The sequence below is a fragment of the Dermacentor andersoni genome, chromosome 2 (assembly GCF_023375885.2).
Source record: "Dermacentor andersoni chromosome 2, qqDerAnde1_hic_scaffold, whole genome shotgun sequence".
NCBI lineage: Eukaryota > Metazoa > Arthropoda > Arachnida > Ixodida > Ixodidae > Dermacentor > Dermacentor andersoni.
The window spans coordinates 150,271,059-150,415,237 of record NC_092815.1 but is presented as its reverse complement, the minus strand read 5'-3'; the positions used below and the strand labels follow the sequence as shown (position 1 = coordinate 150,415,237).

The window sequence follows — 144,179 nt, the reverse complement described above, 5'->3', positions numbered from 1 at the left end:
ATCTCGGAAGTCATGACTTCAGTTTTGTTTTTAACCAATGACCTTGCCAGCTTCTTTGAGTGGTTTTATACAATAGCTGGCGCCTCCGTCTAGATTTTACAAATTTTCTCAGTGTATGCCAAAGCATTATTTAAATTCATACAGATTGTATTCCAAGCTTTAATGTAGCGCTACAATGAAGCGAATATATTATGAGGAGGTATATCTTAATCGGTTTTCAAGTTTTACTTCGAACAACGCTTGTGGACGAGGGTATTGTGAATAAGTCTTGTGCCGTTTCCCTTCAACGTCGGTCTGCTTGCTGTACAGGCACAAACCCGAAAACAGCATACACAAATTTATTTCAGCAGAATTGGGAGAAGGTAAACAATTAAACGACGAAAAGTAGATATGTATACAAGGTTAAAAATATTCATACTCAAATACTGTGCATGACCTTTCTCACGGAAGCAACCGGCATGTTTACAATGTTTCTTATAAAAAAAGAAGTTGCAACGCCTCAGGCACTCGGTCTATGCAGGGAACTCCACAAAGCTTTGGTTCTTGATATTGTGACGTGGTAGTGACGGTCAAATACATGGCAACATAATTTTTAATGGCGAAACTAACTTTATTGGGCGAACCTGTGGCCAGAAAAAAAGGCTACACTCAAATCTCAAAGATAGCGGCGAACACAATCGGCGATCGTCGAAAATCTTCTCCTCCGGTCAGCGCGTCAGCTTTTATACAGGAGTTATCGAAGGTTCCCGAGTAATCGCTGGTGCTCGCGTGTCTTCAAGAAAGTTATACGCAAATCGCGTCGCGCGTGCATTGAGATTACACAAGCTTCGGTGACAGCAGACAGCCGACAGACCCATAGATAACATTTGAGAAACATCTGATACATGCGTGCGTGCCCTGCGCTGAGCGTTAACATTTGTCAGACGGTGAAATGCAGTCCCCTGAAAATGATACACAAGCACACGTGTCAGTACTGTTCTTGGGGTTCGTTTTGCAAATCAGAAAAAAAACACCAATTAGTCTCGGAACAGCTGGTGTCAATAAAACATCTTTCACAATGAGAGTGAATGAAGGCAGTAAAGCATTTTGCAAGGGAGTGTTTTGTCTCTTTCTATCTGCATCGATGAATGCGAGTGGTATAAATTCGATCCATAGTAGCAGTAATAGGTATTTCGCCTGCACGAGATCAGCGCATGCGTTTGTTTAAGATGTGAAATTGAGGATGAATTCTTCATACCATAACAATTAATGCATGGGGGGCAATGCGCAAGCTTCTGAAGGGGTGAAATTGCTTATGGAAGCCAGGTTGGTGTATTTTTTTTTAACAAAATGCATTTAAAACGCTTTGATATTAGGCATCAATGGAAAGCTAGCAACTAAATTCACAAAACAAAACATACAGCAGAACAGTGATGACGGCAGTTTACAATCTTACAGCGACATTTCGCAGTACAAACACCAAATGGTGACAAATGCTCACCGGGAGATGGATGAAAAGTGATAATAAGGAAGAATAATGTTCGAAAGCGCTAAAGAATTGGCCAGCAGACAGCATTTCAACAAGAAGGCTTCTTGAAACGTCAACTATTCCCCCAGGTTTTATGTTCGGCCGTTATTGTTGAAAAAGAGGAAATATACTATACGCTGAAATACATGTCTCGTAACATTCCTGCAGGATTTGTTACGCTATGCAACACCAAGCATGTCAAGATAAACAAGTCAAGATCGTGCGCCCAAATGATACCGTAATGGAAATATTGTATGCGCAAGGCTTTCACAACAGCCATTTACTTTGCAAAACTGGTGCGCCATACTTCAGGAGTCGCTGTCCAGAACATATGTCAATAAATAAACAAAGGCCCCTTCACCAAATGAACTCTGTTTCTAGACGTCATTACTTAGCGCACCATTTCACTTTACTCTCCTTTGACACTTGTCCCCAGTGTGGTGTAGTAGCTATGGCATTGTTCTACTAGAGGAGGCGGCATAACATCACACGGGCGGCGGCCCCATTTGAACAAGGACGAAATAGAAAACTCCCGTATACCGCGGATTGGCAGTACGTTAAAGAGCTCCAGCAGCCTTATAACATAAAACTATTCTAATGTATTTTATTCTATTCTCATGACCTCAAATTTCCTTAACCGCCCACGCAAGCATCGGTCGGTGACTCGCAGCGTTGTTTGAACAGGCCACTAAAACGCTCTGCTTGTTTATAGGACCTCACTTTTCTTTGCTTTCAAAGCGAACATCATTGCCTTTTTTGACACATATTTCTTATCAATTTGGATTTCCAGAGGCGCACAGCATGTAGATGTGGAGAGGGTTCCTGTGGGGTCATGCTAGGGCAGTGAAAGAAGACATCCTGATGAGGAGGATCATGCCAGCGTCGTAGCGTAGAGCCAGAAATTCAACAAGTGCGTACACTCCCATAGAGCCCAGTGACCGAATCTACTGTAGCGCACCAAGCCGCTAGCATTATTACCGGAACGACACTTTCACTTTCAGTTTTGGGCGCCTGCGTTTCGATTGCTAGCTGGAACGCGTTACGCCGGATGCGCTGGTCGCCGCGGTGTTTGTTTTATGGCTAGGTTCTTAAAAATTGCGTGCGTCTATCGAGCAATGTAGATCAAGAATGTTTTCTCATACGTGGGCCTCACAGGGTGTTTAAGTAAGGAAGCGTTTGGTGTGCTGCGACACCACATACCCGAGCACACTACAGTTGGCCCCTGCCGCGTCTAACCGTGCGCGGCTTAATCGTGTCCAGGAAAATGTGGATCCTAGGGGTGTAGCCGATACTGAGTGCTTGGACCCTTAAGGCCCCTCGGCGGAGGCAACACGCCCCTTTGACCATGGGTTCACGTAGACGACACCCCCGGAGTGGCCCTCCCGGGGGAAAAAGATAGTTGCCTTTTCCTGTATCTCTCTCCCTCCAACCTTCGTATTTCGCCGTTTCCATATCTGGTGTCTTCATTTCGCTTTAGTTCCAATCTTCCAGGCAGCAAGAGTTAACTTTCTGTTGGATAGCCAACCTTGGTAATAACAGATTTGGTTATAGCAGCAGTGTACAGCTAGCATACAACTAAATTTTGCCCCATTGAACGTCGAATCAGCGAACTGGGAATTGTTTCGAGAGCTCACATATTTATGAGAAGATACCATTTCAGCTTCTATTCTAGACGATGCTGTGGTATACCTACATGTTTTATTATTGACGCTGCTACGATATCCATTAAACAAACTAACGCGCTGGCTAATAAACGTCGCATCCCTATGTGGAGTGACCAATGTTAGAAAGCGCGCAAAAATTTAAACAAAGCTTGGAGATTCCTTCGTAATTGTCCAACCACAGAAAGCTTTATAATTTCAAATAGGTCCATTCAAAAGGCAGGAGAACACGTCGACTTCCAAAGAGAGAGAGAGAGCCGAGAGCGGTACATATCTGGTATGAATTATTGCACGGGCGAGAAGAAAGCATGGAATAGGGTGAAAAAATTAAAAGACTGGGAGACGCACCCCCTGCCATTAGTAAGTACTCACGGAGATGGCCTGGCAGATCAAGCAGATTGTCTGGTGAACATTATGTATATATATCCAGTGCATCTCATTACACACAATCATTGCCGAGGTTGAAAGAACGCGCATAGCGACAACCCCTTGATCGGAAATGCGTCTGAAATGAAGATCACAACCTTCCGTTTAGTTAACAGAGCTAAAAACTTCTCTTGCTTCTTGCAACAGCTCAGCGCCAGGTGCTGACCGTATCATATATGAAATTATGAAGTACCTAAACCCTAAAACAGAGAGAACACTAATCTATCTTTGTTTTTTGCCCGAGTTCTACGCCCAGCTGCCTGGCCAGAACGCCGCCGCCATCTGCTCGTGCCGCCAAGCCGCCTGCCTTCCCTCTCCAAGCCAGTCCTGCCGCGCTCTGGTCGCCCGGTCAATGGTCCGACACCCCGACCTTTGGTGAGACCAACACCACTTCTCTCGTCATCTTGTCTCCATTTCTCCACGTCGAGACTACTATGCGATCTCACAGTCGTGGTCAGCCCGGACTCACATTCTGTTTATAATATCCTATCCCTAAGTGCGTCTCTTGCCGTGATGTCTCTTTGAGTATTTATTTTATGTTTTTTTCCCCGTACTATCTTTATTTGGGATGCAGGTTCTTTTGCTTAAAGGTTCAGACAGTTCTCTGAGGCGTAGCCTCCGAGAACCCAATTGAGGACAAAGCCGTTTGTTTCAAAAGCACACACACAGACATTTAATGAAACTAGGACAGGGATAAAAAAACGTAAAATAAAAGCTCAAAGAGACAACACGGCAAGAGATGCAATTAGGGCTAGCATAGCATTAACAGTACGCGAGTCCGGGCTGACCCCGACTGTGAGGGCACATAGTAGTCTCGACGTGCGGAAGCGGAGACAGGATGACGAGAGAAGAAGTGTCAGACTCACCAAAGGACGGGGCGTTGGACCATTGACCGGGCAACCAGAGCGCAACAGGACTGGTTTGGAGAGGGAAGGCAGGCGGCTTGGCGGCACGAGCAGATGGCGGCGGAGTTCTGGCCAGGCAGGTGGGCGTAGAACTCGGGCCCGTAGTCCGACTGCTCTCGTTCTGCCCACGGGTGCAGGAGCTCACCGGCCTTGGGCAGCAGTTCACGATCGGATGGAGTGGCGACGCATAGCAACGGATTGGCAGGAGGCGCCGGTCGGGTGAAGTCCTGGTGGCTCGGGTCTGGAACCCGACTATCTGTATTCAACTCGCGGTGCGGTGGCCGCACTTCTGGCGTCGCTTCCTTAAACTCTTTCGTCGCTTCCTTAAACGCTTTTCTGCCGCCTTGGCCGATTCGTCGTTTGCTCCTCGGCTGCTTGAAGCTCCGTGGTTGTTGTTGGTGATGTTGTCCTGAGTGGCCGTGGCACATACCCACAATGGGGGAATGGCCATGAATCGGGTGGTTAAATTAGGTGCATAAAAACAATAATAACAAGGGAGTTAACAATTTGAGCGTTGGAGTTTAAAAGTAAACGTGTAGTGTTTGGCGAAAAAAGGAAATGGTCAGATGAAAACCGGGTATAAAATAATAATAATAATAATAATAATAGATAAGAAATAAAAGAAAGCTATGCTTGGGAGTGAGAACGATCAGTCTAACCTGAAAATCGCTTGGTTTGAATGGGGTAATTCTGGATTACCAAGCAAACATTTGTGTGGCTGAACCCAATAATGGAGGCTCCAAAAGATAGGATCACAGGCACTGATAAAGCTAGACCAATACAGCCAAGCGGGATTTCGAGTATTCGTTTTCGTATAATAGAAAAACGTCTCCTTCTGATTTGATTGGCGTTTTTTCTTTTACTTTCTTTTTTTGCGCCGAGTGTTCACGTGCGGGACGTTCTTCGATGTTGTCACTTTCCACCCAGCACGGAATTCGCCTCGGCGCGGGCACTACTTGTCGTCTGCTTCTTGTCCTCTCCAACCACTTCACCGTGTCGCGCACTACACACATCACCCTGTGCAAGCTCTTCGAGAAGGTGATAAACTACCACCTAGTCTATTTTTTAGAGAGCAACGGAATACTATTTCCTCACCAGTGTGGCTACACAGAAGAAAGGTCGACTGCTGGCCACCTAGTCCGCATTGAGACAAATATAAGGGATGCTTTCACGGACAAAGAGCTTTTTCACTCAGTATTTCTTGATTTGGAGAAAGCGTATGACACCACGTGGTGCCTGGGTATTATCCGAGACCTTTCCGCTATAGGAGTCTGCGGCAATAATTTCTGTACTGTCGAAAGCTACCTTTCTAATCGCATCTTTCGTGTAAGGATGCGCCATGCTTTATCGAGGTCATTCACCGAGGAAACAGGTGTTCCGCAAGGTGGTGTGCTATGCCGCAGACTGTTCATTCTGAAAATTAATTCTTTGCGCGTGGCTATCACCCGAACAATGTTCTACTCTGTATATGTAGATGATAGGCAGATTAGATTTAAATCGTGCAACCTTGCTATCTGCGAATAACATATCCAGCGTGCCCTAAATAATGCGGCAAAATGGGGTGATGAAAACGATTTTAACTTCAACCCACCGAAAAGTACATGGGTTCTTGTCACGAATAAGAGTGGAATGGTATCAGACCCTGCTATTGAGCTCTCTGGTAGCAAATTACCTGCAAGTGCCGAGCACACATTTCTCGGTATCATATTCGACTCGACGCTCACATTGGTCACTCAAGTTAAATACTTGAAGGCTAAGTGGCTCGAAACAATGAACTTATTGAAGCTTCTATCAAATACAACATGGGGCAGTGACAGGAAATGTTTTTTCAACTTGTATGAGTGTCTTGTCAGCTCACGTCTTGACTACAGCGCAATAGTATGTCAGACCGCTTCACGAAGTGCTTTAAAGATGTTGGATTCTCTCCACGATTTAGGAATCCTCATCGCGACCGGAGCCTTCAGGACAAGGCCCGTACAAAGCCTTTATGCAAAACAAATGTGTGGATATTATCGGCCTTCGTGAGATTAGAAGAACTTGTGGGGCTTATTTGTACATTGCTAAATAACGGCCATGTACACTGCTTTAGAGGTCTCCCTGATAAGAAGTAATGCAGGGTACGATTCCTAATCCATAAGGACATAGCAGGCATCATTGACGAATTCTACAGCAGTAATGAGAGGGAAGCAGTAGTCGTAATCAAACTTAATAGATAAAGATCAAAGGTAGTACAAGCCTATGCTCCAACATCGAGTCACGGCGATAAGAAAGTAGATCTGTTTTATGAAGATGTTGAATTAGCGATGAGAGGCGTGCAAACTCGGTACACAGTAGTAATGGGTGACTTCAATGCCAAAGTGGCGAATAATCAGGCGGGTGAACAGGCAATTGGCAACTACGGCGTCCATTCTAGAAACGCTAGAGGAGAGATGCTGGTATTAATCGCAGAAAGAAATGACCTCAGAATAATGAACACCTTTTTCAGGAAACATAGCAACAGAAAGTGGACCTGCAAAAGCCCTAATGGTGAACCAAGAAATGAAACTGATTTCGTACATTCTGACGCTCCCAACATAGTGCAGGATGTAGAAGTGATAGGCAGGGTAAAGTGCAGTGATCATAGCTTAGTGAAGGTAAGGATTTACCTCAATTTGAACAGAGAAAAAGTAAAATTGGTAAAGAACAAACATGTCAATTAGAGGCAGTAAGGATCTAATAAAGGCACAGTACCTAATAAAAAAACGTCAAAAATTAGTGTGTCCAACTCAAGAGATAACATCGAATTCACGGAACTGTCAAAACTGATCAAGAAGGGGAAAATAAGTGATATTCGAAATCATAGCGTGAGAAAGACTGAAGAAGCCGTAAAAAATGGACGCAGCCTGAACTCAGTGAGAAGGAAACTTGGCATAGGACTAACCAAGATGAATGCACCGAAAGATAAGCAGGGTAATATCATCAGTAATCTAGAATCTATAATAATAACATCGGAAGAATTCTATACTGACATGTACAGTACCCAGAAGACTCAGGAGTACTCTATTCGAAACACTAGTGAAGAGGTTACAGAAACACCTCCTATAACTAAAGATGAGATCAGAAGGGCCTCGCAAGACATGAAACGGGGAAAAGCGGCAGGAAAAGATGGAATAACAGTCGATTTAATCAAATATGGAGGAAACATAATGCTAGAAAAGCTGGCGGCTCTCAATACGAAGTCTCTATCGACGGCAAGGGTCACAGAAAACTGGAATAATGCAAACATTATACTAATCCACAAAAAGGGACACGTTCGAGAAATGAAAAATCATGTGCTCATTAGCTTACTCCCAGTGCTATATAAAATATTGTTCCGGAAGAATGAAAGAAGAGAGAGGAAGAAAATCGGCGGACGCTGGCTGTTGCGTCTTGTTGGTGGGCAGCCATCTTAATTATTCTAACTCATTTTGTATATATATAGTGAATACACTCTTTCTATACTGCCAGCATTACCGAAACCTATTAGTAAGAGGTGCGGCGTACCACGACTGGAAACGGAGCTCCACAGTGAACGTTGCATCACCGTCCGTACCATGAATGACGGTGAGCACTCGAGATCAACGTCGTTGTCGCCTCCGACGTCACCGTCGCCAGCTACGTCGCCGCACCCTTCGGTTCTCATTATGCGAACCAAGGATCCTGGAACTTTCTGCAGGACAAATGGCGCCGACGTTGAAGAGTGGGTGCCAATGTACGAACGCGTGAGTAGAATCGCTAACGTGTTGTTCTACCTAAGAGGCACGGCAAAGGCAGTGTATGAAACCATGAAGAGGAGCTAACCATCTGGGACCAATGCAAAGAGAAGTTCACGGAGTTGTTTGGAAAAACCAGCCGGCCGTAATATTGCCGCAAAGCAGGAACTAGCCTCCGGTGCCCAATCACCCACGGAGTCCTGTCTCGTACATCATGGACGTGCTGGCACTTTGTCGTAAAGCCGAGCACGACATGTCACAAGCTGAGAACGAGGGGCACGTGCGTAAGGGCATTGCTGATGATGCATTTAACCTGCTCATGCGAACAAGCTGCTCTACAGTTTATGCTATTATCCAAGAGTGCCGACAATTCGAGCTGGCCAAAAGCCGACGCGTCTTGCAACCATTCGCCAGACTTCGTTCGACGTGAACTGGATGCGATGGCGCCGCAGCTTTCTGTTCGCTTAGCCCTGATGCTACCACTTTTTCAATTCCCTTCGTACAAGTCTTCGTTCGCCAGGAAGTTGAAAACATTGGTTTACATTCTGTCCGTGCTGTCGTCAATCCCAGTACTAATGAACGCCCTTCTGTTACTTTCGCTCCACTTTGACGCCCGTCTCCGCGTTATCGCAACCCGACTGAGGGGAGAACTGCGGAAGACCAGCCAATATGTTTCACCTGTCGCCGCATTGGTCATGTCCCCCGATACTGTCGCAACTCGTGACCCTCAACACCTGGCACACCGAGCAACCTGACATGTTTTAATGGAAATACCCGCAATGTTTCGCCCACCGCCGAGTCTAACAGCGCCGACAACGCTGCTAGGAACACGTGGTACAGTCGCTCAACATGGTCGCGCGGACATCAGTCTCGTTCACCGCAAACACGTAGCCTTCCGTCCCCTGTGTCTTTTGGGCACACCCTTTCCGTAAACTAAGAAATGCAGCCCTCGGATGTGGTGCTGCATTGCCTACTACTGCAGAAAACGCTCTGTCTTGCCCACAAAGCGAAGTGTAATTAACGTTAAAATAGACGGCGCACCTATCCAAACACTCGTCGACACTGGAGCCCAGGCATCTGTGATGAGTGCTAGCCTACGTAGATGTTTAAAGAAGGTCCTCACCCCAGCAGTTCGCCGAGTGCTTCGCATGACTGACGGCTGCGTGCTGGTCGTTCTTCGAATGTGCACTGCGCGTTTGAGTGTAGGCGGCCGCACTAGTTCTGTTCTCTTTGCTGTGATCGACAACCGTCCTCACGACGTTATCCTCGGATTGGACTTTTTATCGCATCATTCCGCTCCCATCGACTGTGCAGCCGGCGTTCTTCAGTTGCAAATGCCTGATGTCGCCGATGCTCCCACAACCGCCCCAGCGCACTTGCGTTCGCTTGACGATGTGCGTCTGTCACCTGAGCCAGTCACTTCATCGCTTTGACCGTACAGACTCAGATTCCTGACGGTGAATATGTCCTTCGCCACATCATTGACGTGCTTTTGAACCTGAACGTTGCTCTTCCGCATACGCTGGTGACGATTACTAATAGCGACGTCGTTCTTCTGCTTCTGAATTTCAGCATGTGCCCTCAAGTGCTTGCAGCCGGAATGTTCTTGGCCAGCGTTTCTAATACTTCCTAATTTAACATTGAAAGTCTGGATGCCGAGATTGGCTTCTTAGCGCCAGTAGCAGTTCATAGCACTGGTTCTCTAACGGATGACTTCGCGAAGATGATTGCACCTGACCTCACCTCTGCACAGGCCATGGACGTACGTCTCCAGCTCGAATCGTACAGTGACATCTTTGATTTCGGCGACAGGCCTTTAGGCCGAACATCTGTTGTTGACCACCGTATAAACACTGGAGACACGAATCCTATTCGTCGGCGTCCCAATCGTGCATCTCATCGGAAGGTCGAGTCATCCAATCAGAAGGGAACACAATGCTGCGCAAAGGGCTCATCGAACCACCAGACAGCCCTTGGGCTTCGCCGGACGTTCTTGTGAAAAAAAGATGGAATCTGGCGTTTTTGCGTCGATTATTGCCACTTGAACAAGATCACGCGAAAAGACGTCTACTCACTACAACGCGTCGATGACGCCTTGGACTGCTTGCACGGAGATAAATACTTCTCATCAATGAATCTGTGGTCCGGCTACTGGCATATTTCAGTAGATAGGACTGCGCGAAGATGGCCATCATCTTGCCGGAAGGTTTACATCATTTCGAAGTCATGCCATTTGGCCTATGCAACGCACCTGCGACATTTCAACGTATGATGGACTCTCTTCTGCGGGGCTACAAATGGGTGACCTGTCTTTGTTACCTTGATGACCTTATTCTTTTTTGTCCCACGTTCCGCAGCCACCTCACCCGACTCGCTGCCATTCTTGCGGTCTTCCGAAAAGTCGGCTTCGAAGTTAACTTCGCGAAGTCTCAATTCGGGCGCCGTCGGATTACCGTGTTCGGACACCTCGTTGACGTATCAGGTGTCCAACCAGATCCGGAAAAAGTTCCCGCCGTACGCAGTTTCCCTGTGGCACGTTCTGCTTCTGACGTGCGCTTCTGCTTCTGACGTTCGTCGTCCTGTGTTCTTACTTTCGCCGTTTCGTACAAAACTTTGCCGATGTTGCTCGGCCTTTGACAGATCTTCTGAAGAAGAAAACGCCGTTATTATGGGGCCGTGACCAAGCTCACGCTTTCGGCTCTTTCATCAGATTTATGACCACCCCTCCCATACTTTTCCACTTTGCTCCATCTGCAACAACCGAAGTCCACCCTAATGCGAGTGGCTATGGCATCGCCGCTGGTCTTGCCCAACCGCAGAATGGTACCGAGTGTGCAATAGCTTACGCCAGCTGCCTGCTGTCACCTGCCGAGAGAAATTACTCGATCACTGAGCGAGAGTGCCTGGTTTTGGTTTGGGCTGTCGCCATGTTCCGGCCATATTTGTACGGCCGCACATTTTCGTTCGTTACAGACCACCACGCACTCTGATGGCTGTCTTCCATCCGGGACCCGACAGGAGGACCTGGTCGCTAGGTTTTGCTGCTCAAGGAATTTTTGTTTGTTTTCACTTACAAGACTGCACGATTCCAGAAGGACGCTGATTGTGTCTCTCGTCACTCCGTGGATTTCCCTAATCCTGCTGCGCAGGATCCCGCGACCTGCGTCATCACTTCCACTCACGGGACCGACATGCGCGCTGAACAACAACGTGACGTATCCATACAGTCCATCACTGCCGGAGTGCAATCTGGCAGCATTGACGGCACGTGCCGCATGTTCATGTTGCACAACGGCATCACCTACCGCTGCAATATCAACCCTGACGGCCCTGAGATGCTCGCTGTCTTTCCTTGTCATCTGCGATCCATCGCTCTCGAACAACTTCACGATGCACCGGCGGCGGGACCCCTTAGAGTTTTGCGTACATACGACTGTGTACGCGGCCGCTTCTTCTGGCCGGGTCTCTGCCGCTTCGTGCTTCGTTATGTCGCCACTTGCGAATTGTGTCGGTGACGGAAGAAACCTCCCCTGTCACCTGTCCGACGACTCCATCCAATTGAAGTTTCCTCTGAACCGTTCTTTCGTGTAGGCCTTCACCTCCTTGGCCCTTTTCCGACTAAGACTAGAGGGAATAAGTGGATCACCGTTTCTACTGATTGCACGACACGCTACGCGATAACAAAGGTGTCGCCGATTAGTTGCGCAACCGACCTCACCGATTTTCTCCTCCACGACGTCATTCTCCACCACGGTGCACCTCGACAGTTACAGGCCGCGGCCGCTCGTTCTTGTCTCGAGTTGGCTTTGACCTACTCCGCTCTTGTGCCACTGAGCAAAAGCTGTCTACCTGCTACCCCACACAAACTAACGGCCTCACGGAAGGTCTCAACCGAGCAGTCACAGAGATGCTGTCGAGGTACGTCTCCAACGATCACCGCGACTGGAACGCCACGTTGGCCTACGTGACGTTCGCGTACAACTCGTCCCGACGTACACCGCAGGATATTCGCCCTTTTATCTTTTGTATGGTCGTGACCCCGCATTGCTCTTTGGTACCATCCTCCCTTCTGTGCCACGTGTTGCAACTGAGTACGTTCGTGAAGTCGTCGATCGCGCTCACATGGCACGTCAAATCGCCCGATCTCGTTTATTAGCCGCACAGCATATCCAAAAGGTCCTTATGAAATCCTGTGTCAAGTTAACGACGTAAATTACGAGATTTCGCCGCTACAGCTTCATGCATCCTCAGGTCCGACACCTGTTGACGCCGCGCACGTTTGGCGTGTTAACCCATACTTCGCTCGCAATTTTTCGCCTACCATGCACCGAGACATCCCTTTACCACCCGCGGGTCCTGTTACGAAAGGATGAAAGAAGAGAGAGGAAGAAGATCGCTAGACGCTGGCTGCTGCGTGTTGTTGGTGGTTAGCCATCTTAGCTACTGTGATTGGTTTTGTATACATATTGTAAATACACTCTTTCGATACTCCCAACATTCCCGTAGAAACATTTGTCAACATAATCTCCAATAGATTAAGGGCAACACTGAACTTTATTCAACCAAGGCAACAGCCGGGCTTCAGGAAGGGACACTGTACAATAGATCACATCCATGTCATTAATCAGGTTATCGAGATATCCGCCGAGTAGAATAAGCATCTCTATATGGCTTTCATAGATTACGAAACCCCATTTGATGCAGTAGAGATACCAGCCGTCATAGAGGCATTGCGTAATCAAGGAGTACAGGCCGCTTACGTAAATACCTTGGAAAATATCTACAAAGATTCCACAGCTACCTTAATTCTACTCAAGTAGGAAGATGCCGATAAGGAAAGGGGTCAGACAAGGAGACACAATCCCCCCGATGCTATTTATTCACTGCGTGCTTGGAAGAAGTATTCATGCTATTAAACTGGGAAGGTTTGGGAGTGAGGATCGACGGCGAATACCTCAGCAACCTTCGGTTTGCCGATGACGTTGTTCGATTCAAGAGGGTGTAAGAGTTGGGTTGTAGACTAATATGCAGAAGATAAAGATAATGATGAATAATCGGGTAAGGGAACATTAGTTCAGGATCGCAAATCAGCTTGTAGAGTCTGTGAACGAGTATGTTTACCTAGAGCAACCAATCACAGGCAACCGTGACCACGAGAAAGAAATTCACAGAATAAAAATGGGTTGGATCGCAAACGGCAGACATCGTGCGCTTCTGACTGGAAGCTTTCCATTATCATTGAAAAGGAAGGTATACAATCGGTACACTTTACAAGTCTGACATATGGGGCAAAGACTTGGAGAATGACAAAGAAGGTTGAGAACAACTTGAAGACCACGCAATGAGCGATGGAACGAAAAATGCTTAACTGTAACAAAAATTTGCCCTAATTTACAGAAAATCTGGTGGTAATGTGTGGCCGAATGTTTTTCCATAAAGAACGTCATTTCCGTAGAATGCACAGCCGCAAAATAGAGACTGTAATACAAAATACGAGTGCTTTCTTATCTAGAAAACGGAGACTATGCATGCTGAATGTGTACCATTACTGTTGAAGTACAGGTGCTTCCCGTATTCAGAAAACGAAACACTCTGTATGCTGAATCAGTACAATATCCTTTAAAGTACAGGTGCTTCCAGTATTTCGTCTTACACCCCTGTCACACGGGAAAATTTAATGTTATTCGAATGGAATAGCATTAGTATATAATACAACGAACACACTGTTTAGTTACACTGAATGAGTTAGGGGAACTCATTCGCATTCGATTTCGAACCGAAACCTACTCTTGACCCCGAATAGACAACAGCGACACGATACGCTAAAAAATAATGCGTCCATCAGCAAAGCCAGAACATAATTTTTAGGGATTATAAAAAGGAATAAATATTTTTGCGGCGATGATATTTTCACCACGGGCTGTGCTCAAGCGCTATCAACCTTTGCATAAGGAGTCTGTTGCGGTGGTCGGCCATATTGTATATGTTGATCGAAGTGCTTTTAGTTGTGAATAATTGGTGTCAAAATGTTTTCGTCCGTTTTAAATGCACTCGGAAAAGTTCTTAAACGCGTCTAATAGGCACACAATTTCTTTGAATTTCACAAATTTTCTTCCAGATCGTCATTGCTATCATTTGCGAATGCCATTATATTTTACTGTGTAGCACCGCGAGACCGAATGGCATTTGATATTCGATTCGAATGACATTAAAATCTTGCCGTGTGACAGGGGTAGTACAGATCACATGCATTGTTTGATGAATTTACCATCGGGGACCGAATTGCCAAGGACGCGTGAGCGTCGACCGAATTTTATTGCTGGGATCAGCCGCGCTTGCATCTGCGTTCGGAATGTGCCTACGTGACCTACTGTTTCCAGCGGTCTTGAATGCTGAGAGGCAATTTGGTCGACGCTTGCACTTCCAGGGCACTTTTGTCCATGATAGTGCATCTGCTTTAATGCAAATGTCATGAAGGCAGCTCATATCTGAAGCAGCAGGTCCCATTAAGAAAATTGTCTTGCCAAGGTACTGACATAGCTGAAAAAATAAAACACTTTGCACTTTGTGTTACGAATGTATTGCGTGTAATAAGAAATTGAAGGTGCTAAATTTCAGAGCTCAAGTTCTTTAGATCACAGAAGCAACTTTATTTTCTTCAGTCACTCGTCTTACACTTTTTCCTGGTGAAAATTGTTCTTTACCCCAAACGCCTTGCAGGGATAAACTTGCTGCCAGTAACTTCTGTGTTAGAAAACAATGTGCGTACACCAACATTGTTGGAACAAGGGATGTTGCTGTAGCCGACTTTTCGACATAGGTGCTTGTCATCAGGGTAGCAAATGTTTTCCTTGGCAGTGTTTTTTGTGCATAGCTCACTGGGCCCTAGCCTCATTGGAGGAGAAGAAGCTGATGCATATAATAGGTCAGGAGAAGGCAAAAGTGTTAAAATAAAGGCAGGAAGGGTGTGCTTAGCAGTGGTGATTGTGATGGAGTGGGTATGAGTGCTGCTGTCAGTTCTTGCAAAGAGTAGGGGTGACCAAAACAGAAAACGATGTACACATGTAAGCAGTCATTAATCCAGCAGACATAATCTTCCCAGAAGTCAAAATAGGTATTAAGTAGTTTTCACATTTGGAAAAAGGCAACGACGAATTAAGGAAAATAAATATTGTATCAGGGGGCATCCAGTTAACATCAGTGTAAATGGCAAATGAAGGTACATTATGAATACATATTTTGTTGAAAGCCGATGAAGAAAAATATATTGACCAAATATTAAAAAATGGGGGCATTAAAGTTAAACTGGATATGACATAAAACAGTAAGGAACAGCCTCTGGAAAAAGATGGGATGGGCAATATGGTAAGCAGGTGCAAGATTGCGAAGCGTTGAGCGCTGTTTATATTCATGCTGCGGTTGACAGCTTCAAGTTTCTGTCTTCCTGTCGAACCTTTTTCTTACTTGAACAAGGAAACGGGTCATTTTTTAAGCAAGTCTAACTTCAAATGCTGTTCGAAGCTTCACCATTATTATAATGAAAGAAAATATTATGGGCAGTTCTACTGGATTGGCAAAACAGCAATTCGGCAGTAATATCCACTGGTGTAATTTCAAATTTTAATGGTTTAAATGGACCTTAGCTCCTAGCAAACCATTAGCTGGCCTTTTTTTTCAACACAGATACCTACACATTATATATGTTGGCCGGAGTGCTAGCAAACTACACTATACTTATTGCCACAACCAAAGTGATGTTTGGTAAAAATGAGAGAAACAAACAAACAGCATTCGACAACACTGATTCAAGTCATCCGGAAAAGTTGCTAAAATTCTTGTGCCCCCCACCCCCGCATACTCACAGTTATACACCACACTGACTCGCATGGTGTCGATTATGCTGTTATAACACTAGGCATCAAGTCAGGAGGATTAGGGGATCAGAGGGCACAATTCCTTTTGTTAGCATATCAGGCTGCTTTGCCTTTCAGCTACATTCCAACTAACTAAGGAGCAGCCGGTTTGTGAGACAGTGACCAATGCATATAAAAACTCGTGACATGTTGTACAGCAGAACGTTGCCAATGGGGTGTTATGCGCAAAAGTGCACTCTTTTACACAAAACGACACCCTGCAGTCAAACCTCGAGCCAATATTAGAGTTTGAAAAACACCGCAGTGGAAAGCAAGGAGTGCTAAATTTGTTGAAAATTAATAAAAATCATTCGATTATTTATTATGCTTACTGTTCGTTAAAGATTCACAGACTGTTCTCTACGGGTGCTGTAAACAGGCACCCTGCATTTACATTCGTAGCAACAACGATCTGTGGCGCACACAAGGAGAAATTCTTATGAAGTTTATGCAAGAGTATACCCTACAAATTACACCGCATTTCACCTTCCAATCTGGTATAGCAGGAAGAGGAAAAACTATTTTCTGGTGGAGGATGCATACTCCAGAGTAGAAGAAGCTACTGTACCCTAATATTTGCTATTGCCGAAGCCTGTGCACTAGCAGTTACATATAATATGGCAGTTACAATTGTTTTCCCACAAGCACTGCAAGCTGCTGCCAGTTTACCAGTCCCCAGCCGTAATACACTTTGGGCAAGTTAAAGCTCTCTAATGAATTTATCTCATATGACACAACTGGAATGCAATATTCTGCAACTATGTGAAGCGCGAGCTGGCATCCCATACAATGAAACGCCTTTGAAGAACCTTAATGACAACCTGGGCCGTGACGAGGTAAACAGTGTGTTCTTTGTAAAGTAGTGCACCTGCATAGCATAAAGCTGTGGAGAATGCATATGGTATAAGTTATGAAGGTTTCTAATTTAAATTGCACACATTAAAAACATCCATGCAGTTTGCGAAACGAAATCCCCCTACCTTTTTGTTCTTTAAAGGTAATGACGCGTAGGGCCATAATATGTACACTATGGGCTTCATTCCCAAACAATCAAAGCGAATAGCAACACCCTAAGTGTTATGTGCCTTCTGTCTCACATTTGCTGCCAAAAATTGTTAATGAGGGATGCTGCGATCGGCTGAGAAACTTACTTCTGGAGCAATATAAAGTACCGAGTACTATAATCTCAGTTCTCTCACTGCTGTTTAAGCATTATCGGGTCTTAAAGTAAAAAAACAGGAATAAATACAACATGTATATTTCACGTTGCAACGCTCATGAGGTATTTAGTTGTCTGATTTATAAAGCATTCCAGATTTACAACGCAAGATACATTTTATTCCACTGAAAGAATGCCATCATGCCAATGATTCTTGCATTTGGTGCTATATTTATTTGTATTTTTACACTTGGAATGTGTCTGCATTGTCAGCGATATCGCTCGACATGTTTTAGATTGACTGTTTTCCCAATTTAGGCAAATTCATATTCGCAAATAACCTTGTATATGACACCAAGTACGTGCTTAGCAGGAGTATTTTTATTATTTGGAAGACACGAGGCTCCTGAATGCATATCTAAGCCTGGGGTGCATGTCGCCCTCTAATCTCATCCGCAAGTTTGTGGAAAGCATCTAAAAGGTTTCTTATGATGAATGTAAATTTGCTTGTACGGGAGAAACAGGGAATTTAAACAGGTGAATTATGCAGCAAAGAATGATGTCATCAAGAAGCCAGCATCAAGAAGCAATGTTGCTCGATGCGCATAGACTATCAAACAAGAATTATTTTGGATAAATTGAAATTCTGGCAGTGGAATGAAATAAGTCTTTTAATATATATATATACATATATATATATATATATATATATATATATATAAACTACTTTATTATTCACTCTACTGCCACTACCTTCACCAGAAGCGTTCATAATCACTATCATATCAATGCCAAATCACCGTGGCTGCTTTTTTTACTGCTGATTTTCTGCGAGAAAGAGGTGTCCGTATGAAGACCATACTTTATACTTATTTCCCGTTCTTTTTGAGAAATGATAACAAAAAAAATTTAACACTTGAAATGCATTGAGCTTGGGCAAGTTCTATGCTTGAAGCTGTTGATTCTTTTTCCCTTTGCCATCTTTGACCCACCTGGTTAGGTAAGTAGACAGAAAAGTTGCAGGAGTAAGGTGGTAGTGCCAAATTAGACTTGTGGCCCAGGGGACCTTCTGCCCCAGGGGACCTGGACGAACCGCCGGTGGTCTCGGCTTCTGCAGTCAACTGCTGTGGCCCCGGCATCTTCCTTGAGAGCCATGGCTATGTCTAAGAAACCTTGTCTCCACAGGCAGCATAAAGAAGGATAATTTTCTGAGCTAAGTCTTTTTCTTAAAAAAGCCCATTTAGGTTGTATTCGTGGCTTTGCAACACAAAATAGCCACGGGAGTGGCCACTCAAGGCGCTTTACGTGTATTCGCAGGCTTCTTTCTTGGAAAAAACACTTTTGTGTAGCACAAAATGAGTAACAGAAATGTGTATCGGGAGGCTTTCATTCTGCTCTACAAGTTTTTTACTGACACTTTTCATTTAATTTTTAAGACGTTTAATAACTAATTAAGAATAATTGTGCAACTAGGGAGAATGCAAAAAATAATATGTGTATCTCCAAGTGACGGCAAACAACATTACCTTCGTTCTGTCTAGTTCCATCGCATTTACATATTCCTAAATCTTGGTGCATGATATTTAGGAGACCCTGTAGACCAAAAACAATATAACAATGTTCATAATCATCTGATGCGTCTTATTAATGGCTATGGCTGCTTCAAGTGATTCTTTCAGTAAGGTACCAGGAGGTTTCAAGTAAAATTGTTTTGCAGCAACGGTATGTAATCTAGAAAATCAAGCAAAAGGTCAGGTTGTGTTCCCTATTGAGATGTTTAACTAAGAAACTGTAAAAAAGGAAAACAGGATGCAACACCTAATAAACAATGCGAAATTTGAAAATCTCAACTAAACATGAGACTATTTTTTGAAAATGCAGAAAAAAGCCACCAGCTTACGTCAAGTACCACCTTTGTTATGTACTCCAAGTGAAGTTGTTACCGTAATGCTTGGGCACCATATGAACGCAACAATCAACAACTTTCAGCAGAATATTAACGCCACTAAATGAACTAGGCTTTGAAGATTCTCGATCTGAAATCCTCAACGACTTGTTCCGGCACTTAATTTGTTGAGCTCATTCTGTATTCTGAAAAGCTGGATCTCGGCCATAATTTTTCTAAACGCACCACAAGCTTAAGCCTCAAGATAGGATTCACCTGTAGATAAAGTGGATAATGCACGGCAAACATCATGAACACTCTTACATGTTACCAGTTGGTTCACTCATGCAGCCATGAAATAATGTGATGTAGACAAATCGTAAACTGAATGTGGTTTCGTGAAGTGTTTCATGCTTCCAAGGCTTCTTCTCCAGTTGTGAAAGCTATCTCCTCTAGGTAAATAAAGGGTTAGAATAAAAAAATGAACTTCAACATGCTAACAATACAGTGGCCATTTGCTAGTAACCAGCAGTCTTCTCGGCTCCTAAGTTGCCTGGTGCAAATCTACTATTCCACAGTACTTGCTTTACCCAGTACCAGCCACTTTAAAATGCAGTGTGTTCAGAGCCCTTTTCCTCTGTTTTGTTGCTTTGGAAACAGTTTACCGTGTGTTCAGTTGGCATCGAGAAAGGGGACAGAAAACTGTGTGCACCACTGATTTCTAATGTTTTGCTGGATGCAGCACACCGCACCGGATGCAGGTGAAACCAATGGAAATGCGGTGTCGTGCAGAGGCTTGTCCTGGAAGCAGGGCGTATTTATTTATTTATTTATTTATTTATTTATTTATTTATTTGTTTATTTATTTATTTATTTATTTGTGATACCCTCAAATTACATAATTGTACATTACAGAGGGGAGGGGCGAGAATACATTCGAAGAGTAAAAAAAATCCAGGATTAGTTCTAGGAATTCTGCATTCATTCATAACAACCGAAACAGAGACTTATATAATATAAATATACAAAAAAGTACACTTTAGGAAGCAGACAATGTTCACGATTAACTATGTAATTATGCCGTTTGCCACCATAAATTAATTTATGTTGATTAGTGCATTCTTAAAAAGAGTGGGGTCACTGATGCTTACTAATGATGTAGGTAGATTCCTTCCTAGGACTCCAATCGACTGGAATAATGATTGTGAGTACGCGACAGTGTTATGACGGGGTACGTTAACTTTATGTACGTGATCACGACGAGCCGAATAATAAGGCGCAGGTTGGATCCAAAGAGGGTGCAGAGATGCGTTGTGGTATTAAATTTTAATAAAAAAGGAAATGCGTGATTCCTTTCTGCGTAGAGATAATAATGGCATATGATGGGTACTCTTCATTAATGTAACACTAGCAGTGCGATGGTAGTTAGCTAAGATGAAACGAACAGAACGATTTTCCACTGATTCACTTTCGTTAATTAATGTGATCTGATGAGGATCCCGAACGGATGAGGCATATTCTAATTGGAGGCGGACGTATGTTGCGTACAACAGCCCTTTTAATAAAACAGGCGCAAGCGAAAAATTCCTCTTCAAGTATCCTAAGTAGCAGTTAGCTTCAGATATCACATATTGTACATGCTGCTTCCAAGAATGATCGCTAGTTATATGAATGCCAAGATAACGGGAGCTCGTAACGGATTGAAGGGGGCAGTCATTGAGTGCGTAGGTAGGGCAAGTTGTAGTAGAACAACAAATCCGCATAGATTTTCAATTATTAATGTTAAGTTCCATGCACCAAGTGACGCACCAATTAGATATGTTATTTAAATCAGATTGCAGGGTAGCTATACAGTGGCATTAGGTATTTTTCGATACATAACACAGTCGTTAGCGCATAAACAGATTTGCGAGGAAATGTTAACAGATAAATCGTTACTATGTATTAAAAATAACAGAGCACCAAGAACAGACCCTTGTCGAACACCGGATTAAACTGGAGTCGCGTTAGATGTGGAGTCATTAGTTACAACAAATTGAGAACGAATCGAAAGGAACGATTCGTTCCAGCTAAGTACTCCCGGGTCAATGTTGAGTGCGCTTAGTTTGTGTAGTAGCAATACATGCTTGACCTTGTCAAAAGCTTTCGAAAAATAAAAAAAATATGTAGTCAGTCAAAAAACCGATATAGAGGTATACATGTAAGTCATTAGTGAAAGTTACCAGCTGAGTCTCACAAGAAAAGAATTTGCGAAAGGCATGTTGACTGGTAGAGAAAAAATTGTTTTCTTCTAGAAAGTTGCCAAGTTTAGAAAATATAGTGCGCTCCAATATTTTGCACGGTACCGAAGTAATCGATATGGGCCTGTAGTTAAAAGGATCTTGAGTTTCGCCAGATTTGTGGATCGGAATAATCTTTTCTGTTTTCCAATCATGAGGCAAGGATGAAGACAGGTACTACTGTGAAAAAATGCTGTCTAAGGGGATAGAAGAATACTCACTAGTATTCTTTTAGAAATTTCGTCGTGATTTCGTCTGTTCCACAAGAAGACGCAAGCTTAAGATTGTGTATTACTTTTTTGTGCCAGTAGAGTTAAAAGTTGGGGATCTGTAGGTAAAAAGTTGCACCGTGATAGCCTTGGAAGGTCGTTATCATGTGCTGAAGGAGTGAACGCTTTTACGAACATATTATTTAAAATCGTAGCGCAGTGCTGCCGAGGTATAGGGTCGCCGGAAGACGTGCTAAGTGATACGATTTTCGCTTCACTAGGCCTTACTGCATTCCAGAAGCTTTTTGTATTATTTATAAGCATTTTCAGAAGGGCAATATTAAAAAAAGAAAATTTCGTATTCTATATCGCAGATGAGTAGGCCGAGGCAGCTTCTTTGTAAGCAGGCCATTTAGCCTGGCTTTGCATCCGCTTAGCTGTGCGAAAAAGACGTATTTTTTTTTTTGTCAGATAGGCGTTTGAAAGATTTTGTATACCACGAGGCATTGTTATTCGAAAAAACGCGCCTCTTCGGAATAAAGCTGTTGACAAGATCGGGAATTTTTTCTTTGAATATATCCCACTTAGTATCCAGTGAGCGCTCAGCAACATTAGACAGGAAACTATCAAGAAAAAGAGCAACTTCATAGTTGATAGCGGTGAAGTTGCCGTTTTTATAATCACGAATTGTTTAAGTAATGTTTTGGGACGGTAGAATTGCCAGGCTAATGAAAAAATGCAAGACGTCGTGATCGCTCAAGCCGGATGAGTGTGTAACCTTAGATATGATATCTGTTGATGAAGTTAGAACAAGATATAAAAGATGATGTGGCGCTCGTTACACGTGTAGAGGAAGTAACAAGCTTAACCAAGTTGAAATCAGCACATATTTCTACAAAATGCTTCGATTCTGAGGAAGTTGTATTTAATAAAGAACACGTGCCTGACCAGGAAAATTTTCGGGAAGTTGAAATCTCGCATAATTAATATTGGCGCTTTGGGGAAGCGAAAGTTTGCCAGACATAAACAATCGTACATGCTGTCGCAAAAAGTCGGGGCTGGTGATGGTGTTCGGTAACAAAAACCAATCACAAACGTTTTTGAAATTTCCAGAAACGCAGCACCATACACATTCAACGTTACATGATATGGCTACAGGGAAGCAGTCAAAGCATTCATTAAACGCAGTTGAAACACCACCGCCTAGTGTGTTAGCGCGATCAGTACGGTAAACATTGTACTTTTTATTAAAGTGGAATAACTCAGAGTTTGCTACTTTACTCGTCAACCACATTCCGGTTAATGAAACTATGTCTGCATCACACTAATTTTTTAGGCTACACAGATAATCTTTTTTAGGTAAGAAGCTACGAACATTAGTAAAAAGAACCGGTAGACTCGATATTACGGGATCGAGGACCCTACCCCTCGCGTTATCCTATGGGCGCACTGTTGGAACATTGTGGCCTGATCTTAAGGATAGAATAGACGCCGCGGCATCATCTGGGGTACTACTCAACGGCTTCATTTCATGCACCTTTTGTTCAGTGGCGCCGTATCGATAGCATTTTCTTCCAATTAGTAGCTTATTATGTCTTAATTGAAATGGTACATTCTGACTTTTTCCGTATTCGATAACAGTTTTTCTGGCGTGACGTGTAGCGGGACTGAAATCTTCACTAAAATAGGCACTCATATCTTTTAGCATGGGGCGGTTCGATAATATTTCTTCTTTCGTTTTATAGGCAGCAAAATTTACTATCAATGGACGCGACTTCCCTGGAGTGAATCTACCTATACGATGTGCGCGCGATATGCTGTCACTAGTTATGCTGAGACTTAGAGTGTTAGTTAGGATGTCCAGTATTTTTTGCTCCAATTGAACAGCGTACTCGGTGTCGATGTCCGTTTAACCATATAAAAGTAGATGTATAGGCACAGTGCACGGTAACGACAAGCGCAAGACAGTTAGTTTTCGTTCATGAAATAGAAGCTGCGGTATCGGCGGAGTCGGTAGGGCTGTAGTCCAAACTTTTACTTATTGTTTTAAGAAGAATTGAACACACCATTTATTTGACGTTATTGAGGTACAACTAGCTTAAAAGTTTCCTTTATTATTAAATGTGCGTGATGTGCTTCCTTCACATACGAAAACAAGCCAGTCTAATGCTTTCAAAATGGCAGCCGTTCTACGCACCAACCCCCCCCCCCAAAAAAAAAAAAGAAAAATAACGTTCCTGGGTACGGCTCTGACAACGACTTGTCACTAGTTTCGCACGATGACGCTTGAGAGAAGATGGCGGCTAGATGACGATAGAATAACGATGGCTTGATAACTTGACGTGGATTTAAACAGCGTACAGTAACAGCGCAAGGGTGAGGACAAACTTAGGAAAATAGATGAAGCTCTGACTATGAGCCAAGTCTTATTGCTCACAAAGATGTGTACAAAGATGCTAGAAAGAGCAAAGAAGAAACGAAGCAGACAACAGTGTGGCCTACAAGACAATAAGTAAGGCATAGAATCAAAATTACAATGATCACAAAATTACTCAATTCCAAAACAAAACACGGTTTTCTTAAAAGGAGCCATACTGACGTTGCACTAACAAAGGTGTCACTTTTCGAGTCGATGCATAAAACTTGTTATATGTGGCATGCCAAGTGGTCACAATAAGGCTTAAATATTTTGCAAGGAATAGATAAGGGGTGGCGACCATATAGGGAACAAGGCGCTTCTTTAAATTGACGCGTTCTCAGGCGATCCTTGACACACCGGGCAGTTTCGCCTATTAGCAACGCCCGCATGAAATGCAGATTTCGTAGGAACACTCTAGCAGCACTTGACACTTTTTGTTTGCTTATCACAATACCGTAGACCATTGTCCTGTCTATTTACGTAATGGCACATGGCTGAATGTATTTTTCTACATATAAATAAAAAAATTTCGAAGCCTTTTCTTTTCTTACTTTTTGTTGATATATAAACTCTAATGCCAGTCGTCTCTGTTACCTTTTTATGTGGTGGTACACTTGGTGCAAATAACGAATCACAGCGGTGCACGAGAGCCAGGAAATTTTGTTGTTTTTTATCAATTTTGGCTGTATTATGTTAGCAAATATATATTCGGAAATTCGAGATATCAAGTTCTACGGAAAAATAGTTATTCACAGTGTGAGCCTCAGTAAGTCAAAGCTGCTGCGCATAGTGTCATGGCAAGGTCGCAGCAAGGCAGCTGCTAAATTTGTTTTACAATTTGCGTCAGCTATAAGGTAAGATGCTTTTCATGGAACGCGGGACATATTGTCACCGCTCATGGTCACGAGTTAAAAGCAACTCTAGTTCAAGGAACCCACATTTGTTATCCGCAGTAAATTCGTTTGCTAGTTGTCGGTGCTTCGTGCTAGAAAAAAAAAAAGCAATGGTCTGTTTAGGACGAAGCTGAGCGTAAAAATTGTTAGACTTATAGATATCTACAGTACCCATTTTGCTCAAGCTGTCAATGATGTATCCGTCATTACTTGCTTGAAGTACGTAAGTATGAGTTAGAGCAACACATGAGCCAATACACACAACTTCTTTTTGAATAAAATAATGGCCATTGTGCTTCATGTCTTCGCCAGGGTACTTCAGTACTCTTTATCTGGTCATGAAACTTACGCTAACGCTATGGTAGACCTTCATATAGCGCCCGCAGTGGATGCACCGCGGCCCTGGCGCAAACAGAACGTGGACTGGACCAGGCACCGAACGGACGCCACAGTCGTAACGTGCATAGGTTCGGTATTGCGCAAGGGTCAACTGCCCGTATCGGCGTGGGAATGTTGTCGACACGACGTGGAAATCGCCGCCCAGTTCCTGTGCCATTTTCAGAATCTTAAACACAAACAATTTAGAAAGAAATGCAACGCCTTGTTTCATTTACATGTTCAAATGCGTTCGAAACAGCAGCTTAATTCACAATTCAAACTGTGCACTTGGACTACTCCATTTTTATAAACCGACTACAGAGCCTGTTTACGCCGCACTTTTATGTAATTGCGCGTGAAAAAAAAAAACCTGAGTTTCAAAGTAACAAAGCTAACAAGCTGATTAAATAGCCAAGGAAATAGGTAATTACTAAACGGAGAGATCTAACCAAGTGATTGCTAACCTAATTACAAAACTAATACCTAACCAACGTAATTTACTAATATATGAAATACATTAACTAATTAAACTAAACATCAAGTAAGGTAACAAACTACAGTAATAAGGCAATAAGCCAATAAATTATTTACCCAATAATAAGTAATACGCCGAACTTATAAGTAAGGTTTTTAACAAAACCAATTAACTATTCAAACTACTAAATCTAAGCAACTGATTAATTAAGTTATCTAACAGATATAAAACATTTGTTCACAAATAACCTATCTAATGATATAATTGGACAAGCTTAATTATCTTCCTAATTAATCAACAAATAGCTAGCATACTGAACGAGCTAACCAAATATAACTGACCTGTTTGTCTGACTAATTAGAGAAAGTGCAAATAAAGGCAGCCGAACGAAACAGTTTCTGTAAGGAAGGATACAAGGGGGATGGGGGTGAGATCAATCATAAAACGTTGCCGTGTATAATATATGCAAGAAAGCATCGCACAATAAATTATTTTGCCAAAGTTCCCGTTGCATGTTCACTCTATAAGCATGCAGAAATAAATGTGGGAGCGGCGCCTTTCATTGTGAACGACCTGCACGATCGCGCAGCCCGGCCACCTGGCGGGGCAGATTGTTCACCTTTTATTTACGCCAGCGCCTCTGATATCAACTTCTGTCCCTTCATGAAGGCTTAGATGTTTATGACCCGTTTCATGACCAGTATTGAAGGACCCCGGGCTTTGCTCTTACACCTACAGCTGTGTAGAACCTTAAGGCTGAAGGTCCATACATAAACATACACTAAGGGCAACTTTCTAGTAACGAGCGTCAAGCCTAGAAATGTAAAGGAGGCTGCTGCCAAAAGGTTAAGAAAGGTTATTTATATTGACAACGCAAAGCGGTCAGTGCCATATATTATATGCACTGGCTTTTTTGCCAAACTTTGTTAAAAGACAGCCTGGAGAAGCTGTCCTCTTCTATTAGCTCGGCGGAGGGTGTTAACCTCTCCGTGTTCTTTAGAGCGAAGACGCCCTAAGATTTGGTTCTGCTCCTATCCTAAGTGTTGCTACAAGACACGTGGTACTGACTCGTGGCAAGGTTCCTGAAGCGAACCCTTTCCGTCCTTGGTATGAAAAAAGGATGCCTCAAAGGCCCCAAGCAGTGAATGAGTATCCGCAAAACACGAGTCAGCAACTACTGAGGCCTTTTTCGGTCCATGTAATAATTTAGGCCTCATTCACAGAGCAGTCACACTATCTAGTAACCGTCACGCAAACTGCGTACGTCATCACACAATGGTTTCTTGCTGCTTTCTTCTCGGAAATGAGATGCCAGCGACGTTACCAGCAGCGACCAAAGTTTTGCTTCAATTGCCGACTTCTTCATTTGACACTTTGCCTGCTTTTCTATTCTAGCATCTACACCGTCACGGTTAACCATACTGGCAGATCTGCCCAGGTTGTCCATATACCCCGTGTCCTTTGTTGTCTACTCGGGGTCATACACCGGGAATACATTTTTTAGTAAGGCCATATATCGAGTGGGACATATTCGTTGGCATATTCACAATAGGCCTGGTGTGTACACATGGCAACAGAGCAGTCAACAGGGAGCAACCGCAACTGGTGGAAGAGAAAACGATGGTTTACTTTAATATATACGTAAAAAATGAAACCATTACACGAAAGGCTAATTACAGGGACACCGAGTAGTTCTGCACACATGATATTTAATGCCTCGGTCAAACGTCACAACATAATCACAAGTAATTTAAACATGGTCGGGCAACAATTATTACACCAGATTTACTTGTCGCTAAAACGGGATATAGACCATCGCAAATTAACCCTTTCCCAGTGTCACTCATTTATGCCATTACTTACTTAAGCGGCTTAAACCTGAGCGATAAGAAACAAGAAGGAGAAGAAGCTAGCGACTGTGCAACAAATTATGATGAAATACTATTTTAAACCCTAGGAACAGGAATTCGACGGCACAATCTGGAGAGCAAATAGGTGTATATATTATTCTAGGCTATCATAACAAGTACAATTCAAGGGGCACTTACTACGTGAATGAATGCAAAAGCATTTCGATCACTGCGCCATACTTAAGCACTTTGCCACAACGCGAGCCCGTGGGTTCGAATGCTATTTTTAAGTGCTTCTTAATTCACTTTGCCTTAATTAACTGCAACTGAATTACGACCAAAGATCGTGGATTCCACTCCCACCAGAGGCAGAGGGTTCAGCGCTCACCAAAGGTCGAGGGTTAAAGTGCCCTAATTAAGTATATATTAATTAGCTGTGCCTTAATTCATCATCATCATCATTATCATCATCCCGTTTCATGTCCACTGCAGGACGAAGGCCTCTCCCTGCCTTCTCCAAGTACCCCTGTCCTGTACCAACCGATTCCAACTAGCGCCTGGGAATTTCCTTATTTCATCGCTCCACCTAGTCTTCTGTCCTCGATTGCGCTTGCCTGCACTTGGTAACCATTTTGTAACTCTAATGGAACAACGGTTATCTAACCAGCGCATTACATTACCTGCCAAGCTCCATTTTTTCCCTCTTATTGTCAATAGAATATCGTCTATACCGGTTTGCTTTCTGATCCTTCCCGCTCTCTTTCTGTCTCTTAACGTTATGCTTAGCAATCTTCCTTCCATCGCTCTTTGCGCGGTCCTTACCTTGTTAGGTCATACCCACGACTTTTGATGTTAATTAAGAAGAAATTGACTAAGGTCAATGCTCGGCCTTAATTTCTTAATTAACATCCAAAGTCGTGGGTATGACTCCCACAAGTGATCGAGCGTTCCTAGCCCTACATATTTTACTGACATGAAAGACAGAGAGAGGTCGACCTCAGCTAGTGCGCTCTAGTCTGCTACTCTGCACTGAGGAAGAGGAAAAGGGAGCTAAAGTACTGGGATGGGTGATGATGATACGAGAAGCAGTGATTGCTTGGCACTGTTAGAGCGTCCTGTCTAGCTTGGTGTCCTGCAGAAACTTCAACACCGCTTTATTTGCCTGCATTGAAGCTGGAGCGACAGGCCATGGACTGTCTAGGAAACTTCCCAACATCCTTCGCAATTAAATCACAAAGAGTCCCTGAATCACACAATCTACGCGGAAGCTATCACTATCTGGACCTGTGATGGCAGCCACGGATCGATCGAACAAGCAATCCAGACTGCAATTAACACAGTAGAGGAACACCACATAAAAACAGGCCGCGCATGCTCTGCGAAGAAATCTGAACTTATCTGGTAGCGCCCCACACTTAGGGGCAGGCCTCCCAAAGAATACGACACGCGCAACGCTCGTGAGGAAATCAAGCTATAGGCCAAGAACGGGCTGAATATCGCAATAGCCAACCAGCTCAAGGTACTAGCTTAGTAAACGAGAACAAAGGCACTAATGCGGAAACCATGAAGAAGTTAGACACAAAGGTAACAAACAACATGAAAATAATCAAACGAATTACTAACAAGCACCAGGGTATGAAGGAAGAAAGTATCACACGGCTGATACAATCATTCGTTATCAGTAATATCACATATATAGCAGCCTTACACAATTGGTTTGCAGCTGAAAAGACTAAAATACCAACCTGATAAAAACGGCATACAAACTAGCACTAGGGATTCCCATCAGTACGAGCACGGATCTCTTGCTAAAGTCACGACTCCACAACACACTGGACGAACTCATAGAAGCACAAGAAACATCTCAGGCAGAACGACTAACCAAAACCAAAGCGGGATGCCATATACTAAACAAACTAGAAATCAATTAGCTAAATCTATACGGAGAAAAGAGGTGATAATGAGAGAAATTCGTGACAAACTCTTAGTACCAATTATGCCCAAGAACATGCATGCAGGTTACAACGACGGCTGACGCAAGAGTAGAGCAGAGAAAATGATCCGAAGCTTTGGGTCTTACGACAGAGCAACCTTCGTACACGCGGCTGAATACCCACACAGAAACAGCCACGTATCAGTAATCGTAGATCAGACCCAAAAACCCGTTACAAGCGTATCAGGTAATAACAAACATTCCGAGACAACACAGGAGGTAGCCATTGTACTAGCATTCGTCTCCACGAATGCTCAGTACCTCATTAGCGAATCCCAAGCGGCGATTAGAAATTGTGCAAAAGGCAGGATCTCTCCTGAGGCAGGGCACATCATCAGAGTCAATGAATCTAAATTCTCCAACGCAGAGATGAACGGCCGCCAATCGCTCTGGTTTCCAGTGCATGCGACTCCAGGCATTTCCGCAATCAACCTCAACGAGGTACCACACCCCGAAGCTCGAGGTCTTACTCGCCGAGCTGAGGAAAAAGTGACTTTCACCGGTAAGGAGAACGCGGAGGAGGCGATCTGGAGAGGAAAATATAGATTAACAAGATTTAGCGATATTACCTAGTTCTATTAATATCGCAGGCGAGTATAACCAACGCCTCACACTAAACTGCACAGGGCTGAGTATGTTACTTGGATGCCATTAGAAACAAAAACTTATACGAGTCCCGCGTTGCTAAGAACTTTCTACCCCGATGTACAAGAGAGCGATATGTGCAAGCTATACAAGTCTGTTAGAGCCACCCTTCAACACATATTGTGAGGATGTGAAATATATCAAGATCAAATGGCAGTCTCCCCGCAAAATCCACGGGCGCAGCGGTCGGCGGCGTTGCTCAGCTCAGAACTCCAAGACCAACTTTAGGCCGTCCAGCGAACCATGGAGACCGCGCGGCAGCAGCAGTTCCCAGTGGTCAACTAGGCGGCTCCAGGCCCGGGCCTCCCAATCGCCGGATTCCAAATAAAGTTATCACATCACCGTCATCATCATCATCGTAATCGTCATCATCATCATCATCAAGTTCCCGTTGCATGTTCGCTCTGTAAACATGCAGAAATAAATGTGGGAGAGGCGCCTTTCATTGTGAACAACCTGCGCGATCGCGCAGCCCGGCCACTTGGCGGGGCAGATTGTTCACCTTGTATTTACGCCAGCGCCTCTGATATCAACTTCTGTCCCTTCATGAAGGCTTAGAAGTTTATGACCACTTTCAGGAGCAATATTGAAGAACCCTGGCTTCGCTCTTACTACCACAGCTGTGTTGAACATTAAAGCTGAGGCTGTCCATACATAAACATGCACTGAGGGCAACTTTCTAGTAACGAACCTCAAGCATAGAAATGTAAAGGAGGCTGCTGCCAAAAGGTTAAGAAAGGTTAATTATATTGAAAACACAGAGCGGTCAGCCCCATATAGTATATGCACTGCCGTTTTTGGCAAACTTTGTTAAAAGACAGCCTGGAGAAGCTGTCCTCTTCTATTAGCTCGGCGGAGGGTATTAACCTCTCCGTGTTCTTTACAGCGAAGACGCCGTAAGATTTGGTTCTGTTCCTATACTAAGTGTTGCAACAAGACACATGGTATTGCCTCGTAACTAGGTTCCTGAAGCGTACCCTTCCCGTCCTTGGTATGAAAAGTGGATGCCTCGTAAGCCCCAAACCGTGAATGAGTATCCGCAAAACGCGACTCCGCAACGACTGAGGTCTTTTTCGATCCATGTAACAATTTAGGCTTCATTCACAAAGCAGTCAAATACACCATCTAGTCAACATCACGCAAATTGCGTACGCCATCACACAACGTTTTCTCGCTGTTTTATTCTCGGAAATTCATCCCAGCTACGTTAAGAGCGGCGGCCAAATTTTGCTTCATTTGCCGACTTCTTCGCTACCATACCATACTGGGAGATCTGCCCAGGTTGTCCATATACCCTGTGTCCTGTGTTGTCTACTTGGGGACATACCCCGGGAATACATTCTTTAGTATGGCCATATATCGAGTGGGACATATTGGCTCGCATATTCACAATAGGCCTGGTGCGTACAAATGGCAAGAGAGCAGTCAACAGCCAGCAACCGCAACTGGTGGAAGAGAAAAACGATGGTTGATTTTATTATATACGTAATTAATGAAAGCATTACACGAAAGGCTAATTACAGACACACAGAGTAGTTCGGCAGACATGGTATTTAATGGCACGATCAAACACTAATACATAACCAAGAGTAATTTAAACTTGGTCGGGTAACAATTATTACACCACATTTACTTGTTGCTAAAACGGGATATAGACCATCGCAAACGAACCCTTGTCAGGTGTCACTGATTTATTTCCAGTACTTAATTATGCGCCTTAAACCTGAGCGATAAGAAACAAGAAGAAGCTAGCGACTGTGCAACAACTTATGATGAAAGAATATTTTAAACTTTAGGAACAGGAATTCGACGGCACGACCTGGAGAGCAAGTAGGTGTATATAATATTCTAGGCTATAATAACAAGAACAATTCAAGGGGCCCTTACTTCGTAAATGAATGCAAAAGCATTTCAATCACCGCGCCATACTTAAGCACTTTGCCACAACGCGAGGCTGTGGGTTCGAATGCTATAATTAAGGGCTTCTGAGTTCACGGTGTCTTAATTAACTTCACCTGAATTAAGACCAAAGGTCGTGGATTCCACTCCCACCAGAGGCAGAGGGTTCAGCTCTCACCAAAGGTCGAGGATTCCAGTGCCCTAATTACGTATATTGACACGTGCACTTGCCTATCTTTATCGGGAGACCGAATTTCGCCGCCTAACACATGTTATCGCACATCGCGGGACGCGCCTGCATGTATCGGCAGTTTCTGGAATGTTATCGACGCTTCTATCCGCTGTCTGTTGTCGCCGAGCCTTGCGTAATCTGATTGCATGTATACGCGACGGGAATGGTGTAGAACTTTGTAGAAGGCACGCGGGTCCCAGCGATTACTCTGGACCATTCGACGACTGATGTATAAAAGCCGACGCGCTTGACCAGCTGATCAGATTTTCGACGATCGCCGACCGTGTTCGCCGCTATCCTTGTGCTATAAGTGTAGCCTGTTTTGTGAGCACAGGTTCGCCCAATAAAAATTAGTTTTGTCTTTCACAATATTGCTACTGTGTTCTTCAACGTCACCACCACGTGACATCTGGTGGAGGTGCTTTGCGTTCATGTACCGGACGCCCCCACAAAGCCGTGAGCCAAGCCCGCGCACGGAAAACACCTACTTCGCCAAAAACCAGCGAGGCAGCCGAAGGCTGCAAGGGCTTTCCCCAGAGCACGGAGGTTTGCCTGAGACGACCAGGAAGATGGTCGCCCAGTCAACCCAAATGGCAGCCCCAGCGTCCCCCATCGTGCTGCAGCAGCCCAGGGAGCCTCCGACGTTCCGCGGTTCAACATTCGAGGACCCGGAAACCTGGCTTGAGACATACAAGAGGGTCCCTGCTTTTAACTGCTGGAACGGCGACGACAAACTTCGACATGTCTTTTTCACATTGGAGGACGCCGCCAGGACGCGGTTCGAGAATGAAGAAGCCATCTTGACGACGTGAGACCTGTTCCCAAGCGACTTCCTGCAAAGATTTACAAGTGTCGTGGGAAAACAGCGAGCCCAAGCTCTACTGGAGACCAGAGCACAGCTACCGAATGAGACGATCGCGGTCTTCACGTAGGAAATGAGCTGTCTGTTCCGCAACGCCAAACCCGAAATGTCAGAGTAGAAGAAAGTCCGCCTACTGATGCTTAGTGTGAAGGAGGAACTTTTCGCCGGAATGGTAAGAAGCCCACCGAAGACCGTCACCGAGTTTCTTCGCGAGGCGCCGAGCATCGAGAAGACATTGGAAATGCGGAACCGGCAATTCGACTGCCGCACCAAGTGAACAAAATATGTCGGAGTTAAATCATTGGCCACCGACGACCTGCGCGACACTATCAGGCCAGTGGTACGAGAGGAGCTTCAGAAGATCTTCCCTTCAACGCAACCTCAAGTGGCCTCAATCGCCTCAATCATCAAAGAAGAAGTCCAGCGATCGCTTGGACTTCCCGAGGTGCAACCTGTTGGAACCTCAGTGCTGACACCCTTTATTGCAAAGGGGTCGCAAGCCCCAAGGGTGGCGTTGGCCTGGCGGCCTGGGGCACAACTGGAAGCATCCGAAGGCCCCGGCAAAACATGAGTCGACTGCTAACAGAACAACTTCTTTATTCTAGCATCTCAAAAGAGCGGCCGGTCAGGTCGACCGAAGTGGAGAGACGGGAGAGCACATTACTCAACAGAAGAAATTGGAGCCTCTCTGATGGCGTCCGGGGGCAGCTGCTCTTATACTCTCGGCGTCGCGGGCAAGAAGGAAGGTCACGGGATGAGACAACGTGACGGCGGGCACGGACAGGCTGAGAGACACGTTGAGACGAGTGTAGTGACGCATCCGCCAAGCCGGCGCCTGTCAGACCTCCTCGCTTCACACTTGGGGAGCTCCTCTTCCCGGCTGCCGCGCTTTGACAAGCGTGGGCACACACACACACACGCACACACGAAGACACGTGGCACTGAAACACGCCTGGACGCGCTTGGCGGGGAGGCTTTGCGGGAGCTCCGAACGGGCCAAAATGTCCGCCGCTTTGAACGAAGCCCCGGCGTCCGTTGCATCCGCGCCTGCTATACCGCGCGTCGTAGGCGAAACGTAACAGACCGCCCCGCCGGGGGAAGGAGATCCCGATGGTCAGGGGACTGCATCCGCTGTCCGGAGGGATGTCGCTTGATGATGCTCATAACCGAAGTCGGTCGTCCTTCGGCGTTTCTTGAGCGCAGCGCACAGAGAAGGCCTCGTTCTCTCGTTCAGGTTCACACAGGACACTGCAAAGTGACTTCGGGAGAGTTGACATTTTTGTTCTCGTTCCCGGCAAGCGTTAGAACTACGCCGAAACTCAACCGCTCAGTCAGCAAGCACGAAACAACCCTCACTAAGCCCTGCCAGGCTCTTTCCCCTTTTATACTACTGCCTAGTTCCTTACAGTAGTTTAGCAGCATTCAGAACGCGTCCACAAATCGGAAAAATTGCACTAGAAAGCACATCATCACTTTGAAACACTACACAAAAGCAATATGTTAAAAATCCTGCCTCAGGAAGAAAAACATCAGTAACAAATAATTTTGAGGCTGATTCCCACGTTAGGGGCTTCGACTTAAGCCATCGGCGTTACCGTTGAGACTCCCCTTTTTGTAACGCACCTCAAAGGAATGTTGTTGCAAAGCGAGGCTCCAGCGCAGGAGGCGGCCATTTGTGGAAGAGATGGTCTGCAGCCATTGGAGAGGGCAGTGATCCGTGTCGAAGCATGCGAAGCGGAGAACGCAGCGAGCGACCGTACACTAGCTCAGCTGGCGAAAACCCCGTAGCCACATGCGGCGCGGTCTTTAATGCCAACGTCACCCCAGGCAGACACAGCTCCCAGTCAGTTTGTTGTTCAAACCACAATGCTCTCAACACGCGCTTCATGACGGAGTGGAGCTTCTCAACGGAATTGGACTGTGGGTGGTACACTGAGCTGTCTAACAGCTTTACCCCAAACCTTTCGAGAAAGGCTGTCGTCAAAGGGCTAGCAAACACTGTGTCCTGATCTGATTGGATTCCCGCAGGAAAACCAACTCGCGCAAATATGGACAGTAGTGCATTGACTATCTCAACTGAGCTGAGTTCTTTAAGCGGCACTGCTTCAGGGAACTTTGTCGCTGGGCAGATCACAGTCAAAATGTGTCTGTACCCCGTGGCTGTTACCGGCAGAGGTCCCACTGTATCAATAACGAGCCGTCTAAAAGGCTCCGTAATGATAGGTACCAACTTCAACGGCGCCCTCGATTTGTCCCCTGGTTTGCCCACCCGCTGACAGGTGTCACATGTCTTCACAAAGTGGTCTGCGTCCCGAAAACACCCTGGCCAATAGTACTCTTGCAAGAGACGGTCCTTAGTTTTCTTAACTCCTAGGTGTCCGGACCACGAACCCCCATGCGACAAGCGCAACAGATCCTGACGGTAGCACTGAGGCACGATCAGCTGATCGAACTCCACTCCCCTGCGGTCTAGATACTTCCGGTACAGGACCCCACCTCTTTCCACAAAGCGAGCATTTTTCTTGGCGATACCTTCCTTGACAATGCAGCGTATGTTTTCTAGGCTGCCATCCTTTTTTTGCGCGGCTATCAAAGCCGACCGGCTGACTTTTAGCAACCTATTAAGTCCATCTGACGTAGGCGCGATGAGCAAATCTGCAGATAGCTCTTCTAACTTTCCCGTGTCGGGCATTTCCTCTCCAGTATCTGGTGCCTTCAACGCTACAGGCTCAATTTTATTCAGTTCGGACGTGCTCTGAATATCAGCTTGCTGCGCCTCTGACCCTTTCTCATCGTTCGACAACGTCGGCCCCGCAACTACCGCCTTTGCAGCGAGCTCCCGAACCTTCGATCTGGTTAAGGCCTGAACGCTAGCCTCACCAAACAAAAGCCCCTTCTCGCGCAGGAGGTGATCGGACCTGTTCGAAAATAGGTACGGGTACTGGGGGGGGCAGCATAGATGACACTGCGGCCTCCGTCTCAAGCGCTCCAAAAGGTCCTTCAATAAGCACTTTTTCTACGGGCAGACACACGCTATGAGCTTCCACGGCTTGCTTGATCCATGCGCACTCGCATGTGAGCATATCGGGTTCTACGTAAGAGGGGTGAACTACATCCATTGTAGCTGCGGAATCACGAAGCACTCGGCACTCTTTCCCGTTCACGAGGAGGTCTCGCATGTAAGGCTCGAGAAGCTTCATGTTCTCGTCAGTGCTGCATAATGACAAAAACACGACTTTTGTTTTTGTTTCTGGACACTGCGCCGAAAAGTGACCCGGCTTCTGGCACGTATAACAAACGCGCGCTTGCCTCGTCTCGAACCGCTTTCTGCGTTCGGCTTCGGTTGCCGCCGTCTCCTTACGTTCGGTCGGACTGCTTTCACTCGCATCCGCACTACGTGTGTCCCCCTTTGCTCTCATGGGCGTGAACTTCGGCCTCTCAAACTTGGAGCCAAATTCACCCTTTTGACCGTCCTTAGCTCCGCGAGCCCGACGCGTCACAAACTCCTCGGCTAGCTCAGCGGCTCGAGCCACCGTACTAACGTCTGGCCTATCCAAGACCCAGTACCGCACGTTCTCAGGTAACCGACTATAAAACTGTTCTAGCCCGAAACACTGCAGAACTTTCTCGTGATCACCCAACGCTTTCTCTTCTTTGAGCCACTCCTGCATGTTTGACATAAGCCTGTAGGCAAACTCTGTATATGACTCACTTTTACCTTTCTCATTTTCCCGAAACTTCCGACGGAACGCCTCCGCTGACAGCCTGTATTTTTTTAGCAGACTCGATTTAACTTTGTCGAAATCCTCTGCCTCCTCTCTATTCAAGCGAGCGACTACGTCGGCCACCTCGCCGGGTAACAAAGTGAGGAAGCGCTGTGGCCACGTTTCCCGAGAGAACCCCTGCTTCTCGCACGTTCGCTCAAAGTTAACCAGGAACAAACCAATGTCCTCTCCAAGCTTAAACGGCCGCATCAGGTCAGTCATTTTGAACAATACTCGTTCTCCTGCACCGCGTGCCTGACTTCCATTACGAGCGCGTTCCATCTCTAACTCGAGACGCTTCATTTCCAAAGCGTGTTGACGGTCGCGCTCTCTTTCTTTCTCTTGTTGCTCTCGTTCTATCTGCTCTTTACGTTCACGCTCTTGTCTTTGTGCCGTTTCCCTCTCCTCAATGGTCTCAAGGCATTCCAACAGCTCGTCATCCTCAGCTTCTAACTCAAGAATAGCCCTTAGCAGTTCTGGTTTTCTGAGTTTGTCTGAGACATCCAGACCCAACTCTCTTGCAAGTTCCAGCAATTTCGGTTTGCGCAACGACTTCAAATCCATGGCTGCTCTGAATGCTGCTTTCTCTACTGCCTACTATTGTCTTGCCGCAAACTAACCCGGCAGCAACGACAACCACAATTACCAGCTCTGTTTCTGACACTAACAAAAGCCTGGCAAAACTGTCCCGCACTCACCAAACCTCGCAGCCAAGAATTCAGCGCAATCGTTCCGCTGCAGGCAACCAGTCATCACACAGGGCTCGTTGCACTGCTCCCGGATGGTCGTTGTGCTGCTCAGCATACAGTCAACCGCATATCTTCGCTGCTGGCCTCCGTTGTCGCGATCTCACCGCTGGCAGACAGTTGTTGGAACCTCAGTGCTGACGCCCGTTATTGCAAAGGGGTCGCAAGCCCCAAGGGTAGCGTTGGCCTGGCGGCCTGGGGCACAACTGGAAGCATCCGAAGGTCCCGGCAAAGCATGAGTCGACTGCTAACAGAACAACTTGTTTATTCTAGCATCGCAAAAGAGCGGCCGGTCAGGTCGACCGAAGTGGAGAGACGGGAGAGCACGTTACTCAACAGAAGAAATCGGAGCCTCTCTGATGGCGTCCGGGGGCAGCTGCTCTTATACTCTCGGCGTCGCGGGCAAGAAGGAAGGTCACGGGATGAGACCACGTGACGGCGGGCACGGACAGGCTGAGAGACACGTTGAGACGAGTGTAGTGACGCATCCGCCAAGCCGGCGCCTGTCAGACCTCCTCGCTTCACACTTGGGGAGCTCCTCTTCCCGGCTGCCGCGCTTTGACAAGCGTGGGCACACACACACACACGCACACACGAAGACACGTGGCACTGAAACACGCCTAGACGCGCTTGGCGGGGAGGCTTTGCGGGAGCTCCGAACGGGCCAAAATGTCCGCCGCTTTGAGCGAAGCCCCGGCGTCCGTTGCATCCGCGCCTGCTATACCGCGCGTCGTAGGCGAAACGTAACAAACCACAATCATCGCAGACCCAACCAGGAGCGATGACCTCAGGAGCGATGGCCAGGGCCCTGTAACGCCACAATTCCGTCGACCACCGCCTTTGACGCCAGCACGCCCACCCGTCGCCCAGCGCAGCTATCCGAGGAAGACAGACGTTTGGCGCACTCCTGACCACCGCCCGCTCTGCTACCGCTGCGGAGAAGCGGGTCACATCAACCGCCGATGCCCATACCGGGCGATGGGACTCCGATTCGCCGTTAACGCGCCGCGACCACAGATTGACGAACGACCTCGCAATATCGCCGACTACCTCACCGCCACTCAGTGGAGACCTCGACGACCGTCCCCTTCGCCGTCACCAGGCCGCTACCTGTCGCTCCAGCGCCGACCATACACTGGCCCAGCCCGGGGCCGGTCCGTCAGCCCATATCCGGAAAACGAAAAGCAGTAACCGATGGAAGTCCGGTTGCTGTTCGTCGAACTGACGAAGATGCTCCGCCGCCGACGAAGATGCCGAAAAGACTATCTAGACGACATAACAATGACGACATACCGCCGTCCCGACGAAGTCTGGTAGCAAAGAACACGCTGATGAAAGACGACCTGACGACGCGACGTTCCAGCCACAGGTCAACGCGACGCAGCCGTGATCCGACGCCAAGACGTAACTGTAACGCAAGACAAAGAACCACCGACCCCGACGTGCTTCTCCATGGCCACGCATTCACTGCCTTATTCTACACAGGGGCCGATTACTCCGTCATGAGTGGACACATCGCAGCCCAGTTGAAGAAGGTTAAGGCTGCATGGGAGAGCCCCCAAATTCGGACCGCTGAAGGACACCTCATTACGCCGACTGAATCTGCACGGCAAGAATTACCGTTCTTAGAGGACTTACCCTGCCACCTTCGTTATCCTCCAACAGTGGCCACGAGACGTCATTCTTGGCATAGACTTCCTGAACCAACACGGCGCAATCATCGACCTGAAGTGGAAATCGATAAAGCTGTCGCAAGATCAAGCCATACCAACGCAGAGCTCTCGTGGTCACTACGCCTTGAGTGTGCTCGAAGATCAAGTGAGCATCCCGCCGCGCTCCAGCATTTGTTATTTCCGTTGGCACCGGAACACCCGCTGATGTAGAGGGCGTCATCGAGGGCGACTAGCATGTACTACTCGACCGTGAAATTTGCGTCGCAACAGGGATCGCTCGACTCCACGAAGGGAAAGCGGAAGTGATGCTAACCAAATTCAGCCAAGAGTTCAAGCCCATCAGCAAGGGCACGACAATCGCGCACATCGAGGACATTATGGAAACGATCTATGCCTTTGTCCTCTCCCATTCTGCGCATCTACCCCGCCGACCATAGTCCCCGAACCAGACTTCGACGTAAATCCAAGTCTCCCCATGACCAAGCACCTACAGCTCAAAAGTCTTCTCCGACGATACAAAGACTGCCTTTCGACGTCATCGAGGATTCTACAAACACCGGTTGCAAAGTATCGCATAATAACCGAAGAGTGCGCTCAACCACTCCGCCAGCACCCTTACCTATATGGCAGGCCATTGAAAGTCGTTAGCGACCATCACGCATTGTGTTGGCAAGCTAACTTAAAGGACCCTTCAAGATGGCTGGCGTGGTGGACCTTTAGACTGCAAGAATATGACGTCACGGTAATCTACAATCCGGACGAAAACACTCTGACGCCGACTGCCTATCACGCGCTCCCATCGATCCCCCGCTGCAAGACGACGAGGACGACGACGCCTTCCTCGGAATAATAAGCGCGGAAGACTTCACTAAACAGCAATGAGCAGACCCGGTGGTAAATGGCCTCGTCGAGTATTTGGAAGGGAACACCGCCGTAATCCCTAGGGCACTTAAGGGCGGATTGTCTTCGTTCATGTTACAAAACAACCTGATCCTAAAGAAGAACTTCTCACCAGTCCGCGCCAGCTACCTTCTTGCTGTTTCGGCAGCGCTGCGTCCACAAGCACTGCGCGCCTTCCATGACGATCCGATCGCTGGGCACCTCAGATTCTCCCGAACGCTGTCGAGGATACAGGAAAGGTATTACTGGCCGCGTCTGACCGCCACGTCGTGCGTTACGTCAAGACATACCGAGACTGTCAGCGACGCAAAACACAACCGACAGGGCCAGCAGAATTACTACAGCCGATCAAACCACCTTGCCGACCATTTCAGCAGATCGGGATGGATTTGTTGGGACCGTTTCAAGCGTCAACATCCGCAAATAAGTGGATCGTCGTGGTGACGGACTATCTCACCCGCTTCGCTGAAACTAAAGCTCTACCGATTGCCGCAGCAGAACATGTAATTATCAGAGGATTCCTGGAAGAAATTAACATTCTGATAGGGGGTTTTTACTGGCCATCAGGGAGCGATGACACGTTTTTTAAACAATTTAATTAATTTTTGTCCCTATTGGAACCATTCATGTAGCATACTGCTTGCTGTTGATTTCAACATGCCGTCCATCAATTGGGTGTACAATTTTCCATATGCTCTTTCTCGAACAGCAGAACCCCTTCTGGATCTCATCTTACTTCATGACTTTGCCCAGCTAGTGAAACAACCCACCCGAATTTAGAACAATGTGTCATCTATATTTGACTTGTTCCTTGTCAGCACAGCGATTCTACAAGGAAATCCTGAAATCCACATTTTTCAAGGCATTTCAGATCATAATATTATATGTAACGCAATGCATCGCAATGCAACTGAGTATTCTTTTATAACAAGAAACGCGTGAATGTGTTTTCTCTGTCTTTTCTTGTGCTAGTGATGTTGGTGTGTTAGACGCACTGGATAGCTCATTTTCCGGCTTTTGTTACTCCTTGTGATTCTAACCAATGTTCAATTTTATTTTAAAATGTATTTTATTTAAAATTATTTAATTTTAATATGTATTAATGACTTCGTACCCCATAGGCGAAAGATATTGCAGCATTCTAACTCCAAAAAAAAAAAAACAAATTGCCCGACTTGGACGAAAGTTGAAATCAGTACGAAAACAGCATAAAGGACACCCGTCCACGGCCAACGCAAACAAAATGAAAAGCTTCCGTGTTCTACTGAAAGACAGCATGTGTCTTTCTCATAATGTGTCCTTGAAAAATTTTAAGCCGATTCCCAGGAAAATATTGCCATAACATTGCTCCCAAAAAACAAACCGTGCATAGCATGTACCTCAACGATGTAGTCACAGCTGACAACTCTGACATTGCAAACACCCTTAATGTATATTTTCATTCTATGTTTAGACGCGATGTTGGCTTAAACCCATATTTTACGACTATGATGACCTGCCGGCTAATGATAACGTTTTGGTTTGAGAGAAAGGTGTACTTCTGCTGTTACTAAACCTAGATTCTAAGAAGCGACCCGGTGTAAATGGCATACCAAACTGTTTTTAATAGGGTATGCCGAATGGTACGCACAATACCTGACCCTCATATTTAACAAATCACTGACATGCGCTGAACTTCTATCCGAATGGAATATACCCAAATAACACATATCTTAAAAACTAACGACCTTTCGCTACCCGCGTTATTTAGACCAATTTCACTGCTGTGCACATGCGCGCAATCACTGCAGCATATCATTGCCAAGCACATCTCCGTTTTCTTTTTGTTAGTAAGACAGTAATTGATACGTGGCAATACGGGAGCGAGTGCAAAATGTTAATGTTTAGCGAGAGTCAAGTTTTCTTCATATAATGTCACCTACGCTGATCCATCTGTGTTGTGATATTTAAAAATACATATATAAAATGGCATCCCTCGGAGTCTATGTGTACAGAAAAGCTGCAATCTCTACGACTACTGACGTGCAGTGTTAGAAACCATGATCAAGTGCTGCCTGCTTGTCCTACTTTGTGCATCGGCTACGGCATCAAATGGTAAGAAAATATAGAGGTGAATTAGAATAATTTTGCCGATTTACTTAATTTTGTATAGTTTAATACACAGAATTAATGTTACAGCGACCTTTCATTTCGTGAATGCGTGTTACTCACAAGCGTCAAGCTGCTACTGCCTTCTTCCGCATTGCGCACACAATGCTTTCAAAATGATTTGATTGTGTATAGGTGTGCCGGTTTTTCTTTCAAAGATAATTTTTCTGTTTCATGTCCGTTTTTCGTTTTTTTTAAGTGTAAAGTGCCGTTAGGACAGATGGTAGTCCGCTGTAAGAAACTGCACAGTATTTATTGTTTCAAACAATTTCTCGATGTACTTTTCACACTGCTCATTTTCTCCTTCCTCCTCTTCTGGAGTCTTTTTTGTTAGCTTGTGTCCAGCGCTTGGAGACGACTTCAGGCTCGGTCGATTCGCGCTCGGCGTGCCGATGCTTGCGTCGCTGCGCACTCCTTCTCACTCGGCGGTCGGCGTCTCGATCACGAGAAGAACTTGGTACATCCATAGCGCACACAGCAGCCGTCAGAAATGCCAGAGGAGGTCAACCCCACGCGCCTCCACCTATCCGACTCCTCCATGACACTTAGCCTCCGTTCCAGTTTCCCTCTTCGCTACTGTTTCTGTATATATAGTTGCGCTTAACTTTTCTAGCGCCGCTTGCACCGCTATTCGCGGAGCACCATCAAATGGGTACAAAATGACGTCAAAAGTTCAACTGCGTCACTGCGAAGCGAGCTTTAAAGGTGCGACGCCGACTCGTCGTATCCGTCAGTGCCATCGAGATTGCAATCAGCGGACTGTCGAGCATGCGTTTCATTCATCGGCTCCGGGTTGCAGGTACGGTATTCGACGATATCAAGACAAGGACCTCGGTGAAGTGTTACGAAACACATAATTATGTCACGTTGCACGACCCAGCCGAAGGAAGAGAAAGTAGAGGTGTGCACGAGGAGTGCACCGCTACCGGGTGGCCTTGCATGACCGTCCTGTGCCTTGCTCTACGCTAACCATCTATCATCTTGTAAATAAACTCATTCCATTCCTAAAAATTTTGGTTGACGTGCTGGGTAGATCACACTGGGCGACCGAGCTATACTACCCCTTGGAGCAGTTGCATGCATTGAGCAATACTACCGAGTTGCATAGATTAGGTTAGCTATATTCGCTTTATATGCAAGTTGCCTATTTATGAATCAAGGAGGAGGAGGAGGAGTAAGCTTTTATTATACAACCAGCACTTTATGATGGCCGAGCCTAAGCCACCCATGAGGGGATGTCGAGGGCTTGCCTTGCCGCCACCTTACGGCCGTGCTGGGTCGCCCAGGTTAGGTCGTCGAGGACGGGGCTCCGCAGAGTCTCACGCAACCTCGACGAGAGGGTCATGGCGTTATTGTGCGTGTACTGTGCCGGGCACACGCACAGCATATGCGGAGGCGTAGCCGGGTGAGTGCCACAGCACCGGCAGTGGGGGGTAGTGTAAACGTCTGGGAATATAAGGTGGAGGTGGGCGGGTGAAGGTTACGTGTTTGTTTGTAGCACACCCATGGTGGTAGCCTGGGCCCGGCTGAACTTGGGGGCACTTGGGGCAAGGCTCGGTGACTGAGGTAAAAGGCCTTAACGAGATCACTATAAGTGGTCAGAATGTCTCTGGTGTCCAACTCGACTTCAGTGCCTCCGGTGCGGTTGACTAGGCCTTGCGCAATTGAGTGGCTCACCTCGTTGAGGTTGGGGAGATATGGGTGGACAGGTCCCGCATGGGCTGGAATCCATGTCAGGGAGATCATGCTGTTTTTAGAGTGTGGTGCCTGGCAGAGGATGCGAAGGGCTTGAAGAGAAATACGGCCTTTGCTGAAGTTAGTGACGACTGAGCGAGGGTCACACGCGATGGTGTGACAGGCGGGACCTAGAGTGGCCAGGGCGATGGCCACTCTTTCAGCCGTCTCGGCAGTGGGGCTAGTGACGCTGGAAGCGTGGTATAGGACTCCATCGCGTGTGGCGAAAGCCACAAATTGTGTGCTATGGGAGCTGCATCAACAAATGTGACGCCATGTACGTGAGCAAGGGCTTTTATGATCAAATAACAAAAAAGTATTTTTACGGCACGATTGTCTAACTTCCAGAGCCCAATTTTATTTCTGGGGACAAAACAGTTCGTGTGGAACTTCTGGGTGCATGAGACGTGTTGACTCCCACGAAAGTTTTGTGTAACTTCTGTTGCGGGAATATAAAATAAGACGGAGGTCACCTCTTTCAATTCTGCTATGGATTTAGCACACGGCCTTGCCGTGCCTCTTTCCTCGTTGGAAAGCAATACTAATGAACATCCTTTCGAATGTGACCTTGAGCAGCAACACGCCTTCCCCCCGCATATTGCTACACTCTATCACAGTGGTTTCTTGCAGCACTGTGGAACCTGCAGCACTATTCAGCTAACAGTAAGGTAAAACGCCCCTCAAGATATGTTTGTCCGCGCCGCGTTATCCGTTCAGCGTCTGCGTGTCACCCTGTCGATAGATGCACAATGGTTCGTGGATTGAAGCATGAAATCCTTTGACATTGTAACAAAAAGCTGCTTTTACATAAATGTGACACCCGGACTTCTTCATATATTATGTTTTCTCAACAACTATTTGTTGCCTCATAAGCCAGTAGCAACGGCGAACGTCATCATGAATACTCAACCGCGCCATATCGTCTGCTGGGCGTGTATTTGGCGTATGCTCACCATTGTCATCTGGTGCCGCAAAGAGCGAAGTGTTAAAATTGATGCATTGAATTCAGCATTTTTAGCGTTCGGCCTCGTCAACGCATAACCATTGCTATTGCGGTGGAGCTATCACTCAGACAACTTTATGCCTGTGCACCAATCCTACATCAGCGTTAAAATAATAAGCTGATCTTAAGAAAAACGGCACAACACAGCTCATGATTTTTCCTTAGTGTGAGATGAGACTGAGGGATGAGAGTTTACCATTTATTTTTTACTGTCCGGCCGTACAGCCAGTGACACGAGCGAATTTGAACCGATGTGACGATCTGGGCTGTTGGGCGCTGCCATGTTGCTACGTAAGCGTTATTATGGTGGCTAATGCGGCAAAGCATGCTGTGTTCGTTCACTCCTTTGTTTTCTGTCCTCCATCCGCTTTTGTGCTGTATATTTAATGGCTAATACGGTTACGAGCGGTAAGTGTCACAGTAATTGGCGGTGTAGGCCTAACATGTCAACTATAGCTGTACCGTGTCATGTACCATGCAAAAATAAAACTACATAACCTGGTCAATATATCGCAGTTACGCCCGGGACTATATTGCACTGCGCAATGATATTCCCTCAGCTAACCCTCTCAGCACCTTCGACACTGCTGCAAATTACTTGTCAGATGGAGTACAGGTGGAAGCTACTTTTTGCCGATTGGTGCCATTTTTAGTAAATAATATATCTAAAACGAGATTTTATAGGATATCTTAGCATAGGTGATGCAGTAGCGTATTCTCATGTAGTAGTGACGGTGAAGAGAGCAGCGAAACCGGGAATAACGAAACTAGCGTTTTATTGGAGGAACTGGAGCGCTCAAAAACAGGCTACACTCAAAGAACGGCGACAGCGGCGACCACAGCCGACGATCGCCAAAAGCCTGATCAGCGGGTCAAGCGCGTTGGCGTTTACACATCAGTCATCGAAGGTTCCAGAGTAATCGCTGGTGCCCGCACGTCTTCCAGAAAGTTCTACACCATACGCGTCGTGCATACATGAAATCAAATTACACAAAGTTCCCTTACGGCAGACAGCAAAAAGAACCATCGATAACATTCGAGAAACAGCCAATACGTGCTGGCGCGTCCCGCGCTCAGCGATAGCAATTGTTAGACGGTAAAAAACGGTCACACGAAAAAGACAAAGTGTGCGTTTCAGAACGCCCCTATCAGAAAGCATCGCCCCGATGCTACAAGCCAAACGGGAGAGCTATAAACAAAAAGGGCACTTAATAAACAAAATCAACAGAACCACAAAGAAGCACTGTCCAAAGTACCACAGTCCGAAAAAAGTCCGAAGTTCTGCTATGTAATGTCTCAATGTTCGCTAGCGCTGGTAGAACTGCTTAAGTCACACAGCATGGAATATTTCAGGTTGTGAGCGGCACTGCTGTGATAGCAAAATGCCGTCTCGCACGACCTCATATTCGAGTGCACCAATGTGGCGGATGAACTTGTGGAGCTGAAATAGCGGCGTAATAGTTTCTCACTGAGTCCTCGTCAGCGTATCGTGGTCCAAACCCAAACACGGTAGCCGGGCTGGTATTCGAAGTAAGCAGCGTCGAAGGTTGTAGTGTCGGCTGTCGGTCCTCTGCTGGTTCCTGATGCGCAGGTGGGCGAGCTGTCGGGCTTGATGGGGCGTAACGCTTGATCTTCCGACAGCGTTATCGACTTCGACTTCAGGTCGATGATTGCGCCGTGTCAGTTCAGGAAGTCAATGCCGAGAATGACGTTTAGTGAATACTGTTGCAGGATAAAGAAAGTGACAGGGTATGTACGGTCATCAATGGTAATTTTTGTCGTACTGATTCCAGTCGGTGTTGTGCGGTGTCCTCCAGCCGTCCGAATTTGAGGGCCTTCCCATGCAGTCTTAGCTTTCTTCAACTGTGCGGCGATGGTTCCACTCATGACAGAGAAGTTGGCTCCTGTGTACATTAAGGCGGTGACTGCGTGGTCATCGAGAAGCATGTCGAGGTCGGTGGTTCTTTGATTTGCGTTGCAGTTCTGCATTGGCGTCGTATCGCGGCTGCGTCGTGTTGACTTGAGGCTAGTACGTGCCGTCATCAGGTCGTCTTTCGTCGGCGTATTCTTTGCTTCTAGAATTCGTCGGAATGGCGGCGTCTCGTTGATATGTCGTCGAGACAAGGTTTTCGGCGTCTTCGTCGACAGCGGAGGATCTCCGTCAGTTCGACGAACAGCAGCTGCACGTCCAGCGGTTGGTGCTTCTAGTTTTCCGGATATGGGCTCGTAGACCGGCCCCGGGCTGGGCCAGAGTATGGTCGGCGCTGCTGAGACAGGTGGCCTGGTAGAGGCGAATGGCATGGTCATCGAGAACTCCACTGATCGGTGGCGAGGTAGTCGGCGATGTCACGAGGGCACTCTCCAAGCTATGGATGCGGCGCGTTCACGGCGAACCCTATCAGCGCCAAGTCGTGGTATGGGCATCGGCGGTACACATGGACGGCTTCTCCGCAGCGATAGCACAGCGGGCGCTAGTCGCGGGCTCGCCTAATGTCCGTCTGCCTCGCGTAGCTCATCTGGGCGACGGGTGGGCGCGCTGGCGGCGTCGGCGGTGGACGACGGAATTGCGGTGTTACAGGGCTCTGGTGCGGACGCAGATAGAGACCTTGACGGCGGCCGGCTGCGGCGTAGGTGATCGCTTCCAGCACGGGAGGCGGAGATTCGGGCTTCACTTTGGGAACGCCCAGTGACCGTCGAACTTCGTTTTTGGACATGTCAGTGACCGAGGACATCTGAGTTTGCGACGCAGGTAACGTCTTGCGCAGCTCTTCGAGTACAATAGCCGTGATGGTTTCCTGGAGGTCAACGAAGCCTAGTGATTGGATGGCGCGCTGCGGCTTGAGTACTTGGTGGTTACACTTGCCAGTGGGCATTTCAAGATTTTTCTCGATCGGCATTGCCTCTGTCAAGAACGGAGCCACAATCTTCGGTGGGTTGCGGATCATTCCGGCGAAAAGTACTTCCTTTACGCATCGCATCAAGAAGCGGACTTTTTTCTCTTCTGTCATTTCCGGGTGGACGTGCGGGAAAAGACGGGTCATCTCTTCCGTGAAGATGGCAATGGTCTCATTGTGTAGTTGCCCTCGAGTTTCTAGCCGAACTTCGGTCCTTTGTTTTCGAACAACGCTCCTGAAGGTGCTCAGGAAAGTACTGCGGAACAGGTCCCACGTTGTAAGGGCGGACTCCCGTTCGCCGAACCAAGTCCTCGTGGCATCTTCTATAGAGAAGTACACATGGCGTAGCTTATCCCCAGAAGTCTAGTTGTTGAAGGTCAATAACCTTCGAAGGTTTCGAGCCAGATTTCCAGATCTTGCAACGTAGCTCCACGGAAGGCAGGGGGCGTTCTGGGTTGTGGAAACACGGTGGATGGTGCTGGAGCTGCCATTGTGGTTGTTCAGCTGGAGACGGTCTTCCTGGTCGTATCAGGGAGGAGTCCGTACTCCGGGAGCAGTCCTTGCTGACTGCAGCTAGCTCGCTGATCTGAACGCACTAGCCCATGAATGCACTAGCACCTCCACCAGATGTGACGTAGCAGTGACGCTGAAGAAAGCAGCAAAATGGGGAATAACGAACCTAACGTTTTATTGGGCGAAACTGTGCTATCAAAAACAGGGTACACTCAAAGAACGGTGGCAGCGGCAACACAGTTGACGATCGTTGAAAATTACATCAGCGGATCAAGCGTGTCAGCTTTTATACATCAGTCACCGATGTTTCCAGAGTATTCGCTGGTGCCCGCGTGTTTTCCAGAAAGTTCTACACCATTCGCATCGCGCATATATGAAATCAGATTACTCAAGGTTCCGTGACAACAGACAGCAGAACGAACCATCGATAACATTCGAGAAACTTCCGAAACGTGCGGGCGTGTCCCGCGCTGAGCGATAACATTTGTTAGATGGTGAAAAGCGGTCACACGAAAAAGGCAAACAAGTACACGTGTCAGTATTTTAAAGCTTTTAATATCGACGAAGCACAAAAGTTCACTCCGCAATGAAATGGCAGTAAATGCCATATCTGGCCTCGTGGTGGAATGAGGATGTTAAGAAGTTGTGTGAAGCCGAAGACAAACAAAGGGACACAATGAGTCCATGCTCAAAATTGCAAAAGCTGGTCAAATTGAAACATAAACCAAAGGCTAGGGGAATATTACGGCAAGCAAGTAGAGCAAGGTTCGTGAAATTTCTATCGGGGAGGAGCTCCTACACACCAGAAACGAGAATCTGGAGTGCACTTAGAAGGCTAAAAGCAAACGATACCCATTGGCTGCCTTTCGTGAATGACTAAAGAGACAGCCTAAAAGACCAGGCAGGTGCTCTTGGCGAAGAATACGAGCATGTGCCTAGCACTATGCACTATTCACTGTCATTACTTAAACACGAAGCAATAGAACATAGGGCACTCGACCGCGGATGCAGAGAAAACGAAGTGTTTTTAAGACATTGCCGAGCGCACAGCTGCCATGGATGCATACAGAAGCTCTTTGCCCCTAGCTGACAGGATCGTGTACGGCATCAATAAGTACATGCAGACTGACACATCAATGACTTTTTGAGCACTTTTGAACCAAGCTTGACTTCCGGATGCCTCCCAGCAGCATGGAAAGAGCTACCATTGTCCCAATATTGAAGCATGGCAAATACTCACTTTCGATAATAAGTTACCGCCCGGTGGCGCGGACAAGGTGCCTACTGAGGCTCTTAAAAAGACTTGAAATTGCTGTTGCACTTCCTCGAACGCAACAAGTTTCTTGACCCTTATATGCAGGGATTCAGCGAAGGGCGGCTAACAACTGGCCACGTCGTACGCGTCGACGATAGTATTGTGAGGCATTTGCAAATAAACAGTGTGTTTCAAAGTTTGTTTTCTTGAAATGGATAAATCGTACGACATCACGTGGCTCTATGAAATCCTGCGCGATCTGTTGAGAACGCGTACCCGGGGAAAGATAAAGATGTTCATTTAAAGTTACTTATCAAACCGTGCATTTCGTATTCAAATTCGTAATGATTTGCCAGGTCACTTATTCAAGAAACTGGTATGCCACATATTGGCCTAATCACGTGTACCCTTTCTTATTGTAAAAATGAGTTCTTTGCTTTCCTTTATTCCACAGAAAAGGTGTTAGTCTGCACATCTTGCTCATGTGCAGATACGATATAAACCGTGTTACCTCACAATGTGTGAGGGGCACTTTGAGCTTGACAATAACAAAGTGTCACATTGTCTAATGAAAATGCTCTTAGCGAAATCCACAGGGAAGCACATGTGTCATTTTTGATCAGGATGCGACCCCTCGTCCAAGAGCAGAATATCTAACTCAATTAAATTAAAATTATTTTGCCATCATATCAGCGCATGATAGCCGATGAGCAGCCGATAAAAGCTCCCGCTCCTTAGCTGAAACAAAGCGCTGGATGACTATAACACTTGGGCGGCATTGCAGCGGCATGAAATCCAGCAAAATATAGGTAAACTAAACATTCGCATAGACTTTAGCAGCAACGATACAAAGTTCAGGATAATATAAGGAAAAATAAATGATCAGTAATATAAAGATACAAATCTGCGATATGTTTCGCGGACAAGGAATACAAAAGAAAAGGAAGAAAAGCATTAGAACATGAAAACATATAAACGAGAAAGGGGGAATAATAGTACCCAAATGTGTGGGTTAACGATCTAATTAAAAAGCGATATAACTTTTAGCTAATAATGCTGAGCATTCGCGTAAACAGTATATTTATTCTTCTTGTGTAAATAGCGGTTTCAAGAACAATTTTATTTCTGCAGAAATTTTGAGAAGCCGTTATAAATTCTTTTCTGAGTGCTAGTTATTATCGTTGTTTATATTTTGGAACAAACCATTTATCGGTTTGTCGAGTTGCGTAGGCTTGTTGACGTTTCAATAAATAGGTCATTCAACTGTCCTAACTGTTGTGCTCGACCAATATGCATTTCTCTAAACACGTTACACAAGTGTTCCACGTGTATAAGTATTAGTTGCGTATTATTTTCTCCATAGATTTTAAGCAGCAAAAAAGTATTTTGCACCCGTTAGGGTTACTTGAATTTCACGAAACGGTGGTGAGCCAGGTGACAAACAAAAATTTGACATGAATGTGCGGTATCGCAAATTTTTTTACGAAGTGTGCGTTTTTGCGTGGTCCGAACATTTATTTATTTTTTTCAATAGAAAACAGTTTCATGAAGTACTTTCATGTTTTTTAAAACTGAAAGCCAAGTTAAAATTGCGGAGATTGTAGTATTTTGGGGAAATATTTCGCAAAATGGGCATGGAAGAAAACGTAATTGTTTTCACTGAACTGCCCCTGAAATGTCTTCAAAAAATCTTTTTTTTGCCTCTTTGCTGTGCCCTGGATCTACAACACAAGCCTCAATATGGCACAAATGCTGCTTTGGCCTATGTTCAAACATCGGTAACACAGTAGTAGGCTGCAGAGCGGAAACCGAAGTATACAAAGGAGGCACACAAAGTACACACACAGCGCTGACATTCAACATTATTTTACTATTTTCAACCAACAAACCCAACTGGATACTCTGTCGGTAATGCGCTTAGGTGGTCCATGAAAAAATACGCAGGAGAGCGGACATAATTGAGAGGAATAACTACTTTCCCCAAGCAAATTGCAATCGTAGTAGCGGGCGTTTTCACAGAGAAAAAACATTTCTAAATTTTAGTGTCCCCATTGCAATATTTTGTTTAACGCTTCGACGTCACCTCAGAGCATACTGGCGGGAAATAGGAACCATGGTGGTTCAAATGGTGGTGCGTGCCTGGAGGAACAGTAGCCGTGAACTCCAGAAGTTTGTAAGCATTTAAATCATGGAGGCATGTCTATTGAAGGTACTTGCACATTGCGCGCTCACGGGCTACCAGACGTGCACATATGCGGCCACCTACACTTGAAGTGCTAGAGCGAGTCGCAAGTCGCTTTCAAGAGCGTCAGCTGGGAGCACCACTGCACGACACACGTTCAGTCACGTGGAACCAGTGAAAAAAGACGAATACTCTTGGTGAATATTGTTTATAGGCACGCTTACTGAGCTTATTTTACTGTTTGGGTTATATGTTTCTACATTTATTCCCGCTATTCGGGCCAGAGAGGGGGTACTCTACAAACTTCTTGTTGGAATACGCAGCACAGGGCCTTTATGAGGTTAAGCCTGAAGAAACCAACAAGTAAAGCTGTTTATTATTGGGGGCATTATGCTACGTATGTCAATGATGTAGTCATTTTTTGTACTATGTTTGATATCGTGTTTGTATGCTGGTTGATCATTCTTATGTTTTGCGGAAATTTTAAAAAGGGCTTTTGCAGATAACATCATTCTAGCCCTTGAGCGCGACTATTGAGAGAGCCAGAAATTACACACACGAGAAATCAAAAGACACATTAAGCTAAATACCATAATTTCACTAATTAACTTATTTATTACTTACCTCACTGCACATATTGCAAATTAATAATTGTAGCTGTTAGTAGGTAAGGCGTATAATCTTGGAAATAATTTACAGAATGGTACTGATTTCGAGACATATGCCATAAACTCGGCCCAATAATGCACTAATGTTTAATTTATTTTTATTGCGATAGAAGATACATAAGCACTGCAGGCGCATTTCGGCCGTCGCCGTGACGTTCCGTATAAAGATCAAGGGGTACAATATCACTGCCCCGCGCCGTATGTCGTATATGTGATCGAAAGCATGGGAGGCTGAGCCATTGATTGCGGCTCAATTCGCGCACGCAAGACAGGAAAGCGAGGAAGAATCCACCGTCTTCTACATAACCGTTTGCAGGACGATAGATTACAAACTTAAGAAAACATTCCGACGGAAGTATAGAATTTCATAGTTAGGTGAGGGCAGAGTACTGAGGTAATAATTCGGAGGTATGTGTAATTATAAAAGAGCATTCAAACACCACTACCTAGGCGAGTGACACGATTGAAAAGTATATTTTGGTAATTAGCGAATTGGCAAAGATCACCTTCATTTGCGCACCAAGTTTAGGGTATCATAACAACGAGCATCACACCTAAGTTTTGTAAGAATATTGACACGTGTACTTATCTTTATCGGGCAACTACGTTTCGCCGCTTAACTGTAATCACACAGCGAGGGACGCGCCTGCATGTATCCGACGTTTCTGGAAAGTTATCGACGCTTCTATCCGCGTGTCTGTTGTCGCCGAACCTTGTGTTATCAGATTTCATCGCGTGACACGAATGGTGTCGAACTTTGTGGAAGACACGCGGGTCCCATCAGTTAATCTGGAACATTCGACGACTGATCTATAAAAGCCGACACGCTTGACCCGCTAATCAGATTTCCGACGATCGCCGACTGTGTTCGCCGCTTTCGTTGTGCTAGAAGTGTAGCCTGTTTTGTGGGCACAAGTTCGCCCAATAAAAGTTAGTTTTCTCGTTCACAGTATTGCTACTGTGTTCTTCTACGTCACCACCCCGTGACATCTGGTGGAGGTGCTTTTCGTCCATGTACAGGACGCCCCCGACAAGCTGTGATCCCAGCCCAGACCACAAACAGAACACCAACGTAGTCCCGGACCACCGAGCAAGCCGCCGTCTTCAACAGCTGCCCCCGGAGCACGGACTTCTACCTGAGAAGACCAAGAAGATTGTGGCCAAGGCAACCGCAATGGCAGCCCCAGCGTCCCCCATCGTGCTGCAGCAGCCCAGGGAACCACCAACGTTCCGCGGTTCCACATTTGAGGACCCGGAAACCTGGCTGGAAACGTATGAGAGGGTCGCTACGTTTAACAACTGGGCAATCGACGACAAGCTACGACATGTCTATTTCGCATTGGAGGACGCCGCCAAGACGTGGTTCGAGAATCGAGAAGCCACCTTGACGACGTGGGACCTCTTCCGAAGCGCCTTCCTGCAAACATTTCAAAGCGTCGTGCGCAAAGAGCGAGCCCAAGCTCTACTGGAGACAAGAGCGCAGCTGCCGAATGAGACGATAGCGATTTTCACTGAGGAAATGAGCCGTCTGTTCCGCCACGCCGACCCAGAAATGTCCGAGGAGAAGAAAGTACGTCTACTGATGCGTGGTGTAAAGGAGGAACTTTTCGCCGGTATGGTAAGAAGCCCACCGAAGACCGTCGACGAGTTTCTTCGTGAGGCGACGAGCATCGAGAAGACACTGGAATTGCGGAACCGGCAATTTGACCGACGCACCAAGCCAACAAGCTACTCCGGAATTCAATCAATGGCCACGGACGATTTATGCGAGACCATCAGGGCCATCGTGCGCGAAGAACTGCGCAAGGTCTTGCCATCGTCGCAGCCTCAAGTGGCCTCGATCGCCGACATCGTGAAAGAAGAGGTGCACCGATCGCTAGGAGTTCCTGAGGTGCAACCACAATTACCGCAGCCCCAGCCAGAAGCGATGACTTACGCCGCCGTCGCACGCCGTCAAGCTCCCCCTCCGCTACAACGCCAGGGCCCTGTAACGCCACAATTCCGTCGTCCACCGCCGCCGCCGCCAGCACGCCCACCCGTCGCCCAGCGCACCTACGCGAGGAAGACGGACATTTGGCGCGCTCCTGATCGCCGCCCGCTCTGCTACCACTGCGGCGAAGCCGGCCATGTGTACCGCCGATGCCCATACCGCGACCTGGGATTGCGAGGCTTCGCCGTGAACGCACAGCGCCCGAGGGAAGGTGAACGCCCTCGTGACATCGCCGACTACCTCGCCGCTACTCAGTGGAGCCCTCGACGACCGTCCCGTTCGCCGTCACCAGGCCGCTACCTGTCGCCGCAGCACCGACCATACACCGGCCCAGCCCGGGGCCGCTCTGCGAGCCCATATCCGGAAAACTAAAAACAGCAACCGATGGAGGTGCGGTTGCTGTTCGTCGAACTGACGAAGATCCTCCGCCGCCGACGAAGACGACGAAGAAACCATCTCGGCGACCTAATGACGACACGCCGCCGTCCCGACGAAGTCAGGAAGCCAAGACTACACCGACGAAAGACGATTTGACGAAGCGACGTTCCAGCTTCAGTTCAACACGACGCAGCCGTGATCCGACGCCACGACCTAACTGCAACGCCAGACAAGGAACCACCGACCTTGACGTGCTTCTCGACGGCCACGCAGTCACTGCCTTAGTCGACACAGGGGCCGATTACTCCGTAATGAGTGGACACATTGCCGCCCAGTTGAAGAAGGTTAAGACTGTATGGGAGGGCCCCCAAATTCGGACCGCTGGAGGTCACCTCATTACGCCGACTGGAATCTGTACGGCAAGAATTACCATTCATGACCGGACTTACCCTGCCACCTTCGTTATCCTGCAACGGTGTTCACGAGACGTCATTCTCGGCATGGACTTCCTGAACCAACACGGCGCAATCATCGACCTGAAGTCGCAGTCAATAACGCTGTCGGAAGATCAAGCGATACCATCGGAGAGCCCTTGTAGTCAGCACGCCTTGAGTGTGCTCGAAGATCAAGTGAGCATCCCGCCTCGCTCCAGCATCGTTATTTCGGTCGGCACCGAAACACCCACTGACGTAGAAGGTGTCATCGAAGGCGACCAACGTCTACTACTCGACCGTGAAATTTGCGTCGCAAGAGGGATCACTCGACTGCATGGAGGAAACACGAGAGTGTTGCTGACAAACTTCAGCCAGGAGTTCAAGCACATCAACAAGGGCACGACGATCGCATTCATCGAGGAAATTCAGGAAACCAGCGATGCCTTTGTCCTCTCGGATTCTGCTGCATCTACCCCGACGACCGCAGTTCCCGAGCCAGACTTCAACATAAATCCAAGTCTCCCCGTGATTAAGCAGCAACAGCTCAGAAGTCTGCTTCGACGATACAAAGACTGCTTTTCGACGTCATCAAGGATTCGACAAACACCAGTCGCAAAGCATCGCATAATCACCGAAGAGAGCGCTCGACCACTACGCCAGAGCCCTTACCGAGTTTCGACGCGAGAACGCGAAGCTATAAGACAACAAGTCGACGAAATGCTGCGCGACGACATCATCCAGCCGTCGAAAAGCCCGTGGGCGTCTCCAGTTGTTTTAGTGAAGAAAAAGGACGGAACCCTACGTTTCTGCGTCGATTATCGTCGACTGAACAAAATCACGAAGAAAGACGTATACCCCCTCCCACGGATAGACGACGCATTAGATCGGCTCTGCAATGCTAAATACTTCTCATCGATGGACCTCAAGTCTGGCTACTGGCAAATAGAAGTCGACGAAAGGGATCGCGAAAAGACCGCCTTCATCACGCCAGACGGCCTCTATGAATTCAAGGTTATGCCATTTGGACTGTGCTCGGCGCCTGCAACGTTCCAGCGCGTGATGGACACGGTTTTAGCAGGATTGAAGTGGCAGACCTGTCTTGTTTACTTGGATGACGTCGTCGTCTTCGCCGGAAATTTCGACGATCACCTTAAGCGGCTTGCGACAGTATTAGAGGCCATCAAGTCATCAGGGCTCACCCTGAAGCCGGAAAAGTGTCGCTTCGCTTACGATGAGCTTCTATTCCTAGGCCATGTCCTCAGCAAATCTGGAGTGCGCCCCGACCCGCAAAAGACAGCTGCCATCGCAAAGTTCCCGCAGCCAATCGACAAGAAGGCAGTGCGCAGATTCCTTGGCATGTGTGCCTACTATAGGCGCTTTGTCAAGGACTTTTCGCGCATCGCGGAGCCGCTAACACATCTAACGAAATCTGATGTCGAGTTCAATTGGGAAACGCCGCAGGCCGACGCATTTCAAGAACTCAAACGACGCATGCAGTCGCCGCCGGTACTTGCACACTTCGACGAGGACGCCGATACTGAAATCCACACTGACGCCAGTAGCCTAGGCCTCGGTGCCGTCCTAGTCCAGAGGAAAGAAGGACTTGAACGGGTGATATCGTATGCTAGCCGGTCGCTGTCAAAAGCGGAAAGCAATTATTCTACGACTGAAAAGGAATGCCTCGCCATCATTTGGGCTACAGCTAAATTCCGCCCTTACCTCTATGGCAGGCCATTCAAATTCGTCAGCGACCACCACGCGTTGTGTTGGCTAGCTAACTTAAAGGACCCTTCAGGACGGCTGGCGCGGTGGAGCCTCAGACTACAAGAATATGACGTAACGGTAATATACAAGTCCGGAAGAAAACACTCCGACGCCGACTGCTTATCACGCGCCCCAATCGATCCCCCGCCGCAAGACGACGTGGACGACGACGCCTTCCTTGGGATAATAAGCGCGGAAGACTTCACTAAACAGCAACGAGCAGACCCGGAGCTAAAAGGCCTCGTCGAGTATTTGAAAGGGAACACCGACGTTGTCCCTAGGGCATTTAAGCGCGTGTTGTCTTCGTTCACGCTACGAAACAACCTGCTCGTGAAGAAGAACTTCTCACCAGTCCACGCTAGCTACCTTCTTGTGGTGCCGTCAGCGCTCCGTCCAGAAATACTGCACGCCCTACACGACGATCCAACCGCTGGGCACCTCGGATTCTCCCGGACGCTGTCGAGGATACAGGAAAAGTATTACTGGCCGCGTCTGACCGCCGACGTCGCCCGTTACGTCAAGACATGCAGAGACTGTCAACGACGCAAGACACCACCGACAAGGCCAGCAGGATTACTACAGCCGATCGAACCTCCTCGTCGACCATTCCAGCAGATTGGGATGGATTTGTTGGGGCCGTTTCCGATGTCAACATCCAGGAATAAGTGGATCATCGTGGCGACGGACTATCTCACCCGCTTTGCTGAAACCAAAGCTCTACCAAAAGGCAGCGCAGCCGAAGTGGCGAAATTTTTCGTCGAGAACATCCTGCTGCGACATGGTGCCCCAGAAGTCCTCAACACCGACAGAGGAACTGCTTTTACAGCAGAGCTCACCCAAGCCATTCTGCAGTACAGCCAGACGAGCCACAGGAGGACAACTGCCTACCATCCGCAAACGAATGGTCTCACGGAGCGCCTGAACAAGACCCTCGCCGACATGCTAGCAATGTACGTCGACGTCGAGCACAAGACGTGGGACGCGGTCCTGCCGTATGTCACCTTCGCCTACAACACGGCGGTGCAAGAAACAACACAGATCACGCCATTCAAGTTGGTTTACGGCAGGAACCCGACGACGACGCTCGACGCCATGCTGCCGCACGTCACTGACGAGGAGAATCTTGACGTCGCTACCTATCTCCAGCGCGCCGAAGAAGCCCTACAGCTCGCCCGCCTACGGATCAAGACCCAGCAGCGTACCGACAGCCGACACTACAACCTCCGACGACGCTTCGTCGAGTACCAGCCCGGCGACCGTGTTTGGGTATGGACCCCGATACGCCGGCGAGGACTCAGTGAGAAGCTGCTGCGACGCTATTTCGGACCCTACAAGGTCATCCGACGTATTGGCGCACTAGACTATGAGGTCGTGCCAGACGGCATTTCGCACTCGCAGCGGCGCCGCGCACGATCTGAAGTGGTCCACGTGGTGCGCCTTAAGCCATTTTACGGACGCTGATGAACTTCCTTAGTTTGTTGTTTTCTTTGCTACGAGTGCTTTTCTTTGTTACTTTCGTTTGTTAGCAGCATCGGGTCGATGCTTTTTAAGAGGGGGGTAATGACACGTGTACTTATCTTTATCGGGCAACTACGTTTCGCCGCTTAACTGTAATCACACAGCGAGGGACGCGCCTGCATGTATCCGACGTTTCTGGAAAGTTATCGACGCTTCTATCCGCGTGTCTGTTGTCGCCGAACCTTGTGTTATCAGATTTCATCGCGTGACACGAATGGTGTCGAACTTTGTGGAAGACACGCGGGTCCCATCAGTTAATCTGGAACATTCGACGACTGATCTATAAAAGCCGACGCGCTTGACCCGCTAATCAGATTTCCGACGATCGCCGACTGTGTTCGCCGCTTTCGTTGTGCTAGAAGTGTAGCCTGTTTTGTGGGCACAAGTTCGCCCAATAAAAGTTAGTTTTCTCGTTCACAGTATTGCTACTGTGTTCTTCTACGTCACCACCCCGTGACAATATACTTAGTTGCATTTCCTTATTTCGAAGCGGTTGGGTGTTGAAGTGAATGCACTTCCACTGAACGTTATTTTCGTATTTAGGCGGTGTACTGTTGTCACTGGCACAGAGAAAAAGCCACAAATTCGACTGTACTAGGTGTGTGTCGCTGATTGATTTCATGGCAACGCGTAACAAGGGGAGCATAAATACGACACATGAACACATGTATTAGTAAAACAGTATAAGTACAAACAATGCGTGGATAAAATGGGACAATTTATAGAGTGTTACTTTTGCACAGCAGGAAAAACACCGACATGGATGCAGAAATTGTACATGTCACACAAGGTACAGGAAAAAACAGCAAGACAACGAAGTGCAGATAGCATAAATCCCTTTTCATTTAAGGGGAACATTCAAAGAAATACAAAATAAACAAGTCACAGTAGAGTTGCTGCTTAAAATATATGTTCACGCGAAAAAACGCACCAACAAAAACACAAAAGCATACACGCGAACAACAGCATCAATGGCAAGTTTGGGCACCTAATTGATGCGGCAAGAGATATGCCGATTAGTGTAGAGAGTTAAGTAAAGATGGGCAGGGCATGGCGCAGCATTTATCTGCCGTAGTTAGTTCTTGAATGTGGTATATGACAAGCTTCTCTGTGACGTGTACTGTACCTGCTTGTATATAATGCTAGCCTGCTAGTCTGTTTATTGTAATATTAATCTGTAATGTGAGCATTTATTACAGCGCGGGCCTAGGCGAGCTTTAAAGTGTACAGGTATTGGGTTTTCGAAAGGAGATGCATCTTGAAATGTGAAATAAAAGGAAATAACTTGGAGGCCATTGCGTTGAGAGGCATAACTTACGGCGGCGGCCGCGGCAGTGACAGCAGCAGGAGCAGTGGAAGCAGCAGGAGCAGCAGAGCCGAAGGAAGGCGGCAGAAAATAGGCAGACAAGAAAGAGTTTTAGGCGTCCAACTTCTTAAATATAGGCACAATAAATTTTAGCAATGATGCAAATAATCCCAAACGAAGACTGGCGTGACCTATATCTACAACTGGAAAAGTGAAATTTGATTATTTGAAATTATAGAAAGGTGCTAACGTTTGAACATTGTTCTTGAATTGTCTCATAATACTGCAGCAGTAGTCATGGCAATGTGCTTAATTGAACGAGAGCACTGCTCACATTTATGTTCCCCAGGTCATTGCATCTTGCTCGAGACGCCACATTAGTGAAACTGGCATTATGGTTTGAAAAAAATAACGGCGCTTTTATATCTACCTTATGCAAATACATTACCACTCAACAAAACCCTACCAAGAAATAATTGCGAGAGAGACAATGCTTTACTAAAAAATTATCATGTTCTCACACGAGGAGTGTAACGCGCAAGTCTGGCAGTTTCTCACACAAAAAGCGTAGTCAAAAACCGGATTGTATGGGCAAGAGGGTCCGTCAATGGCGAATGTACCCTTACATATTTGAGGAGGGAGAGTGAGAAAAATTACTTTTATTAATGTAGCCGGCAGATTGGTGTGTGTGTGCGGGGGGGGGGGGGGGGGGGGGGCAACCCCGCCTAGATGGCCTGAGCTCTAGCGGCATCCTCGGCCTGCTGGACGGCGAAAAGTTGGTCTTCAGGGGCCGAGCTGAGCAACACGGTCTCCCACTGCTTCCGATCCTTAATTTTTCAGCCCTGTCGGAGCGCCTGAGGGCAGGCCCAGATAATGTTATCCAGGTCCGCCCTTTCTTGACAAAATTTACATTTGGCCGAATATTGTTCTGGATGATAATGATTATAATTCACCGGATTTGGATACGTATTGGTTTGAAGGAGGCGCCATGCCACCGCCTTCTGCTTATTAAGTGATGGGCGTGCGGGAGGAAACGCACCCTCCTCAATCTTCAATGGTTAGTCATCTTCCTGTAGCCAACCATCCGGTCCCTTGTCAGCCCCAGCCGCGGCGCCCCGGTGGGTCGGCTTGTGAGTCCTCTAGCCACGGTGTCGGCCACCTCGTTGCCGGGAAGGGAGGAGTGCGCAGGCGCCCAGATGGTATGGACACTCCGCTTAACGCAGAAATTTGCCAGGGTTCGTAGTGATTGCGGTGAAATGCGCCCCTTTGCGTAATTTAAAATTGCGGTTTTAGAATCTGTGACTATTTTCGTTGCCAGTGTAAAAGCCATTGCGATAGCAATGGCCGATTCCTCAGCCACCTTAACTCTCTTGGTTTTAATAGATCCGCTGACCTTCGAGCTCACTGCAACGATAGACATAGTGTGATTAGTCGTGCACTCCAACGCGGCAACGTACACCACGTCCTCAGAGCGTTGGAACCTCCTCTGCATAGTCCTTGGCATTTCACCCCGCCTTTCCCTGTGGTGTTCGGGATGCATGTTTTTGGGTAGCAGTGGGATAATAAGCTGCTTCCTTATGTCGTGGGGAATGTCTACTTTAGTGCCATATTGTGATGCGTATGTTGCTCTAAGCTTGTTAAGTATGCGTCTGCCAGTAGGCGTTTGTTTGAGTCTTTCGTATTGCGCTATATTGAGCAAAATATTTTTTTCTAGCCGGAGAGAACTTGGAGTACATGGGGCGTGTGCATTTGCAAACGCAAAGAAATGCTAATGCGCATTGATGTTTCGTCCTTGTGTCTTGAACACTGGGGTGTTTCCTAACAGACATGTCGGATGTTCAAACACTGCGTTCGCAATAGACTTCGATTTGAGTGCGCTTCTGTAAACGTGGATGCAACTGCGCATATATGGAGCAACCTTCTTGAAGAGCCCCTGAAACGTAATTTAAGAAACACGGTGAATATTGCGGAAAAGATATCAGACCAGTACTATCTGCAGATTTTTGGATCCAAAGTTGTGCTTCTTGTCGCTTAGAACAAGCTTTTACGCCGGGAAGGAGTGCTCGACATCGACAGATGTTAATGGAGTGTAGTTGTACTAGGGAACCTTTGGTGACTTAAGAAACACCGCGGTCTTAGAGTACTCAACCACAAGAACTCCTGGTATTTCTTTGAGGAAAGAAAATACTTTGTAGTCTTCTAAGGTTGTTTATAGCTTGCCAGCTATTTGTACGGCTACTGGTCCTGTAGGCACGGTGGCTATTCATTGACATGCGTCCAGAATTAGCGCTATGTTCCAAATTAGAGTTCCACCCGAACTTTCAAGTTTCTTGATAGTCTTTGCAGGGGGCGTGATGTCGGCGCGCAAATATGCACGGTCTCTGAGAGGGCAGCTCGAGCCTTCCTGACCTAAGTGCTCACGTCATCTGAAAAGGCGTTGGTCACCGCATTCACTTCAGCTTGTTATACTCATAAGCCTCTAGCCAGGTTCTCTAACGCGTGATGATGGACTCTGAAGGTAGGCGTACGTCCAGCCATTCCTCCTTGTAGGAGCACACCCGTGAGGGCAGCTTGAAGAACAGGGCACTGGCTGAAGCAGTGCGCGGGTTAACATCCTTGAAGTGTTTCTACAGCTCTTCACAAACTGCGTGGAACTCACGTGCTAAGCACGCGACCCACACCATCTGGGGATAGAAGGCTGTCAGCAGAAGAGCAGTATTGTGCACGCTAGCTGAGGCGTCTGTGTAGAGTAGCACAACCTTAGAGTCCCACTCCTCCAGGGTTCAGAGCTTTCCGGTACTGGTTTACAAACTACGATATTGCCGCGACAACTTGGTCACGTTTAAGATGCGCGCCCTCCGTATTAGACTGTGCACGCCGTACCGTGGTCTTGTTCTCCAACAACAGGCAGTGATCTTCGTGGCACGTGTAGCCGGTGGGACCCGGCTCCCATGCGCCACGCGCACCAGGTGTCATGGGAGAAGAAGAAAGAAGGCGGTTCGAACGCGACTGCCAGGGATTCTTCATGACCGCTGTGACCTTTAATCGCGGGCACAGGTTCGCCCTTAATAAATATTGTTGTTTTGTTAACCTGTGTTCTTCAACACCGTTACATTTATGGTGGAGGTGCAGGGTATGAGTCGAAGCCCTCCCAACAAACGAAAATCAGCGTAGCCCCAACCACCAGCGAATCCATCCCGTGGAACTGACGCCTGTGCACCAGCGGACAAGCTGCCGTCTTCGAGGTGACTCGCCTGAATTAGGCCCTCTTCGCTTCACGCCAAGGGAAATTCAGACAACGGACGCCGCCACAATGACTAGCCAGGTAACACCGGTACAGCTGGTCGCAAACCAACCTGGAGAGCCACCAATATTCCATGGCGACTCGTTCTAAGATCTGCAAGACTGGTTGGAACTGTTCGAGAAAGCGGCTAGCTTTAATGAATGGGATGAAGAAAGAAGCTCCGTAACTTATATATCGCCTTGGAGGACTTCGCAAAAACATGGTATGAAAATCACGAACCCTCTTTGTCCTCTTGGGAGGAATTTCTACGACAACTACTAGCAGCATACCTTAGCACGGATCGTAAAGAAAAGGCGGAAATTGCACTTCAAGCTAGGAACCAGATCACAAACAAGAACGTGGCAATGTACATCGAGGACATGTCCCGCCTGTTCAAGCCTGCTGATCCAAACATGAGTGAAGATAGGAAGCTGCGCCATCTCATGCGTGGAGTACAGCAGGAACTCTTCGTAATTCTCGTCCGCAACCCACCGCGAACAGCCGGCGAGTTCAGATACGAAGCAACGACCATCGAAAAGACGCTGGAACAGCGGGCTCGGCAATACAACCGCGAGGCAAGCTGTGCACCTGCCCATGTCTTCTCTAGAGGCGTGCTGAACGACCTTTAAGCCCTGCGGGAGCTCATCCGGTCAGTGATCAGGGAAGAGCTCAACAAGTTGCAGACACCTCAGACTCGAACTGCACTATATATCGTCGACGTTGTCCTGGACGAACTGAGGCAGGTCATATGGGATCGAGAGCGTGCGCCAAAGCCCATGCGGCGCACCCCAACGTACGCCGACGTACTCAGGCAACCCACGGTACACAGTAGTAGAGCAGTTGCGACGACCGTTCCGCACCCGACGACAGGACGCAGTGTAACTCGTCTGCTGGAACCACCGGCTGCCTATCTGCCTCCAGCACGTAGTTCACCTCGTTTTGTGGAACAAAGGCCCCAGACAAGTGACGTCTTGCGTCACCACGACAACAGGCCTCTGTGTTTTCACTGCGCAGAAGCGGGTCACCTGTATAGGTTCTGCCCGTACCGTCAAGGTGGAATAAGGGGTTTTCCCTTAAGTGCACCATGTCCCCGTAACGGTGAACAGCCAGCAGAGATTGAAGAATACTTGTCCACGCGCCAATGCCCCATTACTCCTCGCCAACATCAACACCGGTCACTGACACCCATGCGCTGCCGATCACCTAGCCCACGCGCGTCTCCAAGATTGCCTAGGCGTCGTTCACCAAGCCCAGACCAGGAAAACTGACGCAAGCGACCTCTAGAGGTGAGGCCGCTGATAACCAGAGTTACGAAGATCCTCAAACATGGTCGCAGTGCGATGACGAGATAATTCCAGTAAACAGGTGCAGGAACGAAACGATTACATCAGATTTGCGATTGATAATAGACGGACGGATGCGAGCTGAATGCCTTAGTTGACACCAGCGCTGATTATTCAGTAATAAGCGTCAAGATGGCGAAGCACCTGAAAAAAGTTGTGACGCAGTGGACGGGACCGCAAATACGCACGGCAGGCGGCCATCTTTTTACGCCCCTTGGCCGATGCACCGCAACACTTACAAGAAAAAGCTTCACTTACGTTTCTGACTTTGTTGTACTGCCAGAATGTTCACGGGAACTTATATTGGGATCAGATGTTCTACAAGCTAACAGCTCCATAATTAACGTACGTAGGTCCAGTGTGTCTTTCTCGACAAAACAAGCTATGCCTGTGGAAGAATCGGAGGAGCGACGTCTTGCTGCACTGCGCGCGGCTGATGATGATGTAACTGTGTCGCCACGCTGCAGTAGAATGGTTCTTGTGGAGAATGAAACATTTTACGACCGCGAAGGCATAGCGGATGGAAACATAGAGCTATCTTTCAACAAAGGTATTTGCGTGGCTCGGGGTCTTGTTCACTTAAGCAATGGCCGTACAAATGTTGCACTTACGAATTTCGGGAACGAATTCCAACACATCCCACAAGGAATAGCTATTGCCTATTTCCACGAGTTATGTGTAGCGGCCCAATTATCCAGACTAGCAACAACGTCAACTGCTCTACCAGGAAGCTGCAGTGTAGACAGATCAATTACCGTCAACCCGAGACTTCCGGTAGCCCAAAAGAAACAGATATATGCTCTGATAAAGATTTGTCTTACTGCTTCTCCACTTCCTCGAAGGTACGGCGCACATCTGTTGGAAAGCACAGAATCACAGCAGAGGACGCCACGAGACCGGTATGCCAGCCCTCGTATTGAGTTTCACCAAAAGATAGGGAGATCATCAAGGAGCAAGTAGAGGAGATGCTTTCAGATGGCGTTATTCAGCCTTCCAGTAGTCTATGGGCGTCTCCCGTAGTACTCGTTAAGAAAAAAAGATAACACACTTCGATTCTGCGTCGACTACCGTAAATTGAACCGCGCGCCTAAGCGGGATGTACACTGTCGTCCTTTATGAAAGGGAACACGCCAGCGCGTGGCATGCGCTCTGCGGTGGCTGCCTACAGCACCATCAACCGACAGCTTAAGAAAGCACGTGCGCTTTTGGCGTCATCTGTTGGCAAACAAAATAACGAGTCATGGCCGGTGCACAAGCGCTGCTAGATTACGCTGCCTCTTCACTCGCGCAACGGGCGATGGCTGTAGCGCGTCGTCTGCCGCCAACGAATCGAGCGTGGTGCACAAGCACGGTCGTTATCTTGTTTCCCAAGAGATGACGCCAAAAGCGGACGTACTTTCTTTAGCCGTAGGTTGATGGCACTGTAGGTAGCCGCCGCAGAGCGCAGGCCACGCGCTCGCGTGTTCCCTTTCATAAAGGACGACAGTGTACATCCACCTCTGCGTATCGACGATACATTAGATTGGCTCCGATCTGGAAAGTTTTTCTCCTCCCTGGATCTCAAGAGTCGATATTGGCAAATAGAGGTGTATTAGTGGGATAGTCAAAAACAGCATTGATGGCCTCTACGAATTTAAAGCGCTTCCATTCGGCCTCTGTTCCGCGCCTGCAACGTTTCACCGAATGAGGGACATTGTGATCGTAGGATTGAAATGACAGTCGTGCTTAGTGTATTTGGATGATGTGCTTGTATTTTCCGCAACATTTGACCAACATCTGAAGCGACTGCGACTAGTATTAGAAGCTATTCATGCAGCAGACTTGACAATTAAGCCGAAAAAATGTCAGTTCGGCTTCGATGAACTTCAGTTTCTCGGGCACGTCATCAGTGCTGAAGGCGTCCGGCCAGATCCAGAAAAAACACCAGCTGTTGCGAGGTTCCCGACACCCACAGACAAAAAGTCAGTGGAGCTTTTTTTGGTTTATGCGCATACTACGGAATATTTGTGGAAAGCTTTCCAAAGATTGCTGAGCCCCTTACAACTTTGTCATGTGGAAAAGCGAACAACAAGACCCCTTTGACGAGTTAAGGAAACGCCTGCAAGCTTCTCCGACCCTTGCCCATTTTGATGAGACAGCCGACACTGAAGTTCATACGGATGTGAGTAACGGCGGACTTGGTGCCACACTAGTGCAGTGGAAGAACGGCCAGGAGAAAGTAATAGCTTATGCCAGCTGCAAGCTCTCGAAAGCAGACGCAAGCTGCTCAGAAACCGGGAAAGAGTGCCTTTCAGTCATTTGGGCAATATGTATCTTTGGACCCTACTTCTATGATATACCATTCAGAGAAGTCAGTGATCAACATTCGCTTTGCCGGCTGGCGTATCTCACGGATCCATCCGGACGACTAGCAAGATGGAGCTTAGGCCTTAAGAGTATGATATTACTGTCGTATATCGATCCGGGAGGAAACACAGGGATGCCGACTGCTTTTCACGCTCACCAGTCGAGACAGCTGTGTCAGATGAAGGGGATTGGAATTGTTGACGCGTTACAAACCGCTCAACAAGAACGAGATGAGCCGGCATTGCTTCCACTTATACAGCGCCTGGAGGGACTGGACGTTCAACTCTCGCGTATTTTTTAGAAGGCTATCCTCTTTCAGTCTGCGAGGAAGTGTCCTCTACAAGAGAAACTTCGAGAACAGCGAGAAAAAAGCGTTTACTTGTCGTACCCATAGCTATGCGAGACGAAATTTTGGATGCATGTCATGATGAGCCGACATCTGAACGTATTGGCGTGAGCCGCACATTCGCCAGGATTCGTCTAAAATACTGCTGGCCTAAGTTATTCGCATCCGTGCAGCACTATGTCAAGACTTGTCGCGAGTGTCAAAGGCGCAAGACCCCCTTCGTATACCCGGCAGGCCTCCTCCAGTCAATAGAGCCACCGAAACCCCATTCCAACAAGCCCGTATGGACCTCCTTGGACTCTTCCCAACATCATATTTAGGCAAAAAGTGGATAACTGTGGCCACGGAATATCTGACCCGTTACGCAGGAACTGATTCCCTGTACAGTGCAGCGGCTGTCTAAGTTGCAAAATTCTTTGTCAACAATATCGTGCTCAGGCATGGCGCTCACACAGTTGTTATTACCGATCGTGGAACAGTCTTTACAGCGGATTTAATGAAATGCTTGTTGTAACTGAAACATACTGATCAAAGGAGAACTACGGCGTACCACCCTCACACAAACGGTCTACTTGAACGCCTCAACAGAACACTGGCTGACATGTGTTCGATGTATGTCGATGTTCAACATAGGCTGTGGCGCGAAATTTTGCCGTACATCACCTTCCCATAAAATACGGCCATTCAAGAAACAACACGAGTCGTCCCGTTTGAACTTGTATTCGGCAGAACAGTAACCACAACTTTGGATGCAATGTTGCCGTTAGATGAAGACAATAACTCATCCGACCTAGACGATGTCTTGCAAAGAGCCGAGGAGGCACGAAAGATGGCAAGCTACTGAATACGCCACCAACAACGCATCGACTCAAGCCGGTACAACCAGCAACGCAGTGAAGCTCATTATCAGCCCGGTGACAAGGTGTGGGTATGGACCCCAGTGGGACGCCGTGGACTGTCTGAAAAGCTTCTCTGCCGATACTTCGACCCTTACGAAATACTTTGTCGTTTAAGCGACGTCACCTACGAAGTGAAATCCGCTGGACACGATGGCGCAACTCTACTGAAGTTCAGCATGTTTTCCGCATGAAACCCTACCACGAGAGGTCATGAAAAAGGAGAAAAAAAACAGAAAGTGAGATCCCCACAGGAACCCCTACTTCCTCTCACGCATCGGGCCGATGCATTAGGGAGGGAGATAATGCCGCGACAACTTAGTCACATTCAAGTTGCGCGCCCTTCATATTGGAGTGTGCACGCCGTACCGTGGTGTTGTTCAGCAGCAACAGGCAGCGATCTTCGTGGGACGAGTAGCCGGTTGGACGCGGCTCGCATGCGCCACGCGCACGAGGTGTCACGGGAGAAGAAGAAAGAAGCAGGTTCGACGCTAGTTTTAGAACGCAACTGGCGGGGATTCTTCACGACCGCAGTTACTTTTAGTTGTGGGGATAGGTTCCCCCTTAATAAATATCGTTGTTTTGTTAACCAGTGTTCCTCAACATCGTTACAATATAGATTCCCCATCTGTTCTTTCGAAATGCTGTGAACACACTAGGGAAAGTATTGTCTTTTTTTGTTTTCTGCAAGCTTTCTCGCTATAAAGTGAGCGACAGAGCACCCCATCACGTTTGTTGTCTCATCTTTGAAAACCCAAATGCAAGATTCGCCAGGGCCTTCCCTGATTCTTGCAAATGTTTTTTTTCTTGCGCAAGCCAGAGGTGATTCTTACGGAATGTTCACTCAGATGGGACGTTGTGTGTGCAATATATCTATAGGAATTGTTTCAGTACAGGATTTGCAATTCAACCGTACGGTCAATGAGCACAACATGGTCTCTCCATCTGAAGTGTGTGAGTGAAGTGATCGCGGCCAAATGAACACACTCCAGTGTGGTCTTTCCGGCGTGGCTGAGAAACAGAAAGGGAACTGCCACATTGCTACGCGACCGCAAAAACAACAACACACAGTGTATCGGCGTGTTGTAGTTGAACCGGATGTAGTTCCCAACAATTAGTTTTGGCAGGCAAAATGAGAATCTGAAATTGCACTCGAACTCCAAAAGTGTAGGCCGAAAATAATCATCTGGATTCCACCCTGACACAATGGACGTTAGGCGAGCGCAATGGAGCTTAGACGACATTACACAAAAACCACCACCGCAAACTACGCACGTCACGCACGCATGCACATGTGCCTAGTGCAGCATTCATCCTCCATCTTCTAGACCCTCCACCAAGCGCAAGTGCATTATTAAACTAAATGAATGCTGGACAATAAATTCCACCAGAAAATGCGTAAAGTACAATTTGCACACAAGTTGCAGACATGATAGCTTTGGATTGTTATTCGAATATGTAAGAAAACATAAAACTGTTACGCGAGAACTGAAAGACAAAGCCATTTTCTCTTTGAGGTCAGTCTGAGTGACTGCGTCCGCTAGGTGGCAGTACCTTTAGCACACCCCATATCCTCATTGTTGTGGGTCATGCGCCTAGCACAAGTGCGTTATTTAATTAAGTGAAGTTTTCAAAGTAAAATGCTTAAAAAATTCGTAAAGTACGACTTAAACCCAATCTATTTACGTGAGAGCATCCGATTGTAATTCGAATATAGGAGAAAACCTAATTCTGTTATACGGAAAATCAAACACTTAGCCTCCCAGCTGCCGCTTGATTTTGGGTGAGCACGCCACGAAAAATCCTGATCAACCAGTGAATAGCATTATCGCTGTGCTATTGTTTTATAAACCACCTATGTAGAAAATAGAAATCTATACGCTCTAATGCTGGGAAGACGCAGATGTAAGCGTTGTAAAACAGTGCTAAACGTTTTCTTAACCTTGAATTTATGCTGGTAAAATGAGAAGGGTGGATTATGAAGGAAGGAACAAAATAGGTATTTAATTAAAATACAGTCTCTAGGGCTGATGCGCCAGTCGATATCATGCAGGTGCGTCCTGATGGCGATTTGCCCCTTTAAGTGTGCGCTCAGTTAAACGGAGTGTGGGGCAAGGACGCGCTGGTTCGATGCAGTAACTGTACAAATATTGTAAGAGAAAAAAGCGCTTTTCTTACTCTTTTGCCTTCGTAGGAATCGGAGAAATACCAGACTGTGGCAACAGAACGAACCTGAAAGTTCGTTGGTCGTGTTATGACAAAGATCATAATAGGACTTGCTACGCAAAAAGCTTCTCCTACAGCAGTGGAAACGACAGCTGCACGCGAATACATTACAAAGGATGTGGTGGAAACGGTAATAACTATCCTTCAGTAGAAGCCTGCACAGCAGATTGTCGGTAGGTACCGTCTTCAAATCTTTAATCGTTTAACATGAAGAATAAAGTAGCCACTCAAGAGATCCAGTAAAAGATGATTATATTGAAACGCCATTCTGATTTACAAGACTAGAGGGATCATAAAACGGGCTATGGTTACGTTTATCATACATGAGAAATATGAGGAAAAGCGTAAACGTTTGTGGTTGAGGGTTCTGTATATGTGGAGTGGTGACTTTAGTCAGGCCTTAGTTGCGGGTGACTCGTATCGTCGGTCTTCTCGACCTTAATGTTCCAGTTCCGGATTCCCACTGGTGCTGAATGTGTTAGCCGCGGAGTAAATCACTTAGGAGTATGAAAGGAAGGCCCCTTAGTTTTTTTCCGTAGTAGCCACCAAATCAAATAATATTTAGCACTCTAGATATGCCGTAGCATCTACCCAGCTCTACGAGCTTTTTTTTAAACAAATATGTTATCCCAGTGCAGTCAGTGTTCTGGATGATGACGCCACCAGATGTATCACCCAATGCCGCTAAGTTAGCATGCGTTAAAAAAGTTTATTTGCTGCAGTAGTTACTCAAGCAGGCATAACCAACTTGCTTGGGGACCGAAACGGGACTGCACTCGCTGCCGCCATCTTCGTTGTTCTTTTTCCAACAGAGATCGCACGCCATAGACACTTGTAGCAAAACAACGATAATTTCTATATACATATATATATATATATATATATATATATATATATATATATATATATATATATATATTGTTACGCATGAGGAAAGCGAAGACCGGTGAACGTGCTTGCGGTCCCGAGTAGAGGAAGGAAGCAGAGAACGACGCTGAGTTGATTAACCAGCTGGCCGCTCTTGCGCTCACCTTCGCGACCTCAAGAAAACGGTCCCCTTCATCCGTAAGGGTTAAAAGACGGTCTCCTTCGCGCGTAACAAAGTGGCGGAGGTGCTGGGTACCGCTCACAACAACGGAACCGTCACTGCCACAGCTTCGTCGAAGCCGTCGACTTGCCGGCCTCCCGCCTCAGCCGTGACCGTCTTCGAAATGCCAGAAGAAGCAGCCGCTCCGAGGGCAGCGCCTAGCAGTCCACTGCCATACTACCGAGTTCCACCCACCTTCGGAGGCAAAGCGGGGGAAGATGCCGACGAGTGGCTCGTCCACTACAAACGAGTGAGCAAGTCCAACGGGTGGGATGCAACCGCTCAGCTCACCAATGTGGTGTTCTCTCTGACCGATACCACCCTCGTATGGTACGAGAAACACGAGGACGCATTTACGACGTGGGAACATTTGGTTGACGAGCTAAAGGCGTGTTTTGGGGACTCAGTCGCCAAAAAGAAGCGTGTGGAGCAGACACTGTCGCAACAGGCGCAGCTACCAGGTGAGACATGCACAACATATAACGAAGAAGTGTTAAAGCTGTGCAAGGTGGTCAGTGCTCGCATGCTGGAAGAAGATAAAGTTGGACATTTGCTGAAAGGAGTGGCTGAGGATGTGTACAATTTTCTAATTGGAAAGGAGAGCCTCAGTTCTGTGTCTGACGTCATTCGGCACTGCAGAACTTTTGAAACGCTCAAGATGCCTCGGACTGCGCCAAAGTTTGGTCAGTTGGCAAAGGTTACGACGGTTGCCAGTGTGGACACGAGTCCTTGCCTCGACCTTCCTTCTACCATCCAACAGATTGTCCGCGAGGAACTTTCCCGCCGCGAGGAGTTGTTGCATTCAACTGACCACCATGGCGTGTACACGTCACGTGAGGCTATGATGACGCCACATTTGGCCCCTTGGCAGCCGATGGTTACCGCAGCGGCCGTATAGTACAGCGCAGCCCCACAGTCGAGGATGACAACACGCCCTCCAACTCCGCGCTATGACCAACGCGCTCAACGCACTCCTCCTCGACGCCCGATGTATCGTCGTGACACACGCCACGAACTAACCCACTACACGCGGGAAAATGATAATATCCGCTTCATCGACGAACAACCAAGGTTTCCACCTCTCCCGGTGTGTTATTCCTGCGGTGTCCCGGGTCATATATCGTGGTTTTGCAACCAGCGTATGACCACGTGGTATGGCCAGCCCTCAGAGTTTTCTCGGCCCTCCGAACGGCCACACGGTGCCCCGTGGCCTGCACACGTATCATCTGGCGACGAGTATTGGCTGAGCAGCTGCCGGAATCGCTCCCCGGCATCAGACAGGAGTTTGACACCCCCACCGCAACGTCGTGCTCCCCGTTCTCCCTCACCGCGGCGTCGCACCACGTCCCCTTCGTCACCGGAAAACCAGCTAGCGCGGCCGATGGAGGTGAGGTCGCTGGAGACATGCTACTGACAGAAATACCTCCTGTGTTGATGCTGAAAAACAAAGTGCGCGTTCTTGTAGATAATGTCTCTGTGATGGCTCTGGTGGACACAGGCGCAACAATTTCGGTTATGAGTGTCTCTTTCAAACACGTGTTAGGGCGAAAGGTTTTGTTTAAATGGGACGAGGATTCAAAGTTCTATGGAGTGAGTGGCGAGCCGTTGCGGCTTATTGGGGTGTGTAGTGCTGACGTGTTTTTGGGAGGCCATGTTATTACGACAGAGTTTGTAGTTATTCCTCGGTCGACGCATGATGTTATTCTCGGCATGGACTTCTTGGGGGAGTGTGGTGCTACTGTCGACTGCCGCACAGGGACGGTATCTATAAGTGGTAGGATTCCATCAGGACTCCTGGAGAACCCTGTAGATCGCGAAGCTACACTGTGTGTTTGTGGTGATACGGTCATACCTTCATCGTCTACCGTTTGCGTTCCCGTTGTCTGTTGCGGCGCCGATTCCGACAGCTTCGAAGCTAACGTAGAACCGATGCACTTTAACTGTGTGAAGAAGAATGTGTTGGTGCCACATTGTGTGGTGTCGATCAAAGGCGGACGCACGGGCTTATGGAGAGTAAACTGTTCTAAGGAGCCCGTTATACTGCCAGATGGCATGAAATTAGCCTTCGCCAGGGAACACGCGTCCTTATCAGGGGCTGAACTTACAGATGTGCCGGAAGAACCTGATGGTCACAGTTCGGAAACAGCCCTTTTGTCGATGGTAAATAAATCGCTCTGCACGAGTGAACGCCAAACGTTAGTGCGTGTGCTTTCGAAGCACGTTTCAGTATTCGACTGTGCGCAGAAGGACAAAATACCTGCAATCCCTGCGTCTCGAACACGCCATACCATCAACACGGGTTCGGCGAATCCGATTAGACAAAAGCCATATCGTGTTGCATCATGAGAGCGCCAGATTATCAACGAACAAGTGCACGAAATGGTGAAAAAGGGAGTCGTACAAGAGTCAGCGAGTCCGTGGGCAGCTCCAGTGATTCTTGTTAAAAAAAAAGATGGATCTTGGAGATTTTGCATTGACTATCGCCGTTTGAATGCTCTAACAAAAAAGGACGTGTACCCGCTCCCACGTATGGATGACGCAATAGACTGCCTTCATTCCGCCTCTTACTTTTCCTCAGTAGATTTACGATCTGGCTATTGGCAAATTCCGATGCATCTTGACGACAAGGAGAAGACTGCCTTTGTAACCCCTGACGGGCTCTTAGAATTTAATGTGATGTCATTTGCATTGTGCAACGCTCCGGCAACTTTTGAGAGATATATGGACACTGTTCTGCGCGGCTTGAAGTGGAACATCTGCATGTGCTACCTCGACGACATCGTCATCTTTGGCCGCACCTTCAGCGAACACAACTCGCGTCAGGATATTGTCCTGAACTGCATCAGAAACGCTGGTCTAGTTTTAAACTCTAAGAAATGCCACCTCGGTGAACGCCAAACCCTTGTGCTTGGGCATCTTGTCGACAAGGATGGCATCCGCCCTGATCCCCAGAAAACAGCAGCCGTTGAAGCGTTCAGTGCACCGCGCTCTGTCAAGGAGCTCCGTAGTTTTCTGGGGCTTTGTTCCTATTTCCGCCGATTCATTCCTAAATTCGCCGACGTCGCGTATCCGCTGACATGCCTGCTACGAAAGGACACCCCCTTTGAATGGACTCCGGAGTGCGACTCTTCTTTTCGTCAGTTGGAGTTTCTGCTGACGTCACGATCGGTTCTTCAACACTTCAGTCCTTCAGCTCCGACGGAACTCCATACGGATGCCAGTGGCATAGGTATTGGTGCCGTCCTAGTTCAACGCTACGGTGACCGCGAACACGTGATCGCATATGCAAGCCGCTCATTAAGTAGGCCCGAGCAGAATTACACTGTCACGGAACAAGAATGCCTCGCGGTAATATTTGCGGTTCAGCGGTTTCGTTCTTATCTGTATGGACGCCCCTTTACAGTGGTCACCGACCACCACTCATTGTGTTGGCTTGTGAATCTTCGTGACCCTTGTGGCCGCCTTGCGCGCTGGGCGCTCCGACTGCAAGAATACAGCTTTACCATATTTTATAAGAGCGGCCGACGACACGCTGATGCGGACTGCCTCTCGCGTAGCCACTTAGCACTACGGACTGTGACGCCGACGACTTCGATCACCTCGTGGCTTCTGTGTCGCCGCGCTTTCCAGACTTCGACTGCTTCAAAGCCGAACAGCGAGAAGACGATAAATTAACACCGCTCTTCACGGCTGCGACCGCCTCGACGACAGCAAACCATTTCTGTGTACGTGATGGACTACTGTATGAGAAGAACTTTTCCAGCACTGGCGCACGTTTCCTCCTAGTGGTACCGGAGAGCCTTCGCACAGCGATTCTGAGTGCTATGCACGATGAACCTACGTCTGGCCATTTAGGTTCGGCGAGGACGCTCTACCGGATTCAGGAGCGCTTTTATTGGCCTGGAATGCGACAGTCTGTTGAGACGTATGTGGCCAGCTGCATGCAGTGTCAGCGCCACAAACGGCCATCTACTGCTCCAGCTGGTCCCCTGCAGCCAATCCCGCCTCCAAGCACGCCTTTCCAACAAGTGGGCATTGACTTCGTAGGCCCATTTCCAATATTAGCCAAGGGAAACGGTTGGATAGTTGTTTGCGTCGACTACCTCACGCGCTACTGCGAGACGGCGGCCGTGCCCTCCGCAATTGCCACTGAATATGTGATCGGACGTCGTAGAGGAGCTGCTTCGTTTGTGTGAATCCCACTTGCGTCACTCGACACCATACCATCCACAAACGAAAGGGCTTACGGAGCGCACCACCCGAACAATTGTAAACATGCTATCTATGTATGTTTCATCCGACCGCTAATAACAGGTGGGACCCAACCATTATGCTCGCCGATGTCATCTTTTATTTTGGAGGCACCCCACGCGTGTGGCACCAAACACATGACGACGAGATAACCAGTTGGGACAGTTTCAAAGAAAAGCTACAGGAACTGTTCGGCGACCCCATTGGGCGCAAGGTTGCCGCGAGAAAGGCCCTTGCGTCTTGTTTTCAGACACCTACAGAGCCATACGTTTCATATATCCTCAACATCTTGGCTCTATGCCGCAAAGCTGACCATGCTATGTCTGAAGCAGATAAAGTGGCGCATGTACTAAAGGCATCGCCGAAGGCGCTTTCAAATTGCTTGTTTTCGGCAACGTCTCAACTATCGACGCCATCATAAATGAATGTCATCGCCTTGAATAAGCTAATAGCCGCCGCATCTCACACCACATCACGCGGCTACCCAACACTGCTGCTACGTCGACATGTGAGGGTCGACCGCGTCAGACCACCTGTGACGACGTAACCCGTATAGTTCGCCGCTAACTCGAGGCCGCCTGTTCGCCAGTTTTCTCAGCGACGCCTCCCGATCCAGCAGCAACCACAATTGCGATAATTCACGCCGTCGACAAACAGGAATTAGAGAACATGGGTCTGAACTCCGTGTGTTCAACTTCTCAACCCAGCGTTCCCCAGTTCTCTAGCAGCCCTCCTCGTCCCCGGCAGTCTTTTTCTGCTACATCTCGCCACAACCCGTCCGAATGGGGTACCCCTGATGACAGGCCGATCTGCTTCCACTGCTGTCGCATCGGCCACGTCGCTCGTCACTGCCGCAACCGATGGCCACCACCTCCTCCGACATACGCCGCCGCATATCCCCGCACTTTTTAACCTTCTGTTACTTATACTACCCGCCATGAACCCACTGCCGCTGATGCTCCTCCTCCGAACATTCGCTACAGCCGCTCGCCCTCACCTCGACGCCATCAGTGTCCTTCGCCCCAACCACGTCGCTTCTCTTCGCCGCCTATCGCCTCCCGGACCCAGCCAGACAACTGGCGCTGCAGCTTCAGGGGGTGAAGCTCCGTTGTCGACCCTGCACTCAAATCTTCTGTTCAGTTTACCTTCGAACCAAAACCTTCTTCACGTTGACGGCTATCCTGTCCCGGTGCTTATCAATAAAGGAGCACATCTTTCTATTATGAGTGCTGCCTTTCGACGACGACTGAACAAGCCCCTCACCCTAGCGTCCGCACGCGTCGTCCGCGTTACGGATGGCGGTACTGTGCCTATCACCGGCATGTGTACGGCACGTTTGAGCATCGCCGACCGCCACACTCCTTTGTTCTTCACCGTGATTGCTCATTGCCCCTACGACCTAATTCTCGGCCTCAATTTTCTCTCCGCGCATTCTGCTTTTATTGACTGCTCTGCCAGTACCCTTCACCTTAAGTTACCGATTCTCGCAGAACCTCCTGACACACCCCAGTGTCGCTTATGCCCCACCGGCTTTCTTCGCCTACAGCCAAAGTCTACATTGAACTGTTGTCTTCCCCACCAGTTCCTGATGGCGAGTACCTCATCACTCCTCTGCCCGACATTCCACTGCAGTTTGACGTTAACGTGCCTCAAAGTATACTTACTATTACTGCGAACTGCACTCGCATGCTTATCTTTAACTTTGGATTGGCAAAGCAAATTCTACCGGAAGGCATTTGCCTTGCCAACGTTGACTGTCTCGGCGACCATCACGTGGCAGCGTTATCGAGCGATGGTTCTTGAGCTCAGCAGGCCCTCCGCGCCAGCCTCTGGCGCCGATCCGAACAAAAAGAAAATCGTTGTGATGGACCTGTCCTCTGCGCAGACTGAAGACCTTTGCCAAGTATTATCGTCCTACTGAGATATTTTCGACTTCGACGATCGCCCTTTAGGCCAGACTCTCGCGGTCAAGCATCGGATTCTTACTGGTGATGCTACGCCTATTCATCGACGATCGTATCGAGTTTCTGCGTCGGACCGCCGCGTAATTGAAAGTGAAGTGAACAAAATGCTAGATAAAAACATCATTGAGCCTTCTTCGAGTCTCTGGGCGTCACCTGTGGTGTTGGTTAAGAAGAAGGATGGCACGTGGCGCTTCTGTGTAGACTACCGTCATCTGAACAACATTACTAAGAAATACGTCTACCCTCTTCCATGTATAGACGACATCCTTGACTGCCTGCACGGTTCCAGCTATTTCTCTTCTATTGATCTTCGTACTGGATACTGGTAAATTGCTGTTAACGATATGAACAGAGAAAAAACCGCGTTCATCACACCTGATAGCCTATACCAATTTAAAGTAATGCGGTTTGGATTATGCAACGCCCCTGCCATCTTCTAGCCTATGACTCCTTGCTATAATGTTCCAAATGGCCCATATGCCTCTGCTATCTCGACGACGTCATCGTCTTCTCGCCAAGGTTCGACACTCACCTTTAGCGGCTAACAACTATACTTGATGTACTTCGAAAGGCGAAGCTACAACTTAACTCGTCCAAATCTCGTTTTGGCCACCGCCAAATTACTCTTCTGGGTCATCTCGTTGACGCTTCCGGAGTACAGCCTGATCCCGACGAAATGCGCGTTGTCCGAGACTTCCCGGTTCCGAAGAGTGCCGCAGACGTTCGAAGTTTTGTAGGGCTATGCTCGTACTTTCGTCGTTTTGTTGAAGATTTTGCGGCAATTGCTAGACCCCTCACTAAGCTTTTGAAGAAAGGCGTAAAATTCTCGTGGGGCACTTCGGAAGCCACCGCCTTCTCTCGTATCGTCACTCTTCTAACCCACACCACCCATTCTCGCCCACTTGACCCTGGTGCCCCTACAGAATTGCGTACAGATGACAGCGGTTATGGCATAGGTGCCATCTTAGCCCAGCGTCGGCGTAGCCAAGATCGCGTTATTGCTTATGCGAACCGCCTCCTTGTACCACCGGATCGCAACTATTGCATTCGGGAACGAGAAGGTAGTTGCGAAGTATCGTCCTTACCTTCACGATCTCCCGTTTTCCGTAGTCACTGACCATCATGCTCATTGGTGGCTTTCATCGCTAAAAGATCCTACAGGCCGGCTTTGTCGGTGGGCTTTGAGGCTACAAGAATTATCATATTCCGTGGTGTAGAAGTATGGCCGCCTGCACCAAGGCGCTGACAGCTTGTCGCGTTACCCTGTTGACGACTGTGACTCCTCCAATATTACCAGTGCTGCTTGTGTATTCTCTATATCACAGCTGCTTCATTTTACCAACGAGCAACGTCGTGACGCCCACATCAGAGCATTCATCGACCGTTTTGAACACTCTCCGGCCGATGCTACTCTACGCTTCTTCGTCCTCCGCGACGGTACACTGTACCGTCGTAACATTCATCCGCACGGCTCTGAGTTCCTACTTGTAGTGCCTCCACTCCACCGTTCTAGCAGAGCTTCACGACGCACCAACGGCAGGCCATCTCGGCATCTCTCGAACCTATGACCGTGTACGTCGCCGTTTTTTCTGGCTGGGCCTTGCCCGTTCCGTACGACGTTACTTCGGCGCTTGTGAACTTTGCCAACGACGAAAGAAGCATTCCCAGCTCCCCGCTGGTTACGTGCAGCCACTCGACATCCCTGTGTCGAGCCCTTCCATCGTGTCGGCTTGGAACTTCATGGCCCATTTTTCCGCAATCTGCATCAGGAAACAAGTGGATTGCAGTCGCGGCGGACTACGGGACAAGCTACGCCGTAACCAACGCTCTTGCGACCAGCTGCGCAACTGATGTTGCGGACTTCCTACTTCCTCCTACATGATATCATTTTGATGCATGGTGCTCCGTGTCAATTGCTAAAAGACCGTGGCCGTACGTTTTTGGTCAAGATCATTGACGACATCATGCGTTCCTGCTCGATAGAGCATAAATGTACCACCTCCTACCACCCTCAAACGAACACCCTCCCCCCCCCCCTCATTCAGCGTTTGAACCGCACACTTACAGACATGCTATCGAAATAAGTTTTACTTGACCAGCGTGACTTGGACCTGGCTCTACCTTACATTACCTTTGCGTACAATTCTTCCCGTCACGAAAGTGTTGACTTTTCCCCCGTTTTACCTCTTTTATGGCCGAGAGCCGACGCTCCCACTGGACACTGCTTCCGTCCACCACATCTTCAACTAGCGATTATGCCCGTGATGCAATCGCCCATGCTGGCCAATCTCGCCAATTTGCGCGCGCTCGTCTACAAGTGTCTCCAGGCAAACAGAAGCAACGCTACGACCTCCGTGACCGTGATGTCCATTTTGCGCCAGGCACCCTCGTGTTGCTTTGGTCACCATCGCGTAAAGTTGGCCTTTGTGAAAAACTGCTTTCCTGTTACACAGGCCCATATCGGGTGCTCCGCCAAGTGACCGATGTCACCTATGAAATCGTTCTAGCCACGCCCACTACGTCCTCCACTGTGACAACCAGTGACATTGTCCACGTCGCCCGACTCAAGCCCGACACCTCTCCACGCGCCTTGGATATTTAGCAGCACCGTCACGGTGCTTTTGCCGCCGGGGGGGGGGGGGGGGGAGGGTAGTATTACGATATTATTGTGAGATGCTCAAGAGAGGAGCCTCCGCGAGAACGACGAAGTAGGTCTGTGCCCTTGGCGCGAGCGAATGTCGGCCTGGCGCTCTGGCTCCAGCGTAATTAGCTTGTAAATAGTCTCTTCCGTCTGCGTCTTTCTATACGTAACCATATATATATATATATATATATATATATATATATATATATATATATATATATATATATATATATATATATATATATATATATATATATACATATATAGCGCCTGTGAGAAAAGTGGGAGTCGAGTTCTGGGCATCGTGAACGGCGTTTTGACGGTTCTGGTCGTCCGAGGTGAATCGGCGAGCCAGCTGGCGTCTGGCGGCTGCCGAGATCGGCAGGTATTCGGATGGGTCCGGCCGGTAGGGCAGAATGGTGTCAATTGTGTGCGAAGGATGACGGCCGCAAAAAAGGTAAAAGGGTGAGAATCTGGTAGTGGCCTGAGTCACGGTGTTGTAGGCGCAGGTGACAAACGGAAGAACTAGGTCTCAATTAGAGTGATCAGGTGAGACATACATGGCGAGCGTGTCACCAAGAGTTCGATTAAAGCGTTCCGTGGTACCGTTAGTCTGTGGGTGATATCGGTACGATGCTTCTGATCGGTACGATAAACATCGGTACGATGCTTCTCACCGCGTCGTTTCCTACCGTCCTGGTGCCGATGTACTCCTGTAGACACCTGCACGAGCACCCGGTTTATGTGAGAAGCTTGAGTGTCGATATATTGGCCCCTTGAAAGTCATAGAGCGGACCTCCCCGGTGAACCATCGCGTTACACCTGTTGATGCCCCGACTGACGGACGCTGCCGCGGAACAGAAATCATGCACGTTTCCCGCCTGAAGCCCTTTCATCTCCGTTCCATCGTCTAGTGTACCGCGAGGCTCGCCGCGTCCGTCCATGGGGGAAATGAGTGTAAGCATTTAAGCGGACTTCATCTTCATCTTTACAAAGTCATCAGGAATCATCGGCTGAAATGTTGTTTTTGCGTAGGCGCCATTCTTCCTTCTTCAAATAAAGCGTCGTCTCGACCGCGGTCTTTCAATATATATATATATATTGCCACATGCTATATGGTCGCCGCGGGTATGTGCCAGGCGATGCAAACGACGCTGAAGTAGCGCGCGGGTAGGAAAACCGACACGACAACGACGTCGCGTTGACTGCTCTGATGATGATGATCATGACAAGATGTATTTAGTGAAGGATGGCTCGAAGGCCTTAATGGGGAATATCAAAGGAAAGGGGAGGCGCATTCAGAGCCATCCTAGAAGTTGCGCGTCCTTGGCGAAAGCCAAGAGCAAGTCCAGAATGCCCCTGTCGGAATCCACCCAGCCAGTTGCCGGTCTATTCAACTCCTCGCAGGACGACACTCGCACAGCCTTCAGGTAGTGGTCCTGCTGCTCAGCGTGTCGCTGGCACTCCGAAGACAGATGGGCTGCGGATGGCCACGCGACCGTGTCACAATCAGGGCACCTGTGCGGCGCTTGGGATGCTTCTTGGTCCGCGGAGCCTGTGGGAGGGCCGGGTTCCTGCGATGGAAGGGATTTGGGAGACGGACCTGAAGGGTTTCCTTCCCGACGTGGCTAGTACTGCCGCCACCGCTCTAGCACATCCGGTGTGAGGACGAAGCAGGAACGTAGCCTATGCAGCAACACCTGCCCTGACCTGTGAAGACCCGCGGGAAGTGGGTCTGGGTCTGAGGGCACTGGTAGCACGGAATTCCCTCTTGCGTCGGTTGGCTGCTGCTCTCAGAGCTCTCACTGGGTCATACGGGGCTCCAATTGTCGTGCTGTTTTTGCAGGTTGTGAGGGTTTCTGAAGGATCCCGGGAGACGACGTGGTTGTAAAGAAGGGCACATGCCGCCTCGTGGGCTCTCTAATTTCCCTCGATGTCCTGGTGACCAGAGATCCAATGAAGTATTACAGTGACCCCGTGTGCCTCCGCAAACCTGAAGGCCTGTTTGACTAGGAGTACTTCCGATGAGGGTGTGTGGCGCGAATTGCAGGCATGCAGAGCATACTGAGAGTCAAGTTCAAGTTCAAGTTTTATTCTTCTTCTAGTACAGACTAGAAACGTCCTCCCGGGCTAAAAGCTGCCGTCAGCAGCTTGACTGGACCCAGGAGGCGTTATACATGGCAGCGCGATAACAGTAACCTTTTTGGTACAAAAAACTTAAGCAGAAGTTTACTAAACATAAAATTGAAAACTCAGATACATGCTTATGAAAGGATATGTAAGAAACAACAAGACATTTTTGTACAAATAAAACAAAAAGGCAAAAAAGAAAAACATGGTCATTTATATGCATCGTTATACATGAATATATGTTATAGGTTAACGAAATACATCTTCAACTCTTTACGAGAGAATTTATTAGCGTAAACATGACTATTTAGAATTTTCGGCAAATTGTGTTTAATAGATTGTAACTTATACTCGGTGCGAAAGCGCGGTACAAGCCAAGGTTCAGGATTTCTGAAATGCACAGTTATGTCATGGTGCTTTAAGGTCGCTAGTGATGTAAGAAAATCTCTCCATTCTTTCCTTGCAAAATAAAATATTTGTAAAAGACGATATTCGTAGTACCGATCTACCCATATGATTTGGTATGTTTGTGATAATGTTTTTGTTGTTGATCGGGCTTCAATATTAGCAATGTGTCGGAAAAGTGCCTTTTGTAATTAACTATTTTATTTATGTTAGTTCGTGTTGTCGTTGCCCATACTAAACTGCAATAATTAAATTGCGAGGTGAACAATGCATGATAAATTTGTAGCTTGGCTTTTGTCGGCATGTAAGCTCTACAGCGAGATAATACACCGGCGACTGCAGAAAACTTGTTTCGAAGGTTATTAAAATGAGCATCCCAACTCAAATGACATGAAAATATTACTTCAAGTATTTTGTGTTCATTAACTAGTTCTATGTGTTTGCCTAAATAAGTGATTGAATGTTCCAACTGAAAAGGTTTGTTTCTGGCTCTGAAAAGAATAGCTTTCGTTTTAGTGGGATTAATTCTGATCACATTTGAATGTGACCAATCAGATAGTTTCATTAGCAATGCATTACACCTGATAATTAGTTCGTTTGCGTCTTTTCCACAGAAGAGTATAGTGCTATCATCCGCATATATAAAGAAATCAACTGTAGGATCTATATTTACTAAGTCATTAATATATAAGTTAAATAATAGAGGGCCCAAAACACTCCCTTGCGGCACTCCATTTTTAAGTGTCAAGAAAGAAGATAGGACGTTGTTAATACATACACACTGAGTTCTATTTCTGAGATATGATTCCATTAAAATGAGTGGATGTCCGCGTACTCCATATATTGATAGTTTATATTTAAGAATGTCATGACTGATGGAATCAAATGCCTTGCTAAAATCGATGAAGAGCCCGAGGGCGAATTCTCCGTTGTCTATGCTTTGCACAATACTTTCTTTCAAGGATAAAAGGGCGGCTTCCGTAGATCTACCTTTTCTAAAACCAAACTGCGAGTTTGTTACTACATCATATCTGTCTAGAAACTTTGTTAGGCGTGTAGCAATAATTTTTTCTAGCACTTTGGGAAAAATGGGTAGGACAGATATTGGTCTATAATTAGAAACATTATTTATATCGCCATGTTTGTATAGCACAGATACTTTAGCTCGTTTCATGCCGTCTGGGAAAGTCGCCGATTCTATGGCTAGATTGAATATATGGACCAACGTGCGGATAAATGGCAAGTGATGTAAGACATATTTTATTGGCTTAATTTGCAAATTGTCAATATCCAATGCATTGCTGTTATTAGGATTTTTTATTGTTGTAAACACCTCATGTTCGTCAGTTGGCTCCATAAATATAGTTTCTGAAACACATTTATCTAGTGAATGCATGACTTGGGAGTCATGGGTGTGCGTAACGCTTGCATTAAATTATAGGGTTTTACGTGCCAAAACCACTTTCTGATTATGAGGCACGCCGTAGTGGAGGACTCCGGAAATTTCGACCACCTGGGGTTCTTTAACGTGCACCTAAATCTAAGTACACGGGTGTTTTCGCATTTCGCCCCCATCGAAATGCGGCCGCCGTGGCCGGGATTCGATCCCGCGACCTCGTGCTCAGCAGCCCAACACCATAGCCACTGAGCAACCACGGCGGGTCTAACGCTTGCATTCACAAAATGAGTATTGAAATGGTCTTCCAGTGCTTTACCGATCAATTGGCAATTTGCGTAGCTTATCGACTTGGGTGCACTACTTTTAGTTTGACGACCTAAAACGTTATTTATTATTTTCCAAACCGCATCCGGACGTTTCTTGTCGATTTCAATAAAACAGACGTTGATAGTAATCTATTTTTGCCTGCCTTAGTATTTTATTCAGTTTATTTCTTTCGGTTTTGAATTCCTTAAGTTTAATTTCTGATCTGGAGTGCAAGAACGCATGATAAAGGCGGTTCTTCTTTTTTATCATTTTGATGTGCTCACTCATAATCCACGGTTTTCGTATCGTTTTTGATTTCCTAACTTGCTTGAAGGGGAAATGCGCAGTATAGATGCGCACAAATAGCTCAAGAAACTTGTTATACGCTTCGTTAACATTTTTTTCTGTTAACACGGAATCCCAGTTTTGCGTACCTACAGCTAGACTAAATAAATCCAGTGCTTCGTTAGAAATGTGTTGGTAGGTAAGTAATTCAATGTTTTGTTTGATACTGTTATCTAATGCGTACACTATAAAGACTGGGCAGTGATCACTAGTATCATTAGAAAGTGTACCCGCGGTGCAGACTGAGGTTTCTATATTTGTAATAAGAAGGTCGAGGGCAGATGAGGTAGATTGAGTAACCCTCGTTGGTGTAGTTATCAGATTGGTAAAGCCAAATGATAGTAGTAGATTGTTTAAATCCTGCACATGCTTATTTTTATCTAAAATATTTATGTTGAAGTCGCCTCCACAGACAAAATGAACATTAGTAAATGAACAGAACTCCAGTAGCTTACCAAAACAATCAATAAAATTCTCAATACTTCCGCTCGGAGGGCGGTATATTACTGATAAGACCGTTTTCTTGTCCTTGACAGTTAACATCTCACAGTCAAGACTTATGAATGTGAACTCTGGCATCAGTTCGTAATGGTAATTATTTTTAGTATAAAGGGCAACGCCACCCCCTCGCATATTCTGACGGTTTAAGTAAAAAAGAGTATATCCATCCAGGCCGACGACATCGTAGCTATTTTGAAACCAAGTTTCAGAAATCATGATGACGTCGAACTGGAAAGAAAATTGGTTGAGAAGACAAGAGATACTGTCACTTTTGTGAATAGCGGAACGGGAATTGAAATGCAAAACAGAGATAAGCTTGGTATCTTGTAGATGAACGTTTTGTAGTAGCGCAAATTCAAAATATTCCATTTTGAACAGAAAGTACAAGATTTAACACAACATTTAGCATATCTTCGAAAGGTCTTCGTGATGCTGTATTCTTACAATGGGTGTGTCGTCCGACTGCCTCGCGAATATCCTGCCATTATACGACCAGACGGACTTCCATCCATGGTCACGTTTTCTACCGATAGCGATTCCAAGTAGTTGCTTTAGGGTAGGGCATAGGTGCTCGTTCACGTAAATTTTGCGAGTGTTATCATTTCCAATATCCTTGTTAGAAAGACGTGCCCTCTTTGCCTTGTTAAGCACAGCATCGCGCTTGGTCCTGGATTTAAACTGCACAATGATATTCGAGTTTTCTGGGTCTCGGGTGGGTACACGGTGACATATTTCAATGTCAGTCTCGACAATTTCTTCTTCGATAACTTTCCCGATCATCTGAACGGTGTCCAGCACATTCTCATTATCTTTTTTGACGACGCCTTGTATTTCGAGATTTTTGTTTCTCGAGTACTGATCCGAGTGCACAAAGCGTTTTTCAAGTTCTCGGGCCCTGCGTTCGAGGGCGTTGCATCTTTCTTGAAGCACCATATTTTCATTTTCTAGTTTTCGTCTTGCAGTTTCTTCAGCATTCAGTCTTGTCTTCAGTTCTTCAACTGAGGCGTGACCAAACTCAATGCTCTGAATTCGATTTTCGTGCTCTATTTTCATTTCTCGAATCTCATTGCGCATGTCCCTTTCCAATGCCTCACGATATTGCTTTAGTTGATCCCTAAATTCCTGTTTCACTTGGGTGAGTTCAGATTTCATTTCCTCTTTTAGTTTAGCTATTTCCTTAGCCATACTTTATCAACACGAAATATGCACTCCACAAAGCAAAGAACAAAGCAAAGAACAAAGCAAAGAAAAGCAAAGAAAAGCAAATAAAACAAAACAATGAAACCCGGCAGCAGCGACGGTAAATTGTATGCAATAGTATTAGTACAATAGTACCTTAAAACACCAACCTGCGGTAAAAATGCAGACAGGCGTTCAGCGTTGTAGTAGATGTGTCGTCGCTGCTGCCAAGTGAATCGAACTCCCGCGAAGCACTCGTTTATGAAGCTTTGGCGCCGTGACGTCGCCGCCGATGCCGCAGTTGATTGGCTCAGCTAACAGTCGTGCTTTACCACGAAAATCGCTGCCTTGTCCGCCACGTGACGTCACATCACGCTCCGGACACGCTTGCAGAACGAACTGGTGGGGGGCACAACTTGCAGCTTCTGGGACAGGGGAATCTGCGGTAAAAATGCAGACAGGCATTCAGCGTTGTAGTAGATGTGTCGTCGCTGCTGCCAAGTGTATATATCTATGTGTTTTGCTTGCGTGGTGCTTGAAACTCTATCTAATGCCCAGACTATATCGCGGAGTTCAAGTTCCGTTGGGTCGTCGGCATAATCAGTTGTAAATGTAGAATATGTCGCCCAAGAACCCACTACGTAGTAGGCGACTGCTCCCTCGCTGGTGCGTGGGTCGAAAGCTGCGTCAGTGTACACTTGTTCATGGCTTGGCGGTGCGTCTGTCAATTTCTGCTCATGGCGCGCAGCGAATGCTGCCCGGCGGTGCGCATATTTGGCGCCCATGTTTCAGGGTGTTGGTGTAATATCGACGACAGCAATGTCATCTCACGGTGAAATTGCTAGTTGAATCCTGCCTTGTGTGGTATGCTTCAGGCGTTCCTGTTGTCATGTCTTCGATGCTTTGATGGTTGCACCGAGTGTGGGCAACTTCGCATAGCGATGTAGCACCTCGACACGTGTGTGTTTCGGGAGCCCTGCGATAATACGGAGAGCTGATCTGTGGAGAGCCTCTAGCTGTGTCCAGTGCCGAGCAAACAGGTCATAACAGTGCGCTCCGTGTATCACTCGGGATGTCAGCAAAGCACTAACAAGCTTTCGGCATACGTCGGTATAAGCACGGCCCGTGCGGAAACAGATTCGTTTTATAAGTTGGATAGTGTTGTGCCATGTTCGATGAAGGTCTGCGAGCGACGCATTCGTTGTGTCTGTGTGGTCAATAGGTATCCCGAAAACGCGCAGTGATTTTTCCGTTCGCTGCAGCGTTTCGCTTCCAAGAGTGAGCGTGAGGGCTGCTTTGTCCGGCATTGAACCTCGCATCACCACATAGGTTGTCTTCTCTGGAAATGGCCGCATGCCCGTTTGTGGCAGGTAGTGGACAACAAAGTCAAGTACCGCTTGCAGGGTCTCCTGCTGGTCGTCAATTGGTCGTGACGCAGTCCATACCGTGATGTGATCTGCTGAAATTGTGAAGCCCAGTTCGGAAATAACCTCCAGTCGCTCAGCCAGGCCTATCATAGTCACATTAAAGAGGAGGGGTGACAGTATAGAGCCTTGTGGGACTCCACCATGCGATGGACGTGATCGAGGAGTATCTCCGCCCCACCGGACTTCGATGCTCCCCCGCCAAGTCGGAGCTCCTACTTTACAGAAAAGAGAAGGGAGGCAGACCCAAAGCTTGGAAGCCAGTCTCTGAAAGCAGCATCAGACTTCGCACTTTTGACGGGGGGGGGGGGGGGGGGGTGATACCCAGGGTCGACGTTATTCGGGTCCTGGGCATGTTTGCCGAATTCAACGGCGGGAACGGAACTGCTCTCCACAAGATCATCGCAAAGACGGACAACGCTTTCCGCCTCGTTCGCAGAATCGCAAACCGGCATCGAGGCATGAAGGAAAACAATCTTCTACGCTGATCAATGCCTTCGTACTCTGCCAATTCACGTACACGATTTCTATGCACAACTGGCTAAGAGCGGAGCGAGACAAGCTCAACGTTCTTATGCGCAAAATAGTCAAGAGGGCTCTCGGGCTACCCATCAGGCCCCATACCGAGGATCTCGTGAAACTGGGGGTACATAACACCGCCGAGGAGATTGCCGAAGCCCAAGAACGCGCGCAAATCAGTCGCCTGGCCTCCACAGCAGCAGGTAAACGCATCCTCGAAGAGCTGGGTTACCACCCTGCGGAATTCTCGATGGTCAGTACTCCGATCCCTAGGTGCATTCGAGACAAGTTCGTAGTGGCCCCTGTGCCACGAAACGTCCATCCCGTCCACAACGAGGGCAGACGCAAGGCCAGAGCAGCAGCCATCCTCAAACAGATCAAGCGACACGACATTAGCGCAAGCTTCGTCGACGCCGCGGAGTACACTTCAGACCCCGGAGTCGCCGAGCAAGTCGCCATCACCCTCGCCCTGCAAGACAGTCGTGGGGCCGAAATCTATAGTGATTCCAAAACGGCACTTAGGGCTTTTCAGAAGGGTTGCATCGCCAAGGAAGCTGTTCGTCTTCTTAGCGGCTCGTGTCCACATGCTCTCACAAACCATTCAATTCACTGGTTTCCCGCTCACGTAGGATCGTTCGAGGGTGCTCCCCCGAACCTCAATGAGTCTGCCCACGAGGCTGCGCGTGACCTCACCGACCGCGCTTCCTCTATAAGGAGCACTGACTTCCCTCCTCTCTACGGTCACAGGGACACTCCCGCTACTCACAACGTGATTATTAAATATTTCTACATGTCCAGGAGGGTCTTTCCACCCAATCACCCCAAGTTGAATCGGGCGCAAGCCGTTTCGCTTAGGCTCCTCCAGACCAGCACATATCCGTGTCTGTCCGCTCTCCACGAGGCTTACCCCGACGTGTATCGCGACGACGCCTGCCCGTCCTGCGGCCAGACCTCCATTCTACCTCACATGCTCTGGGAGTGCGGGTCGACATACCCCAAGTTCATCAAGGAGGTGTGGGACTCGCTTCTGCTTAGCCCCGCTCTAGAAAATCAAATCCTGGCCGTCCGGCGTGCCCACGACCGGGCCAGTGGGCTAGACCTGCCGGTCCCAACGTGGGACTAGCCGGGTGCGCGACGAGTTCGCGTCCTCGCCGGACCTACAATAAAGCTTATTCACTCACTCAATATATCTTCCCGACGTCTCCGTCTACCCCTATGGCAAAAGTTCGATCTTGAAGGAAGGAACGCACAAAGTTGAAGGGCGGCCTGTGATTCCGTGCCTCTCAGCTGTCTCGATGATTGCCTCAGGCGTCACAGTGTCGAGAGCTTTACGGAGGTCCACCACCACGAGGATGTTCGGGTGGCGGTTTGCGCCACCGACAGTCTTTCGACGCAGTACACCTTCTCTAACAGGTAGGAGGCTGCCATGAGTGTCAAGGTTTCGTCTAAACCCTGTCTGTGCTGGATGAAAGCGACCCTCTGTTTCTAGAAAGTGAGATATGCGTGTCAGGGCCATTCGTTCCGCCAGCTTACACGTAGTAAGCGAGAGAGATACAGGGCCCATGATCGACTGTACTTCTGGCTGTTTGTTTCGTTTCGGTATGGGTGGGACTATAGAATGCTTCAATCCTGCTGGGATTTCACCGTCGACCCACACTTCGTTAATTTCCTCGAGAAGTTGCTTTTTTGCGTATTCTTCCAGATTACTCATAGCCGCCCAAGTCACGCCATCATAGCCTGGCGCGCTGCGCGCGTTGATGGAAGAAAGCAGCTGTTCGAACTCGAAGAGTGAGAATGGGGTCTGGATGCCCTCATCGGTCACAGGCGGCGTTTTTCGGTAAATTTCGACGTTGGGGGGCGTTGACGGTTGGGGAGAAACGTCTTCGCGGCATCATCTTGGAGTTGGCTGAATGAATGCCTAGTTTTGAGCAATAAGCGAGAAGAAAGGGGGTTAACCGAGGGGCCCGATCTTTATCATAAGAAGCCAAGAAACACTGACACCAAGGACAACATAGGGTAAATTACTTGTGCTTAATAAATGAAATAAAGAAACGATAAATTAATGGAAATTAAAGTGGATGAAAAAACAACTTGCCGCAGGTGGGAACCGCACCCACAACCTTCGCATTTCGAGGGCGGTGCTCTACTAATTAAGCTACCGCGGCGGTGTTTCCCCATCCACTTTCTTGGGTATTTATGTGCCCTAGTAGAACCCTGGGAGTGTTAGCCAGCGCCACCACTCATAGACCTTGGCGGCGGACGTGGAACGTCCTTTTTGCCGCAGGCGTCACGAGAACGTGATCTTTTTTGGGTGAAGGCAACTGGTCAACTTGAGTATCTGAGAATTTGGACGGCATCTCACAAGACGTGAGATGTCGTCCTTCGGCGCCTATCATTCGCTTGCGTATTATACGGCAGTGCAAAAAGCAACCCAGCTCACGCCGTTCAAGCTGCCTTACAGAAGGAATCCTACGATGACTCTCGACGCCACGCTGCCACACGTCGCCAACGAGGAGAATCTACTCACCGCCGCTTATCTCCAGCGTGCCGAAGAAAACCGACAGCTGACTCGTATTATCATCAACAACCAGGAGAGGAGCGACAACCGGCACTAAAATCATAAAGAAATTCAACAAGTGTGGAAACTCCCATGGAGCCCAGCGCTTGAATTGACTTTAGCGCACAAGGCGGATGGGATTAACACCTTACGGTGTCGGTTTTGGCGCGCGCGTTTTGAAGGCCAGCTGGTGCACGCCACGCCGGCTCCGCAAATCGGCACGCCATTTTTTTTTTTTGGCGCTTCTACTGCTGAACCGCGTACAGCCTTTGCGTGCAATCGTGTTATTTACTAAAAATGATTTCCAACGATATTTACATGCCTCCATCGAATCTGTGCCGTGTGCAATTTCATTAAGTAAACGCAAGACGTCTTCGGAAATGATGACTTGTTTATTTTGCTCTATCTAAATGCTAGTTCCGGGCTTTTTGTGCATTCAACCAACGTTGTGGCACCAGGTAATCAGCAGTACTTCCCGTACGAAAGTCCACCGGATGGCATCACCTGAAAAAAGTTGATTACAAGCATGCGTAATTTTGCTATATAGACCTAACAGGAATACTGAGTGTACAGGCGAAACGTGCGTAAGTGGTTAATGGGTGGCATTACAAATAAATTCACGTTTACATACATGGCGTAGAAGATGGACTCCTAAACAATACCATAAAATATGAAGAAAACGACTGGTTTTCAAGCACTCCCCCTTTCCGGGAAATTATTTCCTGCACTTTAAAAAGCCCACAAATACACGCGTTTCCGAAATCTGTGCGTTTCCAAAACAACTTGGCCTCAGCCGAAGCGACGGTACGCCAAGTACACAGAGATGGCCACAACATAGGCTGTCAGCCAGACCATGTTAGACGCTCGCAGAATGCCTTCTACTCGCGCTCAAGACAAATGCGTGGGTTCAAAGCCTGTTTTCAGTCGTTCAGGAGGCAGAATTTTCATGTTCTTGGTTTTTGAGCTCCACGGCGTTATCTTTTGGCGTTCTTCAGGCGCAAGCAACACATTGCCGTGCTATCACTCCTGGCAATAGTTCATCGCGTTTTCGACAAGCGCAAGTACCGAAAGAAGGTATATGTTGCTGCGGGGCCATAAAACGCGTCACAAACTTGTCCCACTAAAACTCAGTACACGCCAAAGTAACTTTGTCACTACGGCCGAGCTACTTTTCGATAACTGCGTCACAATCACAGGAGCCGCGCGCGTACCTGAGAAGTATACCGAAAAGTAGCGAAATTAATTACAATAATGTTGGGGGTCAGGGAAAGCATCACGAGCTCGCCCCAGTAAGATTCAGTACACAAAAAACCATCACCACATCGAGCTGCTTTTCGCTGCGTCACAAATTTGGGTGCGGCGAGCGTGTCTAAATAATAAAGAAATAAGCTAAAATAATGTTGTCGCTGACAGAAAGCGTCGCAAACATCTCCCAGTATGAGTTATTAACTCAAATTAACTGCAGCAAGACCGCCGAGCTGCTTTTCGCTAACTGCGTGACATGTGTTGGTTCTGTGCCGTAAGCCTAAAGGTGCTCGAACTGCGTCTTAAACTGTCAAGCAAAATTACTCACCTTGCCGTAGTCCATTAGTGGAGTGGTGTCGTGTTGAGATGTAGAAGGAACGCAAGAATAAGCCGGAAGCCCTAAAAACGAGGCTACAACCACACGAGACGGGGCGCCTAACAGGCCGAACACCACATCCGCAGCCGGCAAGGTAAATATACCTGGTAGCGAAGCTTCCATAGGAGCCCATACGTTCAAAACATGGCGGTCCATCGGCTGTCCCAACGTTACTAGACTAGCTCCAGTTTTAAAACTCGGCGCCGTTGCGCGGAACCGCCACCCGCCGGCGCCTTCGTGGCGCTGCAGTCGCGCCCGGCTCGCTTCCTCACTAGCCAGCTACGCGGGCGGGCCGTACAAAGCACGCGGTGCAACGTTGGTGTATTCTGTACTTCGTTGTTGACAGCGAATTTCAGCAAGCATGTCATCCGTGGAACTGTAGCCTTCGCCGAGTTTCTTAAGAATATCAGCATACGATGCCGACGTGCTGCGTACCTGACTGCATAGGCCGCTATCGGAACGATGTCAACAGTTCGGCGCACCACCTTTTCTGTGCTCTTAGCAATGCGACGCTTCGCTCGACGTGAAAGAGAGCGATTCCTCGTGCCGACCGGGAACTCTCTGCGAAATCAACGGCACACGCTCGTGCCACTGCTCCCGCGTTCGTCGTCGTCTTCCACAGCTGGCGGCGTGGCCGTTCATCTTTCCAGCGTAGAATTTTACTTCACTTCTGTCGTCGTAATGGGGAGGCCGCGTTTACGGGGGTATGAGCCATTGCTTAAGGGAGTATGAGCCACTCATGGTCTTACGTAACGGAAAGATTTAATTTTGAAGAAATTTAATTTCGAAGAATCACAAGCGGCAAATCGCAGGCGAAGGCTGCTAACCACGCCGCCGAGCAAACTCGAGACATCGAACGCAAGCGACAACTGCGGACTGCGGGCATACCGTCAGACGTCGTTCTCTCCGTCGCAACCGATTGTGTGTGTAACCTGATAACTGAGAAATACTTTAATGAATCCTCGGGATTAACCCAGTGATAAACACAGGGGCCGCACGTTTCAGCTTCGCTGATTAAGCATCATCACGGAACGAAAAATCCGACTTCTTTCTTTCTCTTTTTTTTTTGTGTGTGGCTTGTGTGTACAAAGACCGACGTCATCTTTCTTTTTGTAGCGCTTCTTTGGCGTGGCGAGAAGCTTCGGTGGGGATGAAGATCATCCTACAATCACGCACTTTCGCCAGACATTCAGGCTCGTGAGCCTAAACTGCGCGAAAAGTTAAGATGACAGGAAGAAATACACGACATTTAGAAACGCAGCTTCTGCGCTTCGCTGTATGCGTTTCTTCCTTTCGTGCAGTTTACCTTTCTTTCAGTATTAACGAACTGGCGCGATAAATCTTATTGCTGTAGGTGGATACCGCTTTCTCGTGCTATCACTAATTCGGACTAGGGAGAACGCCAGCGAGCGTGAAACACGCGTAAACTGCCAGTCCGCACGAGCTCAAGGCTGTGACGAGGCGTCTGCAGTGGAGCCCGATGGAACAGCGTTGCCCTCTGGCGGCTGTCACAGAAGTGGCGACAGCGGCTGTAAGCGCGCGGGCGGGGAGTTTTACAACTGAAGCTAGTCTAGTAACGTTGGGCTGTCCATGGGGCTTAGCGCCATCTGTATGTGGTGGGAACACTTCCGGCGGAAGAAAAAATAATGTGACGCCATGTCCCTTAAAAGCAGAAGTGACGTCATTTTGTTTTCGAAGGCGCGAAATTTGTTTTGTTGTTCTTCCTTTGGAGCTATATATTCAATTGCCCCGCCATTCAACTTGATGGGCGTTTCGAGCTTTCAGCGTGGAAGCGATCCAGGAAAAGGCCAGCCGTACAGTTGTCCGAATCGCATCCCTGCACAGAACATACTTTCTTTGGAGGCCGACGAAAGCTTTAGGTGTAGAGTGCTTATCCTATTGTTGGATGCCAAGCCCGTTGGCCAGCGCAGTCGCACGAAAACAACTACACAATTATCTGGCGGTCGTAACTCACTACTTTTGACTGAACAGATTAAGAAGCAATGAAGCTACCCGCGTCACCAAATTCAGACAAACTTTGACAAGCAAGAAAGCACAAACTGTGAGGGGGGCGTATTTCAACAGGTGATACGAGTGCGCCTTTCTGCCCATTTTAAGACGTGCATTGCATTGCGAGTGATAGTGGCGTCAACGCCCCCTGTAGCGATGGGCGCTGAAAAGAAATGCATTTATTAATAATAATAAAATTGAACTTGTATTTTCTGAACTCGTCACGAATGTATAAAATTGTCTAGGAATTTTATTTTCGTTGAATGAATGTAACTGTGTATCGTTTGAATTAAAAAACGCGTTTTTCTTTCCCAATGTTTCTTCCCTCCAAACATAGTCGCGCTTCAATCGCTGCTCCATAACCCCCCAGGCTGATGTCGGTGACAATCTGCACTGAACCGCTTTTCGCCCGAAGCTTCGCGACCTATTTGAATCGACCTTGAAGCCGGTCTCGCACGCTTCGGCGGTTTGTTTGAGGCATGATGCATTCATATGGCGCGTCTGGCGTGCCGCTAGCTTGTTGCTAGGTGAAGCAAGAAAAATAGATTGCTAAGTACAACGTCATTTACACGCAAAACCAGTTGCATTTAGCGGGAAAGAATAAAAAAATAAAGTTTGGCTGTAAGTTCATTTCCCATTCTTTGGATGGGATTAACACTACACGTGACGTGTTTCCTCTTGCCAATTTTCGCCGAGTGTCCCCTCTTGATTAATTTCTTTCTCTATGCTACAATTTTCGACGATGCGAAGTAGAATACCAGCCCGGTGACCGTGTTTGGGGCTGGGCTCCGATAGGCCGACGAGGACTCAGTGAAAATCTTTCACGACATTATTACGCACCTTACACGATAATTCCATGTATCGATGTGCTGGACAATGACGTCATGCCAGACGGCATTTCCGAATCACAACGGCGCCGCGCACGACCTCAAGTCGTCCAGGTGATGCGTCTGAAGCCTTCCTACGCCCGCTGACGAACTTAAGGCCTTTGTTTCTGTTTTCATATTTCTTTAATAGGCGTGGCTATGTTTTCGCATTCCCGCTTGCGCCATCGGGAGGATGCTTTCTAAGAGGGGGTATTCACGCGTGGGCTTGTTTAGCTTTCACCGGTCACCGCTGTTCGCCAGCTAGCAAATGGTGAACGTTATCGCTCAGGACAAGACGCGCTTCCGTTGCTTGGAACTTACGCGAATGTTCCCCTCGTCAAACCTTGTATTATCATATTCAATACTCGACAAGAATTGTGCAGTAGTTTCTGGAAACCACGCCGGTACCAACGATTACACTATAATATTCGACGAGTGATGAATAAAAGTCTACGTGCTTGACAGGCAGATGAGATTTTCGACGATCGCCGACTGCGTTCGCAACTCTCGTTGTTCCTTGTGTGTAGCTTGTTTATGAGAGCTCCGGTTCGCCCAATAAAACGTCAGTTTCGTCATTCACAGTTTTACTGCTTTCTTCACCGTCACTAAATGTGACAATAACATTGTACAGGGTGTCCTACGCAAGCCGTATCATGTCCCGGACGTACCTTAATAACTTGTGTATTGCCTTTTTGTGTAGTCTCTGTTAATCTGTACCGAGTAGGTGCTTTCGTCGCTACAGTGCATTGTTATGAGCAAATTGTCCTGCGTATGTAGAAGACGCTGAAGTGCACAGCTAGCGAATAAGAGGAGGACCAAGTGATGTATATTGTCCGCCATCATTCTTGTTGGGACTTATCTCTTACCCTTCTTGTAAATAGCGTAAATAAACCCACTTCACGACATATCTCCCCGTAATGGTATGAAACTAAGGGTAGTATGGCTTCCACGTTAACTTGAACCTCCACACCATGAAGAAGTGTGCCAGTTACATGGCCAGGTGAAGTACGTAGGGAGAGAGAGATAGAGGGGGTTTCTCGCGCGTGTATTCAAATTTCTTGCAAATAATGTTCGCTCCACAATACTGACATTTCGATACTAAAAAAAGGAAGGTGTGGCATAATGGTCAGAAAATTGAAATGTTGCAATGGAAGGCGGGGTTTTCATCCCGACATTAAGTAGCTGTGTTTCATTTTCCTTTCCTTTCTTTGTTGAAGATATCCTAAGCGATTCGAGACAGCAGTCTAAAAGTTTGTTTGAATTATTCGAATTAAAACTATTTTTGAATATAGACGATTTGAATTTTGAATATAGAAGAATATATTTGAATATAGAAGATATAGAAGAATACCCCCGGCACAGGCCGGTGGTATTCCCTGTATGTTGGTGGCGGTATCGGCTGTAGACACCCATACATAAGCGCCAGTGTTTCTTGAATTCATGCTGATGCTGCTGATTGTACTATCAGGATAAGTGTGCGCGGATTTTTTCGTGGTTCAGAAGCTTTCCCTTCGCACGATTAACTTACGCCCCGGTAAGCTTCGTCAGGTTATGTGGTTATTATTCTGCAGCAATAAATATTCATAGCGCATTTATTTCCAGGCAATTCTTGCTACTAGTGCCCATGGTAAGCACCAGCTGCTTTTTACTGCGCTGCAATGTTTCATATGAATATTTCTCTTTCTCTTTTCTTCTCCCATTAGAGTGCAACTTACCCAATGGGATCGAAATCGTAAGCTTTTTCCGCATTTATACTTCCGGGTAATTTTACAGAGAACATTGTTCCTGTGTACCAGTGAGCACTGGACTCGCTGAATGGCTTCAAACAGCCCGAACATGCGGCATGCGTATAGTACGTAAGCACCGCAGCAGGCAACTGACTTGAAAGAATGTTTCACACCCGCCACAAAGGCCATAAGTGGCGCTGAAAAACAGCACACGCGCCACGTGGAAGATGTGTATTCGGCTCCCACTTGCCGCAAGTCGTCTTTTCGTGTACTTTTCAATTTATTTTGTTGTATCATTGGTACATTTGAACTCAGATAACAAATATTTACCCGTACACCTTTTCTGGGTTTATTAGCTGTTTCTTTCCAATAAAATATCAAGAAAACCAATTACCTATCTTGGTACGTTCACAGGTGAAAAGAACATATGATCATTCATAATCATTGGAAAAGAATGAAACGGAGCCCACCAGAAAATTGCAGAATTTTTTTTGGCAAGTTCTTTTCAAGCGTTATCTCTTAAAGGTTATCAACTCTCTGCAGTTTCCATTATCCCTTCGGCATTTCATCTGTCAATAGTTTCCGCAGGCTCTATGGCGAACTAACTTGCAACCGAAACGGCGTGTAAAAATTGTCGGTTGGAGCTTTTTACACAGTGGGAAGAGAGGGTACACAGGCCATTGAGTCTCCTAAAGGACTACTTGCCAAATCCAACAAACCGTTAAGGAAACTATGATGCTTGCTTGCGCGAGCACCGCAAAGCGATAGGAATAGAGGAAATATTCAAGATGGCCAAAATGCATATCAAGAATAAGATTCCCTCTAAGATCGAAAGAGACACTGTTGATGCTTTCGAATATGGTAGAAAACAGAACTGAAATTTTTCGCCTTGTGATAAAAAAAATGGTATGCGAAGCAATGTCTATTAATATGACAAGGCGACTATATTATTCGATTGTAGGTATCTTTGGCATCAAATTTCATGTACTTACTAAGGTCCACGTTGTTACGATGTATGTGAACGCCGAGCCTCAAAGCGCCCTCGTTTTATGCAGCTGTTACATGGCTGTACCTCGCGAGACGCGCAGCTTTGCGTGAGATTTCATTCCAGAGGTGTCTTTTCTCTTGCTTCACGTCCTTTGCGGTTTCGAAGCCATGGCAGTGAAGCATAACGTTCCCAAGCGCTCAGCTACATGGCAAACTGTAGGAAACTACACTGTAAACACAAATGAGCCCATATGGGCGTTTTAACAGTTGATATGCCATTTTTCCCCCCTAGCTTAAAATGAGTACGCCCACGAGAAGAAGTAAAATAAGCTAGAACCATTATTATACCCCCGACCCCATTTGAAGGGGCATTGCGGTTGTAAAATGGGGGTTTTCAAGGAATAACGGTGGCGTAGGGGAAATTGAGACGAGCCAAACAGAGAAAAGAATAACTCAGCCATGACCAACAAGGCAGTCAGCCGCAGCGACAATTTCAGTAGGATTATTTCTGCAGTCAGATTCGAAATATCCCGCGCAATGTGTGTCGGCGCTGTTTTTCTGTTCGGAGTAGCCGCGCCTTGGTGCTGCAGAGGACGCCGAAGTCGGAACTACGCGCGGAGGAACACCAGCCTTCGGAGCGCGCGCGCGCGCGTTGAAGCAGCTTTCAGCGACGGCCATTCCACCACCGACGGCACATTCTTCGACCGTGGTTGATGTTTCTCACTGCTTTGAACCCCCAAGACTCCACGGTAAGTGACTTTGAACGATTATTACATGTTCTATGAGTGTGCATGTGTTCTAAGTGAGGAGACGCGCTGATATGACTTGTTGAAGGTCTCGATACAACATGGCGCGACAGTTGACCGTCCAGAACCATTTTGCACGATCACTGTGTTTCTTCGAGCTTTGTCGTAATCGAGGCGACTTGAGTGCTCAGAGTCAAGCGAGTGTACTTAAAAATTAGGATTTTATATAATGAGGGACTTTGCCGCGTCTTTAATTGGGCGGATGTGAGCATTCGACATGATCCCCGAAGCGCAAGCCACTACCATAATAGTTACGTGCATTGCGAGGTGAGCTAAGCTTCGCCGCCTAACCGCGGCCTGAAAATGTGGCGGCTCGTTAAGGGCTTACTGCGGTGCGCGTGTGTGAGTGTTTGTACAGCGATCATTTGAGCGAGAACCGGCGGCGCTTCTTTGTGCGCGGTATCTGCTAGCTGGCGCGTACGTGGCGCCAATCCCCTAGCTCGTGCGATTGTGTGCAGTAGGTCGCCCACTTAGCGCGCATTGTGCAGATTTGCCAGTACGCTCCTTTCTATCGTCTGTGTCTCTTCGCGCCCACGTCGTTGATTGTGCAGGCAGTGCGCGACTGCGGCACGTAGCATGTAGAGCCTGCGCCCGTCAACTTTGATCTACGGGCGTGAAATGTTGGCGGCGCGTTTGTGGTATTAAAAGCGTGTGGTGAGCTTCCAACGGCACTACGGGTCAATGCCGCATGAGCTGCCGGTCAGAGTATAAGAACCTCTTTATTGTTAGCGTACTGCTTGGCGGTAACAGGTGTCCTGCTTGGGTTCAGATTACTGGATACGCCGTCACTTGAACCTCGGCGGCCGGAGCAGGTGAGTACCAGTGGCGCCGGCACCTCGGCCGGCAGAAAACGGTGCCCGTGCCGTGACGAGATATATCAATTTACGCGATAGCATTGCCGGTGATAGGTCATACGGGCGCGTCGCTCCATGCCTGTGTTCTTTGCTGAGGCCGCCACTACGCCTGCGGTGCACTTACTACGTTATATCTATATAGTCGATGCTTGTGCAATGTTGTTATTCAACAGCTGGCGCTGTGCTCTGGATACCTGAACTTGTTTAATGTTTAATTACTTTGCTGCTGTGCCATTGCCTATTGGGTACAGATATTTAGTATTGAATTCTAGGTGCCAAATTAACACAAAGAAGTTGCGCTTTTCAACTCAGGATCATATCACACATCACAGCGTCATCCTATATTGCACGAGTATTAATAACAAAATTTCTGTTGCTGGTGAAAAAAAAAAATGGCAGACCGATCAACCTGTAACCTGTATCTGTGAGAAAAATGTGCTTCAAGTCCGCGATTGTCTATAAAAAAAGGTACTACCTTGGTATTCAATGTCAGTAACACTCATAAGTTATGCATCCTTTTGTGTGAAATAATTTGTCTTAGAAGCCATTCATTGTAAGGGATCAGTAAACATCTCATAGCTTAAGTAGTGCATATGTGCATGGGTTGGGCAAAGGTATTGGTTTGTAAAGAGCAAAGCCATTAAGATATAAAATATTGGCAAGCTTAGTTTAACAATAAGCTGACGAATATACAAAACCTAATGTAGCAGCAGATGTTCACCAAGATAAGCTTGTGACCAGCTTTTTTGTGTTCTGTGTGATCACTGTAGTGTCAAATTTTTCATTTTTATTTCAGGACTGCGGCTGCGGTCGTTTCATTGCCAACTGTGAGGATGAAGCAGCTTCATGGCCGGAGATCGGGCGCCTCCCATCAGTTTCCCTTTTCAGCAATAGAGGCCTTGGTATGCTCTTACCTAGAGTTTGCTTTTTTACCCTGTATGTTTTGAGCGCAATGGCTAGTTTAGCGGCATTACTTAGAGTGATTGGTGTGACACCTGTTCCATAGGAGGTATGCAGGTTATCCCACGTAACTCTAGCAAACATTTAAAAATATGAATATGCCATCTAGCTGCACAGAACCTATGTAATGTTGTTTCCTGTCTCTTGGAAATACTTGGATTTGCTGCATTTTGCCTAATTACCTAATTAGTCTTAATCAAATAATCAACTTCTCAAATGTAATTAGATAAAAAGTCTCAATTATAATATTGTAGAGCAACGTGAAAATTTCCCAGTACAGCTATCTGTGGCTCAATATGTGCTACATAATGTGTTTTTAGAGCATGAAAGAAGCCTGAGAATCTCGCAAAGTGCCTTGAGTATGTTTCTGTGTGACAGCGCCTGTGTTGTGTTCTTCCTTCAGTCCTCGTCTTTTGCGCTGTACTAACAGTCGACCTCGAGTGGCCATTCCCGTGGCAGTCTTGCATGTATTGAGTGCTTGCCCTGTATAGGCATGTGTGTTTCCAGTAAGCAAAAAATACTGAAGGAGCCCAACGTGATGTATTTCAGGACAAGTGTATGATGTAAATTACTATGTGACAATAAAATAAACTGAAACAAGACTTCACAGTAGAGGTATGCAGGTGTGTGCATCAGCATAATGATGAAAACCTCATGCAAGTTTAGAAAAATATTCATTAAGTTAGTTTCTGTCATTCTTCTCTGTCACATTATTATTGCAAAAATGTGCTCTCTAGTATTGCACGATTAAAAACACAGTTCAAACACATCATTTGCTGGAACCTTGACATTCATAGCAACATAGAGAGGAATGGTTAAAAATTTGCTTTGCTTCTCTGACCTTCATTTTAGGTCTTTCTCATGTTTGCTAAGCTTCTTAAACTATCATAGACCCCTTCCAGGGTTTACAGGCAGCTTGAGCACATTGTGCCAGATTGTGGAGAAGCTGCAGAGGTCGCAGTGTGTATAATGGTGTGCGGTAAATGCAAGTTTATTGCAAGATGCATTATGCTCAGTACCAATTATATTAAGTTATAACTTTAGCAAAAATCTCTGTTTTCCAGATATATATCAATGTGTCTCCAAAGAACTGCACTTTTTAAAAGAGTTGCTCATTCTCTGTCTACCGTTCGGTGTTGTTAAATGCATGTATGTTGGACAGCATAGTGCTTGGCCTTCAGCTGAAGGTAGTAGTGTAGAAAGTGGTAGCAGTAGTAGCTTTATGCATGTGCATAAAGCTGCAGTAAGCCAAATGTGAAAAGATAAGGGCTAATACGATACAGCCATGTAGCAAAATTTACACAAGCAAACTGTTTGATGCAATCCCTAGGAAACTAAGCAAAAATATAAGAATGTGCTTATATGATAAACAGTACCTATGTTTCAGGCGCATGGCCTTCTACCGCCATATTCCATAACAGTTCATTATTTAACACTTTAAAACTACTTGCCCTGTTTATGTCTAACTGCTCTAAATTCGAAAATTTTCATTGATTGCACTATGAAGGTTTTGACCGTGGCTTAAGTTACTGCCACAATTAAATTTATAGTTGTGGCCGTCCTATGGGTGATAACAAAAAGCCATTTTGGAACCAGGTGACTGTTATGCAGTATGCTAAGTGTGCGTATTAGAACAGCCACTTATATTTTCATTGTAACCATGTATAAAGTATGTATGTACACATCTCGAAGCCATAGACTGTGTACTGTTAATTGGAGGTGTTATTGTGTGGAGTAGGTTTTTTTGTAAGCATTGTCTAGAATTTGCACTACATTAAGGTGTAGTGAAGCCAAGCGAAAAATATTGACAAAATGGCTAAAGTACATTCTTAAGAGTATTAAGCGCACTTAGATGACTTTACAGCATGTAGTAAAACAAGAATGGGAACTGAAGTGCTTAATTTTTGTTCATTATTACCATATGGCACCAACATGCAATGAAGACAAAAGAGGAAGAGAAGTGAAGTGCACTAAAGGGCAACTCGCTCCTGATGGGAGCTGCATTCACATCTACATGATGCATGCAATCTTTGAGTTATAGCAGCAGCTAACCACCTGTTCACATTGTTGCACATTTGTATTCTTTATGTACTAAGTCTGGCCCTGGAAGTGTTAAGCAGTGCCACTTGTGGCATTGGTGCTGCATGCAAGACATCCAGCTTACCACAGGTGTTATGTATTATGTAAACCTAAGTTCTTTTAAATTCATGTAACCCACAAAAGTTCCATTTGAAAGGATGTGCCATATTCGCCACCATTGCCATGAGTAGCATTGGCTGACAGTCACAGGGCGAGACGTTAACCTTGCTCAGCTATTATGCAAAACTATTTTACATACAAATGTGGTAATTAGTATACATGCCGAAAGCCTCACAAAATAAAATTTTTTATTTGCATCTTACAACGATTTTTATTTTGCTTTAACTCAGGAGGCCTTTCTACCTGAGTTGCATCCTGTGGCTGGACCACTCCCACGATCTCGGCAGAATCGTTACACAGGTGTGTTCTTTTGTGATTCTCAGTACTGATATTTTCTAGTTCACATTCAATGTAAATGCACAGATCCAATGAAAAACAGGTTAAAAGATGAGCTCACAGGCACTGTATCCAAATGTTTGTTAGGAAGGAAAATGTTTTTTACAAGTTGTCGTTATAGCAACACAAGAGAGTGTGCACATCACACCACCAGTACCTAGCAAGCAACAGCATTATACCGTAGAAGAAGCCAAAACATCAGGCGAAAACCTGTACTAAACTAGGGACTGCATTAAGACCTTTTCGAGGCTTAAACTATTTCTTGGGTTACTCTGTCTAATTGCTTGAACTGAACTGACGTGTCCTGCAAAACAATTTGCATTCGCATTTGATACAATCTGCAGCAAAATATGAACAAAGGGCTGCAATACTCTAAGGGCCTACTATTGAAGTTGCAACCAGTCTTCCCAGTGTACTGCAGCCTCAGGAACATGAAATGTGGTACACTGTACCACATGCACACACAACAAATTTTAATCCATGGGCATCTGTACACTGTGCTTGTGCAGGACTGCGCAACTGGCTGTTTATTCGTGACTGAAACAGCTACGTACATCAAGACTGTATTGGGAAGCCACCATCTTTTTCAGTCAGTGTAACAGTCCATAAACATATGGATTTCCATGAGCATTTTGTCTGCCACACTTTTCTTTGTCGTTTTTTTGGCACTCCAGCTTTGATGGCTGCAAGACACTTCAGGCTGGCTGAAGAGACAGTGGTAGCCTAGTAGGTGGCCTCACAAAGTTGTTATTTTGATTTTTAAGAGCCGACTTGCTTTGGACAATGCTGAATAACACATCAAAAGGCACGGGATTATTGACAAGGTTAGAATGACTTTTAAAGAAGTTTAAGGCTTCTTTTAAACTCTGATCTGTCTGCTGAGACCAAATCATGTCAGCTTTTAATGAAGCAATGTTCAGGTTGGAAAGCTGCAAGGCTGTGTGGGTACTCAAACACCATCATTGCTTCATATAGCTGAAGTTGCTGTGACATCAAGGCAGAAGGAAATGACATGGCAAAGGAAAGGTTGGTCGACAAAGGACTCATTGGCAATTATGTAGGTTCAAGGGCTATAGCACTGAGTAAGAAAATGTGTTCCTGATACAGCGTGGACAGTGTTAATGCTGAAGAACAAACTGGCACCATCTCCCTAGTCCTACACAAGCACCTGCATAGAAAGGGATGCCTGTTGGCCTTGAGGGCCACCACTGGAGGGATCACCTGCTATCGCTATGACATAGAATGTGACATCAGATGACTATAGTTCACACCTTTGCTGCAGCTCGCTGGCTGGGCAATTGAAGCCTTGATTGTAAGGATGAAAAGTTTCAATCACAAGATGGCAATTTAGTTGCCAACTCTTACAGCATGGTTCACTACTCAGTGCTGCAGTGCTGGACGTATTTGACCAAGCCTGGTGCGAGTTCTGATGAGTACCCATGTTCAAGCTGCCGCTAGATACTTAGTTGATAAAGTCACTGAAAATGAAATTTGGTCATCGAAAAAGTCATGAAAACAATGCACACAAGGCTTGTAGCGTGCTTACTTGGTATGACCTCAGTCAAGACACCCTGTGTAGAGATGCTGGCAAAAGTGCAGCAGAAGTGTGGATTGAGGAGACAAAAATATAAGCTGTTCAAGTTCCACATATAACAAACTGATAATAAATCGCCGTTCAGCAAGAACTCCGGCAAAAGGGGCAAGCTGCACTCCCCACAACGAATGCTATAAAAACAGTACTGTTATTGCAGCAAAATTGCCTATAGCTCTTTTGATAGCTTGATAGCTGGTAGCTACTTCATGGTAGCACTTGATAGCTGGTATCACACAATGTTTTCTATGCCACGGAAATATTCCAGCACGTGGGGGCCACAATTCTCCTAGAGGCCAATACAGACACAGGTTGCCAGCAAGCATGGACTAAAGATTTTTCCGTTTGCATTGATGTAGTCTACCACATTTTGTTTTCTTGGGTGCACAGTCACACTGGGGTAACAATTTTCTGCCTGAATATTCATCGCAGGGAGCACTGCAGCCAGCTGAAGCGAGTTTTGTGTTCACACCTTGCCACAGATGCGGCAAGATGTAGACTTGACCCATTTTTCTAGGCACATTTGTTGGGTTCAAGAAAGAACACAGAGTAGCTTAAGAACTTTATTCCTTCTAGATTTAAGGTGTGGGGCCAGGTATTAACCATTGTTTTAAGAATTTTCCCAAACCGGGAAAGATTCTTTCTTGAAAGTCTTCTCATATCAGCTTGATACAGTCCCTGGCTTAGTATGGGTGCATGTGCTGTGGCTTTGTTTTAGTCTGTTTAAAAGGTCGTTTTCCTTTTGAGTGTTCCAGTCGCAAAGAAATCACAAATATATTTTGATTTCAGGAACCCTTGTGACATTACATAATTCCTTTACATGTTGCAACCAAGCTTATTTTTTAAACACATGCCTTTCTTTCAGCATGAAAAAAACATCTTAGATGAAACAAGGCAAAAATGGCTGCTTATGCATTTGTACGATATTCCAACTGAGAGGGGTGAAAAGTAATAAAATGTTCTACTTTCATAATTTTTCTACCATGTGTACAACATTTCTTAATAGGCATGAAGCAAATTCACTTTTATCACTAGCCTATTACAGAAACAAAAAATGACAAACTGAGCTTTTAAGGGGGCCCTCAGAAGGGCCCAGTCCGTGCGTCTTCTTTTCTAGCGCCAAGGCTGTGAGCACAGCTGAGCACATCTGGAGCCTGCACACCCTGTTCTAGAGGTGATCTGCTGCGTGTGGAAAGACTAGACGTGCTGATATGGCGTGGTATTATGTGCACAGTCTTCCCCCGTGTTTAGTACACGGGGTTGCATAATCTGTAGTTTCAGAGATGCATTGAAGTTTGATACAGACAAAGCATTCACCTCCACTGCCAGCACTTTTCATGATGGTGTCGTTCCACTGTGTGTGGCAGTATCAAAGAGGACAGGGTGGATGCGAAAGCAAGGCTGGGTTTGCTTCATGCTACCTATGTGAAGGTATCGTTAACACACCGTGAAACCGTATCTTTGGTCGCCGACTCTCAAATTCAAAATTTTTTTCTCATTCAGATTTGTGTTTTCTGACTGCGGCCCTTTCCGTGGGAAAACAATCCATTTGCAAATGTACTTATTTGACTAAACGGTCGAATCTGAGTACAACAAACCAAATTGCTGATTTTAGTGCATTCGTTATGTTGGGGTTCCTTTGTATATGACTCCAGAAAAAGCCGACCATTGTCTGCTCACACTCCGCCGCGCCCGCCCATATAGGAATAAACTTAATTTTGGTTGGCCACGATGCTTATTGGTGTAGTAGCTGTCGTGTGTCCACCCATACACATTTTGTTGGCTTCCCGAAAACCTCAAAGAACAGCGGTATTTTGCTTATGTGCATTCACTAATCAAATAAGTACGTTTGCTAGAATCCCCATAATATTGAGTCAGCTGGTCTGCTTGAAAATGTTCAAAATATGGCAGTTAGATTTGTAATAGGAAGTCATACTAAAAGGCTTTGTATTACTGAGAGTAAGGGTAAGCTGCAATGGCAGGATTTAAAAGACTGGGAAATCTCTTCAGTTAAGATTATTTCAAGCATATACTGTTCCAAACATGTAGAGATAGAGAAATTCATATCAGGCTATCATCAAACCTCACAAGAAAGAGATTACAATAAAAAGGTTTATTAATTTCCTTTACTTATAGGTGATGCCTCACATTGTTTTTTCCTTGGACCAAAGGGACTGCAAGGTTTTTCAGCCTGCAATTGTTTGCATAGTTTTCAAAGATAATTCCCTCCCTGCTTTGTGTGCTTGATTTGAATGTAAGTTACATTACACAGAATGTATACCCCCCCTGCAATGCCAGTACAGGCGAAGCAGGTACTAAATGAATAACCACGAAAGGATTTTGGAGCGAGCAAAAAGGGCATGTGCAATAGATATGCGTAGGTGTCCCGTTGGTGTTGCTGTCAAACAAGAAATTGGGATATCGAGGAACTGAGCAAAGTAACTACATGTGTGCTTGCCAAACTATAGCTGTCATTTACACCTTGATTGTGACTTAGCTACCAAAAGAAGTTTTTTTGTCTTGTTCTTTTTCTGTTAAAATGTACTTTTTTCTTTGTCTACTTTCGTTTGGGTTTTTGTAGCTATATCGTGCACATGTGACCAATAATGCCGTGTGGAAGTTAGTGGTTGTTGGTATTTCTCACTGCCTGTCGTTTGTTCAATGTGTGTACTAAAGTCAATAGAGCACCAACCAGTATAACCTAGTGTGTTGAATTTGTTTTCTTGTTTTAGTACAAATGATCTGACTGGTTATGTGCCCAAATAAACAATTAGATTATGAAAACAAAGTTCATCAGAACATGTCATGCATTTTACTTATAATTACCCTATTTCAACTGCAGAACCCACATATTAAGGCATGTAGATTTAAGTGGAACAAGTATTTTTGCAATCCTTAGTTCTGAATAGGTGAGAGCAGTGCTAAGGGCACAAAGTGAGTCCACATAGATAAATGGCATGGTGCACTGTGCACTGACTAATAATTGATGTGTTTTTGCAACAGACAAGCAAATAAATATCCAGTAATGCCTTGTCAGAGGCACGAAAGCACATAAAGAGGCAGGGGGTGGTCAGATACAAATGTGCTGTGGTTTCAGGTTTGTTAACAAGCATACCACTTTTCTGTAACTTCAGAGAACAGGTGCTGCGCTGACACATTAATCTTTTTTTTTTCTTGTTGTTATTTTGTGGGATTTGATTAGTTTCTGGGTTAATGGTTGCTGCTTTCGCTAACATGTTGCACTTATGAAATTTGGGCTGTCATCTGCACTGTTTACAGAGTATGTACTCTTATGGTCACATTATAGTGGTGCTTAATCGTGAAGGCTCTCATTCAAATATAAGCTTGTCTGGTCTACATATGCTTTCCTTCATGCCAAAGGAATAAGATATACTATGTTTATGTCAGAAGGAAAGAAATTGAGACTGGTGTCTATTATTGCACATAAATCTATGCTTAGTTGCATTAACATTTTTGCATAATTTCAACAACTTATTTAGTGCACTTCTGTAACATTCACACTCTTTCTTATCCACTTAGGTGTAAGGAATCAAGGCAAAAAAGTGAAGCATTGCAGTGGATTTAACTTAATGCTCTTGATTCTTGTTACCTTCTTGATAGCTTTTCTATTTGGAAGAGCATATGTACAAAAGCATGTTTTGACCAAATAGGCTGCTGTTTGGGAGGCTTTGCAAGCACCACTATAACGTGACAAAAGCAGTGTGTGGCCATTTGGTTATATAAATTCTGGTGTAATGACACCACAAAAAGTAAACAAAGATATGTACGCACATGACACAAGCACCGGATCTCACTTCAAGCTTTAAAATAAGGAAACAGGCAATATTTATTAACAGGTGGAGACATGATGTGATGATATCTGTTAAAAGAAATTCTTTATGCAGTGCAACTAATGGATCACTGATACATTCGTCATACTTTTTAAATGTTGCAAGCCACAATTACCTTGCATGTTGTCAGGTCGTAATACCTGGCTACAACGCAAGTTTTGTGGAACACAGGACCGCAGTCACATTCTTTGCAGTATTTAACATTGTGTGATGGAGGATTGTTTCACACGGATGACTCATACTCCCTCAATTTCCCTGATTTCGCATTAATAGAGCATCCCATCTGTCCAATGTAGGCACGGCCTTATGATGGCAGCAGACTACACAACGCTTGCAGCCTAGCTCACCAGATGCATATTGTGCTTCAACCACAACCAACCTTTTCCTTTTTTTGGCTTCTGCCTTTTATTACAGCACAAAACTCTCCTAACAAGGGCCTGAGAAAACAATGATTTGCGCAACTAAATTAGGCATTAATATGGAATATAATGAATGAGATGAAGTAAAAAAGTGGTTGCAGTTGTTTCGTATGCATTTGTAATTTTCATGGGTAATTGTGTAGCTGGTCTCTACGGGCAAACATTTTTTTTCTGTATGAAACATGTGATGAGAGATTTGCTCTGATGAGAAAAAAAGACAAGCCAGGAAAACAAATTAATTTGTTGCGTGCAGCACAATTTGCAGGCGGTGCACTGTGCAACGGAGGTTATGTACAGTCAGCCATTCCCATCCAGTCATGCTTGCATTGCATACACACATTGTATTAATTTGAGATTGCGGCTAATGAAGTTTGTGTGGAATAACTCTCATTCGCACATAGTGATGCACTGCAAAATAGATTGGTTCGTTCCTGTGTTCATCAAAACTTGTAGCCAAAAATTATGAGCAGATGTACATAAGATAATTAAGCTTTGGCAGATTAGCACGAAAAGGACAAATGCATCAGTCATTCTCAGCTACATTGCACAAAGAATTTGTTTTTGAATTAATGACATCACTTCCTGTCACTATGTGATGTATATGATGTCTGTTTTCTTATTAAAGCGAGAGTTGAGGTTAGGCACTTGTGTCCTGCATGTCTTTGTCTTCGTTTGCTTCTGTGGTGCCATTACACCAGAATAAGTCCATGACAGGAGCTGCCAGTCTATGCAGTTATACTACATTGGGCTCAGTACGCCTGGCGGCCTGAATGTGACGAGTGCGAAGTAGCAGTAAGAACTTCAGAAGGGTAGAATTTTGTGTCGGTGGTGCATATTACAGTATGGTGAAGCGCTATAGATGGAACAGTGTGAGGCGAGACAGATGGGAAAGTGCTACAGACAACTGTGAATGTTTACTGGAAAGTTTCGCTGCAGCGGGACAATGCATGCATTATCCTGGTGCAGCAAAATTTGCCAATGTTCATAGTTGTCAGTAGTACTTGCCCATCTACATTACACTTCACCGTACACTAGTAGCAGTAACAACATAAACCAACTGACCCGAGCAATAATGAAAGCCCACAGAATTGCCAAATTGTAGGAGAAATGTTTCAGTGTAACACGTGTTTTGTTAACTGACAAGCAAATGGCATACATGTCTGCGAACCGATGATCAGATGCATTTTTCATGCACATACATTATTTTGTACAACTGCTTCCTGCTTTGGTTTTTTATGGCTTTTAGGAAGCATTCCAAAGTACTTAACTGTTTGTCTGTTCTAAAATTGAATCTGTTCTCAGCCAGCACTATGTGGCATTACTGCATAAGCCCTTACTTCGTCAGTGTCCTTCGCACTGTTCCCAACTAAATATGAATAACCAAATAACCATGTTTTTTATTTTCAGATTATGAAGAAAATACTCTTAATATGTATTTCATTAGAAAAATTTTCTCAATTTTAGGAAGAAGTCTGGCTGGCCCCAAGCCTGGTGCAAAATGAAGAAATGGCACTCCACATCAATTCATGTTTACTTGTCGTCATAACCAGTCTGTTAGCTTAATTTTTGGTTCTTCCTATTGAATTCTCAAGAAAGGTACCAACTCTGTCATTCACTCTGCAAACAAATTTTTGCACTTGGGGATGCAGCCATGCACAAAGCCTTTGAGCTCATTAATATCTTTATTTTTTAAAGTGCAGCTGCTGCGTGGAGCAATAGGTTGAATAAGACGAGGGTAAATGAAAAGATGGCGAAATTAGTCATCAACAGTTGTCCAACAAAGGAAGTCTCAAGCTGGAGGCAACATCTTTGCAAGAGAACCAAATGGCTCCAGCCTGAGACATTCGTTGTTCAACCTGGCAAGTCTCCTTCTCTAAATATTTCCTCTAGCCTGAGACCTATATCCATTCCACCACCCTTGACCAACAATACACCTATACATTTGGCAACCCATGGAAAGGTAGCAAATTCACATTCAAGGAAAGGGAATGTAGTGTGCACCCTGGAAGGTAGCATGAACAGTATTTTATTTACTTAATGAAATGCAGATTTGCTATCCAATTACTTTATTTTGATCCCCGTTTTATAATTGGACAGCATGGTTCCTCAGAGAGAATAATAATTCGAAGCTCACACAATTTTGCTCCTTTATGTCCGTTAAATCTGTCCTGGTTGCTACACTATCAGCCCTGTCTGCAATTGCGTAGCAGTGTTTTGAGCATGCATCCAAATTCAAAAGAATAGTTAGGCTTCTACCTCAGAATGTTTGCTACTGTGTTGCAGCTCGAATTCTATGTCTAGGTGGTCACTGTGATGCCATGTGCTTTTTAAATAAGACCAATATGCTATTTGAAGGGCAATTAAATGCAATCTCAAATGACCTCAGCTCGGGGAATGACACAATTGGAGGTCAATGTGATAAGGAGGATTTGATTTCTGAAAACAAGGCACTTAAACGGGAGAAGGCATGACTAATTTCGTATAAAGATGCTGCTTTTGGATATGATCAGGGAAGGTACTTGTTCGTGGCTGCATTTGCAACATGTTACATTGCTGGCTTTATATATTGCACTGGGTACAGTGAAATGTTGCTGCTTGCACAATATTCAACTAAACATGGTAGCCATGCTAATGTGTCCATGCAGAACACAACTCATCCACTATTATGGACTACAGTGGAATCTCGATAAACGAAAATCGCTTCGAAACTGCCGCTTAAATAGGACACCATCCTGATAATTGGTTGGCTCTCTGCTATGTCTCTCAGTAAATATAATGCCTGGTAAATGGAACCAATTTCCCTGGCACCTTAAGGCTCCATTTAAAGAGCACCCACTGTAAAAATATAGGGGGGATCGTGTTTGGAACTTTCGTAAATGTAGTCTTAAACAAAACCGCATTTCAGTGGGAGCGAAATGCAAAAGCACCTGTGTACTTAGACAAGTGCATGTTAAAGAACCCCAGGTTGTCCAAATTAATTCGGGTTACTTGCTATGGCATGTGTCATAATCAGAAGGTGGGTTCTGGTTCGTAAAATACAATAATTTTTAATAGCTTGCTCAGAAATCCAGCACTAAATTATGTAGCTTGTTTGTGTGATGAGTCCCAATTTCTTAATTTACTACTTTGACATTTATCATATTTGTGTGCTAGTCCATGCAAAATACCACTGATCGGCCTCATTATACCAGCCACTGTTAATTAGGAATGGCTTAGTCAAGCAACTTAAACTTACAGCACAAACACCTAAGACGAACCACAAAAGGAAGATACGACACACACTGGTGCTAACTTCTTTATTTCTTCGTCGTCGATGCAATATAAACCCTAGGCCACACTACCGCGCAGGCACTCAGATTACATTACAGAGATCTGCCAAATTATCACATACGCAAGTGTAGGAAGTCAAATTCAGATGGATGCAGGGACAAAGATATCTTACTAATGCAATTATCGCCCTGCCTTTCTTGTGGTAAGCCTCTAAGGCAAGCCGCACATGCTCATTCTTGCTTTTGCCAAGAATTGATGTCCCATCAAGTTGTGCCTCACAATTGTTGCAAGAGTTTATATGCGCACCAAGGTGCGCTCCTCTATCTACATTTTTGTTTATTTGTTGCGCATGTTCCCTGAGTCGCTCATTGATGCAATGCCCTATCTAGCCAAGCTATGTCTTAGCACATGAGAGTGAATTGTATAAACCACGCCGACCGTGCACAACATGTATGAAGCATCATGCCGAATTCGGCGTCCTCCTCTGCCCTCTCCGCAGGTGCGGGAGCATAGCTTTAAAAGCTTGTTCGGTGCAGAAAACGCCAAAGGAACACTATGCCTGCAAGCAATTTTCTTGAGTTGATAGATGACCTTATGTGTTTAAGGGACCGCGCAGGGAACATGCACAAAAAGTAAACAAAAATGTAGATAGAAGAGTGCACATTGTTGCGCATATAAACTCTTGCAAAAATTGTGAGGCACGACTTGATGGGACGTCGATTCTTGGCAAAAGCATGAATGAGCTTGGGCGGCTTGCCTTAGAGGCCTACGACATAAAAAGGCAAAATGATAATTGCATCAGTGACATAGCTTTGTCCCTGCACCCATCTGAATTTGAGTTCCTACGTTTGCATATGTGATAATTTGGGAGATCTCTGTAATGTAATGTGTGCGCCTGTGCAGTTGTGTGGCCTAGGGCATACATAGGTATGCATCAACGACGAAGAAATAAAGAAGTTGTCAGTTAGTGCCAGCGTGTGTCGTATCTGCCTTTTGCGGTTCGTCTTAGGTGTTTGCGCTGCAAGTTTTAAGTTCAGAATTATGTGCCAACTAGGCCAAATGAAGTTTTACTCTTAGTCAAGCGAGCTCAATATATAGTCTGTGCAAAAGTGTGGAGCGTCAGTACAGAGTAACAGTTCAAACACATGGCTCTGTAGTTACAGTTCAGTATGAAACGAGATAAGATTTCTTAGCATTTCTTTCATTTACTAATTTCATTGTATTAGGACATGTAGCATACTAGCAACTGGCATGCTTACAATGTACAGTGCTCTTTTTTAATATCCAGACAATTGTTTTACTGGGGCAGAAATGTGCTTTCTTTTGGGCCCAGAAGTGAACATATTATATTTCTTACATTTGGTGTAAAATAAATTTTCTTCACTGTCAGTGTGTGTCTCGTGCATTTTTCCTTTCAGCAAGTAGCAACTGCTCTCGAAGGCGTTTGCTGGCCTCGGAGGCACTGCCGATAAGCTAGGACGACTGTATAAAAGCTTTGCAAAGAGGGGCTCTGTGATCAGCGAAAGGGAAAAAAAAATGAAGACGTGCGGTGACGGGTTCATTCGCCATTGGACCACGTGTGCGCGTGACTTGGTCGATTCAGCGGTGGCCCTGTGCCGTCGATTGGACCACGTGTGGCGAGCCCGCGGCGAAATGCTTCGTGGCGGTACGCCGCGCCTATGCAGCAGCAGACGGAACACCGCAGGCCAAGGTGTCGGACGCCGGCGTTCGCTCCGAGCAGGTGCGACGCCTGCTCGGGTGGCAGCTCACGGACGGCCGAGTTCCCTTGAGCCTTGATCGCCGGCGTTCGACATTTCGGCCTGCGGTGTTCCGTCTGGTACTGCGTAAGCGCGTGACCCGCGCCACCATGCATTTCGCTACGAGCTTGCCGCACCTAAACTAAAATGCCTTTAATTCCTTCACAATACTCCCATTGTACCTCCCAGTCAAATGGGGGAGGGGGGGGTGAAGTGGGCGTATACGGTACCCCCGTTGTGTGCCCAATTAATGCCCACGTCAATGGGAGTTTTATCGTACGCCCTTTCAATGGGAGCAAAAAGATGTACAAAAGGGAATGCGCTAGAGGACAAGCAAAAAACGCCCATCTGGGTGTTTTTTTGTTTACAGTGTAGCATGGTCCCACTGTTATAACTGTTGCTATGCAACGCGAAGCATGAGCCTAGTCTCTCGAAGCACTACTTTGCATGACATATGTGCTGGAATATACTAGCGGCTTCACTTTATAAGCTGTTCCTAAGCGATGCGACGGGTGCCTCCAATCACTTTGTCGCAAAAGGGCCATATCTGTAAGGTCTTTGTTGAGCATGCGTCTTTGGCTTAATGAATCTGGCATTATGCTGCTAGCGGGGAACGGGTGGGGGCGGGGGCTCACTCAAATCGGTGGGTTGTAGCCGGCTGCTGCAAGGATTCGAACCCAACGGGAGCCTAACAGAAAACCGGAGCTGAACCATTATTTTCCGCAGCACCGAACCGATCTTTCTTCTGCCATCTCAGAGCCGAAGATCCGATGGAAGTTACTGAAGGAACCATTTCGAAGCAATTGTCGACAGCTTCAGAGAAGGTTCGTTGTTGCTGAAACTGTACGTAAGCAAACGAGGGCTCTTCAATCCATAAGGCGCAGTGCGTGAAGGTTTATCTTGGGAACGAATCATGATCTTATACATCGTGATTGAACTATGCATCAATCGTCGACTCAACTACATATTGGACTGTCTATGTATATGATGGGCTGTGTATGACTATCTGTAATATACAGGGAGCGGGGACGACACTGCGCACTTCTGGAGGTTACTAGTGCTGAGGGCATCTGCTGTGACAGGCACAGTAGCACCCTGGTTGCGTTGTGCTATCCACCTATTGTAGTTCGCATATCGCGAATTTCTGTAAGTTTAGATGCTCCCTATCGGCGACGAGTTCCAGTGGAGTCGCCTCCTCGATAACACTGACTAAACTATGCATAGTGCTGATGGCATGTCGCTTCATCAGCTAGTTACGATGTGTTTACATGTGCACGTGCGAACCACAAATGCTTTAGTCGCTTCTATCGCACCCTTGCATTTTTAGTGCAAATGAAATCTGCACTTTTCAGTTTCGTATAGCATGTGTTAAACTACACGGACAAAGCACCAAACCATCTGGTTTACAATATATTCAACAAAATAAATTGTGCACGCATTTGTGTGCCACGTGGGCGCATTCAAAGCAATTTGACAGTCCTCCTGCTTCAGTAGAAATGTAGAAAGACAGGTTCTTTACTGAAAATAGGAGCGTAAAATGACACGCTGTAATCTTCATTTAAAAGCAGTTCATCACAAGCATGTTTCTAAGGCTGATGATAGTGTTAAGTGAGGGCTAGCTAGAGATGGTAGAATAAGTACGCCTCCGGCTGCTTCATTTTGCTTCTAACAAAACGAAATAATTAGGTTACTTGGTTAAACAGAATAGAAATGGTAATAAAATTAACTCTACAGCTCTGTCAAGGAGTCACACTTAAAGAAATGCACATAAACATCAGAACGAACGGCAAACTCGTCCCCATTGTGTTTTGAGCCCATGCCAGCCATAAAAAAAAAAATCTAGGGATACCTAAACAAAACACACATAAGTTGTGAATGCGAAAGCAGTAATGTCCAATTTAGCGCCGCTGAGCGGTCCTACGAGTTCAGCGCTGCGAGGAATGTACAAGACCAGTACCTGCTTCCCGTGTCAGAAAGCAGCATCAGCCTGCGGTGCTAACGCCGTTTACAACAACCGACGTCCAGCGCAACGAGGGCCAGAGGAAGCAGTAGCAGCCACCAAGGCCGGCAGGCGCGCGAGCCAGCTCACCCCGGCAGGGTTAAAGGATACGGTGCGCGCGGCCGCCCGGGCTGCCCGGGGCTTTCTCCAGTAGAACGCGCGCCCTCTCCCTTCCGTCCCCTGAAATCTTGAGCGCGATGGCAGGCGGCCCACTTCGTCCCCGCTTTCCACAGTTGCGTGTGCGAGATGGAGCCGCAATAGCCGGCTAACCCTCGCACGCTTTCACTCACACATACAGCATACGGAGCGCTGCGACGTATTCATCGCCCTGAAATGCACCTTGTGTGTCCATATAATTATTAGCAAAATAAAAATGAGGATCTTTTCGCGCCTTGCTTCGTTGAGCTATGTTCCATCAGCTAGCTTACCAAGGAAATTTTCAACGCAAGAAGTCCTCCGAACAAGAATACATGATGGCCGTCTCAGCAGCAAGATCGTGAAGCAGTGTGTACAAACAGCTTCTCGAGTTCGCCCGACAGAAGTAAAAGACTATTGATAAGTTCGACAACCTCTACCTTGCGGCATACTTTGGAAAGGCTTTTTCATGTTGTATAACTATATATAAGGGGTATACAAGCGGTTGGTTGGGATGATAGGCTACTCAGAGACAATATTGGAGCTCAGCGCGCCAATGGAAGTTTACGCTACGTGTAGGGTGTTTCGAACCGCACAGTTGTTGCAGACGCTAATAACGCCTTCACAATGGAAGATTTCGGCCATCTTGATGTACAGTGTAAAACGTGTGTAGCCTGATGCCAGCCTAAATTCGAATAATGCGAAGTGTTAGCTACAAACAGCAACAAAGCGATAGCCCATAGAATATCAATATTGAGAGGGAACTATGTGTGTGCAATCTGTCTTGCTATCTGAGGTGGAAATTGCCTCTTTATCCGTTATCCTACATACGCGTATGACAAGACGACAAGCATTCTGTAACGATAACCCAGCCTTGCCTCCATGTACCGCTTTATTTTTTAGACCTTTGGTGATGCGTTGTAGTGTATTCAAATGTTTGCTTTCGCAAATAATAAATCAATTGATAATCACCGCAACGTGTCTTTTTCGTGTACCTCCACCTGTATTCGTGTGTTTAGCGCTTTTTCGCCTCTATGTGAAATAACGACTAGCCGATTCTTTCCCACAAATAACCCGATAAATCGATTTCTACCTCCCTATATAGTGGCAAGGAGAGACTTGGCAAAGACACTTAGCGCAGCCCATGATGATCACCACACAGAGGCAATTAAAAATATTCTGCGTAAAGCACCCTCAGGTATTTATTTCTCAAGACGTTGGCGCAGTGATCTCTTACCTTCATGAAATAAAAATAAAAATAGATTCACCAAATATTTGGTAACGTCCTTCCTCCCAGACGCCAATAGTTTATTTCCGACAGTTTACGACTCCTGCTTCTATTCGGCAGTTTACAAGAGTTATATCGAAGCGCCGAAGTAGTACGGGATTATTTTTACGAAAGACGTTCAACTAGCGTAACGAAATTGCGGATCAGTTTCAGTTATGGGTAGATGCATCTCTACTGCAATGTCAAATGTCAAAGCCTGTCTGTCCGTGGTTTTGACGCCATGGTAGATGCTGGTATGCGTTTTGCGACGAAGTATGCGAAAAGCGAGAAAAGGTTGTTGCTCTAAGAACGGCCCTTTTTGGTAGAGGCTTCTAGTGCGCCAATGGTGTGAGGTATGGATCGCTGTGGACTTCGTTGTCCCGGTCCATGGCCCGCACAGAGATTTGTCACGCAGGTTTTGCCTGTGAAGGCGAGCTGTGAGACTGCGCCACTCTGAGACTATTGTGCGGAGGCCTGCCGGTTTACGTTGGCAGGCCCCATGCGGTGTGTTATATTGTAGACTCACTCCCTCAATTTCGACATCTATCCTCATACGCGGTAGGAAGAATTTTGTTAGGTATATAAAGACATGTATAGGTGCCTGCCTGAAGCACACGCCAAGTGTCACCTCTTCCTGGCTGAGGGTGAGGTCCATGGTGTCACCTCCTGCTGTCCTTTACATGCTCCAGTATTCAACTGTAGCGTTGGGGTACAGGCTCCGGCAGCCACACTTCAGTTCCGGCTGGTTAAGTGTGGCCTCTAACGATGTCCTCAGCCCTGTGGCTCCAAAGGCTCCTTCTGGCACCTATACTATCTCATGTTTGATTCCGGGGCTTGATCCTCCGTGTTGACGAATGAGTCACAGGAGCGTCTTGGCTAGTCTTCCGCTGCGGCAATTGCTACAGGCTTGCGGCGCGTCAACGATTATGGTAAAACACTCTCCTCACGCGTTACCAGTTACTACCACAAGGTCGACAGTGATGTCTTCAGCTTCGGAGAACTTGCGGTCCCTGATGGTGATGCTGGCAATTTCTGCGCGCGCAGAGTGCAGTGCCCTGGCGACATGAGCTCATGTCAGCTCTGACCGAGAATCATTTGTCAGACTCTTGGCTCTCGCTGCCCTTCTGCCTCAATGCAGTTCCGAGTGCACGTCACTGCACTCGGGAGGATCGTGTAGGTTACCCTAATTTCGTCCGAGAAGTCTACGAGTTCTCTTTTGTTCGTGAGTCAATCTCCGTAGCCTTTACTCTATTAAAGATCTGTAGGTATTTGTTATAGGAGCCGTTCAACTTGAAGTTGAGCTGCACTTCCCAATGTGCGAAATAGTTCTTGGTGACGCCAAGGTCTTGCTCGTCGAGGGGCACTAGGTGAGGTCCAGGGTCTCATTATAGAATTTGCAATTCATGGCTTCTACCTATTCAATTTCTAAAATATTAAAATTGCATTCTGGAGATTTAAGTACCTAAATCGAGATCTGATGATGAGGTACGTCCTAGTAAGGGACTCCAAAATAATTTCAACCACCTGCGGTTCCTTAACGTGCACTAATACATGGTACACAGCCGTTATTGCAGTTCAACCTCAGTGAAATGCGACCCCCGCGGCTGGGATTTGAACCCGCAATATTGCGCTTAGCCTGCTCAATTTCTGATTTAAGAATGTTGTGATTCGGTCGACTTTATGTGGCCCTGTTTACTATCATCGCTCATGCGAGGCTCACCGTATCTTCTTGGAGCTCTTTTCAATTGTTTGTGACGCTGTTGATCATTCGAGTCACCTGGGCCGTGGCTATGTTAGTCTGTGTCCAATTGCCTCGTATTTACTAGGTCTGGACTTCCGGAATGATTTCCGCATGAAGCGTAACCTTCTGCATCACAAATATGGTGTATCGGCTGCTGTGTATTCTTAATATATAAAAGAAATTAAATTATGCGGTTTTACGTGCCAGAACCACTATCTGATTATGAGGCACACCGTAGTGGAGGACTCCGGAAATTTCGACCACCGGGGGTTCTTTAACGTCCACCTGAATCTAAGTACACCGGCGTTTTCGCATTTCGCCCCCAACGAAATGCGGCTGCCGTGGCCGGGATTCAATCCCGCGACCTCGTGCTCAAGAGCCCAACACCATAGCCACTGAGCAACCACGGCGGGTCTTAATATATCGCACTCATCCGGCGATGAGGCTATGCCACATTCGTTGGCGTGCTGATTCATGCAGTCATTGGCTTCCTGGAGCCGGTCACTTGTTTCTCCAAGTGAATAACGAATGCCTGTGTTCCTGTGGAGCAGTTTCGGTTGCCCTGACATCACACAATTACAGAATATCAGGGGAATCACCATGCCATAAGGTATGCCATTCTTCGGCAGCTTATGGCGTCGGATCACTGGACAAGCGTTCACATTTCCGAGGATCTTCTGCACATAACCTACTTGACATACTACCTCGACGACGGCATCATGACTCACTTTTTCAAAGGCCCCTTTTATATCGACGGCCAGGACTAGGCTTTCGCCGTAGAAAAGTGGTCTGGTCAAGACCATCATCAATTCTTGAGGAGGAGGACGTCTTGAGAAGGAGGACGTCTTGAGTTAAGAGGTAGAGGTGGAAATCCAACATTGCGTTGGATACGAGGGCAGTACCTTCGAGAGGGCCCATGAGCCGGGTCAGCGCCACTCGCTCGAAGAGAGTGGCGATGCATGGCGTTAGCGAAATTGTTCGCAGGCACTCGAGATCTGATCTCTTACCAGGCGTAGGGCTCATGACGATCGCTGTGCATTTCCTCGCCTGAGGCAGCGTCCCTGTTTCCCACCGCTCTTTCATGCAGCAAGTCAATTCTTTGATCTGGACGGGCCCCAGGTTGCGTATGATCAAGTTTCCAATCATATAACCACCCAAGTCAGTGTTCTTGGTTTCTTCACGAACCGCCGCATACACCTCGTCCTCCGTGATAGGACAATATAGTTCGTTGTTCTCTGCCCCGTGATAGACTGCCGAGCTTGGTGGAGAGCCTCTCATGCCGATGTGTCTTCGACTTAGCTTTTGTCGACGATCAACAACGTAGCCTTCAAAGGTGTGGACGATGCGCTGTAATGTCGTGTTAATTTCAGAGCGAGATTTGCGTGGGCGATCATGTGGCTCAGTCGGGTTCATGTTATTACCATGCCCAGGGTGCCCTGAGCAAAAAAAAAAGTCGCAGCCCTGCCGGAAAGGCGAAGCATCAGTTGTCGTACCAAATTAACAGACAGCTACACGAAGTGAGCGTACTAGTTCCATCGGCCGTTTAAACTCAAGCAAGCAACACAAGCAAACATCAACACATCACACCTTATGACAGTGGACACTCGCTGTCAAAACGCTAGTGTGAGTGAGTGTGGCACCAGCAGCGAGCGAAGTTACCTTCGTGCTGTCTATCGCTTCAATGTAAACGCGGTGAGAACACAGTGTTCACCCTGGTATGAGCTGTCTTCAGTTCCATTTCAACATACCGCGCGTGACCGCACGCGGCCGTTGAAAGTACACACATTTCCTGTAATTCCTACCTGCTGTCCGCCCTACCGCGCACGAGATTGAGCCGCAATCTTCAGTTCCCCGTGCGCCTAGTCGCGAAATACGCAGTTGCTGCCCGAGTACAACGCCACCCCCTCCCTCCCTCCATCCCCCGACGGCCTTTGGCGCAACGAAAGACGACGCGTTTGCTCTCCGCTTTGCTCCTTCGTGCCCGGCAGACCGAGCGGCGATTGCCGGCTCCCCGCACGTGGTTTTACTCGCACGTAGAGAATACAACACACTGCGATGGTTTTATCACCCTTCACCCTTATACGGAATATCATACATCATATATGATATTATGATACTGGCATACTGGTGATATATGTATACTGGTACTGGTGGTATATGTATTATGATACTTATGATATCACATGTATATATATGACAGTATACATTATCTGTCATGATATATGACAATATACAGTACCAGCAACATGTCTTCAAGTAAAACAAAAGAGCACTTGAAATGTGCATATTTCGTGGTGTCTCAATATATCAGATATGTCTGTAATCACATAAATGTTGTTATATTGATATTTATGTTCCTGGCCAACATTTTTTCTTGAACTGCAGTGATCAATTACATCAAGGAAAGAAAACTTGTCAACTGCCACACTCCGTACCACTCATCGATGAACAATGGAAGCATCACGCGTTATCACTACGACAGCTCCAGTAGGAAGTGCAAGAGAGTATTTGTTTTTAACGGCGATCAATACTTCCCCGCGCGACGTCATTGTGTCTCCATGTGCAACGCAAGTGAGTCCCTCATTACATTAATTTATTTCCTATACTAGTGCTTTTGGGGATTTTTTTTATTTGTACGGTCATTGCACACAAGCTAACAATCTGCTGGAAGCTTACAAACACTATAAGACTGCTTTGAGTAGAGTGTACTTATTGGCGGCGAGGAGTTACGGAGTCGCCATCGGTCGGAAGCGCCTCCCTTGCATAGTATGAGGGATCAAGCGGCGCGCTCCTCATAGGTTTCGCTTACGGTGCTCAATAAAAACACCACACGGCAGCCCTCCTGGACATTTATGTAGGTACTCTCAAAACGAGTGAAGTTTTTGACTGTCGATATAACAATCTTGGGCTAACTGAAAGCACAGAATCGTTTACAGACGCTATCTCTTTACCGAATACGTAGAGTGAACGCCACTGCGCGGGGTCTCCGCGATGAAGTCTCCAGAACCGGCTTCTTGCGTGATAGGTAGGCAAACGCTGAGAGTAACTATGTGAAATATGTTCTCATAGTGGACTGTCTGTATAACCAAATGGGGCACAACAGAATGAAACCTCAATGCAGCGTTTGCACGGGTTCGCAGCGACCGACTGCGCGTCTGCAGGCATGTCCGCGCACAATGTTTTGCTTTCGCTGTGAGCCCGTTTTCGCATCGTGCTGTGAGCTTTAGGCCGCAGCATATGTGCATTTGACAGCACACTAGCAGCCATTGTTGCGTGTAAAAACTGTTCAAAAATAATTTCGTTATAGAGACTTCGACGCCTGGCGACTGTGATGTGCCGTCGCGACGATTCAATCTTTCTTCGTCCTCTAAATTCTTGGACATTTTACTATTATTTTTCATTTTGCGCCGCATTGTATGTTTATCGGTCTTCTCAGCGTGCAATTTCCCTCTGCTTCTCTTTTGTAAGCCAGTGCATTATTTCATAACACAAACATGACCATATACCATGCCTTTTTTTAATGTGCGTCTTACTGCTCCCTTTCCGTTCTAGTGAACTTGCCAGTATCTAGCATCACCAGGTTCATAGAGGCAACCGTCGTGCCATTAGCCGGGCAACGGGCGCGGGCGAACATCTCAGTGTGCGTTTTCTGCTACTCGCCGAACATCGCAGTCCCAGCGCCGTAGCAGAAATCTTCCTCGCCTCTGTGGTTGCTGCGTACCAGAGTTGTAGCCAATGGCTGTCTGCCGGTTCTAAGTTTCGCGAGCCAAACTTCACGGGGCTCCTTGTCCTGCGGCTACGTGTCCATAAGGCTGACACCGGGGTCCGTTGCGTACGTCCAGCATTGCGGCACCGAGCAGTCGCCTACCAAACTGCACGCCTCCAAAGGCAGTCACTACCTATTATAGTGATTTCAAATATAGTCAAACAGGCACGCAAGGCGGGAAAGCCTCACCACTTAATCAGAACCGCGGCGCAGGTAGGACTTTAAACCTTCGTTCTCAGCTCACTTCGGCGCTTCCGAAGCAGACGACGCGGCGGCTGTATCCACGTGATCCCTCACGCCACGTCACGCCGACGGTGGCGCCAGCCTTTCCAGTGGTGGAGCTCGCCGCCCATAGCAATGACATTTATTCGCATATACTCGAACGTCTCACTTGAGGTGCAGACGCAATAATGATGCTTGTTTTTATCACACTATTTACACCACTATATCAGAGAAGCCAACAAACAAAGACACGAAGGAAAACATAGGGGAAATAACTTGTACTTATTGAATTAAAGAAGTGTTAAACTTTTGCCAATGAAAATGGATGTAAAAGAAACTTGCCGCAGGTGGGGAACGATCCCACGTCTTCACATTGCGCGTGCGATCGCACGCGTAATGCGAAGAGTTTTCTTTGGTGTCTTTGTTTGCTGGCTTCTCATGATATAATTAATGAAAATCGGGCCCATCGATTAACCCCCTTTGTTCTCGCATTTACACCAGTAGTAACTATTTATCGTATCACAAACGAGCACGTGCGTACGGAGACAAAGAAAGAAAGGGAACACATCGAGGTTAACATGATTATTATTTCCTGCCCACTCCTCTAGTTAACTATTTTAGTTGTCCCCGTTAAAGAGAAGGGAAAACGCTTATACCTAAAAGAAAGGACGAGGCACAGACGACGAAGCTGTTAGGGTAAAATCGTTTGCACTGTAATTGCTACCGGGCTAGCATTAAGCATAAAATATCTATTTTCATACTTTTATGTGACAGTACTCCGCGAAACATTATGTTTAAAATGCGTAATGTGTTACCATGTGGCTCGGCAACAAATCGCACATGACACTGAAATGCGCTTTTAGGGGACGGATCTAATCCCGGAAACAGTGAAAACCTCCATGCAGTACTGGTTTTGTTACGGCCCATGTTCATTCACGGTGCACATGGTAAGCTTGCCTAGTCAGACCAGGTGAACTGCTATACGAAAAATCTTCGTCTCGTATGGGTTTTTTCTTGCTTCCTGATTAGGATGCGCGCAGTGACAAATGTCAACGTTCACTTTACCATGTTGACTTATTACCATACCTTATTAATACGTAATGTCCTACTCATTCGATGCCATTTGCTGAGAAATACAATCTAGAAGAAGCAATCCCACGCTCATAAGCTGCACGAGCTCCCTTTTCATAGAGACCACTAGTGTAGTACAGTCCCCTAAAGATTGCGACAGAACACACCTCATGGTGACTGTCGATTGTAATGCGTTAGCATATAATCAAAATAGCGAAACACGTACCGTGTTGCCACCGTCGAAACGCGTTATGTATGAGGCGTTTATTGCAGTGCAGCTGCCCCTTCAGGCTTCTCAGTGAACACTCGGTGCCACTAGAGCCACCGCTGCTAAGCCTTAGCTGGGTTTCGGAAATGCATGGCGTGTACTGCAGGCACTGGGCAGGGGGCACGCTGCTGGTCAAAAAAAGGAATACAACGACAAGCGCATGCTTGCCCCTTTCGATATAGCACCGACTTGTTTGGGCCTCCCACTGCAAACCTACAACTAGTGCTACTAGGCGAACACCTCCGTTGTGTCTGATGGCGGTGCTGGGTTTCTGTTCGACATTCTGGAACTCCGCACTCGGACGCTACCACCAGCTATTGAAATGGATTATCCAGGACCGTCCTAGGCTGCTGCTCCCGCGCCCCGGCCATTGTCTGCTCTGGCGTCATCCGGTATCGTGATTCTGCTATTTTTAGCGGGACAGACGACCAGCACGATGAAGACTAGCTCGCCGAATGTGATCTTGTAAGTGCCTATAATAAGCGAGTCGACCGCGCCAAGCTCACTTATGTGATCTTTTACTTCACTGACGTGGCAAGCCTTTCGTTCATCAATGATGAATCCAATATTACCCCCTGGTTGGTTTTCGCGTCAACTTATACAGATGTCGTCGGCCGTCCCGCCGTTCATCGGTGCGCCACCGGAACTTTCTGCTTCCGTTTGCTGTCGTTACTTCTTGCGACGGTTCTGCTTCGCCTTACGTGTGCAATCCGTCCGCCTGCCCATCATCCCTACTGCGTGGCGAGGGCCTGGGCACCTCTGAAGCGTTCGATTGCGTTCTCCCGGTTATCACGTTTCGTGATACGGCATCACTTCCTATTTGTGCGGTCCCTTCTCCCGCCGTGACCGATGCCCCTGTAGACGTCTACTCTCGGGCCATGGACGAAGAACTCACACCTGCGCAGTGAAAAGAAATTATGAAGTGCCTCCAGCGTTTCCGTGCCTCATTTGACATTGACCAAGCATCCTTGGGCAGTCGTTCATCGTATCGACACCGGTGCACAAACAACATTGCGCCAGCGTCCACATCGTGTGCCGACCGCTGAACGCCGGATCAACGACGAGCCAGTCGACAACACGCTGGAGCGTGGCACCATCCAACCCTCTAACAGTCTCTGGTCATCTCCGGTTGTCCTCGTCAATTAAAAAAAAAGATGGCTCCATAAGGTTCCGCGTCGAATGTCGCTGCCTTAAACAAATAACTGAAAAAGATGTATATCCTCAGCCGCGCATCAAGGGTGCCTTGGACAGTCTACAGGGAGCGGAATTCCTTTCCTCGGTGTATCTGCGGTCCGGGTACTGACAAGTGCCAATGCCAGAAGCCGATCACCAAAAGACAGCCTTTGTAATGCCTTATGGGATATATGGATTTATGGTCATCTTGTTCGGCCTCTGAAACGCGCCTGCCACTTTCGAACGAATGATGTACACTATTCTTCGAACGCTGAAGTGGAAAACATGCCTCTCTTATTCAGATGGTATTGTGGTTTTTTCCACCGACTTTGCGTCTTACCTGAGCCGCCTCGAGCAAGTCTTTGCATCCTTACAGGACTGCGATCAAACTTGAAGAAATGGCACTTCGGAGCTCGCACGCTTAATATTCTTGTTCACATGATTTCAAAAGACGGCATCCACCTGAAGCCTACGAAACATAGCGCCGTATCCGAGTTCCCTAAACCAACTACCATGAAGGAACTTCGCAGCTTCGTCGGCCAATGCTCATATTTTCGATGCTTCGTCCGTAACATTGCCTCTATCATCGCCCCCTTGATGCAGCTTCTCACCGCCAGTTCTGACCTGTGGGACTTCCTTGACGCAATTCAAGAGTTGCGACACGCTCTCACCGGGCCTTTTGTACTGCGACAATTCGATCCCTCTGCTCCAACCGGGATCCACACGGACGCTCGTGGTGTCGACCTCGGCGCTATTCTTGCACAACGCAAGGCTGGCTTCGAAGAGTACGTCATCGCGTATACCAGCCGCACCCTTACCAAAGCCGAGGCGAACTACTCGTTTAATGAGAACGAATATCTGGCTATTGGAAAATTTGGTCCTTATGTGTATGGGCGTCCATTTGACATCGTGATCGACCATCATGCCGTATGCTGGTTATCTTCACTACAAGATCCATCTGGTCGACTCGCTCATTGGGCAATGCGCCTACAAAACTAGGACACCCGCGTTATTTATCGCTCACGCCAAAAACATTCAGACGCAGACGCTCTAGCCCGGTGACCTCTGCTCTCTAGTCCTGTCCACTCGTCTATTTCCACCTGCTGTGCCTTCACCCTCAGCAATTCCGGCACGCCATCACAGCAGCGCGAACTCCCACGGATATGTTCCCTTATAGACTTCCTGTCTAGCCAGTCGCCAGCTCCGGTTCATTCGGATTCTCCGTCGCGAAGCGGCGCAGTTCATTATTCGAGATAACCTGCTGTACCGCCGCAACTACAACTCCATCGGCCGCAAGTAGTTGCTTCTTATTCCCCGACAACTCCACTCCGACATCTGAGCTACGTTCCACGACGACGTACAATGCGGCCAAACCGGTGTATTAAAGACATACTCTCGCCTCCGGCTTTGGTACTACTGCCGCGGTATGTACTGTATCGTTCACCAGTATGTCCAGTCATGCCCCACGTGCCAACGACGCAAGACGCCACCTCAACATGTCGCTGGACCGTTGCAACATTTACCATGTCTCAAGCGAGTGTTCTACATTGTCGGCAATGACCTATACGGTCCGCTTTCTAACACTCCAAATGGCAACCGCTGGGTTATATTTGCTATCGACCACCTCAAGCTGTACGCTGAAACTTAAGTGCTAGCATCTGCCACAGCAAATAACTTCACCAGTTTTATACCTCAAAATCTGATGCTACACCATGGAGCACCTGGAGAAGTACTGAGCAACCACGGTCGTGTTTTCCTCTCCGACGGCATTTCAGCATAGCGGAAGGAGTGTCGCATCGTACATCGCACAGCCACGGCATATCATCCTCAAACTAATGAGATGACGGAGCATTTAAACGGCAGCCTTGGCGACATGTTGGCCGTGTATGTTTGTATATACTCATATTGCGATTTCATTCTGCCTTTTGTAACCTACCCTTACAAGACTACTATGCAAAGCACCATGGCTTCTCCACTTTTTTTATCCTTTACGGACACAAACCTTCATGCACTATGGAGACAATTTTACCTTACCGCTCAGATGCTTCAGAGTCGACGACTCTTTCTCGAGCGGCTGCAAACGGCGAAGAATTTCGCCAGCTCGCTCGTTCGTTCACATCCCAGGACCAGGGGCGCCAATAGCATCGCCACGATGCATCCACTACGACTACATACTTTGCGCCTGGCTCGCTTGTATGGTTGTGGGTGTCCTGTACTTCCCCAGGCCATTCCTCCAAGCTACTCTCCAAGTACCACAGCCCTTATCGGGCACTGAAACAAACATCCGCGGTTACATACCTAATCAAACCGATATAAGTGTCTTCCGACCAGCGTCGTCGCGGCCAGGAAATTGTCCACGATTCCCAGCTGAAGCAGTGTCATGAGCCCCTGTTTTTTCTATTCTTTTGGTCGCCAGGACGACTGCTTTTTCCGCGGGGCGTGATTGTACTGAAGGTACTGGACAGTGGGCGCGGTGCTGGTGAAAGAAGAAGATCACGACAAGCGCTTGCTTGCCTGTTTCGCTATAGCACCGACTTCTTTCGACCTACCGCTTCAAACCTACCACTACTGCTGCTAGGTGAACACCCCCGTTTTAGGTGCAGCGGTTTGTGCGAACCCTTAGAAATGCGTCATACGTGAACCGCCCTCCTCTCTCGGGTGGCGATGCTGACAATGTGTCGTCACAAATAAAGATTCCCAGGTGTTGTTAGCAATCGCCTAAGAGACGCGAAGGCGAACGGCTTGTAATACGTACTCTAAATCACCTTAGTCCACCCTAATCCACCTTGCCCTCTTCATCCACACTAATTCACCCCAATACACCTTTATCCACTGTTATTCACCTTCATCCACCTTAATCGACCTTAATCTACATTAATCCAACCACTGATCAATTAATAATTCACTTTGGTAATCGCAAATCATCTCTCATACTCGGCTGGAGATCCTTTGGTTCGATTCTGGCCTTCATTGGGTCACGTCATATGTTCGGTACCTAACAACGCGACCTTGCAACATAGAGGTCTACTTCTTTCGCCTTAAAATGTTTGCTTCATCGTGGCGCTCTGGTGCCTCCGATCGCCGAAAACTGTTCCCTCGCTTGCCCCACAGCCAATGGCACATGCTCAGTCACCTAAGTTGACCAAAAGTTTATTGAAGATCGGCATATACTCAGTGCATTGATGGCGCTATTCGCTTAAGCGTGGGCGTGAGGGCATTGATTGAAAGCTGCACTACAAGTCACTGCGGTTACACTCAAAGCTACACTGAAAGCTGCAGGTAACATTATAGCGATTAGCGCTTTTCAAATGCATCGGCACACCGTAGCAAAACCGCCGAAACGCGTCAGGGATAATGCGTGCATGCGCCTCGGCTCCTCTCGTGCAATGCCTTTCTAGGCACGCTTTGCTGCCTAGTGGCCAACCCACGAAGTTCTCATGCAGTGCGTCTTTACACATCTTGTTAGATATGATTGTCCGAATATAAATGAGGCTTGTTCGATTTCGCTCCGCACCAAATAAATATTAAAGGTCTATTCTGTCATCGAAGAAATGGCACATACCTAGCTAGTGGCTCATACCCAGCGACCCATGTTGGCATCGAAGAGGTTCATTATAGAGTTGTACACAGCCAGTGACACATACTCACTGACTCAAACTTACGTCAAAGGGGTTCGTTCAATTTCGGCACATACCCCATTGAGCATGATTGTAGAGTAGGCATAAAGGAGGTTCATTGAATCGCGACACATACCCAGTGACCCAAGCTTTGCTGACGATTGGTTTCTAAACGATACCAATAGGAGCATGGACACAGTAATACATAGACCATCCACAGTGACGCAAGTTGGCGGGGAACACAGATAATCGCACAGACAGACAGACAGGCAGTTAGGCTCCGAAAAGTCCGTCAAGTAACCTAAAAAGCTACTAGCATTAAGTCTAACAGAGGAGGGTGATTGCATGGTTTATGATGCATTAGCATTCTTAGGACACTTCACACACATTCTGGGAGCTATGTATGTTTGTCTCCCATAGTCTTCCCGCCAACCTAGGTCACTGGGTAGTCCATGGTCCAATGAGTAGAGCATCGGGATGCTGATCTGAAAGAACAAGGTTCATAACAAATCGTCGGACCAACTAGGGTCACTGAGAATGTGGCAATACGTACATATGGGTTGCTCTTCAGCGAAACTCTTTCACACCTACATGGGTGACTCTCGATACAGGACTGGACAGATACCACTGTTCGATGAAATACTGACGCCGATATTTAGCACTGACTGTGGGCCACGCAGTCTGTACTAGCAAATCGAGCGAAAAATTTTCATCGTTTCCAGGCACCGGAGCCCCAAACTTCCTACCTCGGAGGCAACGCCCGGACTTCTCGACAGAGCCCCTAGATGGCGTAGCGTTTCCAGCAAGAAACGCGAGAAAAATTAAATTATGGGGTTTTACGTGCCAAAACCACTTTGTGATTATGAGGCAAGCCGTAGTAGAGTACTCCTGAAGTTTAGGCCACCTGGGGTTCTTTAACGTGCACCTAAATCTAAGTACACGGGTGTTTTCGTCCCCATCGAAATGCAGCCGCCGTGACCGGGATCCGATCGCGCGACCTCGTGCTCAGCAGCCCAACACCATAACCACTGAACAAACACGGCGGGCAGAACCGCGAGAGTGGAGTCCGATTCCCGCATGTCGCATTGCTCAGCGTGCGCGCGCGCCGGTGAAGCCAGCATATGGCACGTAACGTTCAGGCATCGCAGCCGTGCCCGCACATGGCACTGAGTGTACAGTGGAAGCGCGAAAGAGAAGTTTCGCTGCAACGCTGGCATTGTGCATAACTCTTTTCGGCGATGGCACTGCCTTTTATCGGTGTAATAGTTTAAATAGAAATGATTTACTGTCGGTATTCATCGCAAGATGGGCTCTACCAAATTTCCTAAAGCATACTTTCTTAGGCAACAGCACATGAAGTACGCACTCCGTCTTCGTCGTTCCCACCAATTATTAATGGAATGAGCATTCTTAAGTTATTTCACGATATTTTCGGGTGCTGGCAGGCTTGCTTACTAAACTAACCTACCTACGTGCACCTACCGACCGACCAATCGACTGACCTACATACCTACCTAATTACCTTTTTACATACCTATCTACCTACCTTCGCGCCTATCCACCCACCCACTCTACCTACATATGTACCTATTACTGTGAGTAGTACATTACCAATCTGCTTGATATAATAAAGACTGCGTTTCCTTACAGTGCCTTACGATCTTTCCTGATGGCAGTTTACACTATATAAAATCGTAAAACGGACTTCAAACATACAAAATTAAAAATAACCCTTGAACCAACCACCACACAGACACAAAATGAAAGCATGTTTAAACGATTCTACGCGCAATGCACAAAAATGGAATAGCTCTCATACGCTTGCGCATAACCCACGTTCACAAAGTGGAACGTCACTGTTTTCTTTTCATGCTCCTCAAACCCATCTAACTGGTGACCGTGATTCGTGCTCTAGAACCCCCAGGCGATTCTGCACTCGCCACTCCCTCACCAGAACCCCCTTCCCGCAACGCTCGCCCAGCCCACAACACGGCACTCACTTTTGCTGGTGCCATGAGCCTTTCGGTGCTGCCGCAGAACGCAGCCCTCGCCCGTGTGCCTGGTTGGAAAATGACGGCAGGGACAAGAAATGTCGACGAGTGATTCTTTTGGCACCCTAAGCCATCTCTTTTACATCACCGACACCACCAGTACAGTCAAGCTTTCTGTAGATAATGGCGTCAAGGTCCGTAAATTGCCCGCAGAGTTGGTCTACCGCACTGTTTCCTCCATCTGTCATATTTAGGCGGTTATTGCTACGAGCCTTGTTGTTTACCGATGCGAATTTCTGCTTTTATGCCTTGGTCTGCGCTTATTGATCCATATCAATTTTTGCATCGCCGTCGTCAGCCACGCTAGACTCGGAGTTTCCTTTCCCTCTTCCCCCTTCTGGCTGTCATGACCAATAAGAAAATCCACGAATCTGGCACAAGCCTGAAAGCCACGGGTAGTTGTCCTCACTTCTAACCGTTCGTTTTCGCTCTTCGTATGGCAGTTCCAGTACCGCACGACGGTTTCTGCCGAGAGTTTTCCTCTGTCACCGCTGCACCATTCCGGACTAAGCCTGCGAAGCATGACGTCGTCAATGATTTAAAAAAAGTGGGGACTGGTGGCCCTGTGTAGATTACTGCGCCTTAAATATGGCAACTGTTCCAAACCTTTACCCCCTACCCAATATCCAAGACTACGAAGCACTTGCGCGGATGCACGATGTTCTGTAACCTCGGCCTCGATATAGCATACTACCAAATTTCTGTTGCTGCAGACAACGTTCCTAAGACCACCACTGTCACCTTATTCTGGCTATTGAAATTCACCTGCAAGCACTTCGGCCTTAGAAAAATCACGCAACAATTTTAACGTTTCCCTGTTGTCTTCCGCTGAGGACGGCCGTCCGTGTTTGCCTATGTGAGCAACACATTGGTCGCCGGTGCCTCGCTTTTCGGACACCTTCGACAGCACCACCTCCTCAACGTGCGATTCAACAAGCATGGCCTGATCATCAATGTCGCCGAATACGTACAGGGCGTTACATTATTGTTGTTTTGCGTAACTTTGTTGACCCGAGGACACAGTATTTACTGAATTAGCACGCGCATAATCGCCATGCCAACTACGCTTTTTTGTGGTTCTCGTGAATCGATCACTACAGGTGTTTCATACCTCGATATGCGCCATCGCCTAACCCCTCGAGATGCTACTTCAGAAAATGAAGCCAATTTCCGCTTCTCTTGCTTGGTCCGCCGCCACCAATGATGCCTTCATTGTTATCAAGAAGGACATCTCGTCAGCGCCTGTACTTGTGCACCCGGAGCATGACGCCTCCTCCCTCAAGCGTCACGGTAGATACCTCGGGACGCACCATCGGGGATGTCGTCCAGCCGTCCCTCAGTGGGCAGTGGCGATCAATCGGCCTTTTATACAAAAGCTACGGTCTACGGTAGAACGCTACAGTGCATTGCGACGTGAGCGCGTGAACTACTTGCCGCCTACCTTAAGGTGAAGCACGTTCTGTATTTCTTCAATGGCCGACCCTCCGTTATTTTCACCGGTCACAAGCCCGTACCTACAGCCTTCGCGTCCGCCCGCACTACTTAAAGCCCACGTGAAGTTCGTCAGCTGGTATTTTTGGGGGAGTTCACAGCCAATATCCATCAAGTTAAAGGCGAAAACAGTCCTGCTTAACTTCCAACCCCAGCAGCTTGCAGGTTTACAAGAGCGAGAAGACATACGCGCTTTGATGAGAATGGCTTCAAAATAAACACCCAAAGAAGTACCTGCGTACTCTTCGCAAACAAGAGAGGGGTAGCACCACTGCCTAGTATTAGGAACAAGGGAGACCAAGTTTTTATGAGCAGACAACATCAATTCCTGGGAATCACTTCATACTATAAGCTCACGTTTATTCCCCATATTCAAAATCTGCAAATAATATGTCTGAAAATAATGAAACTTCTAAAGATTCTGTCACGCACTACAGGGGCTAGTGATCAAAAGTGCCTTGTGAACGTATATAACAGTCTTGTGCACTGCAGACTGTGATTCATCATCATCAGCAGCAGCAGCAGCCGCAGCAGCAGCAGCAGCCTGGTTACACCCACTGCAGGGCAAAGGCCTCTCCCATACTTCTCTAACTACCCCGGTCATGCGCTAACTGTGGCCATGTTGTCCCTGCAAACTTCTTAATCTCATCCGCCCACCTAACTTTCTGCCGCCCCCTGCTGCTCGTCCCTTCCCTTGGAATCCGGTCCGTAACCCTTAATGACCATCGGTCACCTTCCCTCTTCATTACATGTCCTGCCCATGCCCATTTTTTTCTTGATTTCAACTAAGATGTCATTAACACGCGTTTGTTCCCTCACCCAATCTGCTATTTTCTTATCCCTTAACGTTACACCTATTATCCTTCTTTATATCCTTATTAATCAGGAATCCGACTCCTAGTTTTCGTCCCTCCGCTAAGCCCCGGTAGCACAGAAGGTGCCCCTTTTTAGCATTTTATATGCTTCATTTGTCCTCCTAACCTCACTGAACCCTATTGCATTCCATTTAATGCCGCCGTGATTACGGAGCTACAATTTATAGTTCTGCACCACCAAGTGTATTCAAAATGCTAGACCCCGTCCGCCATCTGCGTATACGTGTCGTGACCTGTGCTTTCAGGACAAGTCCAATCGAGAGCGTAGAGTCAAATTATTGACCACTTCATCTGCAACGGTCAGACAGCAGTTTCGCATATTTTATGGGAGTACAAGTGAACATTCAACATCCTTCTTATTCAACCATAAACGATATCGCCACTGCTACGCTTTTGCATAACCGACCTGCAGTGAGGAAGCAGTTCGATTTGCATGTGGGGAACCTCATTTAGGAAATGGGTGTTCCTGTTCTTGAAGATTGTCCCATGATTCAAGCCAAACTTTTCCCGCCTGGCTGCGCCAGATCATATACCATGAAACATCGTTTGTAGAGGTCACGACACATGCGCCAGAGGTACATATTAAAATGCATTTCCAGAACTCCAGTATAAGTACTCTTGCACTGAGTTTTACACAGACGCTTCCAAGTCACATGCAGGGCTGTTTTACGCAGCGATTGACCGGTGCACTGCACCCATCCGGTGCACTGCACCCGGAAACTAGTATATTTACGGCAGAAGCCCATCTACTATTGTCGGCAGTGAAGCATATAAGGAAATCAAAACTTCGAAAAACAGTCATATTTACAGACTTCCTAAGCGTCGTAAAAGCCGTGAAGTCACTCTGTAAACACAACGACCCTGTACTCATTTAGCTCTATTCCGTTGTGTGTCGAGCGTACATATATGATCATCATCTCACTATATGCTGGGTACCTAGCCATACAGGCATCGAGGGTAATGTGCCAGCATAACAAATGGCCGCCCACATCAATTACATCGCAAGCTACTATTGCCGCTGCGGTTCCTGACACATATCTGAAGCCTTTCTTACAAAAGAAACAGCGAAGCCACTGGCAAAGCTTGTGGGACGTGGAAACAAATAATGAGCTGCGCGTGAGATCACGTCACAGTTGGGTTTCTGGCCCTCCGCAACAATGTCACGCCGAAGAGATATCCTGTTCCCTCGTCTCAGAATAGGACACATATTTAGACTCATTATTTTCTACTCACTGGAAATGAACCTCCAATCTGCGGTAAATGCGGGGAAAGGCTGACCATACTCCATTTACTCCTGGAGTGTAGGGTAGCTCAAGCTGAGGGAAAGAAATATTTTCCTCTGGCATACAACTGTTGTCTCCCTCTTCACCCGGCTATGTTCCTTGCTAAAGAACCACTTTTTAGGAGCAAAGCATTCGTCGGTTTCTCGAATGATGTTATCCTGCATGTTATTAGTCCTATAGATTCGTAGCGCTTCCCGTCTTCAGAGGATGCCGCTGTGATAGCAGTATTGTGCAGCACGTGCCTCCAGGCCCTTGTGTTTGGAGCGCTCTGGTGAGGCAGTAGTTCCGTGGCCAATCTTTGCATCGGTCGTATCGTATCATTTTTCGCAAAGAACTTGAAGGCTCATAGTACACGTCAATAATTATCGCCATAATCTTATTACACGTAGATTTTACGCACTTTACAACGACTAGTTTTAGGCCCATTTACAACCACGTGACATCAACTTCATAGAACCCATCACTCCACTGCGAAGCCACTAACCCTGGCATGACGCTATTTGGCCATACGTGACCCTTGCGCCACTAAAAACCACATATTCATACATACATTACATCACAGAGCTAGTTACGTCTACATTCAAAACGCTCCACTGTGAACTGGCCGTTGTTCCGATGCACCGCTTGGTGTACTTTCAAATGGGCTCGTCTGCATATCTTAAATTGTCAGGCTGGGTCCGCTTTTGCGCCGGGGCTGATAGCAATCAAGAGGAGGGCCAAGAAATCGATTAAATCTGCCTTGCGTTCAATGGAGCAGCTGAACCAGCTGGACCGGCGCGAGTGAGAGACGCTCTGTCCTATAGCTGTATCACTATGCCTCGTTTGATTTCTGGTTAACGCTGCCTCCATAATAAACCTCTCGACAAAAGAAAGAAAAAGAAATACCAAATTAGGCAGGACAGTGATTTGGACTCGAAGAGAAAATCATGAACGGGAAGGCAAACAGCTCTCGCTAAATATCGTAAAATGAAGAGCAGTTTAACGGCAGAGGTGAAGAAAGACGTTTCGTTCTGCACCTGTACAGTTAAAGCCCTCATATTTACGAAATGTTGCACCACCTGGGCCAGCATAATATCATCAATTGTCTCGATTATTTCCCGCACTATTTTTTTATTTGATATGGAGAATTCCGCGATGTTTATGTGGTATATCTTGCAGTGAAACGTTTTTGAGATAGGCTCTGACTTATGTGCTTTGTGCCACTTATTCTTTCTGATTTTTTGCAGCCGATGACCTTCCAGATAGATGTATAAGGCCAACAGCTCTTGGTACTAAGCCGGCAGCTGAGTGGAATTGTCATGACAACTTACAATACCAAATAATTGTCTGCCAAAAACTGAAGGCCTAATGATGAATAAACAGTGAATAAACAGTGTACTTGTTAGAGGATACAACTATATAAAATCTTTCTGAGAAGAAAATTTTCCGTATAAGGGCACAAGAAGAGCCACAGATACAGGAGAGCATCTTCACCGTTTCATGCCTTTGACATCTGTGGAAGCGCTTGTATTGCCATTCGCAAAATGTTTTTTGTCAAATAGCGCTACTAGTTGTTTGTAACGCGTGAGCTGAAAAGAAGTCCATGGAAATTTGCATATGGCCTTCATATCTATTTTAGAATGGTTTTTACAGAAATGCTGCAGGCCGCATTGCCCAAGCAAGAAGGGCGATAATTAAAGCTCATACACAACAATATAAATATTAGGAACTAAACAAATGAAAAAAGAATAGCAACATTCAAAATTAATTGTCAAAAGCGCTAAGAAATAGAATAACACAGCGAATAAATAGAGTGAGGAATTGCGGATACACAAAGAATTCCATTAAGTGGATTGCGAAGACAAAGAATAGTGATTATACAAATTCTGCAAATTACACAAATTATACAAAATATGCAAACTTCCCTGGTAACATTTAACACCTCAACTCTTACGAGTGAAGCTAGCTTAGGCCACTTTGAGGGACTATGAGGCATTGTTTGGGATATAATTGGCCTTAATGAGGTTAGAAGAACTTGTGACGCTTATGCAGTGCTAATGGCCACGTCCTCTGCTGTAGAGGACTTCCAAATAACAAGCAATACGAAGTGAGATTCCCAATCCATAACGACATAGCGGGTAACAGTGAAGAATTCTACAGCATAATGAGAGGGCAGCCGTAGTCGTAATAAAGCTTAATGAGATGTATAGATTAAAGGTAGTACAAGCCTACGCCCCAAACTCCAGTCAGGATGATGAAGTAGATTAGGTTTATGAAGATGTGGAATTAGTAATGAGAAAAGTGCGAACTCAGTATACTGTAGTATTGGGCGACTTCAATTTAAAGGTGGAGGCAAAGCAGGCTGGTGAACAAGCAATTGGCAACTATGGCGTCCATTCAAGAAATACTAGAGGACAGATGGTCGAATTCGCAGAAATGCATAGGCTGCGAATAATAAACACCTTTTTCTGAAAGCGCACAACAAAAAGTGGTGTTGAAACAAGAAATGAAATTGATTTCATACTGTCTGCCGATTCCAGCAGACTGCAGGATGTAGAAATGTTAGGTAGTGTTGTGTGCAGTGATAAAAAAAAATTATGAGGTTTTACGTGCCAAAACCACTTTCTGGTTATGACGCACGTCGTAGTGGAGGACTCCGGAAATTTCGGCAACCGGGGGTTCTTTAACGCGCACCTGAATTTAAGCACACGGGTGCTTTCGCATTCCACCCCCATCGAAATGCGGCCGCCATGGCCGGCATTCGATCCCGCCACCTCGTGTTCAGCAGCCCAACACCATAGCCACTGAGCAACCACGGCGGGTTGTGCGCAGTGATCATAGGATAGTGAGGTTTAGGATACACTTAAATTTGAAGAGAGAATGCGTAAAAATAGACAAAAAGAAACAGGCAAACCTAGATGCAGTAAGATGCAGACCAATTCAGGCTGGTACTTGCAATAAAATATGTAGCTTTAGAACAGCTAGATCCCGTGACATAGAGGTAATGAATGAAACCCTAACTACGCTGGCCTCAGAAGCAGCAATTGAAGTACAAGGGAAGGCAACCAAGGCAACCAATTGGTAAGCTTGCCCAAGCAACGAAGGGCCTAATAGAGAAACGAAAAGGAATAAAAGTGGGCAACTCGAGAGACCAGATAAATTTCGTGTAATTATCAAAAACTGATGAACACGGAGAAAATAAGGGATATCTGAAATTATAACGTAAGACTGAGGAGGTAGTGAAAACTGGAAACAGCATGAAATGAGTGAGAAGAAAACTTTGCACAGGAGAAAGCAAGTTGTGTGTACTAAAAGATAAGCAGGGTAACGTTATCAGCAATCTCGAAGGTTCAGTAAAAACAGTGGAAGAATTCTATACTGACCTGTAGAATACCCAGAGCAGCCACGAAACCACCATTCGAAGTAGTAATTAACAGGTTACAGAGGCTCCTTCTACAACTAACGATGAAATTAGAAGGGCCTTACAAGACAGGAAACGCGGGAAAGCGGCAGAAGATTGAATAACCGTCGATTTATTCAAAGATGAAGGAGACATCATGCTTTAAAAGCTTGCGGCCCCTTGTACAACATGTCTCAAGACTTCAAGGTTTCCAGAGAACTGAAAGAATGCCAGAAATATACAAATCCACAAAAAGGGAAACTAAGTAATTGAAAAAGAAATGGCCCATTGGCTTACTTCCGGTCTTGTATAAAAGTATTCATCAAGATAATTCCCAATAGAATAAGGTTAACACTTGACTTCAATCAACCAAGAGATCACGCTGGCTTCAGGAAGACATACTGCAAAATGGATCACATCCATGTTGTTAATCAGGCAATCAAGAAATCTACAGAGTAAACTCAGCCTCTCTATATGGCTTTAATAAATTACGAAAAGGCCTTTGATTCATTAGAGGCACCAGCAGCCACAGCGGCAATGTGTAGTCAAGGCGTACAGCAGGTTTATATAAATACCTTGAAAAAATCTATAGAGATTCCTCAGCTAGCTTAATTCTCCACAAGTAGAAAGATACCTATAAAGAAGGGGTCAGGGCAGGATACACAATCTCTCCAATGCTATTCGCTGCATGCATAGAAGTATTTCAGCTGTCAAAGAGGGAAGGCTTAGGAGTAAAAATCAACGGCAAATATCTGAGCAGCCTTCGGCTTGCAGATGGCATTGTCCTGTTCAGCATCGCTGGGGACGAGTTACAACAAGTAACTGAGGACCAACCTTAACAGCGAGAGTGTGAGAGGAGGGTTAAAGATTAATATGCAGAAAACAATGATAATGATCAATAGCCTCGCAAGGAAACAAGAGTTCAGGCATTCAGTGAATTGTACCGGTGCTAACATATGGCGCAGAAACTTTAAGACTGACAAAGAACCTCGAGAAGAAGTTAAAGACCGCGCAGAGGGCGATGGAACGAAGAATATTAGGTGTAAAGAGCGTTGTGGATCAGAGAGTAAACAGGGATAGCCGATGTTCTAATCGACATTAAGAGAAAGAAATGGAGCTCGGCAGGACATGTAATGCTTAGGTGACATAACTGTCGGACCATTAGGGGGACAGGATGGGTGCTAAGAGAAGGGAAGCGCAGTAGAGGGCGCCAGAACACTAGGTGGGGTGATGAAATTCTGCAATTCGCAGGAATCGGTTGGCACAGGACAGGGGTAATTGGAGATCGCAGGGAGTGGCATTCGTCCTGCAGTGCACATAAGATAGGCTGATGATGATGACGATGAATAGGCAGTCAGGTGGGTGATTATTCCACTTATTAATTGCATGAGGAAGCAATTGGAATTTAAATACATTTGTTCTGACAAGATAAATAGAGAAAGCGGGCGCGTATGACGAGTGCGTTGGGTAGCAAGTGGGCATAAGGAGCTGGGACGAGCCCGAGCTGCCGATTAAGTAATGAATACAAAAATTTTAAACGCTGATCTTTGCGTCGCGATTGTAATGAGCGAAGCTGATTAGATTCCATAAGTGAAAAGGCGGAATGCTGGTGGCCGTATATAGAGAAAATAAGTCGCACAACCTCTCGCTGAATTTTTCAAGTGCGTTAATGTTAACGCTACTGCGCGGTTCAAAAATATAAACGCAAACTCAAGGTTAGTCCAGACCAATTGCTCATACGACAGACAGTTTATATGGGGTGCTGAATCTTTAAGCTTGTGTCGTAAAAAAGCAGAGTTTGCGAAGAGAAGCATAGCTGTATAAGCAATATGGCTGCTCCAGCCCATGTTGCATGTCAGAGTACCACCTGACAGCCACAGTTAACAACCACAATTATATAGTTTACAGCATATGAAATAAGAAAATTTAAGGGGACTAAGTCGCTTTGTCAAGCGAAGGGGCACATATTTATAATTTTTCAGAATCATACCCCATTCGTCACCCGAGGTAAGCATATTATTGATGGCTATGTTAAGGGCAATCTGAACGCTGGTGACATGAATATAATTATAAAGAACGCAATCTGCGTATAAGTTGATCTTTATTGGTTCATTATCAACTGCGACTAAATAACTAACGTAAATAAGGAAGGAAACTGGCCTCAGGAAACTGCGCTGAGGCACCCCTAATGACACCGTAGGACTGCCAGTTTTTTTCCCCATTGTTTCAACACATTGCCTGCAATCATTGACGTAAGCGGAAACATAGCAAATAAGAAAATCCGGAAGGCCAATATTATGTATTTTCTGTATTATTTTATCGTGTGAAACGCGATCGTGCGGCCTTGGTGTAGTCTAAGAAGACCCATCCGATCTAGAGTGTGAGCCAAAAAATGAACAACGGAAACAAACTAAGTGATGGTTGGAAATCATTTTCTAAAACCAGATTGGCAAGATGATCATATGTTAATGTCGTCTAAAAATTTGGTCACGCTATTGGCTACAATTTTCTCAAGAAGCTTACAAGAAGGAGAAACTATAGATTTGGGCCGATAATTTACAACTGACAACAAATCTCTCTTTTTTGTTAAAGAACTACGCGTGCTAATTTCCGTTTATGAGAAATGTAAGAAGTTTTTAACGGAAATTGAAATATAATTTTAGGAGAAAGTTCGGTAATGATTCAGCATAGCGCTGAAGGAAGGCGTTGGGTGTACTATCCGGTCCAGGTAATGACTTTGCCTTTAGTTTTAAACGCATGTTCAACGCACCTTCATACAACACAAGATTAATATCAAAAAGATTTGACGAGAAACCTGCCGAGGTATTCATAGATGAAACAAAAACACACTACAAAATTGAGCATTAAAATGATCAGCGACAACCTTCGGACCATGCAGAATTTCATTGTTATGTGATATCTTAAGAAGTGGTTGCTTGCACTTCTTAATATTAAAGCGAATCTTTTTATAGCTCGCTGATAAGTTCGTGAGCGTCGAAAACGCAATGTAGGAAAGCCAACTTACACCTCTGCGTAAAACACTACAGTTTACACTCGCAGTTGTACCGATAAGAGTAATGGAAAAATCTCATTGAGCACATGCTGGTGGGCAAGTTGGTTATACGTGTTTAGAACGAAGGCGCAAATAAAATAACGGATGAAGGAAGCACCTACGTGGTTGTCCCGTGTCGCCTTCCTTCGTCCGTTGTTTTATTTGGCGCCTTCGTTGTAATCAAACAATATCATGCTCTCGACCAATGGGAAAACCCCACGCTACCCATACGAACTGTATATATCTGCATTGCATTACGCGCGTGACGCAACACACTCCTCACCATCGGCATGTGGAGGTCACGGGTGCAGCGCACGACAGAACAAGAGGCTGCCGTACGCGAACGTAAGCGCTAGTGCGATCGTGCGCCTTTGGCCGATCCCGTGTATCGGCAACGGTATGCATAAGCTATACGTACCGGTTGACAATCTGATCCGAGCGTGCGCATCAACTAGATGGACGCCAGGCGTGATCGCCGCACTGATCCCGAGGTTCAGAACCACGAGAACACGGCCAAACGCCAGCTACGCGACGCAAAACCCGCTCAAGAGACGAAAGCCTCCTTGGACGGTTATGCTCGCCTCGGATTTCAAAATGCGGCTGAGCCGCACGTCGATGATGAGATTGTGGTACGAAAGTCGGCTCCGGAGATGGGCTGCCGCGAGGACGCTCTGACAAAGATCCTGCGAAAGGTACGTCGGAAGGTTATGTCAAGAGCCACCGACTTTTGTCCGTAGGTCCGGATGGTCGACCCGTTGACCGATATTACGACCGAGTACTATTACCCCTGTGGGCAGAGTATTAGCACTCTGCGGAAGAGTACTAGCACTCCCTTTCGGTGGAGTAACAAAACTCTTTAAGGAGGAGTTGACCTACTTTCTCTCAAGGAGGGTCTTTCTACTCTCGAAAAAAGAGTGAACTATGAAACAGGCAGATAATCCCTCAAAGAGAGTGCTGGCACTCTTTCTTTTTAGTGTGTATGCCGGGTGTCCCAACTATCCTGCACCAAGATTTAAAAATATGCAAATGCCGTGTAGCCGGACAGAACGAAGGTAATCTTCTTGACCAGCGCTTGCAGATACTCAGATTATGTTTCGATTACGCCTAATTACATAATTGGTCTTAGTAAACTTCTCAAATATTACAATTAGATGAAAAGTATCAGTAAGAGAATTGTAGAGCAACGTGAAAAAACTGTCGAAGCAGCTTTCTGTTGCTCAATACGTGCTACATTAAGCAGTTTTTTCGATCGTAAAAGATACCCGCGAATGCTCGCAAATTTGCCACGAGCGGCGAGTATCGCGGCAATGTTGCGCGCATTCGCAGGCTTATTGGGCGCTCGGAAAACACTGTTAAACACTGTTATGTAGCACGTATTAAGTAATGAGGAAAAAGTGACACGATACGATGCTGCTACTGCTCGTGATGATGATGATGATCGTGCTTCGTTGGTATCCCTTTTGAAACGCGGTGGTGACGTGGTCACTTAGCCTGCTCAATTCGCGGCGCTGTAAAGTAAAACAATCCCAATACGTTTTCATTCCAATCTCCTAATGTCCAATTTACGTAACCGCTGACATAATCATCTGGCGGTGACCTGCAACGTTTACTGGACAGCCCTTTCAAACGCTCTCCTCATTTAGAGGAGGCAACATTTGCTTCCTTTCAAAGCGAATAGCATTGCCTGTCCATTGAGCGGAGTTTCTTAACTAATTGGCGCACAAGAAGCGAAGAACACGCTCAAGTGGAGAGGGTTTGGAGTGGGCCGAGCAAGCGCACTGAAAATAAATAACGGGATGAAGAGGGTGGTGCCATCGTCTGCGATTCTCTTGTTTTCCCTTGTAGTCCATTTTCCCTTGCTTAGCTTGCGGTGGCTGATGGAAAATCATGCAACGGAAGGTTAAGAATGTCGGTAAAACGGTTCCTCAACAAAGAAGAGTTTGCGGAGCGATGTCGTAAATATGCCGAAAGGGCCCAACAACGTTATACAGCCACGCAAAAAGCGTTATTATACTAAAATAAACTCGTGCTCTACGGCAGATGCGAGTAGCCATAGCCTGAGCAATCAATCGGTAGCAACAACCTTCCTTTCGGAACGGCGCAGCCTAAGACTATTCAGAAAAACAAATCATTTTGCCTCGGCATATTAATACCTCTTTAACGCGTACAGGGGCCCTATAACGTAAACTTATT

General features: G+C 46.7%; 2 long non-coding RNA genes across 3 annotated transcripts; both read left to right on the top strand.

The window, feature by feature from the left end:
• The first annotated feature begins 42,384 nt into the window (after positions 1-42,384).
• LOC140215964 (uncharacterized) lies at positions 42,385-136,922 on the top strand. Its single transcript, XR_011892581.1, has 5 exons — positions 42,385-42,498; positions 70,600-70,804; positions 97,543-97,571; positions 122,124-122,309; positions 136,782-136,922. It is a non-coding gene; the product is annotated as an uncharacterized lncRNA (long non-coding RNA).
• LOC129383574 (uncharacterized) lies at positions 99,258-112,957 on the top strand. 2 transcript variants are annotated; one of them, XR_008611464.2, is made up of 4 exons: positions 99,258-99,302; positions 101,010-101,115; positions 103,603-103,672; positions 111,034-112,957. It is a non-coding gene; the product is annotated as an uncharacterized lncRNA (long non-coding RNA). The 2 variants fall into 2 exon arrangements; XR_008611463.2 differs by lacking the exon at positions 99,258-99,302 and having other exon boundaries at positions 100,049-101,115; positions 111,034-112,956.
• Positions 136,923-144,179: the final 7,257 nt, after the last annotated feature.